The sequence below is a fragment of the Rhinatrema bivittatum genome, chromosome 12 (genome assembly GCF_901001135.1).
Source record: "Rhinatrema bivittatum chromosome 12, aRhiBiv1.1, whole genome shotgun sequence".
NCBI classification, from domain to species: Eukaryota; Metazoa; Chordata; class Amphibia; order Gymnophiona; family Rhinatrematidae; genus Rhinatrema; species Rhinatrema bivittatum.
In genome coordinates this window covers 2946014-3047581 of record NC_042626.1, presented here as the reverse complement: position 1 = coordinate 3047581, position 101568 = coordinate 2946014, and the positions used below count along the sequence as shown (strand labels likewise).

The window sequence follows — 101568 nt, the reverse complement described above, 5'->3', positions numbered from 1 at the left end:
TCCGGGTCTCTTCAACGTTTTCCTACGTCACACGATGCAGAAAGGTTGTTGGGAAAGCTTTTCCTTTTCGCTGATGAAACCAAAATCTGCATCAGGGTGGACACCTAGGAAGATGTGGGCAACATGAAGAGATAAGCAGGGAAGCTGGAGGAATGGGCTGGGGTTTGTCCACTAAAATTTAATGCTAAAAACTGCAGCCATGCATTTGGGCTCTAAAAACCCAAGGAAGCAGTATTACAGTAACAGAGTATTGATGGCAAAAAAAGACCAAGCAGTCCATCCAGTTTGCCCAGCAAGTTTCTTAGGGAAGTAGTTGCTGCTCCATGCAAGTTACCCCCAAGCCTTATGTTAAGGGGAGTAACATTAACAATCAAAGCCATAACAAAGTTAATGCAATCAACATATTTGCAGGGTGAGCAGCCTTGATAACGCAGATAATGCCGCTGAACGTGCTATGCTTTTGGACCTGACCTTTCCCGCCTTCTAATGTGCAGAGCAATGTTGCAGTTGGTTAAGGGCAATAATGCCGATGCCTTCTGTCAGGCCGCTGCGTGCAGGTTACCCACGGGGTTTATCCCATGCCTTTTTTAATTCAATTACTGTTTTCATCTTCACCGCCTTTTCCAGAAGGGCATCACCACTCTCTCTGTGAGGAAATATTTCTTGATTTGGTTTTGTGTCGTCCCCCACTGGAGTTTCATTTCGTGACCCTTAGTTCTACTGCTTGCTTTCCAATAGAAAAGGTTCAAGGATCATGAATCATTAAAACCTTTCAGGTACCTGAAGGTCTGTATCATCTCCCCCCCTGCCCCTCCTCTCCTCCAGGGTTATATATTCAGATCCTTCAGCCTCTCCTCATAAGTCTTCTGATGCTGACCCCACACCATTTTGGCGATTATACGCTGCTGAATGCTGACGATGTGAGCTCTCTTCCTCGGAAACATTACTGATTGGTACACAATACCAGTATTTTCAGAGCTCACTCCAAGATCTAAGAAACTCTTTGTGCCATTCCAACTTGATTGCACTTGTGAAGTCTTAAGCCAACTGATGTGGCTTGTAAGCCCCTGAGGCAGCTCTCTGAGCGAAACTCGGCCAGAGTCGGGCATGGTTGAATAAAACTCTTGTTTACTCCGATCCATCTACTCGTTTTCATTGCCTACAGCCACCTTGGATCGGCTACCGGTTTGTTTTCTTGGACCATCTCCTCATAAGTCTTCTGATGCTGACCCCACACCATTTTGGTCGCCCTTCTCTAGACCACCTCCTTCTTTTTGAGATACGATAAACACAGTAGTTCAGGTGAGGCCTCACCAAGGACCTCCTTGTTCTTTTTCTTACTGGTTATTCCTCTCTCTATGCAGCCCTGCATTCTTCTGGCTTTAGCTATCGCCTTCTCGCATTGCTTCGTTGCCTTCAGATCTCCAGACTATCACCCCAAGGCCCCTCTCCTGGTCCATGCACGTCAGTCTTTCACCCCCCATCACATCAGCTCTTTTGGATTATCGCACCCCAGCTGCATCTCTCTGCACTTCTTGGCATTGAATCCCATCTACCAAACCTTAGACCACTCTTCAGTCAATCACTTTTCATTCTCTCTGCTCTGATGGTCCTTTCCTAGCTTTCTGGGTGACCAGACTGAAATGGATTAAGGGTTGGCTGAGCTGAGAGGTTACCTGCCCTTGGATCATACCTGGTAATATCACATACTTTACTGAATGGAAGGAGCTGACCCCATCTCACTGTTAAGTAATAATCCCAGTCTGATGCAAGACTTAAGGATTTAGGGCAATTATGGGGGGAGGATTGTTAGATCCCCTTTAAATCTCTTCAGGCTAATTTTGCTAAATGGTCAAACCTCATGTAGATAAGAATTCAGGGGGTGCTGACAGAGCTTGATGGGCGAGGAGACTGCCCTCTACATTTGAAAAAATATTGACGAATGATAGCACCAGGCTTTTTTATAAGGCTGTACGGACTGCTGGGCAATTTCCATTGCTGGTAAGCATGGAAAATAATCTCAGAAGAGCTCCCTTTGCAGTTACACAGTTGAATTGATGTGTAAGCTGTTTCAAGGGACCTGTGGATAGCCTATGTATTATGCCAAGGTTTCTCCCTCTTCTTCACCTCTTTCCTGCCAGGGAGAGAAATTTTTCTAAGCACAAAGGAAGAGCGGGATCTGGGGGTGATTGTATCTGATGATCTTAAGGTGGCCAAACAGATGGATAAAGTGAGGGTAAAAGCCAGAAAGCTGCGTGGCTGCACAGGGAGAGGAAGGGTCAGCAGAAAAGGGAGGTGAAATTGCCCCTGTACAGGTCCCTGGTGAGACCTCACTGGGAATACTGAGTACAATTCTGGAGACCCCACCTTCAGAAGGACATAAACAAGATGGAGCTGGTCCAGAGGGAGGTCACTAAAATGGTCAGTGGTCTTTGTTCTAAAGCATATGGGGAAGGACTTAAAGATCATAACATGTACTCCCTAGAGGAAAGGAGAGATAGGGGAGATATGATAGAGACCTTCCATGCACAGGAGCTGAGCCTCTTTCAATGGAAAGCAGGATCTATTCTAGAACGAGGATAAAAGGAGGTAGGCTCAGGAGTAATCTTAGGCAATATTTCTTTACAGAGAGGGTGGTGGGTGCATGGAAGTGGTAGAGACAATGACAACCTCTGAACTCAAGAAATCCTGGGACAAGCAGAAGGGATCTTTGAAGGAGCAGTATTAATTTATTTATAAAATTTGTTACTTGCTTTCCAGGTTTCACAATAAAATCTTTCAAAACAATGCACATATTCACAAACAAAACTTAAACACATCGATAGAATAAAAAACAAATATATCACGCACACCATACAGCGCTCACTGTACGGATTGTACAGCTGACCAGTTGTTTGGATGCTGTCATTTTTATGTTTTAGTCTTCATTTTGCCCCACTGCATGCATTGAGCTGTATTTCTGATGTTCCTAAGAAAAATCTGACTATATCTCCATGACTGCATGAGGCAAGGCCAGCGCAGACTCAGTCTCATCCTGTGGAACCAGGTGAAGTGGCAAAGCAGAGCCGGCCAAGTGAGGCACTGACGCAACCACTGATGCAATCACGCACTAACACTGACGTGCTGCCACTGACATACTGCCAGTGAAATATTACCACTAGACTCATTCCAAGGCATCAGTAGAGCCTGGCCAGTGAGGCACTGACGCAACCACTGACGCAATCACGCACAAACACTGATGTGCTGCCACTAACATACTGCCAGTGAAATATTACCACGAGACTCATTCCAAGGCATCAGTAGAGCCTGGCCAGTGAGGCACTGGCGCAACCACTGACGCAATCACGCACAAACACTGACGTGCTGCCACTGACATACTGCCAGTGAAATATTACCACTAGACTCATTCCAAGGCATCAGTAGAGCCTGGCCAGTGAGGCACTGGCGCAACCACTGACGCAATCACGCACAAACACTGACGTGCTGCCACTGACATACCGCCAGTGAAATATTACCACGAGACTCATTCCAAGGCATCAGTAGAGCCTGGCCAGTGAGGCACTGGCGCAACCACTGACGCAATCACGCACAAACACTGACGTGCTGCCACTGACATACTGCCAGTGAAATATTACCACTAGACTCATTCCAAGGCATCAGTAGAGCCTGGCCAGTGAGGCACTGGCGCAACCACTGACGCAATCACGCACAAACACTGACGTGCTGCCACTGACATACCGCCAGTGAAATATTACCACGAGACTCATTCCAAGGCATCAGTAGAGCCTGGCCAGTGAGGCACTAGCACTTCAAAACAGGAATACAACTTCCACAATGCTTTGTAAAAGAAAATTGGTTCTTACAACAGGAACGAAAATTATCAGGTATCACGGATTAGTCCAGACTCCTGGGTTTTGCCTCCCTTCCAGCAGACGGAGACAGAGCAAGTTTCGACAGACTCTGCCTTATATACCTAGGTGACACCCACAGTCTGCCAGTATTACATATTGTCAAAGCAGAATGGTACCAAACCAAACTAACTATATACAGGAATCATAAACCAAATTGGATCACTAACCCCAACTGCGAACCACGTTGATCAACAAGAATAAACTGCAGACCCGAAGAATAAACAAATACAGAAAGAAGCGGACTCTCCTTTACCACTCTTCAGCAATCGGGCGGGACTCTGGACTGATCCGTGGTACTACAGGAATGAAAATTCAGGTAAGAACCAATTTTCTTTTCCCTGTACGTACCAGAGCTTCACCTACCTGGGATGGGATCCGGAGAGGCCCGCTCTGAGCACACCTGCTCCAAAATGTCCCATATCTGGAGCCTGAACATCCAGTCAGGAATGCCGTGCAAACGTATGCAAGGATTTCCATGTAGCCGCTCTACAAATCTCCTGCGGCGAAATGTGAGACCATTCAGCCGAGGAAGCTGCTTGAGAACGTGTAGAATGCACCCGTAGACTAATTGGGAAAGGCTTACCGCGTAATAAATACGCGGAATTTATCGCCTCCTTGAGCCACCGAGCAATCGTGGTCTTGGATGCCATATTACCTCTTTTTGGACCACTCCAGAGAACAAACAGATGATCGGAAATTCGAAAATCATTAGTGACTTCAAGATAACTGAGCAAGATCCTGCACACATCCAACTTCAAGTCCTTAGAAAGGGGATCTGACCTAATCAGATCGGAAAAGGACGGAAGCTCCACTGATTGATTCAAATGAAAAGCGGAAACCACCTTTGGGAGAAAAGATGGAACCGTTCGCAAGGAAACACCAGAATCCGAAATCCTCAAGAAGGGCTCACGACAGGACAGAGCCTGAAGTTCAGAAACTCTACGAGCCGAGGAAATCGCCACCAAGAATACCTTTAGTGTGACCCGAGATAAAAGTTCAAACGGAGCAGTACACAAAGCAGAAAGAACCAGATTTAGATTCCAAGACGGACAGGGATGATGTACTGGAGGACGTAAAGGTGTCACCCCCTCGAAGGAAATGAGAAACATCAGGATGCACAGCCAACGGGAAGCCCCCAAAAGAACTGCACAAACAACCCAAAGCCGCCACCTGCACTTTCAAGGAACTGCACGATAAACCTTTAGCTAGCCCAGCCTGAAGGAAACCTAAGACATCCGATACGGACGCCCAAGTGGGCTCCACCTCCTGGGCTACACACAGGACTCAAAGACCTTCCAAACTTGGACGTAAGACAGAGAAGTGGAAGACTTATGCGATCGCAACAGAGTAGCCACCACTGCATCCGAATATCCCTTGCTTTTTAGACGCCGCCTCTCAAAAGCCATGCCGCTAGACAGAAGCGATCGACCTGATCGAAACATACAGGCCCCTGATGAAGAAGATTCGGCAGACAAGGAAACCGCAGAGGACCCTCTACCGCCAGGTTTACCAGATCCGCAAACCACAGATGGCGCGGCCACCTCGGGAGCCACCAGGATCACTTCGGATGGGTGAGCCTCTACCCGCCTGAGCACCTTGCCGATCAGAGGCCAAGGAGGGAAGATGTAAAGCAGTATCGTCGATGGCCACGGCAGCACTAGGGCATCCACCCCTTCTGCTCCCGTGTCCCTTCGGTGGGCATAGAAGCGCGGGGCCTTGGCATTTTTGAACGTCGCCATCTGCTGGAGACAGAGTAATACTGGCAGACTGTGGGTGGCACCTAGGTATATAAGGCAGAGTCTGTCGAAACTTGCTCTGTCTCCATCTGCTGGAAGGGAGGCAAAACTCAGGAGTCTGGACTGATCCGGGTACGTACAGGGAATGGGAGTTCCCCGGGATAGGATAAAGGTTCTGCATTCATAGAATTATTGGGTCACAAATGACTAAAATGGCATCACTGACAAAGCTGATGGTGAACGATATAATTAGGAGCTTGGTGTTATACAGGCTAGGAATAGTGTCAAAGGAAAAAATAATTACTCATCGATTAACGAGGGGGGCCAGGTTATGGCAGCTGAGATAATCCTTGCTACCCTCTGCTCTAACAGCATCCACCGTCAAAGAGGTTATCACTGTTTCCCAAATATACAGCAAAGTGACCCACAGGGAGGTAATGATTTACCTGCAGACAGACATCAAAGGCCAGGACAGGTCAACACACAAATTGTACTGTTTGCGATTAGTTTCAAGAGTTATACTTCATCAGGTCAATGCAACACAGAAACCACACTTATTTTTGACAATTTACAATGTAGAAATGGAAAATCAAGGCATGCTCCTGACCTCTTTCTCTTTCTCATATTTTTCCATCTAGTTTGATTCAGCTACATCCATCAATGATCAGTTACTTTTTCTTTATAACATTGAAAGTGAGTACAGCTGCTACTATTTACCATGTCTAAAGCACTACTAGACATGCACAGCGCTGGACAGATACCATAAGAGACAGTTTCTGCTCCAGAGCTTATAGTCTAGTCAAGACAAACGAGTATTTACTGTGGAGAACTGCAGCTGCTACTCCTAAGAGAAACATGGGGGTAACCTGCACGGCACGTTACCATAAAAAGCTTGCTGGGCAGACTGGATGGGCCATTTGGCCCTTTTCGGCTATTACGAAGTTGCTATACGTTAGGATTTAAAAGCAGCTTCAAAAACTCACAAGTCCATTTCCTGCTGCCCAGGAGAGTGCAGGACTCTTGGAAAGAGATTTTATCCCTAGCAAAGAAGAAACAAAGCATCAATCACCCACAGGAACATTGGATGGGGGGTGGAGGTGTCTCCCTTCTTTTCTGGTCTATGAGAGACCACTGGATTCCCCTCAGACTGCTGTCCAGTGAGACAGAGGAGCACTGTCCTGGTCTGCAGTGCTATTGTGTGCTCTAGCTCGTCTGCTTTATATGGGACTTAGGTGCAAGACTCATACAACCTAAAGCTCATGGGCAAGGTGTTCATTCCTGCTTACGGTTCCCTCTTTCAGGATGTTAAATATCCTCCTTCTCCCTCCTAAACAGGTTTAATAAACCCAGGCCAATGGGGGCATGGCTGATAATCTTGTGGCATGCAGAACACTGCCTCCACTAGCAGTTGATGCAGATTCTTCTGAGGAGTGAGGCAGGGGAGCCCTGGGGTCCTTTTCCTCCTTCTCCTGTGGTACAAGCCTTTGGGAGATTGCGGCGTACAGCCAGGGGAGAGACTCCAGGGACCATCTGCTGCAGCCAGGGCTACTTTCCTCCGTAAAATTAACTAAAAATGAGAAGAGGCTGGCCCATGGCCTGGGTGCAAGACATGGCAGGAGGAGGGGCAGAGACACATGGCAAGCTCTGATCTGAAGACTACCTTCCGATCTTCCATCTCTGCCAGTGAAGGAGCAAGGAAAACGCAGTTCACTGAATCCTAGAAACAGATAAGGGCCACAGAGGTATTGCAATAGATCCACTCCTGCCCCTTTTCCTCTTACGGCTTTTGGTGAAGATCCTGCACCATGCTGGTAACCTTTTTCTGAACCACGTCCAGAAAAGTTTAGCTCCACGCTGTTCCAGCTGAGGTCTTACCAACATTTTGTACAAAGGCAGGTTATGTCTCTCCCTATGCAATCCCTGGTCTATCACTTTCATAGGTCTACTTGATGTATGCAGCGCTGCAGAAATGCTAAGAGACAGTGTCCATCTGGCTCACAAGAGATCATCAGATGTGATCACCCCCAGCTCTCATCATTACCTCACCCCCACTCCTTTAAATTTCCACACCCTAGAATGGTCCTGGGGATAGCAGCTAAGATTTAATGCTAAAAAGTGCATTTAGGCTGCAAAAGCCCAAGGCACAGGCACAGTATAGGGATGAAATTCTATGCACAAAAGAAAGGAATTTGAGGGTCACCAAAGTGATGGTAAAAGCCAGAAAGCTGCTTGGCTGCATAGGGAGAGGAAGGGTCAGCAGAGAAAGGGAGGTGACACTGCCCCTGTATAGGCCCCTGGTGAGACCTCACTGGGAATACTGAGTACAATTCTGGAGACCCCACCTTCAAAAGGATAGAAACAGGATGGAGCCGGTCCAGAGGGAGGTCACTAAAATGGCCAATGATCTTCATTCTAAACATGTACACCCTAGGAGAAAGGCGAGATATTTATGTACTTTTTAATTATTTTATTTATATTTTATTTCATTTTATTTTAACTTGTTGTAAACCATTTTGATAAAATTTTATTTTAAAAAGCGGTATATAAATACTTTTAAATAAATAAATGAATGATAGAGACATTTACATACCTCCAAGGTTTCAATGTGAAGGAGGCTCTAGAATGAGGGGGATCATGGAATGAGGGTAAAAGGGGGTAGACAGGATTAATCTAAGGAAATATTTCTTTAGAGAGACTGGTGGATGCATGGAATGGCCTCCCCATGGAGGTGGTGGGGATGGGAAGATTAGATAGGTCCTAATAGTCTTTTTCTGCTGTCAAATTTCTAAAAACCAGATTCTTCATTACTTTTTATTGAATTTGATAAGCACTAGACCCACGGCGAATCTTGTATTGGAGGACACTCCCAGAACCCATGGTTCAGTGAAGCTCAAGTCTTTGAGCATGTAAGGCATTGGGGAGAATACGTTTATTTTGGAAAGCTCTAAAAAGAGATGTTGTTAATCTATGTAGAATTTGTAAAAATTGTTCCCGCAACCCCACTGATGGAATGGCTTTATAAAAATCATCTAAACAATCTGTCAAATCAGCTTCATCTAGGTCTAAACTCAAGTCTCGATTCCAGAGCCCAGCGTTTTATAGGAAGAGGTAGAATGTAAACATTTGTATAAGATAGCCAGTGACTGCTTTTGTTCCCGAAACAGAGACAAAAGTCTCTGAAAGGGGCCCGAGGTGTATGGAGTATTACGTAATCCAAAATTCTTAGTAACAAAACTGGCAATTTGAAAATAGTGAAGAATAGTGTTGGAGTGAAAGCCAAAAACGTCCTGACATTTTGTAAATGAATATACTTGGGTTTGAGCATCAATAAATTAATGATAAATAGTGTGGTCCTGCTGTGCCAAATGAGAATAAAACACCTCTTCTTGACCAGGGACAAACCAAGGATTGCCGTATAAAGGCAACCATGGTGACATCTTCAAGAGCGCGACATCCTCTTACGTGTGGGTATTCCACCCAAACCGCGCACATTTCACCAAGATGTTCTGACTCGTGTGTGTAGGAAGATCTTTTACACTAGCATTAAGCAAAAACCTCAAGTCATAGGGGCTCGCCCTCCATTGTTCCAACTGAGCATCCGTATAACAAGTACTATCAAATGGCCAGTCTCCGAGTGAGCGGAAGGCACATGCCAGATTATATAGCTGCACGCTGGGAAAGTCATTAATTTCCAAAGAAATACCCTAGCCTTCTGTTCTCTCCACAAAAATAGAGTACAAACTTTGTAACGGCTATGCATATCAGGAGCAGCAGTAAGAGGTAACATTTGTAGAGCAGAGTAACTTCAGGAGGAGAGCTTTTAAACAAGGCAGTGCTACCCATTAGTGAAATGGGTAACTGCATCCATCCTATAGCATCTAATACAGGAGGGATATTCACTGCATACCACCGAGCAATGTCTCTATGAATAAACAAGCCCAGTTATTTGACAGACTATCACCCAATGCACAGGGATATCCGGGCCAGGCTGCTTGTAAATGTCCCCTGATGTCCAAAGCTTCTGATTTTTCCAAATTTCATTTGAGACCTGAGAAGGATCCAAAAATAGAAAATATTTCCAATATGCACAGGAGAAGGCTATGCGCTTGGGGAATGAATAGTAAGATATCATCTACAAATAAAAATGTACTCTGAAGGGCAGCCTTATTAAGCACTACATGGGCATCTGAAGGGCGTGCACTAAAGGTTCGAGCGATAGGATAAACAATAATGGAGATAAAAGGACAACCTTGCCGAGTGCCTCTCGTCAGAGAAAGAGGAACTGATAGGCAATTGTTTACCCAAATCCTGGCCCCTGGATAGCCTGAAGATAGAAGCCCAAAAAACAAATTTGTCTAGAACACACATCAGGAAAGACCAAGAGAATATCAAATGCTTTTTCAGCATCGAAGCCTACCAGGATGGGGGTCTACACATTTCTGTTGTTTACACAGATCTAGCAAGAAAGATGTCTAACATTAATACTAGAAAGCCTCCCCTTCACAAAGCCAGCTTGCCCTGGAGAGACCAGAGATGGAAGAATAGCCACCAATCGGTTGGCCAATACTTTTGCAAATATCTTAATATCTACATTTAGTAGGGCTATCGGCCTATCAGCAGATGCGGCCGCCGGGTCTCTGCCTGATTTAGGTAGGACTCTAATATTAACCATTTGAGGCGAGTCAGCCAGAGTCCCCTGTTTCACCAAAGACTCAAATAGCAATTTCATCCTTAGCAACACAACTGGGTGCAATGTCTTGGAAAAGAAAGAGGGCAACCCGTCTGGAGCAGGGGCTTTGAAATTTTGAAGACTTTGGATCACTGCTGAAATTTCTTCTTGCCGAATTTGTTCATTCAGCTGAACTACCTGCTCAGTGGTTAACTGCAGAAGCAAGATCTGCCTCCAAATCCTCCTGCTCTGCGAGGTCAAGTTGCTGATAGTAAGACTGAAAATCAGCTGACCATGTACTTACTCCCCCTCTTTCATGAGGTGCGCTAGCATTTCCCCTACTTTCTTCCCAAACAGAACAGGGAGGATGTCGCTCTCTGGTGCAAGATCTCAGCGTCAAAAACTGACGTTGGGCATCAGGGATAGGGTTTAAATTCAGTTCTCTTTTACATTTAAGGTTAGTGGTCAAGTCTAGAATTTTTGTCTCATTCACGTTTACGCCGGATTGAATACCCAATATCTCCACAGAGTACTGCTTTGGCAGTTTCCCAAAAAAGAACAGGGTGGGAAAAGTGTTGTGCATTGTGAGATTCAAATTCCCGCCACCCGGAAAGCAAGAATTCTTTAAAACCCTTATCTTATAACAGTCAGAATGGCATTTTCCAATTAGAAAAATCTCAATCAGAGCCCGGTTTCTGCAAAACACGACACTGGTCTGAAACCAACACGGGATCTATAGCTGAGCTCTGGAGATAAGAACATAAGAAATTGCCATGCTGGGACAGACCAAGGGTCCATCAAGCCCAGCATCCTGTTTCCAACAGAGGCCAAAAACCAGGCCACAAGAACCTGGCAAGTACCCAAACACTAAGAAGATCCCATGCTACTGATGCAATTAATAGCAGTGGATATTCCCTAAGTAAACTTGATTAATAGCTATTAATGGACTTCTCCTCCAAGAGCTTATCCAAACCTTTTTTAAACCCAGCTACACTAACTGCACTAACCACATCCTCTGGCAACAAATTCCAGAGCTTTATTGTGCGTTGAGTGAAAAAGAATTTTCTCCGATTAGTTTTAAATGTGCTACTTGCTAACTTCATGGAGTGTCCCCTAGTCCTTCTATTATTCGAAAGTGTAAATAACCGAGTCACATCTACTCGTTCAAGACCTCTCATGATCTTAAAGACCTCTATCATATCCCCCCTCAGCCGTCTCTTCTCCAAGCTGAACAGCCCTAACCTCTTCAGCCTTTCCTCATAGGGGAGCTGTTCCATCCCCTTTATCATTTTGGTTGCCCTTCTCTGTACCTTCTCCATAACAACTATATATTTTTTGAGTTGTGGCGACCAGAATTGTACACAGTATTCAAGGTGGGGTCTCACCATGGAGCGATACAGAGGCATTATGACATTTTCCGTTCTATTAACCATTCCCTTCCTAATAATTCCTAACATTCTGTTTGCTTTTTTGACTGCTGCAGCACACTGAGCTGATGATTTTAAAGTATTATCCACTATGATGCCTAGATCTTTTTCCTGGGTGGTAGCTCCTAATATGGAACCTAACATCGTGTAACTACAGCAAGGGTTATTTTTCCCTATGTGCAACACCTTGCACTTGTCCACATTAAATTTCATCTGCCATTTGGATGCCCAATCTTCCAGTCTTGCAAGGTCCTCCTGTAATGTATCACAGTCTGCCTGTGATTTAACTACTCTGAATAATTTTGTATCATCCGCAAATTTGATAACCTCACTCGTTGTATTCCTTTCCAGATCATTTATATATATATATATATTGAAAAGCACCGGTCCAAGTACAGATCCCTGAGGCACTCCACTGTTTACCCTTTTCCACTGAGAAAATTGACCATTTAATCCTACTTTCTGTTTCCTGTCTTTTAACCAGTTTGTAATCCACGAAAGGACATCGCCTCCTATCCCATGACTTTTTAGTTTTCGTAGAAGCCTCTCATGAGGGACTTTGTCAAACACCTTCTGAAAATCCAAATACACTACATCTACCGGTTCATCTTTATCCACATGTTTATTAACCCCTTCAAAAAAATGAAGCAGATTTGTTAGGCAAGACTTCCCTTGGGTAAATCCATGTTGACTGTGTCCCATTAAACCATGTCTTTCTATATGCTCTACGATTTTGATCTTGAGAATAGTTTCCACTATTTTTCCCGGCACTGAAGTCAGGCTCACTGGTCTATAATTACCCGGATCGCCCCTGGAGCCTTTTTTAAATATTGGGGTTACATTGGCCACCCTCCAGTCTTCAGGTACAATGGATGATTTTAATGATAGGTTACACATTTTAACTAATAGATCAGAAATTTCATTTTTTAGTTCCTTCAGAACCCTAGGATGCATACCATCCGGCCAGGTGATTTGCTACTCTTTAGTTTGTCAATCTGGCCTACTACATCTTCCAGGTTCACAGTGATTTGGTTCAGTTCGTCTGACTCATCACCCCTGAAAACCATCTCCGGAACTGGTATCTCCCCCACATCCTCATTAGTAAACACGGAGGCAAAGAATTCATTTAGTCTTTCTGCAATGGCCTTATCTTCCCTAAGAGCCCCTTTAACCCCTCGGTCATCTAATGGTCCAACAGACTCCCTCACAGGTTTTTTGCTTTGGATATATTTTAAAAAGTTTTTATTATGAGTTTTTGCCTCTATGGCCAACTTCAATTTCAAATTCTCTCTTTGCCTGTCTTATCAATGTTTTACACTTACCTTGACAATGCTTATGTTTTATCCTATTTTCTTCAGATGGATCCTTCTTCCAATTTTTGAAGGATGTTTTTTGGCTAAAATAGCCTCTTTCACCTCCCCTTTTAACCATGACGGTAATCGTTTTGCCTTCCTTCCACCTTTCTTAATGTGTGGAATACATATGGACTGCGCCTCTAGGATTGTATTTTTAAACAATGTCCAAGCCTGTTGAACACTTTTAACCTTTGCAGCTGCACCTTTCAGTTTTTTTCTAACTATTTTCCTCATTTTATCAAAGTTTCCCTTTTTAAAGGGAAACTTTGATAAACTAAGGAGTAACAGATCGTCCACAGATCGTGCAGCATGAGTGAATTCCTTCGACCCAGGGTTCAACACACACCAGGTGTCCAGAAGTTACAGAGAATCACATAAAAAGGGAATGCCTTTTTTGGGGCTTAAGGGCCTATTGTGGGTTTTGAGGAGCGATCTAATGTGCAATCAGACACACAATTAAGGTCGCCTCCCTATCGAGAGACATTACCTAGGCTACCAAGTCAGAAAAGAAGCTTTGATCATATTGGCTCGGTCCATATATACATAACAAAATTATAGGTTTACCAAAGAGAATACCCTCTATAATAATGTAGCGACCTCTAGGGTCAGCGACAGATCTCCTCCATTGAAAGGAGACTGATTTGTGGATTATTATAGCAACTCCCCGACTGTGCGATGAGCCGTGGGCTACAAAGATTTGGTTAAATCCTCTCTTCTTTAACTTTTGATGGGAGGTTACAGTCATGTGTGTCTCTTGTAAAAAGATAATTGACCCTTTGAGTCTGTTCAAATTTGAGGGTACTTGTTCCCTTTTTATTGGGGTGCCCAGCCTTGCTACATTCCAGGTGATATTTTAACATACTAGCTATTGTGCAGAATAGGAAAAAGTAATAAGATTCCTCAGATGATAATAATTAGGAGCAATAGATACACAAAGGTCCAAATTACAGTCCCAGAAGTGAGGTATGTTAGAACTGCAGCAAAGATATTACCGACTGAACATACATATATGAAACTGATATATATATATATATATATATATATTAGCACAACTTACAAGCCCAACTAATCCTCTTGGATATGCCCTCCCCTCCCTTCCTCATCCCACCCTCCTACCAAGTTTCCTACGGGAAGAGAAAAAAAAAACCCAAACAAACCCGACTCTTCCATCGGAGATCAGATTGATGCGCACAGCTCCCTGAGATAGATGTATACTCAGAGTTTGGGGTAAATAAAACAGATTCAAAAGGCCTGAGAGTCTCGCCAGAGCATATCTGTGAAGTTACAATAATTGAGTTAGTCTTCCTCTGCTCAGAGAATACTCTGAACGTACAAAGTCAAAAGTGGGTTATAAAGCAGCGACCTTCTGCCATCAAAAAGAGACTTCTACCGCCACAAACCTCAAATCTGGCCTAGTTAGGTCTCCGTAGCTCCACTGGTGTTATCGTCAGTCCTCTGCTGCTTTAGGCGTCTCAAAAAATGTAATGCCAGCCTCAGTCCAAATTTTGAGTTGGGCCGGGTAGAGCAAAGCAAATTGGAGCTGGAGATTTACCAGGTTTGTACAGATCGCCGAAAACGAGCACCGAAGCTGCGAGACTTTAGAGGAGAAATCTTGAAAAATCAGTACACATTTCCCTCCATAGTGCAGATCTCTCTTTTTGTGATATGCTTGAAGAAGTTTCACTTTATGCATGAAATTCAGTATTTTTGCCACCACAATTCTTAGCGATTTCTGATCGAAATACATACTGCCCACACGGTGTGCCCATTCCACTTTACGACTACCAACTAAATCCTGCAGACCCAATTCCACAGGCAGCCAATTCTCAATTAGATGGCATATTTTTGCATCTTCAATTTGCTCGTTAAAGCCTACAAATCTAAGGTTTGATCCTCATGAGCGGTTCTCCAAGTCTTCAAGTCTTGATTCGTGTGGACAGTTTTTTCCAAGGATACAAGTTTTACTTGAAGTGCGATGGTATCGTCTTCAACTAAGTTCACTCGGCCTTCGAGAAATGTCCATGCGAGAATTATAGTCTGACGGCAAACTTTTAACTTCAGTCAGTTGTGCCGATATTTCAGCAAACTGTGAATTTAAGGTGGCCACGACAGCAGCTGTAATAGTCGCCACTGCTGAGCCACTCAAGGCCCCGTCAGAATCTGCAGAGTGCATAGTGGCCATCTTGTCATCGGGCTTACACTGCTTGTCCTTTTCTTTTTTGGTAAGTTGCATGGTCATGCCGCACAGCAGTGATGTGAAAATATCTCTGTAGCTGTCTTCCTGTCGCAAACTCACTTAAAGAAATTGTGGGGGGGAGGAGGGGGTCGTCCCAAAATCCTGGTGGTAGGGGACTGGCAGAGGCAAACACATCCTCATCACATGATCTCCATTCTAGTTAAACTTTTATGTACTTATTCCAGCTACCCCTGCTAAATCCAGTTTGCCCTAGTAGCTTTGACTTCTGGAGTGGTCTCACATCCAGGTATCTCTGCTTGTTAAAACATTTGTGGTAGTAGCAGTTCCTGCCATGGCCCCCTCCACCCCAACTGTGCCTCCTGTACAAGGTGGAAGTGATATTATCGCACTTCCTAAGCACATCTTAGATGTCTGATTCAGGGCAGAGAGCACAGGCACAAAACACAGAGGCTATCAAGAAATACTATTACACTTCACACACACGCCATAGATCTAATTGTTCCTTATTGTAAAGCCCAGTACATTCAATGTGGACTGCAATAAAAGGATCCCAAGTTTAAACCTAAGAGCCATCACTAAGTTAGTACCTCTGCCAAGGGGCACATTTCAGACAGGTCCTTCAGACTTGTTGGACTGCACTCAGCATATGCTGAGTCTCTACACTGCCAATGTCCTCATTTATTCCAAGTAAAATATGAACTGACCGACAGCAGTCAAGAGCTCATTCAGTCCTTCCAGGCCTAACCCTCCCCCCATACAATGGAAGAGACCAGCAAAATGTCACGGCAAGGCAGGAGGAGAAATGTGAACTGAGGTCTGATGATAATCTCTAGACGTTGGTAACACTTCACTGTGGAAGCTCCTTTTATACATTTAGACATTGTTGGGATGAGAATGTCAGGAGATTATTAAGTGATTTGGTTCATACTGTAATTCTGTATAGTGGGGCTTTGGAACAGCCACAGGAGAAGAAAGGCACTAATGCACTCTGACTCCCCTATCTTTTAAGATAACTTTTTTGTTTTTAAACGTAAAAGTTTCCTCCAACATCTCACTTTCCTAAACCCACCTCTCCAGTAATCCAGCATCTTGCGGAAGTAGAGTATTGCTCCCACCAGAACAAGGTCAGCCATCAAGAGATGCTACGTGTGTGCCAGAGCAACTACTGTGTATAATTTGTGTTCAGACTCAGAAGAGCACAAAGTAACATTTATTCAGAACACTGAACACAAATTGTACACAACAGCGACTCTGGCACATACTATATCACTCCCTGTCATAAGGCACAAAGTTAGATCTTTTCAATCTCTACCCCATTCTCAGGAAACTTCCAAACCATCTGCATCTAGATGAGATTCACAACAGGGAGTGCACCATGACCTCCCTGACAAACCACAGCATGACTTATCTGGAGGAGAAAGGAACAAAAGAAAGAAAAAAATATTTCTGTATACAGGCATGCCTAACAAAACATTTATTTTTCAAAAGGTTGTTCCAAACAAGTGAAAGTATCAAAAACATCATGGCCAGTGTTTTTACAGAGATCAGAGGGTATTGTGCAGGATACCCTAGCTAACTAGTCTTAGGTATATCATTTGCTAAATGCCCCATATCTCCGTCATTCTCTGCTGAACGTTGGCCTCACTGCCCTAATCCACTAATTCTAGCTTCAAGTTTTGGTGTGTCACATACAAATGAAAAATAGCTACATGTCAACAGCAACGGCTTCTAGCTGGAAACACTCTGCAGTAAGGTGATGTTATCTCCTTTTAGCATGATGCGGCCTGCAAAAGACAGAGAAACGATTAAAAGCAGACACCTAATGCATTTTTACTGAATGTGTCTGGGGTAACCCAGATCAATCTCACTATGGCTCTGGAGATTATTCCCCAACAGCATGAGGCTCAATCTGCGCAATCAAATTCAAACACATCCTATTTATTCTGTCATTTCTAAAGGCTTCTGGGACATCCATTCATTGTCATGTACGGTGGACATGGCACTTTAAATCTCCTGCATTCACTGTTCTTTTATGTGTATCAAAGTCAGTTTTCCATGACCCAACAAGAACACCATACATAGCTATCAGGTTCTGGAGATATTGTTCTCATGAGAATGGCCATGATTCAGAGCAGACACACCAACAGACAGAGTATAAGCAAGCAGGCTCACTGAACCTTGTCGATACAGGATCCTGAAGCTACACAGTGCATGGACTGTAAAATGGATCTTATTTTATAGCCCTACCCAGCTGCTTCCGAGATTTCGTTTTCAGGTGAATTTCCTCTGCATCATCCAATACCAGGTTCATATACTCATCAAATCCCTAAAGAAAAATAACAGAATTACTGCAACTTTAGATTATTTCTGCTGAGTATGAAAACAGTTAACTGACATGACATGCAATATGAAGTTGTACTAAGTCTGCAGAGAAGACGCTGGAATTTTATCTGATTCTTGTAGTTGGACTCAGGGCTGGAATGGACCACAAAGTATAATCTAGTCACACCTGAGGGATAATTGTCTTATGCCCAGTGATGATGGAAATTTCATCACTATCCTCTTTATAACCCTCTTCATGTATTTAAAATCTGTAGTTAAGCACTGTGTTTGTTTCTCCATCCTCAGTCACGCACATTATGGACTGTTCCCTCATTCTTCCACCCACTGTTTAACAGATTCATCCTTGGTGGAAATCCAAGACATTTTTGGAAGAAAATCACAAACAGGTCTGGCTGTAGGATGATTACATTGAGGAAAGTAAGAATGGCAAAAGCCATGGCAGACATCTGTAAAATGAAAAAAGTGGCCATTTCTGGGCAAATACTCACAATAATACAGCCTTCTATTCGCATGTTCACCTGCTCATACAGCCACACCTGAATTCTGGACCTCTGCAAGACAGAAGTGTGCAAGAGATTTACCACCCACACGGAACATGAATAGCAATTTTTCTCCTAGTAGATTTCCCAGCAGTTTATGCCAGATTTCTATTCTGCATACAAATAATTTAACAAAATTTAAGCCATGTGCTCAGAAACCAAAAGTGGTAACTAGTGAGAACTTCCTCAGCTTTCTTGTTCAGCAATAGATTCTTTGTAAGTTGTGACATGTTTTAGAGAACCAATGTAAGAATGATTAAAAAATGATCTTGTACGCAAGCTTTCAAGATCAGAGCGCTCCCTTCTTCAGATTCAGGCCAATGGAAGACAGACAAGCATTGTGTGGCTTTAATATCAGGCCACCAGTAGCATAATCAAGGTATTTTATCTTGAAAACTGGTATGAAAAAGGGCTAAAACAAACCTCTTTCTTTTGCAACCTTAAAAGCTCGACAGGAAAAAAACAAACTCCCAGCACTTACCGGGAACGAGAACTGGATACAAACAACAACCAACATGGTCCCTGATTTTTACAGTTTGGGGTAAGGGGAACAGCAGTCCAGCTTCTACAACCAAGTCCCAAAGCAAAGAACATCACGCAGCATTGTCTGAATTATCAAGAAGGCTTCTCACCCAGTAAAAATGTTGTTAGCAGTAATTTATGGGTTTGACAGTTCCTTGGTTTTGATTGATTGTAAATATTACTACGCTTATCTTAAGGCTTGGGGGTAACTGCTCTGAGCGACAGTTACTACCCTTGAAAGAAACATAGGGGTATCCTGCACAGAGAGGCAGATACTACCGTAAGAAGCATTCTGAGCAGACTGGATAAGAACTTAAGAAGTTGCTATACTGGGTCAGACCGAGCGTCTATCAAGCCCAGCATCCTGTGGTCAATCCAGGTTACAAGTACCTGGCAAATACCCAAACACTAAGTAGATCCCATGATACTGATGCCAGAAATAGCAGTGGCTATTCCCTAAGTCAACTTGATTAATAGCAGTTAATGGACTTCTTCTCCATGAACTTGTCCAAACCTTTTTTAAACCCAGCTACACTAACTGCACAAACCATATCCTCTGGCAATGAATTCCAGAGCTTAATTGTGCATTGAGTGAAAAAGACTTTTCTCCAATCTTTTAAATGTACTATGTGCTAACTTCATACCATGCCCTAGTCCTATTATCTGAAAGATTAAAAAACCAATTCACATTTACTCGTTCTAGTCCTCTCATTATTTTATAGACCTCTATCATACACCCCCCTCAGGTGTCTTCTCCAAGCTGAACAGCCCTAGCCTCTTTATCCAAGCCGTTCCATCCCCTTTATCATTTTGGTCGCCCTTCTCTGTACCTTCTCCATCGCAATTATATCTTTTTTGAGATGTGGCGACCAGAATTGTACACAGTATTCAAGGTGCAGTCTCAACATGGAGCGATACAGAGGCATTATGACATTCCCTTCCTAATAATTCCTAACATTCAGGCAGCTACAGTACAGCCTGCTCTTGGATGCGCGTTTTCCCTTACCCCTTATTCAGTAAGGGGAAGAAAACACGCGTCCAACCCGCGGCACCTAATAGGGCCTCAACATGGAAATGCATGTTGATGGCCCTATTAGGTATGCGCGCAGGATACAGAAAGTAAAATGTGCAGCCAAGCCGCACATTTTACTCTCAGAAATTAGTGCCAACCCAAAGGTTGGCGCTAATTTCTTCCAGCACCGGGAAAGTGCACAGAAAAGCAGTAAAAACTGCTTTTCTGTGCACCCTCCGACTTAATATCATGGCGATATTAAGTCGGAGGTCCCGAAGAGTAAAAAAAAGTTTTAAAAAAAAAAATTTGAATTCGGCCCGTGGCTGTCAGCGGGCTCGAGAACCAACGCCGGCAAAATTGAGCGTCGGCTGTCAAACCCGCTGACAGCCGCTGCTCCTGTCAAAAAGGAGGCACTAGGGACGCGGTAGTGTCCCTAGCGCCTCCTTTTGTCCGGATCTACCGCCGGACCTAATTTAAATACTGCATCGCGCGCACCAGTGAGTGGCCGGTGTGCGCGTCTGGAGAGCGGGCGTTTGCTCGCTCTCCCGCGGACTTTACTGTATCGGCCTGATTGTTTGCTTTTTTTGACCACTGCAGCACACTGGATGGATTATCTGTTCTTTTCTGCCATCATATTCTCAGTTGTGTAAACAAACCCAGAGAAAACAGAAACAAAACAAACAAAAATGCTTCCAACTGCATTTGAGTTGGCACAGCATGAAAAAGAGAGATCATGAACTACACCATCGAGAGAGGGAACTATGGATGAACAAGATTTTGTTTTGTACTGATCAAGCTAAGAATGTTTGGGGAAATAACTGGAAGGAGGATCCTAGTGGTTGCTGAACAATAGTGGCTGGCTGTTCAGCAGTACAGTTGCCTTGACCACCATGAAAAAGGGGGCAGATGCAAAAAGTTGAGTTTTAAAACTGTGGACATAGTTTCTTAATACACAGTAAGCTAATTCTGCGCTAATGCATAGGGAATTTTAAAAAATGCACCAAAAACAGAATATGCAAAAAGAAAAGGCTTAATGCACAGTAAAACATGATTTATACACATAACTCACATTTTATCTGCACAAATGAACATTCTCCTCACTTATTCATAAATCTTGCTGAAACACCAACATTGTGCATTTAAATTAGCGCCCGAGCATGGAAATCGCTTGCTACTAAAGGCATTCGCAATTACATTTAATCCAGTTAATCCCACATTTGGACAGCGCGGTCCACCTAAACTAAAACAAATGTATAAAACAACATATAAAAGCGTTAACTTACATTCTGTAGGTATCTGAAGATGAGGTTCTGTGGAGAAGAGGTTAAGGAAGACAGCAACACCAGCAGAGTACACTAAAGCATTCATGTAACGTGGCACATATTATCCGTCATAAATAGCCTGCACCTACGAGGAACAGAACCAAGCCCCAAGAAAATCACCGCCCCAGACTGTGAGCCCTCTGAAGCAAGGCCCCGTTCCCTACACGCGACCATAAGGAGCCTTCAGCTGGGGCTTGGAAGGCCAGAGACTAAAAGGAAAACCCGAATCCCTCCCCACACATGAGAGGATACGATGGGCTGCACCATCACCTTCTGCACCTTCTGCCCCTGCCCCCGGTAGGCCATGACCGCCACACGCCGACAGCGAAAGAGCGCCAAGAGAGAAGCGGAAACCGCGCGCTCCGCGACCCGGAAGAACCCTAGAGTGCGGCGGCGCTGGAGGACTAGCGCCTGCGCACTCAGCCCAGCAGGCGGGACGTAGTGCGCAGGCGCGCAGAGCTCAGGCAGCGGCTGATTGGCTGGCGCGAGCTGCGCTCAGATACCCGGGAGATGGGGCACGTGACGCACTACATGCGTGACAGGAGGCTGAGCGAGGGGAGGGTCAGAGGTCGTGAACCAGGTGAAAGGGCGCCCGGGGAGCTCGATCATCTTTAACACAACACATTTCAAAAGTAGTTAAAAACTCGTTTTTGAAACTGCATGCTTTAAAACGTTTACGTCCTTTGTTGTTTTTTCATGATTTTCGTTCAGTACTGCAAGCACTGATTCTTCCCAGCTTGGACTATTGTAACGGCTTATATTTGGGATTGGCTGAATCTGCTATTAGACCTTTACAATTAGTTTTGAATTCTGCAGCCAGACTTCTTACAAGTACTCCTTTAAAACAACATATTTCCCCAATTCTTTATAATCTACACTGGCTACCTGTTAAATATAGAATTCAGTACAAAATTCTTGCATTATTACAGTCTTTGCTAAATAACATAGATTCCATCTGGTTATGCTCCACGTTGCGAATTTACAAGCCTCAGAGAGAGCTTAGATCAGCGGGAAAAAAATTACTTGAGGTTCCCTCAAAAAAAACCGCTGTATTAAATGTGACGCGAAATAGAGCTTTTTCGCTCGCTGGCCCCATTTTATGGAACGCCTTACCTGATCCTTTGAGGAAAATCCCCTGTCGAGAGGAGTTTAAAAAGGCTTTGAAAACCCACCTGTTCCAAGAAGCATTCAGGGATATGGAACCCCCTAATTAAGGGGTATCCTTAGATATGGTTGCTGATTTAATTCTATATATGACCTTCTGACATCCTTTTATTTTTTCATTGTCTTATTTTTTTTCTTAACTTTTAAGTTTTTTAACCGTAATGGCCATTCTCTTTACTTTTATGTCACCACATTTTCTTTTATTGATCATATTATACGTTGTATTTTTATTCATACTTTTAGAGTAATATTTTTGTTTTATTTTAGATTAGTACATTTATTTATTTAGGTTTTTTATATACCGGCATTCATGATAAGATCACATCATACCGGTTTACATTTGAACAAGGAGTGCAGGATAACAATAAAACTGAAACTAGTGCATAGGAAATGAAGTTACAATGAACAAGGATATTTATATTTAATTTTAACTTGTTGATTATTTTATAATCATTTTTTGTAAACCGCTTTGGTCAGCATCCTTACTGGTAAAACAGTATATAAATATGTTAAATAATAAATAAATAAGCAACCGTGCACTTTTTGCAGCGAGTAAACAGGTGCAAGGTGTTACGTAGAAAATCATTTATTACAATATAGTAATATTTTAAAGCCCTATGCAAGGGTGAAAAGTATTCAGGTATGATAAGTCCCTGCCCCAAGGAGTGCCTGAGGCAATGGGAGATGAGCATAAGAAATTGCCATACTGGATCAGACCAAGGGTCCATCAAGCCCAGCATCCTGTGTCCAACAGTGGCCAATCCAGGCTACAAGAACCTGGCAAGTACCCAAACATTAGATAGATCACAAGCTACTATTGATTATTACCATCATAGCAGTTTATGGATTTTTCCTCTAGGAACTTATCCAAACCTTTTTTTAAACCCAGTTATACTAACTGCTGAAACCACTTCCTCTGGCAATGAATTCCAGAGCTTAACTATATGCTGAGTGAGAAAGAATTTTCTTCAATTTGTTTTAAATGTGCCCCATGCTAACTTCATGGAGTGCCCCCTGGTCCTTCTATTATCTGAGAGAGTAAATAACCGATTTACATTAACTTGTTCAAGTCCTTTCATGATTTTATAGACCTCTATCATATCCCCCCCCCCCCCCCCCCCCCAGTCTTCTCTTCTCCAAGAGGAACAGCCCTAACCTCTTTAGCCTTTCCTCACAGGGCAACCATTCTATAGAAACATAGAATTGATGGCAGAAAAGGAGCAAACGTCCATCCAGTCTGCCCAGCAAGCCCATGGTAGCGACAGCTGCGCCTTACAGGTCTCCCCTCGGGGTGGCATCTGCTGTGGCGTACAGTTACCCCCATTCTTAGCTTCCCAAACTGTGTCAGGGCCCTTGTTGGTTACTGTCTGAATCCAATTCCCCGTTCCCTGTATGTACCCAGATCAGTCCAGACACCTGGGTTTTGCCTCCCCTCCAGTAGATGGAGTCAGAGAAGTTTTCTCAAACAACCCTGGCATATATACCAAGGTGCCACCCACAGTTCCTCAGTCTTACTTTCTCCAGCAGATGGTGGAGGTGCAAACCCACAGTCTCTGCTGATTCCTGATTGAAACAAGTTGGTAGTGTAGGATTTAGTCAGGGTCTTGATTGTACTTTTGGTGAGCTATCTCTTTAAGTTTAAAAAAAAAAAGGACAGAGCACAAGTCCCTCGTCAGCAGTTCTGAGAGCCTCCCAGGGGGTTGTAAGGTCCTGAGGGGTCCATTCCCCCTGGTCGAGGCCGCTGCTAAGGGTTGAGGACCCTGCACTTACTGGTCAGCAGCGCCGGGGGTGATACCGGGGAGCCCGGCTCACTCACCCCCCCTCCCCCCCCAGGAGCAGGAGTATCCAGAACCAGGGACAGCGAACGGCAAATTTATTTTATGTAAAAAAAAAAAAAAAGTTTTGTTGTTGTGTGGTGCACGCCGGCTCTCCGCTACTTTGTCTGGCGTCTTTCTTTCATTTTCTTGATTTTTTTTTCCCATCGCCGTTTTTTGATTTTCGTGGGCAGCTGATGCCTCGGGGCTCCTCATGCCGCGCGTGCGGCTCGGCCTCTGCTCGAGTTGTGTGCTGAGAGGCGAGGGACCCTCCGTTTCCGTTCAGGGGGTTGGAATTGGGCTCCACGTTCACTGGCGCCTGTCGATCAGACTGCAGAGTTGGCTGACGATCCGTTCCCGCTGAGCGCGGGAATGGCGGCCATCTTGGGCACCTTTAGGGAAGCCATGCGGGCAGCAATGGGGGAGGGGACTTTGCCCCCCTCACTATCCCTGCAGCAAATACCGTCCGGGGGGGGGGGGGCGCGCCTGCGGGGGCAGCCTATCCTTTGCAGGAAGATAGCCCTGCGGGGGCTACAGATTCCTCTTCGGAGTCTTCATTCTCCTCCGAGTTTGTTTTGCTTATGCACAAAGTTTTTAAAGCAAAAAAGGCAGGGAGAAAACTGCGGGGGAGGCTTGTACTGCAGCCGCAGACCCACAGGACACGAAAAAGGGATAGGTCCCGGGGGGGCTTGGACCCACCTAAGGGTAAGAGGCCCTTGAGGTCCGTCCCACTGGGGACGGGGACGGACTCTACATCTCCGGATGAGGCAGATCCGCCGGTGAGGCCCCTGGGGGGACTGATGCGGACGCACATACTCAGCAAGATACCAGCAAAGGATCTCAAGCGATGGAAGGAGACGATCCGAAGGTGGTTCGTCTATTTAAGAGAGGAGCTGTCTCCGCTTATTCCAGCCATCCTGCAGGAGCTAGGAATAGAGGCTCCGCCGGCTGAGTCCCGACTAGGAGCTATGGATCCGGTCTTGCTAGGCCTCAGGGGGCCTACGTTTTCCTTTCCTTTCCTTTTCTCGGCGACAGATCTCCTATTCAGGGAGTGGGACACTCTGGATTTAGGTCTGAAGGTAAGCAAGGCCATGGACAAGCTATATCCTCTCCCAGAGGACGCGTTGGAGCTTCTTCGTGTTCCTAGGGTGGACGCAGCAGTGTCGGCTGTTACCAAGAGGTCCACTATCCCAGTTACAGGAGTGACGGCCCTCAAGGATTTATAGGACAGAAAGTTGGTGTTGTGTCCGTCGCTGTCTGACGTCTCTGCTCCGCCCACCTTACCTCGTTGGCGACTCCCTTTGGGGTTGATGGAAGGCTAGCTGCTGCGGCGTCTCCATGCCGTCCTCCTTCGGCGTCCCCAGACTGGCTCGACGCTGCAAGCCGCCATGTTGACCAGATGCCTAAGGGCGCGCCTCGACTAATGTACCAGCATTGGCACAAACCTCAGAGGCATCCCCCTGAGATGACGTCACCAGCTCCAGATATTTAAGGTCTCAGTTTTCGCTATCAAGATGAGTTAGCAAGGGATTGGATTACCTAGCTTCCTCCTGGTCGCTGCGGATGGGATTCGCTCTCCGCATACCTTGCTACTCTGCCTCCTTGGACTTCACTAAAAGTACCCACTCCTCGGGGGCCTTGCTCTCTCTTTTTCTTTTCAGGTCGCAGTCCAGAACCGGTACTCGCTCCTCGAGGGCCCATGTCCCGGACTTGCTCCTGAATACCACTTCTGCTAAGAAGTCATCGCTGTTTACAAAATCAGTGAGTTTCCATCTATCTCTCAGAGCTTTCCCTGGGTCCAGGTACTCGCTCCTCGAGGGCCTAATGCATACCAACTCCTGGGCTGCCTTAAGAGACTATTGTGTGAGTGTTAACATCAAGGACTTGTTCCTGAACTTTGCATATACTGCCCATTCACTTTCTTAGTTTCTCTACAGCTCAGCCACACGGGGATCGCTGTTCCAATAGCTGAGGGACTACAGCCCAGCCGGGCGCTTCCAGCTCCCTACTGCCACCTTTGGTGTTTTAATGTATTGTTTCTAAGTGTTGCTTAACATCAGTGAGTCTTATCTATGTCTCAGAGCTTTCCCTGGAACCAGGTACTCGCTCCTCGAGGGCCTAATGCATACCAACTCCTGGGCTGCCTTAAGAGACTATTGTGTGAGTGTTACCATTAAGGACTTGTTCCAGAACTCTGCAAATACTGCCTACTCACTTTCTTAGTTTCTCTACAGCACAGCCATCTGGGGATCGCTGTTCCAATAGCTGAGGGACTACAGCCCAGCCGGGTGCTTCCAGCTCACTACTGCCACCTCTGGTGGTTTACTATATTGTCTAATAAAAGAACTATTTATTTATTTATTTTTAACTTTTATATACCGATCTTCTTGCATGGGATACAAATCAAACCGGTTTACAGTGAAACAATAACCTCGCCTGAGAGCATTACATAGAACAAGGACCATCGAAAACTTTGAGTAACATAACATTAAAGTTAAATAACATTCGATAACTAGTGTATGTCTGTCTCCTACACTAAGCCTGACCAGTGGTCCCTTTCGCGATTTCCCATGAGGGCGTGGTCACCTGCCACTGGTCCAAGGATCCACCCACAACTATTCTAAATAACAACAGCTTTATCAACAGAGCTCTCTGACATCAGATTGCTATCTTTCAGCAGAGCTTTAACAACAGACTTATTTAGAAACATAGAAATGACGGCAGAAGAAGACCAAACGGCCCATCCAGTCTGCCCAGCAAGCTACGCACTTTATCCATTTTTTTCCCCCTTTTTCTCTCTCCCACCTGTTACTATTGGCTTCCAGTACCCTCCAGCCCTAATTCCCCTCCACCCCACCATTTATTTAGTTATTTAAGGTTTTTCTTTACCGACATTCGTCAGAGACATCATGCCGGTTTACATCGAACAGGGGGAACAGAAAAATCAGTTACATAAAACAGGTAGCAACAACTTGGTTTGGATTGCTAACTCCTAGCAGAGTTCACATCAGTTGGAGCTACAGCTCAAGAAAGTCTTCTAAGTGTCTGTGCTGGGGGTCTGCGCAGCGATGTGTAGTAATTTTGCTCTGCGTGCGGGTCTTCGCTGGGCACAACAGCTCCAAGCCAATGCCGATCTCTCTGAGAGGGAGGCTGTCCAGACGAATCGGCTGGAGGCGGTAATCGCGTACAGCGCAGATGCTCTGCATGACCTGCTGCACACGTCAGCCAGATCCATGGTTTCCGCGGTTTCCGTGTGCAGGCTCCTTTGGCTCCGGAATTGGGCTGCGGATGGGTCTTCCAAGGCCCACCTCGGTTCACTGCCTTTTAAAGGTAAGTTGTTGTTTGGCAAGGAATTGGAGGACATGATCCAATTTCTGGGAGAGAACAAGGTTCAAAAACTACCAGAGGCCAGGCCTCGGTTGCGAAGCTCGTTTGCAGCTCGGGCTTGGTTCCGTGCTAGCAGGAGACCCCGACCGGCGCAGTCTTCGGGGTCATCCTTTCACCCAAGCTCAAGCCGGCAATCTTCGTGGCCTCAGTCCTTTTGCGGCAGAAGATTCGGCAAACCAAGTAACCCTCAGTCGGGGGCGGGTGCTAAGGCCTCACAGTGAGATACGGCCGGTCCATTCCTCTGTACAGGTTCTCCAACCGGTACCAAACGTGGGAGCCAGACTGTCGCTATTTTTCGAGGAATGGACCAAAATAACATTGGACCAGTGGGTCCTCGCCGTGATAAGTCAAGGTTACGCTTTAGATTTTGTACAGATTCCTCGGGACCAGTTCCTTATCTCTCCATGCGAGTACCGAGAAAAGCAAGAGGCGGTACAAGGCACTCTACAGCGCCTGCTGGGCTTGGGGGCTATAACACCGGTTCCGCCCACACAGCAACACAAAGGCCGCTATTCCATTTACTTCATAGTCCCCAAAAAGGAAGGGACATTCCAACCAATCCTAGATTTAAAAGGAGTCAACGGGTTTCAGATTGGAGACTCTTTGGTCAGTCATCGCCTCCATCCGACCTGGAGAGTTCCTGGCTTCTCTTGGATCTCACAGAAGCACATCTCCACATCGGCATCCGGTCGTCCCACCAGAAGTTCCTCAGGTTCTGCATCAGTTCCAGGCTTTGCCATTCGGTCTCGCCACTGCTCCCCGAACGTTCACCAAGGTGATGGTGGTGGTCGCAGCGCAACTCTAGAGGGAAGGCTTTCTGGTGCATCCCTACTTGGACGATTGGCTGATTCGGGGGAAGTCCGAGCTTCTGTGTCAGACAGTGGTCAGCCGGGTACTACAGCTCTTGCGATTGCTCGGATGGGTGGTCAACCTTGCCAAAAGTCGTTTGACCCCTACACAGTCTCTGGAGTTCCTGGGAGCTCTGTTTGACACGAAGCAGGGCAGAGTATTCCTCACCACAGAATGTGTATTCAAGCTTCAGAGTCAGGTGAGGCAGCTGTTGTCACTGCAGATACCGCAGGTGAGAGATTACCTGAAGGTTTTGGGATTCATGGCGTCCACTCTGGCATTGGTTCCCTGGGCCTTCGCTCATCTGCGTCCCTTACAATCCGCATTGCTATCCTGATGGAATCCGGTGTCAGAACAGTTCCACCTTCCGATTCCGCTTACGGCCAGACCGAACGGGAGGGCTTGAAATTGGTAGTGCTGACCCAACACGGAGAACCTCAGAAACCTCTGATGAATTACAGTATGAATTAAAGAATTACAGTATACCGCATCTACGGTTAGCCCATAAAGGGAATTTTAATACACTTTACATATAGCTTATAATATTGAATCATGTATCTGAACAACTGCGGCACCCCCTGGTTAAAGAACAATCCATCTCGAATTTATTTATGTGCCTATTTGTAAACCGTTGTGATGGTATATCACTAAATGACGGTATAGAAAATTTTTTAAATAAATAAATAAATAATCGACCCAAATCCCGATGTGTAAATACACTTTCTTGAGATCTAGAGATGCAAGAAATTCCCCTTGCCGAACTGACGCAATGTCAGACCTTAACGTTTCCATTCGGAAGCGAGGGATTCACAGACACCTGTTGACTAACTTGAGGTCGAGAATGGGTCGAAAAGTTCCCTCTTTCTTTGGTACCACGAAGTAAATGGAATAACGACCCCTTCGAAGTTCTGAAAGGGGAACTGGAACAACGGCGCCGAGGTCTATCAGAGGCCGCAGGGTGTCCTTTACTGCTCGACGCTTGGTGGCATGACCGCATGGAGAGACCAGAAAATGTGGATGGACCCGGCGTGCAAAATCTAACGCATAACCGTGTCTTATCACTGACAGTACCCACTGATCCAATGTGATTTTGGCCCATTCCTCGTAAAACAGAGACAATCTGCCTCCCATCATGGGAACCAAGGAATGGACCGGCTGCACATCATTGTGAAGGCTTTCCGCTGGGAGCACACTGGCCGGCGCCAGGTCTCCCGAAATGCCGGCCACGAAAGGACTGAGAATACGTTTGCTGCCGGGTGGCATTATGACGAAAGGAAGAAACCGACCCCCGAGAAGTCCTAGACCTCCGGCCTCCCCGAAACCGAGCCCTGGAGGAGAAGAAACCTCCGGCAACCGATGCACCTTATTCTTGCCCAAGGACTGAATGAGGTCTTCTAGCTCCTTTCCAAAGCGCAACTTTCCTTTAAACGGTAAGGAACCCAACTGAGATTTAGACGACACATCCGCCGCCCAGTGGCGTAGCCACAGCAGATGCCTGGCGGAAACAGCAGACACCATGGCTCTGGCCGACGTACGGAGCAAGTCGTGGAAGGCATCAGTGCTATAGGCTAAGAACTATAAAAGATTATGATGTACATAAATCAGGGAAGGCTTGGAGAAATAAATAATGTTTAAGGGCTTTCTTGAATGCTTTTATGTCTGAGATTAATCGAATGTCTGGTGGGAGTGTGTTGCAAAGAACGGCTCCTGCTATGGAGAAGGCGCATTCCCTAGTGGACACTAGTCTTGTTTTTAGAGATGGAACTTGTAAAAGAAGTTTGTTTTTGGTACAGAGATTCTTACATGGGGTATAAATATGTAAAGAAGCAGAACGCCAAGTGGTGTTATTGCCGTAAATGAGGGTATGTAAAATAGTTAGGGTTTTGTATTGGACCCGCCATTTGATTGGGAGCCAATGTCGTTTATGAAGGACAGGAGTGACATGTTTGTAAATGTTAGTGTTGAGAAGGAGACGAGCTGCTGAATTTTTTAATAGTTGGAGTGGATGGATGGTGGTTTGTGGAAGACCTAGGAACAAAGAGTTGCAGTAGTCTATGCTAGAGAGAATTAATGATTGGACTAAGGTATGAAAGTGAGCTGGGTCTAGTAAAGGTTTGATGTATTTTGATAATCTGATTTTAAAAAAAGAATTTTTTATGAGGGTTTTTATGTGGGATTTTAATTCTAATTTTGGATATAGTATGACTCCTAAGTTATGGACATGCTTTACTATATTGATGGTGGAGTTGTCATGTTGAATTGTGATGGGAATGTTGTCAAAATGAGCATTTCCTAATATGAGTATTTCAGTTTTTGATAAATTAAGCTTAATTTGTTGTAAGTTAACCATTTTTTGATAGATGAGAGGCTTAATTCTAGGAATTTATTTATTTATTTAAACCTTTTATATACCGGCATTAGTGTGCAAACATCATACCGGTTTACATTACAACTGAAAGATTGAAAATACAAAGAACAGGGGTGGGGGAGGGGGGAGTATGTAATTAAAGAGATACAGAAGTACAGAAAGTGCAAATAACAGTGGCAGTAAACATTAACAAAAAACAGCTATATGCAGTGGTGAACTTATATACAGGGCATAATCATGGAATTATGAATAGAATATAGGAGTATAGGAAACGGACTATTCTGGGTAAGCTTGTCGAGTTTGAGAGTTTCTGACCAGGTATGTTTAGTGGGGAAGAAAAATTGTATATCATCTGTGTATATTTTGTACGAGAGACCAAGAGTGGAAAGGAATTGACAGATTGGGTTTAGATATATGTTAAATAAGGCAGCAGAGAGGGCAGATCCTTGTGTGTATTCAAGGCAAATGGGATGGAATAATTTTGATTGATAAAAATTTGCTGATATCTATTTGTTAAATATGAGTGAAACCAATTAAAAACTGTACCAGATATTCCAATATTTGACAGACGGATTAGTAAGATTGATAGTTTATGGTATTAAATGCTACAGATAGGTCTAGAAAGACCGTGATTTGGTTCAGTTCATTTCAATCATCACCCTTGAAAACCGTCTCCAGAACTGGTATCTCTCCAACATCTTCTTCCATAAACACTGAAGCAAAGAATTTGTTTAATAGCCCGCCATATTACCAATAACATATTCATGGCACTTAACAATTCATAAAAATTATTCAACTCTCAAAATTAATAAATTTCTCAGCATTCAGACAGGTTAATCCACAACCAGTGGGTTATGCACCTCTACCGCAGATTCAAAGCGCTTCAAAGTGGATTACATTCAGGTACTGTAGATATTTCCCTATCCCCAGAGAGCTTACAATCTAAGTTTGTACCTGAGGCAATGGAGGGTAAAGTGACTTGCCGAAGGTCACAAGGAGCGACAGTAGTACTCAAACCCTGGTCTCCAGGTTCATAGCTCACTGTTCTAACCACTAGGCTACTCTTCCAATCTTGGAGATGGAGCAAAGCGGACATCATGGTATCTATACCCCTGCTCTGACAGCCTGCCAGTATTCTCCGTCTCCAGTAGATGGTCAGTAGATGGTGGACATGCATCTCCTTACTTGGGGATTGCTTGTTTAAAAAAAAAAGAAAGAGAGACAGAAGGAGAAAAGAAGAAGGAGATTAATCACACACTGCTTTTTCTGAGGTGATATCTCATGATCCCTCTCTCAGCTGAGTGCCTCAGTCTGGCAGCCAGTTTTCTGGCATGGACTTAGCTGTCAGGAGAGAATCAGCTGAGAGGCTAGTGGGTGCAGCAAGCAGAGTGCGGCAGTGAAGGCATTAGCTCTCTCCCACCGCAGCTGGAGACCGACTCTGCACTTGGCTGGGACGGGCTGAGCTCAAGGAAGGGGATGTAAAAATAAATAAATAATACATAAATTAAAGGGATTCCCCTCCCCCTCTACTGGTCTGGTCTGGTCTGGTCTGCGAGCCTCGGCTTGTCGATCTGATGTTCGTTCCTGCCTCTGTGAGGGGCTTGGGGAGTCACATTAATTTTGGCAGGTTGAGTAGCTTTTTGGCTAGGCTTCTGAGACGCCACATGGTAGGTCGCCCCGGTGTTCGCGCACTTCCTTATGTGCAAGTCTGCTGCGAAACTGTGACTGACTTCGGTTTGCACTGCCCATCCAGGTTGGGTGTCCATCTGGACCGCATGGATTGGGCGTCCAAATTTTGGGCATCCATAGTTCATGTGTTCCTCGGATCCTAGCGCCTAAGCTCTTCATCATAAGAGAAGTACGCACTTATGGGACATCCCATCTTAAATATAGGCTTGGGTGCCCTAAGTTTGCGAGTCCTGTTTTTGGACATCCTGTCTGGGCTTGCCTTGTACAGAACACATATTTGGATGCACAATTGTCAGATGCTTGTTCGTAAGATGCTTGTTTGTAGACGTCTTCTCCGTGGCACCGGAAGCAAGAATCCTAAGCGCCTTGCGATTTGAACAGCTTGCCATATTCGGGCATCACAGCAGGGCGTCCTCTCTAATCTTATCAGTGCTGGTTGGAAGCTCAGGGAGAGTTGTCTCCCGCGTATTTGGCTGAGCCCGGCCCTTCTCAGCAGGATGCGGAAATGGGACCGGAGGGAGATCTGTCAAAGGTTTCACCTGATTTTGAGGCTCCTCTAACTGGAATTTCAACAGGGGAAGACTTCTCAGTGGACAACTTCCCCTGGTTTGGGAATTTTTCAAGGGCTGCAGTCCCTCCTAATGTTCAGCTGAACCAGCTAAACCTGGAAGTTCAGAAGTGCAGGCTGTGGAATCCTTGCAGGCCTGGTGCTGCAGATAAGCGTCAGAGTATGCCCTGGCCTGCTGCAGGTTCCACTGATGGGGACCCCACTGGCACTGATGACGAGGGTGACCCTTGCTCCCTGGAGGACAGAGAACTTCCTCCTTAGTTTGGAGTCACTGGCTCTGATCTCCCAGCTACTGACGATGCTGGGAGTGCTGGGTGTTGGTTCCATGTCCGAGCCAAAGAAGAATCTTGTTTTAGTGGCTTAATTGGCTTTGAATTGGATGCTCTGGAAACAAATTTTAAAGGAGGAAGAGCCTTGTTAGGGCTATACCCCTTGGATGCGACACTGCGAGAGAGCAGTTGTGTTTTCTAAAAGCGGATGTGCTGGTGTGTGCAGTCTCCAAACAGACAACCTTCCTGTAGAAGGGGGAGCGGCATCGCAGAATGCGCAGGATAGGAGAATTGAGGCTTTCTTTACACAGCCTTTGAGGTGGTGACAAGGAATTTGCAGTTAGCCTCTTGCTGCTCCCTGGTGGCTCGCACTTGTTTGCTTCTATCTCAGGAAGTCAATGAGACTGCTTTGAATACCAGGGCAATGATGGAACCAGCTGCCTCCTGGTCAGTACTTCTGCCAGAGGGGTGGCATCAATGTTAGCAGCCACAAGTCAGCTGTGGCTGGGATTGGTCAGCTGCTCCAATTTCAAAGTGTAATCTTATGAAATTGTCTGTAAAGGATCATTCTTGGTTTATAGTTTATTGTTTTTTATATACCGCCACATTGGCCTTAGCCTTCACAGTGGTTTAAAGTTTAAATACAATAAATACATTCAATAATAAGTGATGGTTCTGGGAGTGTTAGAGCAAATAAGCAGGGTGAATCCCAAGTTCCTTGTTTACCAGAGAATTAAAAGCAGGTGCCGCACTCTTTTGGCGCAAGGGGCCATGCTAGGTGTTTCTAACATTTTTGACCCTACAGAGAAGAGCCTTCTCAGAGAGCTCGACCTTCGAGTAGGTCTCAGTCTTTTTGACCGTTAGCCCAGAAAAGGCTTAGGCTCGGGTGGCAATGCTTCCCGATCCCCTCAATGAAGATATGCCGACCCACTTCCTAGAACTGGAGATAGGGGTTCACCTGTCTCCTCTTATCAGGGGTGGGTCAAGATCATGTCAGACTAGTGGGTTCTGGAGATGATAGGGAACAGCCATGTTCTGGATTTCTGACGGCTTCATGGCATCTCCCTGCGATTCTCTGGAAATGAGGCTGGCACTGGAGGTTACATTGTTGAGGCCCCTGAGCTGGGGGGGGGGGGGGGGGGCATGGTTCCAGTGCTTAACCAACAACAAAGCACTGGCCGCTATTCCATTTTACTCAAGGAGGAGGTTTTCCTTTTGCTCACCCTGGTCCTAAAGAAAGGCAGTAGTCATTGCGAGTGGCTCGTTTACGCATGGTAACCTTACGCTCAGTGATAATGGCAGCACAGTCAGAGGGAGTTTCTTACATCTGGATTGGCAAAGGTGTATTGACATATTCCTAATCGACTGGAGCATCATCGCTTTGGTGGTTTGATGTTTTGGGGTGACATTATCAGTTTTCAAGCACTACCTTTCGGTTTGGCCAACGCACCCAGGACCTTCTCCAAGGTCCTGGTAGTGATTTATTTATTTTATTTATTTACTTTTATATACCGGTGTTCGATTTTACATATCACATCGGTTTACATTTAAACAAAATTTGCAGGAACTTATGCGTTACCTTTGTCAAATACATTAAACATTTAAATATGGGGATTGTTAACAAGAGATATAAAAGAACATGGGGAATGGCTAACACTATGGGATGCACGAAGGGATGCACAAAGGGGAGTTTGTGACAGTGTCAAGACAAAATGGTATTCTGGTTCATCCGTACCTAGACATTTGGATAATTTGGGCCAAGGGCAGGGAGAGTCTTTCAGGCCTTGCATAAGGTGGTTTTCTTATTGCAATTTCTAGGTTGGGTGATGAACTTGACTAAGAGCAAGTTACAGTTGTCTCAGGCGCTGGAGTGTCTTGGTATTCGTTTCGACACAAAGCTGGTGGAGGCACATTCAGAAATGCATAGCACAGGTGGGCTATTGCCAGAAGCAATTTGCCCAGCAGTATGGGCTTACCCGTGAGTGTTCGGTTGATGACAGCTACCCTAGAAGTGGTTCCGGGGGCAAGGGCACATATGTGTCCTTCTCAGCGCACAGTGCTTGCATGATGGAGTCCACAGTCAGGACTTTCTTGATCTGGCTTCAGTTACTAGTGAAGACTGGCATCTAAATGTAATAGTGGCTGAAAGCTATTCATCTAAGGAAGAATATTCCCTACGAACACCGGACTGACTGGTACTCACTACGGCTGTGAGCCGCCAGGGTTGGGAGGTTCATTGTCAGGCGTTGATGGCACAGGGGCGCTGGACTGCAGAGAAGTCTCTCTGGAGCATCAGTCATCTGGAAGCATATGCCATACAGTTGGCTTGCTTGCGGTTCGTTGACTGCTGGCAGGGTCAAGTGCTCCAAGTAATGTCAGAAGCTGCGATGATAGTGGCGTGCATCCATAGCCAGGAAGGCACCAAGAGCCAGCAAGAGTCGCAGGAAATAGTCCAGTTCTTGGAATAGGCGGAAGTACATCTTCAGGAAGGTTACACTTCCCACATTGCGGAAAGAACAATATAAGAGCTGATTTTTGAGCAGAGTCTGAATCTAGGAGAATGAGAATTGTCAGGTGAAGTGTTCCAGCTCATAGTGGGCTGCTAAGTCTACCCTTTATAGGCTTGCTGGTGACATCGCTCAATGCGAAGTTTCCTCCCCTTCTTCAGTCAAAGGGATATCTGAAGTCCTTGGACATAGACGCTGTCGAGCAGAAGTGGCCAGAAGACCAGCTTCGCTATGTATTTTCCCCTGCCCTTGTTGGGTAGAGTGATTGGAAGATCAAAGGACACATGGGACTGGTACTTCTGGTGGTTCCAGATTGGCCTAGGAGGCTGTGGTATGCAGATTTGCGGAGGCTCGACGGACTCTCCCTTTCAGTTACCAGTCCATAGAGACCTGCTAAGAGAGAGACCTCTTTTTTATGTAGGTCCATCTCGATTTTGTCTTTACAGCCACTGCAAACTCTGCAGTATTAGGGAGTCAAGTTTGACATGGCTCAGGGTAAGGTATTCCTTCCAGAGCAATGTGTCCAGAAGCTTTGGGGTCAAATACAGGCCCTAAGTGCAATGGTCCATCCGACAGCATGGACCTGACTTCAAACTTTGGGTTCAATGCTGGAAGTGGTTCCAAGGGCAACGGTGCATATGCTCCACTTCAGAGGTTGTTGCTGTCCTGCTGGAATCCTCAGTCATAGGAATAGCTGATATGGGTGGCCCTTCCATTGGAGAAGAGACAGAAGTTGCTTTGGTGGCTGCAGAGGGAGCCTCTCTCCAAGGTAGCAGACTTGGAGATCCTAGATTGGATAGTGGTCACCACAGATGCAAGTCTCCTGGCGGCAAAGGGTCTGTGGTCCTCAGAAGAGATGGGGTGGTCTAATCAATCACCTGGAGGCTCAGGCAATCTTGAAGTTCGCAGCCAGTTACGTGGGCAAGCAGTAAGAGCGATGTTGGACAATGTCGCAGGCAGACCATTCCATACAAGTGGGTTATGCACTCCAACTTTAGATGGAGACAGAGTAACAGACTTGCTGATGTCACCTCATATACTCCTGCACCGACATCAGCCTGCCAGTATTCTCCATCTTCAGCAGATCCTTACTATGGAATGTGGCTTGCAAAGGCCGGATGAAGAAAATTAGAAGCCAGGCAGCTCCTGTGGTGAAAGGCCAGTCCTTCCTCCTTCAGTCAAGCAGTGCCCTGAGGTTGCTGACTTGTTTGGGGAATCCCTCCTGAGGTGACAGTGCTCAATTCCCTCCCTCAGTTGAGATGCAATGGCGTCGTGACAGCATGGTGGTCTATTCTTGTATGTTTTACCCTTCCCCAGTCTGCTCTTGGTTCCCCTGCCCCACATGCTCTCTCTCTCTCGCCCCAGGGCTCTTTGGGAGGTGTGTACCCAAATGGAAGACCTGAGGGTGTGCAAAGGGAGGTAAGAAATAATTTCACTTAGCAGGTTTGGTCTGTAATGCATCCTCACACTGTCAGTTCCAGATTTAAATGGAGTAAAGCAGCGTGCTGCCTCCCTCGCCATCGCGGAGCTTGCAGCCTGTCTCCGGATAGCCAAGCTGGGGGCAGGACACCCACCAGTATAGATGAGGTCCTGGCAAAGTGGGAAGATGTATCTTACTGGTCTTTCCCCTTTCTCTACTTTAATTCTAAAAGTGGGGGGGAAATGGAGGTCCAGGTTAATGGATGATAACTGGCATATCACCTTACTACTTTTCTCTTTGACAGAAATTCTACCCCAGGGACTGAGTGTTGCGGGGGAAAGGCTTGTTTAAATGGGAGCAGATCTGGGAAGGCCAGAAACTGTTATCATTTAGCAAATTGCAACAAATGGATCCATTTTCTGCAGCAGAGCTTTGCATACAGTCAGCTTATACATTTTTCACCTCGACAAAGGTTGGTCAGGAGCTTAAAAAGGGTAGATCTCCTTTTGAAAATTGTATGCAAGCTGATAAGCTTACTAAGCCCATCTCCAAGATCTATGCTGTATTGAACTGGGAGTCCCAAGGGAAAATGGCCTTCCAAACTGCTTTGGAGAAGGACCTGGGGGTGTTCTTGAAGATAGCTGAGAAGCATTGCTCCTACTCTCTGTTAGTAGAAGCTCGGTTTCCTCTTTAATTAAAGAAAATGGGTCACTCTCTGTTGTAAGAATCTTTATTATTATTGTATCACAGAGACATTGTTCTACAGGTTTTTATATTGCAGAAGTGATACTGTTACTAGGTCTTCTTCAATAAACGTTAAATTACAACAAAAAATAAATGACCCTCGTGTCTTTCCTAAACCAGCTTTATTTAAAACGTACGTTCTTCATTTGTAATGTCAAACAGGTCACTGAATTTTTAACATGTATAGTTCAGACACTGTTTCACACAGCAATGCGAGAGGGGAAAAAAAAGAAATAAAATGCTATTTACAAAAGAAAGTTGTAGATGTAGCAACAAACACAAGCTGTAAAAACAGTAGAACAGAACAGCGCCCGCAGAAGCACTTCTTAAAGTGCCTGAGGGGCTCCTGGGAGTTTTGAGAGCAGCAGGTCTAATTTCAGTAGAAAAAGAAGACTCAAATCTGAATTATATACAAAGCAACCCCTCCCATGGCCCTAGAACTCATTATCCTGATTATAGTTTTCCCTATCATTCTTCCCAGCCAAGAGGGTATTATAAAAAAAAGTGTCCTATGAAAACCACGGTGCTGCTCAAAACTACTTCCAGTGCAGTAAAAGGGACCCCCTGCCACCCATTCTGGCGATGTGCAGGCAGAAGTGGGGTTACCTGCCCCCACGCCCACTGGCACTGCCAGAAAGAGTTCATCTTTCTACCAATCTCATCAGAGCACAAGGAGGGGCACGGACATCTCTCACTTGGGCTATTGGCCATCTAGCCCCCAGGTGAAACTGAGCTGCCTGGCCTGGCATTTCTAGCTTCAGAGTCTGCACACATTCTCCCAGTCCTCATTTCATTTATTAAAACTTAATGAAACATGTTACCCAAGCGGCAATACATTAAGTGCAGGGCTTCTCAAGCAGGCAGAAGACTGGGTGTCAAACAGCAGCAAGTCGTTTGGTCCAAAGTTTGCCTGCCTTTTAAGACTCTTTTTTTTTAAATGTAAATCTATCACAGCATATTATCTAACCCAGAAACTCCAGTTATGAAAACACACCATCTTTAGTTTAAATGGTGTTTTATTTTAATGTTGACATTTTAGATTCCATGGCAGAGAACCTTGTTTTGTAGGGATCTTGGTAAGAATGACTGCAGTTGCTGAGGGCTTGCTTCGGACAATAATCTCTTCTCTTGAGCTCTGTGTGGGCTGAAAGCTTCTGCCCTTCATGCAAACGTCAGCAGTGGGGCAGAAATGCTGCTGCTGGTCATAATACTGGCGTCCAGCAGGGAGATTTAGAACAGATTGTGCCGTCAAACAGCCACAGCTGGGCTAAAATATCCACTTTTTAACTGTACCTTGCAAGAGTGAAGCTTAGCTATCGATCATTTCAGACAGTTCCAGCAGGAGGTCATCCTCATCCTTGCCAGGATCTAGATCAATTTCTGCTTCCAGTTTCCCCCCTGAGATTTCCCACATAAGTTTCTCGAAGTCGTCCTCCATGGAGAAGGCTGGTTTTCCACCAGACGTAGAGCTGAGCCTGCGTGATTTTATCGATGCTTGCACCAAGGTTGGGCTACTCATCTCTGTCTGAGGCATGGAAGCAGCCTGGCTTGATACAGGTGACTCGGAGCTGCAAAAGAAGAGAAATTCACCATTAGACACTTTGCCATGCTACGCTTCTCCAAGCTTTCAAAGGAAAGGAAAATTGGTTCTTACCTGTTAATTTTCATTCCTGTAGTACCACAGATCAATCCAGACTCCTGGGTTTTGCCTCCCTTCCAGCCGATAAAGTTTCGCAGACACCTCTACTTAATATGGTGTGCCACCTGCAGTCCCTCAGTATTACTAAGTATCCGAGCTAAGACAGAAAAAAAACTTTTAATAAACTAATGAAGTAATAGCCCACGAATGAGCAGAATAAAACTTAAAATGGATAACTCTATCCAATTTTGGAACTTTAATTGTAAGGACTAACAAGAAACCTGTGCCATTCTTCAGAATCATTACAATAACCGATCGAGCGGACTCTCCAAATCTCTCCACCACCGGGTGGGACTCTGGACTGATCTGTGGTACTACAGGAATGAAAATTAGCAGGTAAGAACCAATTTTCCTTTCCCATACGTACCCAGATCAGTCCAGACTCCTGGGATGTACCAAAGCTTCCCTAACCGGGGTGAGACTGCGAGAATTCCACTCAAAGTACGCTTTCACCAAAACTACTGACCTCTGGGGCCTGGACGTCCAATCAATAGTGTCTGGCAAAGGCATGTGAAGACTTCCAAGTAGCCGCCCTGCAAATCTCTTGTGGTGAAACTAGCTGACATTCTGCCCAGGCCACCGCCTGGGACCGGGTAGAATGAGCCCTTAACCCCTCCGTGATAGGACGACCACAACAGATATATGCGGAACCAATGGCCTCCTTCAACCAACACACAATTGTGGCTTTTGATGCCTTCTGACCTTTTTTGCACCACTCCATAGCACAAAAAGGTGATCCGACAATCTGAAACTATTAGTGACCTCTAGAAACCACAACAATGCCCTTCGGACATCCAAACATCTTAATTCTTTTGCATGAGGTGCACCAACCTCCAGATTTGGGAAAGCTGGAAGCTCCACTGACTGATTTAAGTGGAACACCGAGATCACCTTCAGTAGAAAAGACGGAACTGTCCGCAAAGATAGGCTGGAATCCGAAATTTGCAAAAAAAAGGCTCCCTACATGACAGGGTTTGAAGTTTTGATACCCTTCTAGCTGAATAAATTGCCACCAGGAAAACTACCATCAAAGTAAGATCTTTTATGGTGGCCTTTTTGAGGCGGAAACTGCACCATACATATGTCCTTGAGCACCAAGTTAAGGCTCCAAGAAGGGCACACCTTACGAATAGGAAGGCGCAAATGCTTCGCCCTTCGGAGGAAACGTTACACATCCGGATGCGCAGCTAGGGTTATCCATAAATCTGGTCTCGCAAACAGCCCAGGGCCGACACCTGCACTCTCAGGGAGCTAAAGAACAAACCTTTCGTCAGGCCTCTCTGCAAAAAGGCTAGAATCTGTGCCACGAACGCTCAATGAGAATCAACCTCTTGTTTCATACACCAAGACTTAAAGATCCTTCAAACCCAGATATACGCCAACAATGTGGAAACGTTTCGAGCCTGCAACAAAGTAGAAATAACATCCTCAGGATATCCTTTCTTCCTTAATCGTCTCATTTCAAAAGCCGAGCCGCTAGACAAAAGTGAGCTGCTTGATCTGAAAATATGGGGCCCTGACATACCAGCTTTGGCAGATGTCCCAGTCTTAATGGACCGTCTACTGCTAGATTGATCAAATCTGCAAACCAAGGTCTCCATGGCCACAAGAATCACCTTTCTTGGATGGTTCTCTATTCTCTTCACAATCTTGTCCACCAGATGCCATGGTGGAAACATGTAGACCAGGAAGAATCAGGGAATTGACCCCTTTCACGCCTACCCCGAAATTTCCCTCCCTCGGATCTTGCACATCGAGCCGGTAGTGCCTCGCAAAGGTATGCAATGTCTTCCAAGTTGCAGCTCTGCAAATCTCTTGCGGAGACACTTGACACTCAGCCCAGGAAGCCACCTGGGAACGAGTGGAATGTGCCTTGATTCCTACTGGCAAAGGTTTTCCACAAAGCAAGTAGGCAGAGTTTATGGCCTCTTCCAGCCAGCTAGCTCGTACCACTGCCACGCCGGAAAGGTCTCTCTGCCTGCCAATCCTGAATCCAGCGAAGCAAGCCCTCTGTGCAAAACTGCTGCACATCGCCGCCCGAACTCCGAGGGCCGACACCTCAAAGATCTTCTTCAGCTGCAGTTCCAGCTTATGATCCTGCAAGTCCTTCAACGCAGTGCCCCCTGTGACCGGAATGGTGGTCCGTTTTGTGACTGCGGCGACCGCGGCGTCCACCTTGGGAAGTCTGAGGAGTTCCAAAGCGCCTCCAGGAGCGGATACAATTTATCCATCGCCCGTCCGACCTTCAAGCCAAGCTCTGGATTGTCCCACTCTTTGAATAAGAGATCCGTGACCGACAAATGAAAAGGAAAGGAATGAGCCGGACCTCGGAGACCCACCATGACGGGATCCATAGCCCCAAACCTGGAATCCTCAGGCGGGACTTCAGTAGCGAGCTCCCCCAGAATGACTGGTATCAGCAGTCCCAGCTCATCTCTTTGAAACAGTCGCACCACTTTAGGATCATCGCACTCCACCGCCGGGACACACCCCGGTTTGGATGGCTGAGGGTGCAGATCCGGATCTTCCTCCTGCCCGTCCCCCGGAGCCGAAGGAGGTGCCGGATCGTCATCCGACGAGTCTGTCTGAGACGACTCCATCTGCCGGGACAGAGACCGGAGAGGGCGCTTCGCTTTGGAGGCATTTTCGCAAAGAAGACTCTCAGGGCAACTTGGAGCGTGACCTCTTCTCCGACTTGTGGACCGTGAGGAACTTGTGCAGCATCTTGACAAATTCTGAGGAGAACGAAGAAGAAGAATCCTCAGACTCCAGGTCCTCTTCAGAGAAATCCCCCTCCTGGGCATCCAGAACTGCGCCCCCTCCAGGGGCAGCCAGCCTCGGGGAGCACGGCGGAGGAGACAACCCCTCTTCCCAGCACCTCCAGCGCTGCTCTTTCCTGGTGCTATAAAGTTTTCAATAGGGCCTCCGATCCTGCACTCAGCCGGAAAGGATCTGAGCTCTGCCCCCCACGATCGGGCCTCCTCTGCTCCCGACGCGGCCTCGAGCTGTCCTTAGCAGCCTTGTTCTGAAAATCCTGCGATGGGCCTTCCCTGCCAGAGAAACAGGTCGTGCAGACGCGGGAAATCCTCGCGTGCGCACGGCCACAGGCAGAGCAGGCCACACCATGCGGCATATCCCCAGGCTCGATTTTAGGTTCCCCGAAAAAAGAACTGCGGCGATCAGTCAAATTTCCCGGTCGAACAACGGGCTGAAAAAGCGGCGAAAACGCAGCAAAAATGGAGCGAACACCTGGCCGGAGGGTCCTCACACACCAAGGCAAGTTTCCTGAGCCTTTCTTTCTTTTTTTACCTTGACGAAGTCAGGCTGGCTGAGGGTGAGAGCAGAGACCCCCAGCATCACCCTTTGCCACGGCAGTTTTTAGGGTCCCCAACCCTCTGCTCTACAGCCTCGAATACCAGGGGGGATGGTCCCACCAGGACCTGGCAACCCCCTGGGAAGCTAGACGCTGCTTCCGCTGATTCTCTTCTTTAACTTTTTTTTTTTTTTTTTAAATTAAAAAGGAACCCTGACAAAGTTTCCCTAACAAGAAAACACCAGCGCTAAGTCACTAAAAGCAGACAAACTACCCCTAAACTTAGCACCTTTAAGAGACACTAGGCTTTGCACCTCCATCAGCTGCTGGAGACAGAAAAATACTGGCAGACACTAGGTGGCACCTCAGGGGTATAGGACAGAGTCCGTGAAGTCTTTTTCTGTCTCCATCTGCTGGTGGGGAGGTAAAATCCAGCTGTCCTGGATTGATCTGGGTACGTACAGGGAACTCCCCTTTTTGGAAACGAAGCAAGCAGTGCTGCTTACATTAGTAATAGCAACTGCAGCAAGAGGCTCAGGGATGTAGTTATTAATGCATCGTTTATTAATGTGTAATCTGTTTCCTGATCTCTTTACAGTATGGCACGGTCTTGGTGGAAAAGGTTGCAGCAATGTGTGAATTAGGAACTTTTGTGTATATTGTCAAAAAAAGAGAGAAAGTTAAAGGCTGGAACAAAACTAGGGGCAAGGCCTATTTTGTAATGCAAGCTGTTTGGTGTTAGTTAGATGATTGGATATAGGAAGGCAGAGAAAGTTTGGCATTGGGAGCTTGAGGAACTGGAAGAAGAGAGTGAGGGTATAAGGGATGCAGAAGATCTCAGGGAAGTGGGGGTTTAGTGCTGTACATTGTGCTTCAAATATCTTATGTTAATTTATGTAAATAAAGTAGAGTGGATTGCTGTCTATTGGATTGTGAAGTTTGATGAAGTGGCAGTTTATCAAACAAAGAAATGAAAATCCAGTTTCACAAATGTAAGCCGTGTGTAAGAGCAGCAGGACAAGAAGGGTCTAGAGAGTGTGCTGCTAAGGGCCTTCAGGAGATCCTGCCTTGTCAGGATCTGCTGCTCAGGAGGTTACCTGGCTTTTGGCATCTCTGATACAAGCACAGCAACTGGTCCTTCCTCTGCCAAAGCAGCAACTGATCTTTCCTCCACTGCAGCCTGGCGAGGAAAAGCAGCGTCAGTGAAAACACAGCCCAAAATATCCAGGAAACCCACTTCAAGGAGCTGCTTCTGGCACTGCCCAGCTGCTCCAGACCCATGGTTTATGTGCTGCTCTCTGAAGGGAAGGTGTCCCTCACCCCCAGATTATCAGTGCAAGGTTGCATTTGGTTTTTGGACGCACCCAGGACCCAGAGAAGCTGCTGCTGGTGACCTTCCTTACCAAGGCCAGCTTTTTAGCTGGACACTCCAGCAGGACAGCGCTGCTATCTGAGCTCAGTGGCTCCACCGTTGCCGCAGCATGGGGCTGACGTTTGGGCGCCTTTCGTTTTGCTGAGCCTTTGGTAGAAGCACCGTTTTTTGTTACACAGGCCTTCCCGCTTCTCTTGGCCTTTCCTAGAAAAAGGAAGAGGAGTCAATCCCTTGGGTCTTCCCTCCTTCCATGACCCCATTGCACTCCCGCCCCAGGCCTCTTACCTTTGCCTCTCCTAACTGCAGCCAGCTTGGAGTCGCCAGCTTCCACTGTTGGTAAAGACCTTGTTGCCACAGGTTCGGACAAGGCCTCTGCAGTTTCGGCAGATACTTTCACAGTGATGCTCGTATTCTCTTTGGCTGCGTCTTCCTCCATAGCTGGAAATAATGCTGGTGGCACAACTGCTTTCTCTTTTGGCAGTTGCTCCCCTTCCTGCTGTTTTCGTTGTCGCTTCTCTCGCATGATCTCCTCAAAGCTCTTCACCTGCACTTGAGGATTTGAGAAACTCGTGCTCTCATCTAAAGACTGAGCAACATATTAATGTTAGATCCAGAGAGCAAAACCTCCCCTTCCATACAGATTCTTGAAGCGCGAGAGAGACAGACATGCTTCCCCTTCCCTGGCATATCATGTTGCTCACCTCTGCGGTGTCACCTCCAAGCAGGGGTTGCAGGGCAGATGGACTGGGCCCAACAGGGAGCTTCTCTGAATTTGCAACTACAATTCAAGCAGGGTTATGTTTTACATTATTGTTATTATTTACTATTTATATTCTACCCTATGCATCAATCATTCTAAAGCAGGCAACAAACACACAATCATCAATAAAGAACAACATAAGGAAGAAAACAAAACCTAAATAATGAAATGATGTGCACAGTATGAGAGGAGGATATGAGAAGTAAGGGAGCTGTCAGACAGACTCTGACACAATACATCCCACAGGATGATCCTATTTAGCTAGCCTCAATGCAACTATGATAAAGGTGAAATTACTTCTTACCTGATAATTTCCATTCCTTGAAGTAAAGCAAGCCAGTCCACATCAGCGGGTGGTGCACTCCAACCAGCAGGTGGAGATGGAGATTTGAAAATTGGTTCTTACCTGCTAATTTTCGTTCCTGTACCAACACAGATCAGTCCAGAGTGGGTTTTGCCTCCCCTCCAGCAGATGGAGACAGAGAGAGTCTCACTGACACTGTACATAACTCAGTGAGCCACCTGCAGTCCCTCAGTATTGACAGCAACAACCTTAAATTTCTAAGCAAGCTTCTAAGCAAACCCCCTCCTCTCCAACGAGCTAGAAGAAGGTGAAGTTGCCCAAAAAGACAACAGAAAACTTGTTTCACAAATTTAACATAAGCGATCAGCAGTGAAAATCTCCAACAACTCCGCACTATATACAAAGCAAAGGTATGAGCAGCAGACTCTCCACCCCAGTAAATGGGTGGGTTTCTGGACTGATCTGTGGTACTACAGGAACAAAAATTAGCAAGAATGAACCAATTTTCCTCTCTCTATACATACCAGGTCAGCCCAGACTCCTGGGATGTACCCAAGCTCTCCGTATCTGGGGTGGGATCTGGAGAGTTCCGCTCATAAAACACTCTCACTAAAGCACAGGGAAGCCGGAGCCCCGACATCCAAGTGATAATGTCTAGCAAAAGCGGGCAATGTTTTCCCAGTAGTCACCCAGCAAATTTCATTTAGAGACACCTGATGTGACTCAGCGCAAGAAGTCATCTTAGAATGTGTCAAGTGCACCCCTAAACTTGACCGCTTCCTTCAGCCACCGCACAATTGTAGCCTTAGACAAGTTATTTCCCTTCTCTAGAACATTCCACAGTACAAAGAGGTGATAACGAAAGAAAATTAGGTCTTACCTTCGATAATTTTCGTTCCTGTAGTACCAAGGGTCAGTCCAGACTCCTGGGTTTTGCCTCCGCACCAGCAGATGGAGACAGAGCAAGATTTGACTGGCTCTGCCATATATACCAGGATGCCACCCACAGTCAGCCAGTATTACGCCATATCAAAGCAGAAGGATTCTCAACCCAAACTATTTACAGGAAATACAACCAAACCATGGATAACTGACCCCAACAACAAACTCCAGACACGTAAAAAGGGTTAGGAACAGCGAGAATATCCGCAGAGTACAATGAAAACAAAAAGCAGTAGCGGACTCTCCCCAACTTTAATGCACACAATGGGTGGGACTTTGGACTGATCCTTGGTACTACAGGAACGAAAATTATTGAAGGTAAGACCTAATTTTCTTTTCCCTGTACGTACCGGATCAGTCCAGACTCCTGGGATGTACCAGAGCTTGCACCTAAGAGGGATGGGAACCGGAGAGGCCCGCTCACAACACACCTACCCCGAAATTTCCCTCCCTCAGATCTTGCACATCGAGCCGGTAGTGCCTCGCAAAGATATGCAATGTCTTCCAAGTTACAGCTCTGCAAATCTCTTCCGGAGACACTTGATGACACTCAGCCCAGGAAGCCACCTGGGAACGAGTGGAATGTGCCTTGATTCCTACTGGCAAAGGTTTTCCACAAAGCAAGTAGGCAGAGTTTATGGCCTCTTTCAGCCACTGGGCGATCGTGGTCTTAGAGGCCATATTACCCCGCTTTGGTCCACGCTGGAGAACAAAACGATGATCCGAGACACGAAAAGGGTTAGTAATTTCCAGATAACGCAGAAGCGCCCTCCGAACATCCAACTTTCTTAAATCCCTCGAAAGAGGATCCGACCGATCCAAACCGGCAAAAGAAGGAAGATCCACTGACTGATTTAAATGAAAAGAGAACATCGCTTTTGGAAGAAAAGATGGTACTGTCTGCAAACTAACCCCGGAATCTGAAATCCTCAAGAAAGGTTCCCTGCATGATAACGCCTGCAGTTCAGAGACCCGATGCGCCGATGAAATTGCTATCAAAAACACCACCTTCAACTTGAGGTCCTTCATAGTCGCCCTCTTCAAGGGCTCGAAAGGAACCGTACACAAAGCTTTAAGAACCACATTCAAATTCCAGGATGGACATGGATAAAGCACCGGTGGGCGTAAATATTTTGCCCCACAAAGAAACATCGGGGTGCGCCGCCGTCACCCCGTCGATAGCCCTGTGAAAACAGCCCAGGGCTGCCACCTGCACCCGCAAGGAACTACAGGACAAGCCCTTGGACAAACCGTCCTAGAGGAACGCTAGAATGCTGGGTATTGACGCCCGAGTGGGAACAATATGACGCTCAACGCACCATGACTCGAAAACCTTCCAGACCTGTACGTAAGATTGCGACGTCAACATTTTGCATGACCTCAGAAGAGTGGTCACAACTGCGTCCGAGTATCCTTTTCCTTTTAGACACCTCCTCTCAAAAGCCATGGCGCTAGACAAAAGTGATCGACCTGATCGAAACAAACAGGACCCTGATGAAGAAGGTTCGGAAGCCGCGAGAAATGCAGTGGACCCTCTATCATGAGATTGAACAGGTCCACGAACCACGGCCAACGGAGCCACTTGAGAGCGACCAAGATCACCTCTAACTGATATGTCTCTATGCGTCGAAGCACCTTGCTGATCAGAGGCCACGGCGGAAAGACATACAAGTAGGACCGTCGACGGCCAAGCCAACGCTAACACGTCCATGCCCTCTGCCCCGATGTCCCTTCGATGAGCAAAGAAGCGCGGTGCCTTGGTATTCTTGTAAGTCACCATCAAATCCATGCACGGAGTGCCCCATCGGTTGCAGATGAGCTGAAAAGCCCTGTCTGGTAGTTCCCACTCTCCAGGATCGAGTTGATTGCGACTTAAAAAGTCCACGTGTACATTGTCGACCCCTGCTATGTGGGACGCCGCTATACTGGTCGGGTGAAGCTCCGCCCAATTGATCAACAGTCGAGCTTCCAGTGCCACCGGGTGACTCCTGGTTCCACTCTGCCAATTGATGTAGGCCACTGTGGTCGCATTGTTGGACAGCACTCTTACCGACTTCCCCCGAATCAGGGGAAGGAAGGCCTGCAGAGCTAGACGTACTGCTCTGGTCTCTAAACGGTTGATCGACTATCGAGACTCCTCCGGAGTCCAGAGTCCCTGAACCGATTGCCGTAAACAAATGGCTCCCCAGCCAGAGAGGCTGGCATCTGTGGTGACCACCGTCCATTCCGGCACCATCAGTGGTACACCCCTGGTAGATTGTCCGAACACAGCCACCAAACTAGGCTGGCACGAGCGGCCTCCGTCAGGGGCATAGGAAGGTAGAACTGTTCGGAACTGGGACTCCAACAGGAGAGCAGGGCCGATTGCAAGGGCCACATGTGCGCGAATGACCACGGTACCAATTCCAGTGTTGAAGCCATGGAACCAATCACCTGTAAGTAATCCCAGACTGTCGGGGTCTGTTGTTGAAGCAAAGTTGTTGAGACCGCGATCCGATGTAAGGTAAACTCTTCCCTAACGCGTGTCGAACAAGGCTCCCAAAAACTCCAATGATTAGGATGGGACTAAGTGACTTCTGGCTAAGTTGACCACCCAACCGAGAGATTTCAACTGTAGAATCCTGTGGATTGCCGAGTGACACAGGCTTTCGGACTTCGCCCGAATCAACCAATCGTCCAGGTATGGGTGCACAAGCAAGCCCTCCCGGCGAAGTTGGGCTGCCACTACCACCATAATCTTTGTAAATGTCCGGGGTGCCGTTGCCAGACCGAATGGTAGAGCTTGAAATTGGTAGTGGTTCCCCAGGATGAAAAATCTCAGATATTTCTGGTGGTCCTCCCGGATCCCGATGTGCAGATACGCTTCCATCAGGTCTAGAGAAGCCAGAAACTCCCCCGGCCGAACGGAAGCGATGACCGATCGCAACGTCTCCATGCGAAAATGGGGGATCCAAAGGCATCTGTTGACCTGCTTTAGATAGAGGATGGGACGGAAGGAACCTTCCTTTTTTGGAACAACGAAGTATATGGAGTAATGTCCCCTTCGCTGTTCTGGGGGAGGCACCGGAACGATTGCCCCCAGATCTAGGAGTCGATGCAAAGTGTGTTTGACCGCTTGTCGTTTTTAGGCATACCCGCATGGGGATATCAGAAACCATGGGCTGGGATGATGTGCAAAATCTAAAGCATAACCGTGTCTTATCACTGAAAGAACCCACTGGTCCGACATGATTGTGGCCCATTCCTCGTAAAACAGAGACAATCTGCCCCCTACCTTCGGCACCGAGGAATGGACCAGCCGGATATCACTGCGCAGGCTTCCCACCTGAAGATGTCTGGGTGACCCCAGGTCTCCCGAAACGCCTGCCACGCAAAGGCTGGGACCAAGACTGCTGACGTGTCTGAGTGGGACGAAAGGATGAAGTGGCTGTACGAGCCGGCCGAAACTTACGAGCCCCTCGAAATCGAGTCGAGAAGGATCCTCTGGATCGCGTTCTGTCCTCCGGTAGCTGGTGAACCTTATTCTCGCCCAGGGACTGGATCATATCCTCCCGTTCTTTCCCAAAGAGTAGTTTCCCTTTAAAGGGCAAAGAACCCAAACGGGACTTGGAGGCTCCATCTGCGGCCCAATTTTGCAACCACAACAGCCTGCGTACCGACACTGCCGATACCATGGAGTGAGCTGAAGTGCGCAGAAGATCATGAAGGGCATCAGCACTATAGGCCACTACCGCTTCGAGGCGGCCTGCCTGCCACACTTCTTCTTCGGAAAGGTCCTCATTGGCCAACAATTGTTGGACCCAGCGAAGTCCCGCTCTCAGGGCAAAATTGCTACACATCGCTGCCCGGACCCCTAGAGCGGAGACTTCAACAATCTTCTTAAGTTGCACCTCTAATTTTCGATCCTGAAGGTCTTTAAGAGCTGTAGCTCCCCTAACTGGAATAGTAGTCTTTTTTGTCACCGCAGCATCCACCTTCGGAACCCGAAGCATATCCAATGCATCTTCCGGAAGAGGATAAAGTTTATCCATAGATTTCGTGACCGTCAACCCCAGATCTGGGGTATCTCATTCACGAAAAAGCAGATCCATAGCTGAAAAATGAAATGGAAAGGCTGTAGGAGGACCACTCAGGCCCAACAACACTGGGTCCATTGATCCCAAGCAAGACTCTTCTGGAGGCGCAGCAATCCCCAACTCTTCCAGGATTGCAGGGATTAAGCCCAAGGCAGCATCAAAGCTCCGATTCCTTTGTATCATGTTCTGTTAAGTTCTTGGAGGAGAAGTCCATTAACGGCTATTAACCAAGTTTACTTAGGGAATAGCCACAGCTAATAATTGCATCAGTAGCATGGGATCTTCTTAGTGTTTGGGTAATTGCCAGGTTCTTGTGGCCTGGTTTGGCCTCTGTTCGAAACAGTGTGCTGGGCTTGATGGACCCTTGGTCTAACCCAGCATGGCAATTTCTTATGTTCTTAAAACCACGACGCCTTGGTGTTATCTTTGGTCAGGATATCCCCATTTTCCATGAATGAACACATCGCTGCCTCTGACAGCACCTATTCCCCGGGGTCTAACTTTCTCCGACTGATAAAATCCACCTGAACATAGTTCACTCCGGCGATGTGAGATACTGCCAGCCACTCCAAGTGCAGTTCTGTCCAGAGAATCAACTCCTGGGCCTCTTGAGCCACTGCCTGATTCTTGGTTCCACCTTCAAGGTTGATGTAGTCCACCGTTGTTGCACTGTGTGATAGGATCCGTTCTGGAAGGCTGCATAACCTTGGCAGACAGGCAAGCAACGCAAAATGCACCGCTCTCATCTCTAAGCGATTGTTAGGCCATGAGGCCTCCCGTTTCGACCACTGGCCTTGTGCCAACTGATCTGGTCACACCGCCCCTCCATCCAGAGAGGCTTGCATCTGTAGTGACTATTATTCAATTCAGAATCTCCAGTTCAGCATCATACTTGAGACTGGTGCGAGTAAGCACCACGAAAGACTGTCCCTGGCTTCCCCTCTAATGGACGAAGAAAATGAAACTCTTCCAATAACGGATTCCAGCTGGAGAAGAGACCCTGCACGCAATGCCGATGCCATAGAACCCAGCCTCTAAATATTCCCAGATCCTGGGCACCGAAAGCTCTAGCAGAAGCCTAAACTGACTCTGTAATTTCAGCAATCATAAGAACATAATATGCCATACTGGGTCAGACCAAGCGTCCATCAAGCCCAGCTCCTGTTTCCAACAGTGGCCAATCCAGGCCACAAGAACCTGGCAAATCTCTCTCTGTGAGAAACACTCTCTCAGTCAGCGTGTCAAACTGAGCTCCCAGATACGCTAGAGTTTGTAAGAGGATAAATGTCTCAATGCTAGGTACGATGAAAAATCCAACAAGGAAGGACAACAAAATTATTAATGTCTTTTATAACTTAAAATATTCTTTTTGTTTATCAGGCAAATGTGTTAGCATATCAACGTAGTTAACAGAAGCTTCACGGTCCCCGACATGGGCCATGTTTCAAAAAACTGCATGGGGAGGTAACCCAGGACAATCAATAGGGATCAAAAAGTGTTTAGGAGGCAAAACAAGTCGAGGCTGAAAATCCTCAAAAGCAGGCAAGGTTAAAAATGTAAAAGAATATTTGTTAACCCATCAGCTTCACCAACACTAATCTTGTCAGGAATGTGAAGTGGCAGGACTGAGAGAAAAAAAGGACGCTGCGGGGCAGCTGCCTGCCGGCCCGGAAGAGAAAACAAAAAAGAAACAAAGATCCCCAAGCTCCCTGCTTCGGAATAGCTCCTGCCCTACCTGCTGCCCAGGGAAACCCAAGAACCTCCCTATGCCAATTCTCTTTTTTTTTTTTTTGTCACAACTTTAACAAAAAAAATTTCAAATACTTTCCTGAAGGGGCTGGTAGAGGCAGTGGCAGAAGAGAGAAGGGGGGAGGGAGCTGGACCCCCAGCTATCACCCCGCCGGCAGACACAGGGACAAAGATCGGGGTTCCCAACCTCTGCTCGTCCAAATGCCTACAACCAGGGGGAATGGTCCCACCAGGACCTCACAACCCCCTGGGAGACTCCAAGATGAGATCAAATCCCAAATCCCCTTTGTTTTTTTTGCTTGGATCAGAACCGCAGGTTTTGCACCACCTCCATCTGCTGGAGACAGAGAAATACTGAGGCGCAGCAGGTGGCTCACCAGGTTAAGAGAGGGTGCTCTTGAAGTTTTTCTGTCTCAATCTGCTAGAGAGAAGGCAAAACCCAGGAGTCTGGACTGATCTGGGTACGTACAGGGAACTGCTGGATACAGAGAAATACTGAGGGACTGCAGGTGGCTCACTGGGTTATGTACAGTGTCAGTGAGACTCTCTCTGTCTCCATCTGCTGGAAGGGAGGCAAAACCCAGGAGTCTGGACTGATCTGGGTACATACAGGGAACTGCTGGATACAGAGAAATACTGAGGGACTGCAGGTGGCTCACTGGGTTATGTACAGTGTCAGTGAGACTCTCTCTGTCTCCATCTGCTGGCGGGGATGCATAAACCCAGGAGTCTGGACTGATCTGGGTACGTACAGGGAACTGCTGGATACAGAGAAATACTGAGGGACTGCAGGTGGCTCACTGGGTTATGTACAGTGTCAGTGAGACTCTCTCTGTCTCCATCTGCTGGCAGGGAGGCAAAACCCTGGAGTCTGGACTGATCTGGGTATGTACAGGGAAACCTCTAATGAGTTCCTTGTTCTCTCTTTTTTTTTTTCCACTCTCTGAGAACAAATAAAGAGACATAGAAACCTTTGGTGCAGAGGTTCAGGTTCCAGGAGCGCAGGCCGCCTGGCAGATCAGAAGCGAGTCAGACCCCTGGCTATATCTGTCTCCTTTCACCAAACTTTAGCGACCCAGCCCAGGACAAACCGTATACAAGGGACACTCTTCCCTGCTCCACTGGGCTTGCAGTGCAGAACTGCCAGCAGATTCCACTGCTGTCTCGTGGGGGATGAGGGATCTGTACCATCAGATGTCCACCCCATGGATCTCTGGACCATGCTATCAGAAGGGTCATGAACCCTCTTACTCGAGCACCTCAAACCAGGGGGGATGGCCCCAGCAGGACCTCAACCCCTTGGGAGGATGCAATAATTTTGTCTTTTATTCTTTATTTTTTTTCTTTTTTCTCCAGACTGCAGGTTTTACACCATCTCCCATCTGCTGGAGTCAGAGAAATACTGAGGGAGTGCAGGTGGCACACTGGGTCATGTACAGTGTCAGTGAGACTCTCTCTGTCTCCATCTGCTGCCAGGAAGGCATAAACCCAGGAGTCTGGACTGATTTGGGTACATACAGGGAATGCAACTTTAATGATTCTTTTATTCCTTATTCATGTTTGTGCCTTTTGTATATTGGTTAGTCTCAAGATTATGTATGTTTGATTGTAAGCCACCCAGAGCTCTTTTGCATTAGCGGCATATGAATAAACCTGCATTTTCTGATCTTTTTCTCTAACCTGTTCAGGAGGAGAGGGGGCTGTGAACCAGAGAAGCTCAGGGTTCAAATCTCACTACTGATCTTCAGCAAGTCACTTCACCCTCCATTACCTGAGACAGAAACTTAGATTGGGGAAAGGGAAGTACCTACAGTACACCTAAAGGTAATCCACTTTGAAATGTCACAAAACCCTTGTAAAAACTTCAAAAAGAGAAGAGGTGCAGCAGAGCTGTGCACTCTTGCTTGCGTTTGTGTACCTGCTGGCTTTGTGATGCGCAGTAACCTCTTCCGGCCTGTGGGGACCGCATCCACCCCCTGTGATGCCTCATTGCTGGAATTCTGTTGAACCCTCAGAGCTTTATCTCGTTTTATTTCATCCAGGGTTTTCACCCTCACTCTGTCCATGGGCTCGGCTTTCCCAGCTGTCTTCTCAAGCTGCACTTTACTGGCTTCTGGCTTCTTGGGCATCACCTCAGCCATCAGTTTGGGGGGCTTCTCGCTCCTGGTCTTCTGCTGCTCCTCCTCCAGCTGTCTCTGCTTCTTTTCTGCCAAGACTTCAGAAAAGGATTTGATTCGAATGGCAGAATGGACCTTTGTGACCACACTGGGCTCCTCTGCTCGCACAACTGTCTCGTTCAGAGGCTGAGCTTCTTGTTCCCGCTTCTGGCTGGCCTTCTCTAGAAGGATCTCTTCCAGGGTTTTGATACGAATTTCCCCGGCTGGCTTAGTAGCTGTCTCTGTCAGCATAAGGAGGGAGAAAGGAATTGGTTTTACAATTCGCATTTCATAACAAGTTTGGAAAAAGAGAAAACTTTTCATACCACTGGACCTGAAAATGTTGTAGAAATAAAGACAGAGCCCCTTCCCACAAAGTGCATTTCAGAGTACTGTAGAAATGAAGTGCAGTGTCACACAAGGCAAGGGATCCTAGCTGCCTCCCAGCAATCAGAAGGTGAGCCTGGGCAGGGCGGTGACAGGAGCAGCTGAATCACATCTTACAGTCAGGTTTCCTGCTCTCACCCAATTCTAGAGAAATCTCATCTGCTAGAAGAAGGGAGGCACAACAAGACCGTCCACCCAGCACCATCAACTCTGACCTAGTAATGGCCAGTTTGATGGAAAGATGCAGAAGTGTGACCAGCAAGACCACCAAATGGATCTCTATCTGGGGTGTCTTTGTATGATTTCTATATTGCCCTAGGGAGCCTGAACAGATGCACTCACCTGTCTCATTGCTTTTTTGTTCTATCGGCAGGTCCAACCTCTCTTTTACAGACCTGGGGACCTGAACTGAAAGAGAAGAAAAACAAACCATGAAAGGGAAAGGGAAGAAGCAAGAGTTACTGAATACTGGTGACCTCTGGCAATGCTGTGCAGAGCTGAAACATGCCACATGGGCTGAAAGCTGAAGGCACAGATGTGGAAAAAGCTGGACAGGATTACTACGAGAAGTCCACTATACCTTGCTTTGAGGATTTAGTGCTCTCCTTCTCAGGGGACTCAACCTTCCTGCCCAGCCTCTCAGCCAGGCTCCGCTTCAGCACTGGGCCAGTCTTGCCAGCTGCAGGAGCAAGAAAAAGTCAGAGTACAGTCTGGCTCTGTGGTGAAACAAGGGTTTTGCATGCTTTGTGATTTGTTGTTTTGCCTCCAGGGAACTCATTTGCTCTGTGCTGGCCTGCAGATGGGGTTTGACCTTTGCAATGTAGGCTTGAACAGCACACGTATTCCTGAGGAAGCTGTAGTCTGAAACATCCTGCAGTGCAATTGGCCAGAAACCTATTACCTGTCAGGTGGCCACTGGTCAGGGAGTAATTGTTAGTACTGCATGCAGAGAACTAGCCCAGAGAGAGCCCGGTTCATCCCCTGTGGACAGCCTTTTTCCTGACCTCACCAGGCACTAGATAAGTTTAGTGGAAAGTGTTTAACTAGCCATTCCATTTCATCCTGCTGCACCGGTCCAGTCCCTCACGAGTGGGTAGTTTGCCTCCATCTGCTCGGAGCGGGAGACACCACAGATTCCTACTGTGACATCACAGAAACTACTTAGAGGTGGTGCTATGCAGCCAGAATCCAGTATTTTTTGCCTCCAGCAGATGGTAGGACTGCGTAGTGCAGTTTATGGTTGGATCCCGGATCAGACCCTGAACCACGCCTCTGACTGTGGCCAACAGTGCAAGCCAGAGTAGAGGAAAATTGTTTCTTACCTGCTAATTTTCGTTCCTGTAGTACCACGGATCACTCCAGACTGTGGGTTATGCCTCCCTTCCAGCAGATGGAGACAGAGAAAAACTTGAAGGGCACCCTCACTTAACCTGGTGTGCCTCCTGCATCCCTTCAGTATTTAGATTAACCAAGCAGAACAAAAGTTAACCATAACAACAATGAATCAAGCAATAATGGAACTACAGCAATAAAAGTTAAACAGTGGAAACACCTTGTAGCATTCTTACTTGGTGTGCTGTGATAAAAAATAAATAAATAAATAAATCGGAATATCCGCGCGGACTCTTGAAACCCCCAGTCCAACCTTACCCATTCCCAATCTAGGGCAGGTGTCTGGACTGATCCGTGGTACTACAGGAACAAAAATTAGCAGGTAAGAACCAATCTTCCTTTTCCTGTATGTACCCAGATCAGTCCAGACTGTGGGATGTATCAAAGCTTCCCTAAACACGGGGGGGGGGGGGGGGGGGAACGGGACGGACGACCTTGTGAGACCCGCGCAAAGTACGCCACTGCCAAAATTGCAGCTTTCTGGAGCCTGAATGTCCAAGCGGTAGTGGCGAGCAAATGTGTGTAGTGTCTTCCAAGTAGCAGCTCTACAAATCTCCTGTGGCGACACCAACTGAAATTCTGCCCAAGAAGCTGCTTGAGAGAGAATGGAATGGGCTTTCAGGCCCACCCTTACAAACGTAAGCGGACAAAATAGCCTCTTTCAACGTGTGCAATTGTTGGCTTAGAAGCTTTCTGACCTCTCCGGGGCCCGCTCCACAGAACAAATAAGTGATCTGACAGTCGGAAAGAATTTGTGACCTCCGAATAGCATAATAGAGATCGGCGGACATTCAAACGATGAAGCTCTCTCACATGCGGAACATCGGCCGCCAAATCAGGAAAAGCCGGAAGCTCAGACTGGCTCAAATGAAAACTTGTAACCACCTATGGCAAAAAGGACGGGACCGTTCGAAGAGAAACTCCCGAATCAGAAATTCTCAGAAAGGGTTCCCTACAAGAGAAAGCCTGTAACTCCCGAGATCCTGTGCGCTGAGCAGATAGCCACCAAAAACACCGTTTTCAACGTGAGGTCCTTCAATGTTGCATTTTTAATGGGTTTAAAGGGCCGACGGGGGGCTTCAAATGCTTCACCCCTCTACCGAATTGCCAACCAGAGAGCCTAGGGCCACTACCTGTACCTGGAGGGAATTAAAAGACAAGCCCTTGGCTAAGCCACTTTGCAAAAAACTTAACATCTGGGCAATAGAAGCGTGTTGGGGAAGAATCTCCCGCTCATGACACCATGTCTCAAACACTCTCCACACCCTGACATATGAGAGAAAGGTGGACGTTTTTCTGGCTTCCAGCAGCTTAGTAATAACCTCCTCCGAATACCCCTTCTTCCTCAATCTCCTCCTTTCAAAAGTCTGGCTGCTAGACAAAGGCGATATGCCTGGTCAAAAAATATAGGACAGTGACGAAGAAGATGTGGAAGATGTCCCTAGCCGTAGGGACCCATCCACTGCCAGATTGACTAGATCTGCGAACCACGGACATCGGGGCCATTCCGGCGCCACAAGAATTACCCTCCCTGGGTGAACTTCTATTCTGCGAAGAACCTTGCCCACCAACGGCCAAGGAGGGAACACGTACAGGAGAACTGTGGTCGGTCAGGGAAGGACTAGTGCGTCGACTCCCTCGGCGCCATGATCTCTCCTGCGACTGAAGAAGTGAGGAGCTTTGGCATTGTCTCGTGTTGCCATCAAGTCCATGTGGAGTGTTTCCCACCTGTGGGAAATCAGATCCATTGCTCGATCCAAAAGCTCCCACTCTCCTGGATCTATGCGCTTCCAACTTAGGAAATCCGCTTGTATGTTGTCCTTCTCGGCGATGCGAGATGCGGCTAACAGCGCAAGATTGGTTTCCGCCCAAGCCATGAGCTGTTCCGCCTCGTCGGCTACGGCTTGACTTCTGGTGCCTCCTTGATGGTGGATGTAGGCCACTGTCGTCGCATTGTCAGACAGGACGCGGACTGCCCGATTGCGTAAGTAGGGGAGAAATTGCTACAGAGTCAGTCGAACCGCTTTGGTTTCCAAGCGATTGATCGACCAGCTGGATTCCTCCAGGGACCAGCTGCCCTGAACCGAATGAGACTGGCAGACAGCTCCCCAGCCGTAGACTGGCATCCGTGGTCACTACCACCCAGCTTAGAACTTTGAGATCCATCCCCTGAGATAAGCTGTGCAGGCAAAGCCACCACCCAAGACTGGACCTGGCATGATCGGTGAGCGGTAGAGGGAACTGGAACTCCTCAGACTTGGGATCCCAGAGAAAGCAACGCTCGTTGTACTGGTCTCATATGGGCAAAAGCCAGCTTGGACGCCATGGAGCCGAGGACCTGCAGGTAGTCCCAGGCATTGGGCAGTGGGAGCGACAAGTGTCGAACCTGCTTCATCAACTTGGTCGCTCAATCTGGCGGGAGAAAAAAAACAAACCTTTCCCCACACTGGTATCGAACCGGGCTCCCAGGAAGTCCATCTTCTGAGAAGGGACAAAGTTGCTCTTGGCCTGATTGATCACCCAGCCAAGTGACTCCAGGAGACTGACCAACTTGCTGATAGCTTCTAAACAGCACTCCCTCGACTTCGCTCTGATGAGCCAGTCGTCCAAATAAGGATGAATGAGAAGGCCTTGACTTCGCAGGGCCGCCGCTACTACCACCGTGACCCTTTGTGAACGTGCGGGGAGCGGTAGCCAGCCCGAACAGTAGAGCACAGAATTGATAATGCATTCCCAGGACCATGAAACGAAGAAACCTCTGCTGATCCTCGCGGATGGGTATGTGTAAGTATGCCTCCATGAGATGCAGAGAAGCTAAGAACTCGCCCTTGTGGACCGCTGCAATCACCAAGCGCAGAGTCTCCATCCGGAAATGCAGCACCTTGAGTGCCTTGTTTACCTTCTTGAGATCCAAAATGGGGCGAAAAGACCCGTCCTTCTTTGGGACACAAAGTAGATGGAATATCTACCCATCCTCCAGTATTCCGGAGGAACCGGCTTCACAGCCCCGAGAGACAGAAGATGGTCGAGGATCTGACGAATGATCTGCCTCTTGGCCTGCGCTCCACAGGGGGATAACCAGTAAGAAGTCTCTGAGAGGCCGAGCAAATTCCAAAGCGTAGCTGTGTTCTACAATGCTTAGCACCCACTGATCGGAAGTAATTGTGGCCTATGCCTCATGGAACTGGGATAATCGACCCCCAACCCGAGGGATGGGCCGGCCTTATCTCATTGAGGAGTCTTGAGGGCGAGCGAGGAAGAAGAACCTCCCTCCCAGGAAGTCCCACAGCCTCGAAATGAAGAGTTCCAGGGCTGGGGGCTGCTGCCGGCTCTGCCTAAACCTACGCTGCCCCCGAAAGTGTGAGCGGGATGACGGAAAGACTAGGGGGGCACTCCATGAAGTTAGCATGGGGCACATTTAAAACTAATCGGAGAAAGTTCTTTTTCACTCAACGCACAATTAAACTCTGGAATTTGTTGCCAGAGGATGTGGTTAGTGCAGTTGGTGTAGCTGTGTTTAAAAAAGGATTGGATAAGTTCTTGGAGGAGAAGTCCATTACCTGCTATTAAGTTCACTTAGAGAATAGCCACTGCCATTAGCTCTTGCTTCTACCTGCCAGCGTTGACAGAGCTTTGGTGCTTCCCACTTGTCAGGGACTGGACTGGACTGGTGCAGCAGGATGGAAGGAGACATTTTCTTACCTGCTAATTTTCGTTCCTGAAATATCACGGATCAGTTCAGACTCCTGGGTTTTGCCTCCCTTCCAGTAGATTGAGACAGAGAAAGTTTTACTGACACTGCCATATAACCTGGTGTGCCACCTGCAATCCTTTAGTATTGTCCTTTACCCAAGCCAAGACACATACCAAAAAATCCTAATTCCCACAACAAGCAGAAGGAAAAAACAGAACCCCACAATGGAAAAATTCTCTTTCCAACCACAGGAGAAACATCCTGAAATCCTGAGCAACTCCGCAGCTGAACTGCTGCAGGACACCAAGTGTTCTCCTGGGAGGGAGGGAACTGGCACCACCAGTTGTCTACCCCTGGCAGCGAAAGGACGGAGCCAGGCAAGGGTCCTCAACCCCCTGCTCGTTCACCTCAGCACCAGGAGGGATAGCCCCACCAGGGCCTAGCGACCTCCTGGGAGGAATCCTAAAGATCTCCGCCCCCAAACTACAAGATTTACACCTCTACCATAAGAACATAAGAAATTGCCATGCTGGGTCAGACCAAGGGTCCATCAAGCCCAGCATCCTGTTTCCAACAGAGGCCAAACCAGGCCACAAGAACCTGGCAATTACCCAAACACTAAGAAGATCCCATGCTACTGATGCAATTAATAGCAGTGGCTATTCCCTAAATATAATTGATTAATAGCAGGTAATGGACTTCTCCTCCAAGAACTTATCCAAACCTTTTTTGAACCCAGCTCCACTTACCGCACTAACCACCTCCTCTGGCAACAGAGAAATAGTGAGGGACTGCAGGTGGCTCACTGGGTTATATGGCAGTGTCAGTAAATCTCTGTTTCCATCTGCTGGAAGGGATGCAAAATCCAGGAGCCTGGACTGATCTGGGAATGAACAGGAATGTGTGCATTTCTAGGAACTGTGGCGGGTCCCACGAAAGCATCGGGGGAGGTAAGCAGTATGGGAACGTGTGCAGAGGGGCAGGTGGGCTGGGCGTAGTGCTGAAGCATTACATGACAGGCTTCCTACAGGTTAAACATTTCCTTTGAATTCCCTCTCTTGATCTTTACTAACCAAATGATTGTATGAGAGAAAAGAGAGACTAAACCAGAAGTGAGGTGTGCAGAACAACAAGAGAGGCCAAAGTGGAGTGAAGCAGGGAAAAGGATCTATAACAACTGATAAGTTCCAGCAGAAAGGAAGGGGAAGATTAATTGTTTTACCAGGATTCTCCATACTGGGGCCTCTGCGTTTCCCGAGCCTCTCTGTCAGATTCAGACCAATATAGGCTTCTTCTCCTGATTCAGCAAAGGAAGCACAAAATACACAGAGAGACTCACACAGTGAGCTTAATGAGGACGAGTGACAACATTCAGTGCATCTCAGACCATCCTCTCCCATCACAGTGTGTCAGGAATTCTCACATCCCCAACAATCCAGCCTGCATCTCCACACATGCATTATTAGTGCTGTTGCTGCCGCAGCTAGACATGGCATCAGCATGAGTGACAACATTCAGTGCATCTCAGCATCACAGACCATCCTCTCCCATCACAGTGTGTCAGGAATTCTCACATCCCCAACAATCCAGCCTGCATCTCCACACATGCATTATTAGTGCTGTTGCTGCTGCAGCTAGACATGGCATCAGCATGAGTGACAACATTCAGTGCATCTCAGCATCACAGACCATCCTCTCCCATCACAGTATGTCAGGAATTCTCACATCCCCAACAATCCAGCCTGCATCTCCACACATGCATTATTAGTGCTGTTGCTGCCGCAGCTAGACATGGCATCAGCATGAGTGACAACATTCAGTGCATCTCAGCATCACAGACCATCCTCTCCCATCACAGTGTGTCAGGAATTCTCACATCCCCAACAATCCAGCCTGCATCTCCACACATGCATTATTAGTGCTGTTGCTGCCGCAGCTAGACATGGCATCAGCAGGACAGTGGCACAGCCCATCACTGGCACACAGGGATTACAGGGATACAAAGCAAGCTTTACGACATTTTTTGAACCCCTAGCAATGAGGAGAATAAATAGCACAGTCTCTATGTCACCGATTTACAACAATTCTGCTCACATCCTTCTACCTGAGTGCAACGGAGCAAACTGCAGAGGCCGTTTGAGAAACTCACAGGGCATTACCTTTCTTTGTACATAACGTTACAGTCCTGACCACAGTGCGAAGGTTCTCCTTCTCTGTCCCTGGGAGGCTCTGTGACGGGATTGAGTGAGCTAAGAGAAAGCAGAAAACAACTTCCATCATCAGATTCCAGAGCTTGATAGTGCGCCGAGTACTTACCACCATCTGTTTTATAAGCAACAGATTCAAAACAAATTGTACAACGTAGGAAACTGCATTCATTTCCTCCGATTTGGCGGTACATACATACCTCACACGGAAAAACGGAGAGTATGCGTGTGGTCTTAATAACAATACGTGCCTACTCTCTGTTTTCCCGCGTGTACACTGTTTCTTCCCTGCACCCGCAGCACTACCAGCCCCTCAATGGCCAGCAGGGGAACAGTCCCTCAGCGCCATGGAGCCAACACCCAGTGTCCTCCGCAGGTAGAGAAGCTGCTGAAAGACCCCATCGCTGAGCTCCCCGAGCTGCTGAGGTAGCTCCCCCCCCCCCCCCCCTTGGAACCCCGATGCTGCAGATTCCTCTAATGAGTTCCTTGTTCTCTCTTTTTTTTTCCACTCTCCGAGAACAAATAAAGAGACATAGAAACTTTGGTGCAGAGGTTCAGGTTCCAGGAGCGCAGGCCGCCTGGCAGATCAGAAGCGAGTCAGACCCCTGGCTATATCTGTCTCTTTTCACCAAACTTTAGCGACCCAGCCCAGGACAAACCGTATACAAGGGACACTTCCCTGCTCCACTGGGCTTGCAGTGCAGAACTGCCAGCAGATTCCACCGCTGTCTTGTGGAAGATGAACGATCTGGGCCACCAGATTTCCACCCACAGACCTCTGGGCTGAGCTATCAGAAGGATCACCAACCCCCTGCTTATCCGCCTCAAACCAGGGGGATTGGTCCCACCAAGACCTCACAACACCCTGGGAGGATCCAGAAATGTTCTTATCTTTTAATCTTTTCTCTCTCCAGACTACATGTTTAACACCATCTATCATCTGCTAGAGACAGAGAAATACTGAGGGACTGCAAGTGGCTCACTGGGTTAAGTACAGTGTCAGTGAGACTTCTCTCTGTCTCCATCTGCTGGAAGGGATACATAAACCAGGAGTCTGGACTGATCTGGGTACATACAGGGAACTGCTGGAGACAGAGAAATACTGAGGGACTGCAGGTGCACACTGGGTCATGTACAGTGCCAGTGAGACTTTCTCTGTCTCCATCTGCTGACAGGGAGGCAAAACCCAGGAGTCTGGACTGATCTGGGTAAGGAAATGAAACATGCATACAGGAAAATTGGTTCTTATCTACTAATTTTTGTTCCTGGAATACCACAGATCTGTTCAGACAAGTGGGTTTTGTCTCCCTACTAGCAGATGGAGGCAGAGAAATAAAAAGCTTTCAGGCACTGCTACTTAACTGAGAGTGCCTCCTGCAGGCCCCTCAGTATAATCCTGTACCCAAGCCACTGTAGATCCAAAAATCAACGCAAGTAACACAGAATCCTGGGTTGGTGGCCCCTGAACTGGAGACCTCACATCCAAGGACACAGAAAAAACCCTTTTTGGTTCAAAGGATCCAACTATATACAAAAACTAAGTTCTACTCTAAGGGGCCGATGTGATAATGTTCGCAGAAAGCTTCAGCGCCCGCTTTCTTAATGCACGCATGGCGTCCGCAAGGGGTGCCATGCAATATGTAAATTAGGGGGTCGCGCTAGGGTTGCTTGCGCGACCTTAGCACCTCCTTGCTAATGCGACCCGCCGCGGCTGCTGGTAAACTCGGTGTCTGTTTTCATAACCTGCCTATCTGCCAGTAATGAAAACGGACGCCAAGTTTATCGGTGGCCATTTTCATTACTGGCAGATGGCCGGTTATGAAAACCGAAGCAGAGTTTACTGGCGTTGGTCTTCATAACTTGGCGGTCTGCCGAGTTGGGTTTTTTTTTTTACTTACAGAAAAGCAGTTTTTTCTGCTTTTCTGTACTTTTTACCTGCGCTCAGCTATTAATGCGCATCTGAGACACACATTTATCTTTTTGCATGCGGAGTGAATGAGTAATAGCGCTCATCACATGCGCTCTCATTCACTTCGCGTCCGACGCGGGTTATACAGTGCGCTCAGCTGAGCACACTGTATTGCATCGGCCCCAAAGGAAATAACTCCAGCAATACAGTTTTTCGGAATCTAAGATGTGGGTCTGTGGACTGATCTGTGGTATTTCAGAAACTAAAATTAGCAGGTAAGAACCAATTTTCCTTTTCTTTTCATATCCCAGATCAGTCCGGACCAGTAGACGGGAAACTGAACGACCTGCTTTATTTATTTATTTATTTAATGTTTTTTTATACCAATCTTCCTACATTAGATGCAAATCAAACCGGTTTACAAAGAACAAAAACTTGCCTGACGGCATTACATGGAACAATGAACATTTAAGCAACTTTAAGTAACACAGTCAAAGAGAAGAAAAACCAAGTATACAATTTGAATTACATAGTAATCAAGGTAAATAAGAAATTGGATTACATAGTAATGAAGGTCATAAGTAATAAAAGTCTAACATGAATAATCCAAAATTTGTTGAGTTTGTACTAGGCTTAGTTAGGGAGAAAGGAACTAAGAAGATATGTAGAAAAAAGGAGTGGAGAATAGCGGAAGAAAAAATAAAATGGAATGAAAATAAAAATAAATAAATAAATAAATAATAAAAATAGAAATAAAAATAAAAAATAAAAATAATAAAATAAAAGGAAAAGTCAAAAAAGTGACTGAGGGTCTCTTCAAAGGGAAACCTGAGTAAATGAGAGAGACTAATAACAGATCAAACCATATAAGTGAGAGAAATAAACAGAGAAGTGTAGCGAGAGATGAAGAGAAAGCTATAAGCTAACAAGAGGGTTCTGGAAAAGCAAGCTTGAATAACCAAGTTTTAAGTTTTTTCTTAAAGGAGATTGGGCAAGTCTCTTGTCGGAGGTCAGGAGGGAGAGTGTTCCAGTTAGAGGGACCTGCGGTAGAAAAGGCCCTTTTTCTTAGAGATGTTTTAGCTTGAGGGACGAAGAGGGTACCTAGGTATGCTCTTCTCAAAGGTCTGGTGGAATAGTTAGGGCGAACCTGGAAAGTGAGATCGAGTGGGGCCAGATTGTGTAGGTTTTTGTGCATAATGGTTAGCACTTTGTAGATGATTCTATATTTGATGGGGAGCCAGTGGAGGTTGTAAAGGATTGGAGTGATGTGATCCCTCTTTTTTGTATTTGTCAAAATCCTGGCAGCTGAGTTCTGTAACATCTGTAGTGGCTTTATAGTTACAGCAGGGAGTCCAAGCAACAAAGAGTTACAGTAATCAATTTTAGTGAGTAAGATTGATTGAAGCACCAAACGGAAATCATAGAAGTGTAGAAGGGGTTTAAGTTTTTTAAGGACTTGTAATTTGAAAAAGCATTCTTTAGTCGTATTGTTGACAAATCTTTTAAAGTTGAACTGGTTGTCCAAGAGGGTGCCTAAATCTCTTACGTACGAAGAATTTTTGAAGTTATCAGGTATTGTTGAAGGGAAGGTAGGAAGAGAGTGGTTATCAACCTGAGGTTGAACATTTGGGTGAAAGGTTGTTTCTCTAGTAAAGAGGTTTTCATCATGAGAGATGATTAGGAATTCCGTCTTGTCTTTGTTGATGACTAGGTTAATCTTAAAGAGGAGAGAGCTGATTTCCTGGAAGCAACTGTCCCAAAAGATGATGGTTTTTTGTAACGACTCCTTGATGGGGATGAGAATTTGGATCCGCGTAAATGTAATGCTTGATTTTCATCTTGGTGAGGAGGAGGCAGAGAGGAAGTAGATAAATGTTGAAGAGGGTTGGGTGAAAGGGCAGAGCCTTGTGGAACACCCAATTTGGAACTGATTGAATGAGATTGATTATTATTGATTTTCACCTTGCATGATCTATTACGAAGGAAGGAACGGAACCAGTCCAAGGCAGAGCCCGATATGCCAATATCCATGAGTCTGTCAAGCAGAATTGAATGGTTGACCATATCAAAGGCAGCCAAAAGATCAAGTAGAATCAGGAGGTGCGATTGTTTTTTGTCCATGTTCACAATGATGAAGTCGGTAAGCGAGATCAGAAGTGATTCCGTGTTTAGAGATTTACGAAAACCATATTGTGATGGTGAAAGAATCTTGTGTTCCTCCAGGAATTCTGTGAGTTGTTTATTAACTATTTTCTCCATGATCTTGGCGATGAAAGGCAGGTTGGCAATGGGGCGGAAATTTGCTGGGTCAGTAGTTGATAGGTTGGGTTTTTTTAGGAGAGGTTTCAAAAAAGCTTGTTTTAGAGAATCGGAAACTAGTCCTTGGGTTAACGAACAGTTGATGATTTTTGCAATTGGCTTGGCAATGGTATTTGGTATTGAAATGAGGAGGTTTGATGGGATGGAATCTAGAGGATGAGGTGAGGGTTTAAGTTTTTTCAAAATATTTTCCACTTCAAGAGAGGAGGTGGTTTCAAAGGAGTCTAACCTGGCAGTCGTCTGTGGTAATGGTGTCATCTGATGGGGGTTAGGAGGGTTGGGTGTAGTAAACTGTTTGGTGAGATTAGTAATTTTGTTTTCGAAGAAGTTGGCCAATTCATTAGCTTTGATGAGAGCATGGTCATCAGGAATAGATGGTGGCAATGGTTTTGTGAGGGCCGAGATGTAGGAAAAAAGAGCTTTAGAATCGAAAATGAAGTGGTGAATTTTTTTTGCGAAAAATTCTCTCTTAGTTTTGAAAATGGAGTTCCTGTAGGTATTGAAAGTGGACTTGTAGCTTGCTAAAGTTGAGGGAGACGGATTTCTACGCCAGATATGTTCTTTATTTCTGAGGTGTAGTTTGACTGCTTTCAGTTCAGGCGTGAACCAAGGTTTTCTGTTGTCTTGGGCCTTGTGAATCACCTTAGTGGTTAGGGGGCAGGTTTGGTCTGCGACTTTGTTGATAATAGAATGCCAAGAATTGATGGCAGAGTTCGCATTTGAGAGGTCTAGCTGTGGTAGTTCCTTTTCAAGGTGATTAGTTAGGACTTCTGTGGAACATGGTTTTCTGAAATGAACCGTGGTTTTAGGAAAAGATGGGAGAAGAGTGTTTGTTATCTCGAGGGCTGTGGTAATAATTTGGTGGTCTGACCAGGGTACTGGATTACATGTCGGAGAAGATGCGAGAGAGATACCTTCATTAATGAAGATCAAGTCCAAGGTGTGGCCTGCTTTATGAGTTGGGTTGTTAATGATCTGTATGAAACCCATGTTCTGAAGCGAAGATAAGAAAATTTCACAGTTGTGAGAGCGTATAGCCGAGTCTACGTGAAGGTTGAAGTCACCCATTATTAAAGCAGGAGAGTCATAGTTGATGTGTTTGGCAATGTATTCAATGATGGGAGATGGCTCAGCGTCAAGAATTCCGGGTGGAGCGTAGATTAGGCATATTTGTAGTTCTTTTGATTTGAAGTATGCACATTCTATATTAGCAATTAGGCTTGAGTGTTGTAAGGTTATTTTTAGGCCTTTCTTAGCTGCAAGTAATAGGCCACCACCTCTTTTCTTCGGTCTGGGAATCGAGAAGATGTCATATGAATGTGTGGGGAGTTGGTTAATGATTACTGAGTCTGTGGATTTTAACCAAGTCTCTGTGATGGCACAGATGTCAGGATTGGTCTCAGAGAAAATCATTGAGTATATGAGATTTTTTAGAGAGTGATTGTGCATTGAAAAGGGATAGGGTAAAAAGGGAGAGCCCAAGGAATTGTGTGATAGGAGAAATAATGATAGGGATTAGCCTTTTCTGCTGGTAGGTGTGAAATTGAGGTATTTTCTCTTTAATTCTCTGGTGATTGTAAATAATGGGGATGTTGAAAGCGTGCATTTTGAGCGTGGGTAAGAGGAGGTGAGAAACCGAGTAGTGGAGTTCTAAAGGAGTCTGGAGTAGAGAGAAAGCAAGAAAGGCCAAGATAAATTAGAATAGTGGTTGCCCTCAGGGACTGCACGAAGGGGCGCACAAAGGGGCCTGCTTCCAGAACACTCAGTGAAACTCGCCTTCTCTGGCGCCCACACATCTAACCGATAATGCCTGGTGAAAGTGTGAAGGGACGACCATGCGGCTGCTCTACAAACCTACTGTGGCAACACCAACTGACACTTCACCCAGGAGGTTGCCTGCGCTGTAGTCGAATGTGCCCACAACCCCTCTGGGACTGTCCAATCCTTTCAGAGACCGGCCAAACTGTTTCCTGTTTGTACCCCAGATCAGTCCAGACCAGTGGGTATATGCCGCCCTACCAGCAGATGGAGGCAGAGAACAAAACTTTGGGCACTGCTACATAACGAGAGTGCCACTGCAGTCCCTCGGTATTTCTCTGTCTCCAGCAGATGGTAGAGATGCAAACCTGCAGTCTGGAGTTTCAAAAAAAGAAAATAAGGAGACCTGTTCCTGTTCCCATCTTTTGAAAGACTTCCACGTTTCTGGATGTTGCTGAGCTGGTATGTGATATATTCAGATTAATGAGAAGTGTACATTTATTTATTTTATTTATTTGCTTTTATGTACTGACACTCATTGGGATATATCACATCGCTTTACATGTTAACGTGGAGAATAGTAAGACTATTTTATTTATTTATTTTAGCATTTTTATATACTGACATCCGTTTGCACATCGTATTGCACTTCGTATCGCACATCGTAAAAATAATAAGACTAACGTCTTATTATTTTTACATGGTAACTGAAGCAAATAAGCTGTTAATATAATTACATTTTAACAGAGGAGAACATTGTAAAGCATTAACTTAATTCAACAAGACAATAACTATACTTACATTAGGAGCTAGGCATCTCAAAAATTATTACATTGGAAAAATAAGTACATAGGAGACACAGTAGGGCTTATTGTGGTTCGTGGGCATGCAAAAAGGCTAAGTAGGATTGTGACATTTTCATTTTATCATGAGGTTGGGATGGGGAGGGGGGAGGGTTAGGCCTGTGGGCTGGTAGGCTTTTGGAAGAGCCAGCTTTTTAGATTTTTTTGAAAGACTGGGTGGAGGTTTCCAGTCTGAGTTGTGCAGGGAGTGTGTTCCATAATGAAGGGCCTGCTATTGATATGGTGCGTTCTCTGGTTGTGGTGAGGTGGGCTTGTTTTGCGGAGGGTATGTTTAGCAGGCCGGTGTTCTTGGATCTGAGATTTCTTTGGGTGTCATGGTGGTGGAGGGCGTCTGGCCATTCTGTATTGTTATTGTGTATGGATTTGAGGAGTAGGGTTAGGGCTTTGTATGGGATTCTGTGGGTTATTGGGAGCCAGTGAAGGTCTTTGAGGATGGGTGTGATGTGGGAGGAACGACTGCTGCATTTTGGAGTAGTTGCAGGGAGCCCGAGGAGGAGGGAGTTGCAGTAGTCCAGTTTGGAGAATAAGAGGGATTGAAGTACTGTCCTGTAGTCTTGATTGAAGAGGAGGGGCTTGAGTTTCTTGAGGACTTGTAGCTTGAAGTAACCCTCTTTTATTGTTGCATTGATATGTGTTTTTAGGTTGAGCTCGGAGTCCAATGTTTTACTTCGGTAATGCAGCGGTTGAGTGATTGGGTGGGTGTGGCATCTTGGATGTTCTTTGTGGGGTGTTTGTTTGTTATGTATAGTATTTCTGTTTGTGTGTGATTGAGTGTGAGGGATAGCTGCGTAAGGAGGTTTTTTTTTATTTGGGCTGAGTAGGTTTCCCACAACAGTAGGGTGCGTTGTAAGTTTTCTTTCATACATAGTTTGGCATGTGCTTTGTGTTAAGGGGGCCTAGTTTTCAGGCTCCAACTTTTAAGTCTCTGTTCGCCCAAGGTTTATTGGGGTTTGTTCACATAGACATCTTGGCTTGGGGTACAGGTCAATACTGAGGAACCTTAGGTGGCAGTCTCGGTTATGTAGCAGTGCCTCAAAGATTTGCTCTCTGACTCCATCTGCTGGCAGGGATGCATAAATCCAATGGTCTGGACTGATCTGTGGTACTTCAGGAATGAAAATTAGCAGGTAAGAACCAATTTTCCTCTACTTCAACCAAAGATCAATAGTGGCTTTAGAAACCTTGGTTCTTTTCTTTGCACCTCCGAACAAGACAAAGAAATGATCTGACTGCCGGAAATTAATACTGGTAAATTTTAAAAGAAACGCATGTATTGCAACATGAGCAAACATAGGCCTCATTTTACAAAATACGAGCGTGCTGGAGTCATTTTTTGCTAATTTGGCTGAGGATGTGTGTGGAGGTTGGGCCATGTGGATTCAGAGTTCTCACCCAGACACAGACTAGCTTGAAGGCTACAGGTCAACCTCTGTGTGAACTCATATTTACTGTTTTGCACTGTGAAATGCCTACAAACAGGCAAGAGTCTGTTTGTTTTAGTTATTCCAGTAGGTATAAGATGAGAAAACAAGCAATTAACTTAAATTAAAGCCTGAGAGAGTGAAGGCCACACAGCTGTGCCTGAAACTGATAAGAACTCAGAGGGAGGAAACATCGCTGCTTTTCCCATGCATTTAGTGTATAAGAAGTATTAAACAGTTAGAGAGCATGCTTCCGGACATGATTGCCCAGGCTGATACTTTAGAAACATGTAAGCGTTTTATATGTATATAGCAATTGTTATCTACCATTTTTTCTTCTGTATGATCTGATTTGTTCCATCCTCCTATTGCTCAAACTTACATTCCTAAGTAACTGGAACCATGATGCACTGAATCAAAGAATGTGTGTGGCTATTTGTGTACGGAATAAACTCCTAGCTTTAAGCCCCCAGGTATAATCCCAGTAATTGTGTGTGTTTATACTGGGTAAGCCCCTGAGGTAGTCCTGTGTGCACGCAGGCGATAAGCCCCTCAGGTAACCCCCCAGGTCAAAGCCCCTAGACATAATGCCAGTGAGAGACAGCAGCCTTTCTTGCAACTTCCAATGAAAGCATCCCAAGGCTGCTACCTGCACGCGAAACAAATTATAGGTGAGGCCCTTAGTCAAGCCCTACTGTAAAAAGGCCAGGATGTATGGAGTATCCAGGCCCTTCTCTACAGACCAGGACTCAAACACTCTCTACTCCCTGACATAAGCCAGCGACATGGCAGGTCTCTGTGCCTGAAGCAATGTAGCAGTAACTGACTCAGAGTACCCTTTTGACCTTAAGTCTCCTCTCAAAAGCCAAGGTGCAAGACAAAAGCGATCCACCTGATCCGTGAAGATAGGTCCTTGTCTGAGAAAACCTTCCAGATGAGCCAACCTTATGGGCCCGTCCATGGTGAGATGAATCAGATCCGCAAAATCACAGATGCCGCAGCCACTCAGGCGCTACCAACACCACCCTGCTTGGATATCGCTCTATGCACTGTAACACTCAACCTACAAAAGGCCATGGAGGAAACACGTGTAGTAGAATCCCTGTTGGCCATGGAAGAACCACAGCATCAATCCCTTTGGCTCCTGACTCTTTCCTGCAACCGAAGAATCTCGTCGCTTTGGTATTGCTGTGCGACACCATCAAATCCAGTTGGGGGATCACCTCATCTGGCCCAGATGAGGTCCAAGGCCTCCGTCAACAATTTCCATTCCAACTGCTGTCTGTCTGATGAGATAATCCGCCTGTAAATTGTCCACTTCTGCAACATGTGATGCCGCAATCCCTTGCAGATACTGCTCCGCCCAGACAAATAATTCCTGAGCCTCCAGAGCCACTCCTTGAATCTTCTCCCGCCTTGTCAATTGATATATGCCAGCACTGTTGCATTTCCCGAGAACACTCTCACCATTCGTTCTTGAACCTGAGGAAGGAACACCCTCAACGCTCTGCGAACTGCCCTCATTTACAAATGATTGATAGTCAAGGAAGTCTTCACTGGCGACCACAGCCCTTGGGCCATCCGCCTTTGACAGACCGCCCTCCAACCTCTGAGGCTGGCATCCGGGGTCACCACCACCCAGTCTGGTACCTCCAGATCCACCTCATTCTCCAAACTGGGTTGCAAAAGCCACAATGAAAGACTAGATCTGGAGGCCCCCTGCAGCAGTAAGGGCCGATGAAACTCCAACAATGGATCCCAGAGACAGAAACACCCTCTGAAGTGGACACATGTGAGCAAAGGCCCATGGCACCAAATCCAGTGTAGATGCCATAGAACTCAGAACCTGCATGTAATCCCAGGGCCTGGGCACCGGCATACGTAATAGTCGGACCACCTGTGATTGCAACTTCAGAATCCGGTAAGAAACACCTTGCCCATCCAAGTGTCGAATCTCACCCCTAAATACTCCAACGACTGGCTCGGAGCCAGATGACTCTTTGCCAAGTTCACAACCCAGCCCAGAGAACGTAACATCTCTAGCACCCTTTGAACTGACTGGAAGCATTGTACTTCCGACTTTGCCCGGATAAATCATCCAGATAATATTTATTTATTTATTTAACAGTTTTTTATACCGACCTTCATAGTAAATTACCATATCGGATCGGTTTACAATTTAACAAAAGGGAAAAAACTAGAGTAACAAATTCACGTAAACGAAAGATAACAATAAGTAGGAATAAGTCAAAGTTATAATCAACAGGGGGAGAGAACTTGGAAGCTTGCAACAAGCTGGAAAGAAGATAGGCCGGTAAAAGAAATTTTACCACAGAGTGTACAAGTTAAAAACTTAAGGACGGTGCTTATAATGATGAACCAGAACCCTTCCTTTCACAACGCAGCAGCCACCACAACCATCACCTTTGTGAAAGTCCGCAGAGCTGTCGCTAACCTGAAAGGCAGAGCCCAAAACTGGAAATGCTGCCCCGGCACCATGAAGCAAAGAAATCTCTGATGCTCTGCATGTATGGGGATGTGTAGATAGGCCTCCATAAATTCCAAGGAGGCCAGAAATTCCACTTGAAGAACCGCCACTATCACTGTTCACAACGTCTCCATATGAAACCACGGAATCCGCAGCACCGCACTGACTAACTGCAGGTCGAGAGGATGGCCGAAAAATCTTCTCCTTCTTGGGGAACCATAAAGTAAATAAATAGAGTACCTCCCTCGAGGCTGCTCCTTTGCCAGTACCGGAATAATTGCACCTAACCTCTGAAGGTGCTGCAATGTATCCAGGACCGTCTCTTGCTCACTGCGGGATGTGCAATGAGACACCATGAAGGCTTCCCTGATGGGCTGAGAAAATTCTAAAGTGTAGCCATCTCTTATCACCTCTAGAACCCACTGGTCCAAGGTGATCCTAGTCCATGCCACATAAAATTGTGTCAGGAATCCCCCAACCGCTTCCTCAAGAGAGTAAACCGATTTGGCTTCATTGTGAGGATTTATTATCTCCGGTACTCTGACCGGCACCATCTCTGGAAGGTCTTCGTGAACCCTGAAAGCACTGCTGCCTTCCAAATCCTTGCTTCTGCAATGTTGTTGAAGAACTCTTATTGAGATGAAAACATCTCACATCCCAGAAATGGGAGTGAGCAGGAAAGGTCCTCCTGCTGCTTTTCTTATCTTCTGGCAACTTGTTTCCCTTCAACTCCTCCAGCTGCTTCATTAACTGCTCCAAGTCCTCTCCAAATAGAAGCTTCCCTTTATTTATTTATTTATTTATTTTAAAAATTTTAAAGTTTTTTTATACCGGTATTCGTCGAAATCATCATTGGGAGGGGGGGAGGGGGGAGGCTTTTTTTTAATTTGTGTGTGCTTGTTTCCAGTCGAAGGTCTGATGGCACAGAGTTCCAAAGTGTGGGACCTGCTATAGAGAAAGCATGCACTTTAGTGGAAGTTAGACGATAGGTCTTGTGAGGTGGGATGCGGAGGGTGCCTTTGTGGATTGCTCTGGTGGGGCGTTCAGAGGCGTATAGGTGAATGTGGTTGCTAGTCCAGTTAATGTTGTTGTTGTGAAAGGATTTGTGTATAATGAGTAAGTTCCTGTAGAGGATGCGGGCGAGAACTGGCAGCCAATGCAGATCCTTAAGGATTGGAGTTATGTGGTCAGTTCTACGCGTGTTAGTATTCTGGCTGCAGCATTTTTGAGTATTTGTAGGGGTTTAATGTAAGAAGCAGGGAGTCCTAGGAGGATTGCATTGCAGTAGTCAACCTTTCAGTTACCAGTTATATTACTAAATTGTTAATTATCTAGTTTATTTTCAGGCTTCCTTTATAGCCTACCTGAACTGTAACAATCTCTGTTGCACAAGTTTCCACTACTTGTCCCTTCTCCCCCGCTCCCTGTTCTTTGTACCTTTCCAATCTATTTATTTATTTTAACATTTTTATATACCGATAGCCGTTTGCACATCGTACCGGTTTTCATGAAACATCTGAGGCAAGCTACAATAGTGGGCATGCCCTTTACAAGGAGCGAAGAAAATAGAACAAATCAATATAATTTTGTAATCTAAGGTAGAAACATTGGCATAAACTTGGAGTATATAATACATAAACTACTATTTACAGTGGTTGGGAAGCTTGTAAAGGAGAGGAAACTTGTAAGGGGTTAAGGGTGTAGCTGGTTAAGGCAAAGAGTGTTAAAGGGGAGAGGAGTAGTGGAGTGAGAGGGTAGGACAGGTCGAGGAACTATACAGAGGGGAAAGGTGGGTCAAAAAGATGGGTAGCTTAGAGGAAGGCCTGTTGAAACAGCCAAGTTTTTAGCTTTTTTTTGAATTTGTGTGTTAAAGTTTCGGTGCGAAGGTCATGTGGCATAGAGTTCCAAGGGTCGGGCCAGCGAGCGAGAGAGCTCTTTTTGTGGTGGAGGAGTGTTTAAAGGGCTTTAAGGAGGGTAGTCGTAGTGTACCTTGAAGGATAGAGCGAATTGGTCTCGAAGAGGCGTGGGGGGTGAATGGGGGATTGATCCAATGAGTGTTTTCATTCACAATAGATTTGTGAATGAGGGAGAGGACTTTGTATTGTATGCTGGAGGCGATTGGAAGCCAGTGCAGGTCTATTCGTGTGGGCATGATGTGGTCCCTCTTTTTAGCATTGGTGAGGATACGGGCAGAAGCATTTTGCAGGAGTTGTAGTGGTTTGATGGTCGAGGAGGGGAGGCCGAATAAGAGAGCATTACAGTAGTCTAATTTGGCAAAAATGAGAGCCTGGAGTACTGTGCGGAAGTCAGAGAAGTGTAGTAAGGGTCTGAGTTTTTTAATTGTATGCAGTTTAAAATAGCAGTCTTTGAGAATGGCGTTAATGGAGGGTTTTAGCGTAAGATGGCTGTTGATGATGGTTCCAAGATTTCGAGTGTGTGTGGAGAGTGTAATGGGGGGGGGGGGAATTAGGCGGGATGGAGGAAAGGGGGAGAGTTTCAATGTAAACCGACATGATGTGCCTACTAATGTTGGTATAGAAAAACTGTTAAATAAATAAATAAGTCAATTTTCGTAAGGATGGTAGCTTGTAGGACGGTGCGAAAGTCGTTGAGTGTAGGAGGGGTTTAGGTTTCTTAAGGGTGTAGAGTTTGAAGGAAGACTGCAGACCTGAGACTTGGACCACACATCCGCTGACCAATTCTGTAACCACGGCAGTTGGCATGCTGACACCATTGATACCATAACTCCTGGCCGAAGTCTGGATCAAATCATACAGAGCATCTGCTATATATGCGACTCCAGCTTCTAACTGGGCCACCTGCTTAGAATCGCCAGTGGAAGCCAGAGCCTTTGCATCAGACTACCAAAGATTGCCACTCGAAAGCTTAAGGACGAAACCTCAAACATCCTCTTCAATTGGATTTCCAGATTGTGGTCCAGGGCATCCTTTAGCGCAGCTGACCTCACGATTTGGGATGGTTGTCTTCTTGGTGACGGCTGACACCAAAGCATCTACCTTGGGCAACACCAAAAGCTGCAAAATATCCTCAGTTAAGGGATATAACTTTGCCATCGCTCAGGCCACCTCAAGACCTGCTTCCAGAGCATCCCACTCCCAGTTTACTAGCTTCTTAATCTTCTTGGGTAGCAGAAAAGCCTTTGGGGGACCTTGAAGGCCATCGAGAATCGGGTCCATTCCATTATCCAATTTCTCCTACAACATCTTAATACCCAGTTCCTTCAGGACATGAGGAATAAGGGGTCTCAGCTCCTCTTTGCGGAACAGCTGGACCACCCGCAGGTCATCCCCTTCAGCGATTAGTATCTCCTCTGGGTCAAAAAAAATCTCCGGTTCTGTCCCGGATCTTCCCTGACTCATCGTTAGTTGGATCATTCCCAGGATCACCACCTGGATCATCTTGCAAGCCATCAGAATCATTCAACATTCCCAGTAGGATGGCTAAGACCAAACCGACGGAGCAGCTCCCCCGAACCCCTAGCAGGGGACCCTTTAGAACTCTTCGGGTTCCGCTGCAATTTCTGACTCAGGGGCCATTAACCCCCTGCACCTTTCCAGGTCAGATAGTACTTATGCAGAAGTAAAACAAAATCAGTGGAAAATTCCTCCACATCACTGCCCCCACAAGCTGGCACCTCCAGACCTTCCTCCCCCTGATCCTCAACCCCAGCCTGCATTGCCAGAGACAAATGGGGAGGGGAATCTCTTGGCTCACGAGAAGGTGCCTGCTTCCTACCACGTGCAGCAAAATCTCCCCCCGAAGTTTCTCTGACAGGGCCCTGAGATCAGGTAGCTCTCCTGTCAGCTGCCGCCACCGTGGAGGATCCCTCTCCTCCCGTGGCACATTCGTTGCAAATTGCGGCCGAATTAAGCTGCAAGTGGCCAGCACAACAGGCCCGAAAGAATTTGGCGCACTCAGAAGTCAGCGCCAATGCAGAGCACATGCAGTGCAGTCTGCCTGACTGCCACGTCAAAATCACAACACCTGCAGCATGAGAGACAGGACTGTCCCAATATCACTGCAGGACCGTTCATGATCTCTTCTAGCCCTGTACAGCAGCCTCTAACGCCTTAGGCCAACAGGCCTGATGCTGTAAACTCCCTTTTTCTTAGAGATACAGTCATGCAAAAACAAATAGAAGACAAGATTTACTTCCCAGCTGTTGGATGCTGATTGAAGACTCAGGGAAGAAGACCTCAGGGAAAGAGGGAGCCAGGACCCCATGCTTTCCGAACCCTGGATGCTGCGGGCTAAAGCCGAACAGGGATTGCCCATCTCGACCTGAGGGATGGCCCACGAAGGAACCTAAACACCTCCAAGAGCGCTTCCTGTAATCTTCTAACTTCTTCTCTTTCTTTATCCCTTTTTTTTTTGTCAGACTGCAGGTTTGCACCTCTACCGTCCACAGAGAAATACTGAGGAACTACAGGTGGTATTCTCAGTTAAGCAGCAGTGCCTGAAAAGCTTTTCAATTCTCTACCTCCATCCGCTGGTAGGGATGCAAAACCTACTTTTCTAGACCGAGCTAGGGTATAAACAGGAATCTCTGCTTTCCCACATGTACTATGAAGTTAGTGAGGTACGTGCATACCCGCCAAATTGGAGGAAACAAAATGTACATCCCTAATACGTTTTCACTCATTGCACTATCAAGCAGTGAAATCTGCTGTCAGAGGATGTGGTCGTGACTAGCATGGTGAGGGTTTAAAAGAGGTTTGGACAAGTTCCAGGAGGAAATGTTCATAGAATTTTATTAGCCATGTAGACTTGGGAAAGCGACTGCTATTCCGGGGAGTGAATAATAGGAATTAGGCCTACTTTCTGGGAGCTGCCAGGTACTTGTGATGTGGAGTGACCACTGTCGGAGACAGAATGCTGGACCCTGGACTGACCCAGCCTGGCAATTCTTTTGTTCTTATATCTAGCGGCTCTGGCAATACAAGAATTAGATTTCAGGCCACCACAGTGCATTGTGGTACTTGAAGGCATAATAAGTCTCAGAATATATTTATGATTCAAGTTAAAACCAGAGACTGTGGATGTACCTCTTGAGCAAAGACTGCTCACAAAGTAGAAAAACCATAAATAGGAACTCACCACTTTGCCTACTTCCTTTCTCCTTCTGCTTCTTTGATTTGATTTCTTCAAGGGATTTTATTCCAAAATTCAAAGCATCACCTGAAAAGGAGGCGAGATCTCAGTTGCCATGCAATGCAGCAGATGAGCAGGATGAAGGGAGAATCACAGCACTACCTCTCTTTGGAGGGTTTGATTTCCTCGTGGAGACTATACGTAGCCCATTCGGACTGTCGGAGGACAGCTGCTGCACACTCACTTTACTTTCTTCCCCTTCCTCAGAATACTGATCTGGAAAATAAACTGAATGTGAATTGTTTCCTTATGAGATGACCTGGAGATGAAAAAGCAGAATGAAAAATGAGGTGAATATTGTTATTAGTGGGGACCCCCCCCAGTTCAGCGACTCCGGGTGTTTCTGCTGACAAGTCAGCACATAGCACTATTAGATGGCTCCCATTCTAATTCTTTTATATTACATGTTGGAAAATCGGTTCTTACCTGCTAATTTTCGGTCCTGTAGTACCACAGATCAGTCCAGACTCCTGGGTTTTGTATCCCTGCCAGCAGATGGAGACAGAGAACGTTTTACTGACACTGCTATATAAACGAGTGTGCTGCCTGCAGGCCCTCCGTACTGACCTGTATCCGAGCCATGATGTAAAACCTACGAAATTTAACATCCCACTCCCCCCTCACAACAAACAGAACAGTGATGCTATAACCTACTAGAAAAACTCTGTCCCAGAATATAGGTAAGAAGAATGAGAACAGCATAGAGAACTGTTAACAACTGCATTACAGACAAACCACCAGAACCAGCGCCTGACCCTCCCTTCCCATGGGTGGGTTTCTGCTACTACAGGTAAGAAATACGTTTCTTTTCCAGTACCTACCCGGATCAGTTCAAACTCCTGGGATGTACCTGAGCCCACTAAACTGGGTGAGACCTGGAAAGTGCTGCTCGCAGAGCCCTCTCACCAAAACACGCCACAGCTGGAGCCCTGACATCCAAGCGACAGTGCCTGCTGGAAGAGTGCAAGGGCTTCCAAGTTGCTGCTCTACAAATCTCCTGCGGCAATACCTGTTGCACCTCGGCCCGAGAGGCTGCATGCGAATGTTTCAAATGAGCTGTAAAACCTTCCAGCCCCAGCCAGCTTAGAGATATAAGCCAACCCCATCGCCTGTTTAAGCCAACGCGCAATCATAGCTTTGGAAGCCTGACGCCCCCTCTTTGGCCCATTCCAGAGAAAGAAAAGCAGATCTGACAAGCAAGAATCATTCGTGACCCATCATAGCGATGCCCGCCGAACATCCAAGAGCCTCAGCTCCCTTGCATGAGGAGCAGAGGAATCCAAGTCCAGAAAGGCTGGAAGTTCCACAGTTTGATTAACATGAAATCCCGATACCACACGAAAGACACCCCCCAATCTCTGAAAACTGCAGAAAAGGATCCCAGCATGACAAATCCTGGAGTTCCAAAATTCTCCTCTCAAAGCAAATGGCCACCGGAAACACCACCTTTAAGAGTCAACTCCTTCAAGGTTGCTCTCCTCAAAGGATCAAATGGAGCCTCACACAATGCTTTAAGCACCAGGTTAAGACTCCACGATGGACATGCCTTCCTCACCAGTGGACCTAAATTCTTCACTCCCTGCAGAAAAAGTACAACATCTGGATGCACAGACAGAGTATAACCCTGCACCTAACCATGGAGAATGCCCAGCGCTGCTACTGGACCCTCAGAGAGTTAAAGGCCAGACGTCTGACCAACCCCTCCTGAAGGAAGGTCTGAATATGCGACACTGAAGCTTGCAACACCTTCACATCCCTTGCCATACACCAAGAGTCGAAGATCTTCCATACCTGCACATAAGATAAAGACGTGGAAGTCCGCCTTACCTGCAACAAGGTGGTGATAACCCCTCCGCCTTAGATGAGTCCTCTCAAAAGCCAAGCCGTGAGACAAAAATGAGCTGCCTGATTGGAAAATAGATGGCTGAACCTCAGGAGCCCATCTATGGCCAAGTTGTTGAGATCCGTGAACCAAAAGGCACGTGGCCACTCCGGAGCCACCAGAACTACAGCCCCCAGATAGTTTTCTTTGTGCCATATCACCACCAGAGGCCTCAGAGGAAAGACATACAACAACACATTCTGAGGCCACGGCAGCACCAGAGTGTCGACACCCTCTGCCCTGCTGAAGAACTGAGGGGCCTTGGCATGCTTTCTGGTCGCCATCAGGTCCATATGAGGCAGACCCTCATTCTCCTGCGAATGAAACTCATCGATGCTTCTGAGAGCTCCCACTCTCTGAGATCCAACGTCCTTCGACTCAAAGTTCCACTCCGGCTATGTGTGATGCTGCTATTCTCTTGAAGTACTGCTCTGCCCAGAGGACCCTCCGTGCCTCCTGGGCCACTGCTAGACTCCTGGTCCCACCTTGCCAGTTGCTATAAGACATTGTCTGATAGAATCCTCACCAGTCAACCGCGCAACTATGGCAAAAAAGTAAGTAAAGCGAATCGCACAGTTGTTGTTTCTAACCAACTGATAGACCAAGAAGCCTCTTTCCTTGACCATTGGCCTTGCACCGCCTGATCCTGTTACACTGCTCCCCAGCCCTAAAGACAGGCATCGGTAGTGACCACCGCCCAATCTGGAACTTCCAATTCTACCCCATGCTCCAGAATGGTCCGAAGCAACCACCAGGAAAGACTGTCCTTGCTTTCACCCTCGAGCGGCAGAAAAAGCTGAAACTCCCCCCAACAAGGGGTTCCACCGCGAGAGGAGAGCCTTCTGAATAGGCCACATATGCGTGAATGCCCAGGGGACTAACTGAAGGGTCGATGCCATGGAACCCAAGACCTGCAAATAGTCCCAGACCCTGGGCACAGAAAGTTCCAACAGGTGACAAACCTGACCCTGAAGCTTCAGAATTCTCTCTTCCGTGAGGAACACTCTCCCCTCCCGCGTGTTGAACTGCGCCCCCAGATACTCCAGGGACAGAAAAGGAATGAGATGACTCTTCATGAAATTCACCACCCAGCCTAACGACTGCAAGCTTTGCAGCACCTTCTGCACCGACTGTCGACAGAGTTCCTCAGACTTTGCTCAATATGAGCCAGTCAGTCAACCAGGTACAGATGCATCAGGACTCCTTCCCTTCTCAAAGTTGCCACCACCAACATCACCTTTGTGAACGTGCACAGCACTGTCGCTAGATCAAAGGGAAGAGCTCGAAACTGCAAATGTTCCCCAAGAACCACAAACCATAGAAACCTCTGATGCTCCTGCCTGATCACTATGTGCAAATAGGCCTCTGTCAGATCTAGATACACCAAATAGTCTGCCTTGTGCACCGCCACGATGACCGACCTTAACAATTTTCATGCAAAACCGTGGAACTCTGAGGGCTGCATTCACCCTCTTTAAATCCAGAATGGGTCGAAATGACCCCTCGTTCTTTGGCACCACAAAACTAGATGGAGTATCTCCCTGTTCACTGTTCCTCTGTGGCACCAGCACTACAGAACTCAGTTGTTTCAAGCGCTCTACTATCCCTCTAATCGCTACCTGCTTTACGAGAGGACCATAAGAGGATATGACAAAAGCGTCCCTGATGGGATGTGCAAAATCTAACATGTAGCCATCTCTTACCACCTCAAGGACCGACTGGTCCATGGTAATCCTGGCCCATTCCTCAAAAAAGAGCAATGAATGCTCTTTGACAGCCGGAACCAAAGAGTGGACTGACCCTGCGTCATTGCATGGACTTGGCACCCCCTGAACCAAAACCAGAGGTGTCCTGGGAGGGCTTTCATCCCCCCCCGCCCCAGAATGAAGCCCTGGTCAGGGGTTGCCTCTGCGGACCACTGGAACTCGGACTGACAAAACCTCTGATTGTTCCGAAACCTAGCTTGCGCTGGCACAAACTTTATACTCTTAGGCTTGTCCTCCAGCAACTTGTGCACCTTGAACTCCCCTGGATGTTTCATTATCTGCTCCAAGTTTTCTCCAAACAGAAGCTTCCCCTTAAAAGGGAGAGCCAAAAGCTGCAACTCGGACCACATGTCCGCCAACCAATTCTGTAGCCACAGAAAACGTCTGGCTAATACTGCCATCATCATAATACGGGAAGAGGTTCTAACGGGGTCATAGAAGGCATCAGCTCCATAAGCGACCGCTGCCTCTAAACAGTCAGCCTGCTGCTCTGCCAGTCCCCCTGCAGCTTGCAAATCTTGCAACTGTTGGACCATACTGCTGCACACCACAGCCCTGATGGCCAGAACCGAAATCTCAAAGATCCTCTTGAGGTGAAGGTCCAACTTCCAATCTTGCACATCCTTTAACACAGCCAAGCCCGCCACTGGAATCTTCTTTGTGACCGCTGACACCGAAGCATCCACCTTATGAAGAGCTAACAACTCCAAGATCTTGTCCAGCAAAGGGTACAGCTCAACCATAGCTCTGCCCACTCTCAGCCTGGCCTCCGGAGTATCCCACTCTCGCACAACCGGCTTCTTCTCCGACTTGTGAAAAGGAAACACCTTTGCTGGACCCCGCAGGTCATCCACCACAGAATCAGGGCCCTCCAAGTCAGATTCTTCCTGCAACACTTTGATATAGAAACATAGAAATGACAGCAGAAAAGGACAAAATGGTCCATCAGGTCTGCCCAAAAAGCTTATGGTAGCATCTGCCATGCCACACAGGTCACCCCCATACTTAGTTTCTCAAACTGTCTGAGTCCAATTCCCCATTACCTCTTGCCGGTGAAGCAGAGAGCAATGTTGGATTTGTATCCAAAGTATCAGGCTTATTGGTTAAGGGTAGTAACAGCCACATCAGCAAGTTATCCCCATGCTTGTTTGTTTTCCCATACTGTAAAATTCAATGTTCTTGTTGGTTGCTGTCTGAATCTAATTCCCCTTTTCCTTTTTCCACCCCTGCCGTTACAGCAGAGAGCAATAATGGAGTTGCATCAATATTATGAAGGCTTATTGGTTAAGGGTAGTAACTGCCACACCAGCAAGTTACTCCCAGCTCCGTATCCCCTCTTGAGTCCCTCAGAAGGGCTACCATTAAGCATCTTACTTTGAAGGTGGTATTCTTGGTGGCTATTTGTTCAGCAGAAGGGTCTCAGAGATTCAAACCTTGTTCTGCAGGGAGCCTTTCTTATGGATGTAAGCGGAACCAATGGCCTCCTTCAACCAATGGGCAATCGTGGCTTTCAAAGCCTTTTGATTCTTTTTTGCACCACTCCACAGCAGAAAAAGATGATCCGACACTCTAAAACTGTTGGTCACTTCCAAGTACGCAACAACGCACGCTGGACATCCAAATGCCTTAACTCTGTAGCATGAAGCAAACCTGACTCCAGATTTTGAAAAGCCGAAAGTTCTACCAATTGACTCAAGTGGAATGCCGAAACCAACTTAGGCAGAAAAGATGGAACCATCCTCAACGAATCCCATGAATCAGAGATCCATAAGAAAGGCTCCCTGCAGAACAAGGCTTGAATCTCCGAGACCCTTCTGGCTGAACAAATAGCCACCAAGAATACCACCTTCAAAGTAAGATCCTTAATGGTAGCCCTTCTGAGGGACTCAAACGGTAACTCACACAAGCCCTTGAGGAACAAATTAAGGCTCCTAGACAGACAAACAGCACAAGTAGGAGGGCATAAATGCTTTGCTCCTCTGAGGAAGCGCACCACATCCGGATGCGCCGCCAGGGGTCTCCCATGAACTTTGCCCCAAAAACAGCCCATAACTGAGATCTGTTCTCTCAAGGAGTTGAATGATAGTCAGATCATTCTGCAAAAAGGCCAGAGTCTGTAACAACAAGGCTTGCTGAGGGTCAATCCCTTTATGAGCGCACTAAGACTCGAAAACCCTCCCCACCCTAGCATACGCCAAAGAGGTGAAGGACTTACGAGCTTGTAACAAAGTGGTGATAACATCCTCTGGATATCCCTTTTTCCTTAAATGCTGCCTCTCAAAAGCCAAGCCGCTAGACAAAAGCAATCCACCTGATCAAAAATACATGGATCCCTGACAAAACAGGTTTGGGAGATGTCCCAGCCTCAGTGGACTGTCCACCGCTAGATTGACCAGGTCCACAAAACAAGGTCTTCAAGGTCACTCTGGAGCCACTAGAATTACCCTTTCTGGATGGACCTCTATTCTCACTATCTTGCCCACCAAATGCCACAATGGAAACATGTATATCAGAACGTCACTTGGCCAAGGAATAACCAGGGCATTGACCCCTTCTGCTCTTTGCTCTCTCCTGTGACTGAAGAATGGAGGAGCTTTGGCATTCCACAGAGTTGTCATTAGATCCATATGAGGAACGCTCCATCTGTGGGTAATGAGGCTCATGGCTTCTTTCGATAGCTCCCATTCTGCAGAAAACCTTGACAGCTGAGAAAGTCGGCTTGCACTTTGTCAAGACCCTGCAATGTGGGAGGCTGCCATCAGAGCCAGGTGCTGCTCCACCCAAGACATCAGCATTTCCGCTTCCCGAGCGGCCACTCGACTCTTAGTTCCCCCTTGGCGGTTGATATAGGCTCCCATCATCACATTGTCGGACAGGATCCTGTCCAGTCCACGGCCCAAATGGCTGCGTGAAAGCCACCATGACAGATTAGACCTTGCTGAGTTGGTAAGCAGTAGAGGAAGATGGAACTGCTCAGATACTGAATCCCAGCGGGATAGCAACGCCTGCTGAAGTGGTCTCATATGAGCAAATGCCAGGGAACGAGTTCCAAGGTAGATGCCATGGAGCCGAGGACCCTGCAAGTAATCCCAGACCTGGGGATCCAGGCCTGCAAGAGACTCCAGACCTGGGACTACAACTAGAGCATACGCTCTTCCGTGAAAAAAACCTTCCCACTCGGGTATCGAAATGCGTACCAGAAAATTCAAAACTTGCGAGGGGAGAAGCTGGCTCTTGGAAAGGTTCACTATCCAACCCAACAATTGCAAGCGGCGCATCACCACCTCTACTGCTTGCCTGCATAGATCCTGAGACTTTGCCCAATCCAGCCAATCGTCCAGAAACGGGTGCACCAGAACACCCTCCTTCTTGTGGGCCACTGCCACCACTACCATCACCTTGGTGAAGGTCCACAGAGCTATCGCTAAACCAAACGGAAGAGCGCAAAATTGAAAATGCTCTCCTAGGATCATGAACCGGAGAAATCTCTGATGGTTTGGATGGATCCAGATGTGCAGGTACACTTCAGTCAGATCCAAGGATGCCAGGAACTCTCCTCTTCATAGCGCCGCAATGACAGAACACAAAAGTTTCCATCCGAAACTGCGGAACTTTGAAAGCTAGATTCACCTTTTTTAAGTCCAGAATAGGGCAGAACACCACATCCTTTTTGGGCACCACAAAATAGATGGAATAACGAGCCCTGCCTTGCTACCAGGATTCGGAGGGTCAGTGGTCCCCCGGCATCAGGGGCCACTGAAGAGACTTCCTCAGATGATTCGGACCAAGGTTTGTCACAGAGATGGTGCCCCAGAAACTGATCCGGATCGAGGTCCACAAGATCTGGCCAAGGAGCCGGCAAAGGTCCCAACGATGGACGGAGACGATCCCAAGGTGCTTTGCCTTTTTCAGAAAGATGAGCTGGGTCCCCTGATACTGTTTGTCCTGGCGGAGTTAGGTATAGCGGCTCCTCAAGAGGAATCAGACCAGGAGGATGTGGATCCAGTCATGGCGGGCTTGCAGGGTCCGGCCAAGACTTTTCCGTTTCATAAATCTGTGAAACAGTTGGTGGTCAGGTACGGGGATACTCCAGAGACTAGTCTTAAGGTGAGCCGGGCCATGGATAAGCTGTATCCGTTGCCTGAGAAAACTCTGGAACTCCTGAGGGTTCCGAAGGTGGATGCATCCGTCTCTGCAGTTACCAAGAGGACGACCATCCCAGTGGCGGGGACCGTGGCTGTGAAGGATGTGCATCTTAAGAAGATATTTGAGGTATCGGCACTGGGCATCCAGGTGGCAGTCTGCAGTAATTTTATGCTTCAAGCATCACTGCGGTGGGTGCAGCAACTACAGGAGAACAGACGTTTGTCACCCTTGGCGTCTCAGCGGGCAGATCATCTCGAGGCCACAGTAGCTTATGGCGCAGATGTCTTATATGACCTCATTCGTACTTCTTCCAGAGCAATGATGTCTGTGGTCTCAACCAGGAGACGTCTTTGGTTGGTGTGAAAGCTTGCTGGACAGACTGGATGAGCCATTCGGTCTTCTTCTGCTGTCATTGCACAACCCACTTCTCTGGACTGATCCTGGTACATACTGGGAAGGTGGGTTTTTTTTTTAAACTTGTTGGTAAAGTTGAAGAAGCAGAGGAATGAACTTCTCTGCAGCAGACCTGAGGTATGCTTCGTCTCTGGGTCTGTGCGGGGGAGGGACTGAACCACCAGTTTCACCCCTAGCCAGGCAGGTCACCAGGTAGGGTGCTAGGCTGAGGATCTCAAGGGGCAAAGCCCCCCTAGGCACCCAGTAAAAGCAAGGGGCAAACACTGTTGCTCACTACAAGAAATGAAAACAAGATTTTTTTTTTTTTTTTGAAAACTGAAATTAGAAATTAAGTACTTGCTTGATCCAAATAAGACAGAAAGAGGGAGAAAGTAGACTTTCCCAAACAATCTAGCTGACTAGAGGGGAGCCGCATGGTCTGCCATCTGCATCTGCTGGAGATAGAGAAATACTGAAGGGATGCATGGTGAGCACTGTCCTGACACAGGATATCCCTTTAGTTTTTTCTCTGTCTCCATCTGCTGGACAGGAAGCTCAACCCACTGTCTGGACTGATCCCGGTACGTACAGGGAAATAGCAGTGTCAGTAAAATTTTATCTGTCTCCATCTGCTGGCAGGGGTAGAAAACCCAGGAGTCTGGGTTGATCTGGGTACGTACTGGAGCCTCACTTTCTAATCCCATTTCCCCCAAAAAAGCCTAATAAATCAGGCTCCTAATCATGTAATATCCCAATCATCCTATCAGATGTAGCGCCATTTTTAACAAGCCAGGCCAAGGTTCTTGGCAAGGTACATAATAGTCACATTAAGATAAAACAAACTAATTACAATTAATTATAAATTTGAGAGCCCATCTAATCCTGGCACCTGACTCCTCTCTCTCTGAGAGTCAGTAAGTGGCTTACCATCATCATCCTCGTCGTCATCAGCTGCATTAATTACTACAGGAGGGTGTGTGGGGCTCGGCACGTTGTCAGAGCTTTCCACCTTCATTACTCCCCGCAGCTGTGGTGATGAATTGGCTGGCACTACCAGTTTATTCTGAGGCACTGAGAGTTGGGCTGCTTTCACTTCCTCCTCCACTGGCTCAGGCCTCAGGATTACAGCTGCATGACCAGTGACAACATCTGTTAGTGTCAATCCATGAGAACTTTCCGTACCTAATAGTACAAACAACAGATGAGCATGTGATGCAACTCCTGGCTACCACAGGGAGTCGTGTGTTGCTATCCAACACATTTACAATTCCCTGAGGACTGGTTACAGTAACTGGAAGCATGCATTCTTGTGCTAATGCACCAGTGCTCTTCTAAGTTTGGATACACCTTGTTTATGTGCAATGTCAGATTCACAAAGCTAGGGACAACCTAGCAGGTCTCTGGGCTGCACTGGGACCCAGGCTTTGGTGATGGAGCTTCATAGCTATTTTTAGTGAAATGAGGCCTTTTCTATAGCAGCACCAGCTCTACAGAATTCTCTTCCACAAGAATTGCACCTGCTTTCCTGGTCAACGACCTTCAAGAATCTGCATTCAGATGCTGGCCCAACTTGTCAAGTAGCTGAATATTTTATGAATATCTGTATTTTAGTTTCTTTAATTAAGAGTTCTTAGTTTGTTTTTATAATTGTGAATTTTTTAAGATGTGAACTGCTTTGAGCGGCATATAAATGCTAATAAAAATAAACTGATTAGACAATCTCACAATTATTTCTAGCATTTCTTTGAGGTACAGACAGAAGTAAGGACAACAACCTGAGCACATACTGCTGGCTTTCAGCTAAAGGATTCAGGGATTTTGCTAGTGATTTCTCTAAAAAGTGTATTAAAATCTGACTGATACATAATAATGACTGTGTGTCTGCATTGTAACTTCTCTGCTTCTGTGGGTTTCAAGGTTCTGCTGCTAAAAAATGTAACAAAGCTTTATAAACTAAAGCATAATACAAATTCTGAAATACCAAAAGACCAAGTCTCTTTACCACAAGGATGTTTACTGAAATGTAAAACACAGGGGGGGTAGATGTTCAAAACTAGCGCGCAAGGGGGTGCACAATTGTGCAACTTGCACGCCCCGATGCCCGCGGCCTTCCTCCGTTCCCTCCCAGGCCGCTCTGATTTCGGAGCGGCCTGGGAGGAAACTTCCCAACCCCCTAACCTAACCCTCCCTTCCCCTTCCACCCCCTAGCCCTAATCTAGTCCCCCCTGGACCTTTGTCCTACCTGTTGCGCACACCGGCAGCCTGCCGGCACGTGAAACCCCGGCACAACGGCAAAAAGAAAATTATTTCTTACCTGCTAATTTTTGTAGAAATTCTGTAAACTATCCTCTAAATGAACTGGGGAACCAAAGGTGCAACTGCCATCTGCTGGAGTCAGAGAAATACTGAAGGTTTACAGAGGGCGCACCAGTTATCAGGGTCCGCCCTCTCAGTTTTTGCTCTGACTCCATCTGCTGGAAGGGGGACATAACCCACGGTCTGGACTGATCCTGGTATGTGCAGGGAATGGCCGCTGTGCCAGGAGCCTCTGATCACGCCCCCTCCCCTTTTTCGAAGCCCCGGAACATACGAGCGTCCCGGGGCTTTACACGCGTCGCTGGGCTTTTCTAAAATAGGCCCGGTGCATAGGCTTTTTAAAATCTACCCCGTACTGAATTTGTATGAGCGATCACACTGCTGGAGAGATCTGCCAGAAACTTCCAAGTGACTCAGACTGGGTGCTGTCAAAGACAGGATTGCTGGGCTCTACATGGGTGTGTCCATGCTGATCTGGTCCAGCATGGACACACCCTGAATCAAGAAAGGATTGACACCGAGCATCAGAAGCTCATTCTATGTAAATCTTGATACAGTGGCTCATCCTGGCATCAATTCTTCACTAATCCACTGAACATTTAGCCAAGAAAATCACAAAAGCATAACACAACTTTCATCTAATCCATCAGCATGTCTGGGCACCTTTCTTGTCCCTCCAGCAACGTGATTTACACTTTAGAACACCGGCGCAGTAAAGAGACAGGGTTTTTTGACGCTCTACTATTTGATTGCTGAGGTGTGAGCTGGTTTAAGCATCGAGGCTATTTCTTGAGTCTCACATTTGCTAGGTGCTAGGAAGATTCCATCAACATAGCGCCCTCGGGTGTGGTGGAAGGCACAGTTTGCCTTTCGACATCCAGAGAGCTGGTTCTCCCAGTAGCATGGAATCTCGCTGCGTTTCTTCTGCAAATGATAAAATAATGTGAAAACATCATGTTTGAAACCATGGCTGATTCTCAGAAGCGACCTACAGAGCTTTGGGAGTGACCATATCTACTGCAGGCCACACTAGTGTAGAATAAAACCTCTACTTACATCAATCTTTGTGTGCCGGAACTTGCAGACCTGCCGATAGCAGCGCCCCTCTTCCCACAGCGTACAAACTGTCTCGTTTCCCAAAGCTGCTTCACAATGACGGAATGGACAACTGTCACCCTATGACAGAAAGAGCCAGCTATAAAAATCCAAATCCAGTGGCAGGAGGGGTTCAAATACAGCATTGGCATCCATTAATCTTTTGTCTCTCTCGTCCTGCATACCCTCTGTTCCATTAATAGGTCCCCACACTAAATAACATGCATTGCTCTGTGCCATGTCCTCTACCACATACACACTACACACAGGCAGCACCAAATTTCTCTTCCAAACGGGCCGATACAGTACAGTGCGCTCCGGTGGAGCGCATTGTTAGCCTGGGGTTGGACGCGCGTTTTCAACGCGCTAGCTTTACCCCTTATACAGTAAGGGTAATAGCGCGTCAAAAACGCACGTCCAACCCCCCTGAAACTAATAGCGCCCACAACATGCAAATGCATTGTTGATGGGCCTATTAGTCATTCCCGCACATTTTACTTTCAGAAATTAACGCCAGCCAAAGGTCGGCATTAATTTCGGCCAGCACTGGGGAAGTGCACAGAAAAGCAGTAAAAACTGCTTTTCTGTGCACCCTCCGACTTAATATCATGGCGATATTAAGTCGGAGGTCCCAAAAGTTAAAAAAAAAAAATAAAAAAAAAAAAAATGTTAAATTGGCCGGCAGCCCGCTGGTCTGAAGACGGACGCTCAATTTTGCCAGCGTCCTGTTTCCGAACCCGTGGCTGTCAGCGGGTTTGAGAAAAGACGCCGGAAAAATTGAGCATCGGCTGTCAAACCCGCTGACAGCCGCCGCTCCTGTCCAAAAAGGAGGCGCTAGGGACGCGCTAGTGTCCCTAATTTGCCTCTTCTTCCCCCCTGAATCGCGCGCACAGGAGAGTGGCCACTGTGCTCGCCCGCAACCTTTACTGAATCGGCCTGAAAGCAAGTGCTTGGCTCTAAGGCATTGAATTTCCCTTCCTCCAGGGCCTAGAAGTGTCACTGCTAAGTCTCCAAGGCCTTGCTGGTGCACTTAATCAGGTTTTCTTTTAATTACCCACAAACTCGGAAGCCTTGGAGGCAGGAAAGGTCTCACACACCTTGGTGCAGGTGGAATAGAAATAGAAGTAGCAATCATCTCCTTGATTGGACATACTGGCTGGGTCCTTATCAGGCCTGTCCTCCTCTTTCCTCAAGAGACCCAGATCACAGGCTCTTCAGACGTCAAGCTGAGCTACAGATTTTCAGTTGCAATCTTCAGTGGAAAGGATAAAGGAAGAAAGAGCCAGAGATTAAAATAAGGACACCAGTTCTCTCCTTCAATAATCACAGCACATGCATTTGTAACTAGAAGTTCATCCTTAATACTAAAATGTGTTCATTGATTGTCTTTCTGTTTAAATGCCTCTCTCTCAACCCTCATTTGTATTTCTCATCTAATTGATGCACCGTTGTGATTCTCACCTGGAAGGGCGGTATACAAACACCTAAATAAATAAATAAATGCATAACTCCCAATAGCAGAACAGGCCATGGGCTTCCGCTAGCAGTCATGGAAGTAAACCTTCCAAGAGGTTTCTGTTTACAGACCCAGCCTCCTTACCTTACTCTGAAAATAGCTTCTTTTGCTTTGGAAATGCTTTTTATCTTTCCAATTGGTGCTCCTTTGTTTTGACTTGCAAAGAACTATGAAAAGTGCATTTCAAGTCAGTTGAAATGAAACAACATAAAGAGCTGTGTTGCAGCCCCGTCTCGCGAGACCCACTTACCTTTAGGACCTCTGTGTGTCTATCAGTCTTGAATGAGTCAGTTCATGTCTCCTGCAGGCTGAAGGAACCATCGATTCCTGAGTTAATAATGAAGGGGGTTTGAGAGAAGTTTCTTCCTTGTGGAAACCGCCACAAGCCCAGGACAAACCCTTCTAAAATAATGCGCAGGCAGCCGAATTAGCCAGCTCTTCACCAGTTCATTTCTGGATAAACCGGAAGTTGAGAGTGGCTACATAAAAGAAGCTCCATCTTCCAGAGACAAACTTTTTTTTTTTTTTTTTTTTTTAATATTCAAGAAGATCCCAATTTCTGGTCTTCGAGATTTCTTCACCTATCAAGATAAAAAAAAAGCTTCCCCTTTCTTTATTATTGGTACAAGGTAAAGAAACATAAGTGAATGCATAAACACATACAGACAACTTCAAGCACAGTAAAATCAGAAAGGGAGAACTCAAATACTGATGGATTTTTACATATGCATGGATAAAAAATGGAATAAAGGAAAGCAATCAGAGCTTATTTGATCATCAGTTTTCAATAACAGCAGCCATAATTTCACCACATTACAGAGATATTTCTGCCATCCACTCATGGGGGCCAATGGGGATTAAAAGCCATGGCCTGCCCACGTTTCCCTTCATTATTAAGCATTCTATTAAGACTCCCCCAAGAGTAACTCCATAGTTCAGGGCTGCTTAACTCTTTGTCCAGCCTATGTCTCTGTACATGACTAGACACACAACAGCAAGGGGATCTGCTCACATCTCTAATAATGGACGATAGAAAGACTGCACCCATGATCTACTTGTACATCTTGTACATCTGTGGATGTACATGCTCACCACAACGTTTAATTAAATTAGTACAAAGATCCATGCACATAACCCATTGCAGAGAAGAGGAACCGGTCCATTTCCAACAAGAAACTTAATATATCACCATTTTTGTCCAATGACCCTTACATTAAACAAATAAAGAACTGCGGTAATGATGAGTAACTGAGCCACAAATGATGGCATCAGCATGCACAAAAATATAAGGGTACAGGATGAAATGTTCTTATGACAATAGGATTTTATGCTATAAGAAGTAAGGTGCATACTAGAGTGTGACACATAAGTGCATGATATAAAAATTTTGGCTTAAGACAATATGCAACAAAAAGTTTCAGAATTAATTTGATGGGCCATTGGTTCCAGTCCCTTGCCTGGAATGAAGCTAATTACTGTGGGTGAAAGCAGAGCTGTAACTGCTGTTGGAAAGCCATGACAAAGTCCAGAATGCAGGACAGGTCTGTACTATTCCTTACAAATACACAGTGTACCAGGAATAAAATGGTTTGAAGCCCTTACTCACACCAAACACAAGCCAGCTTGCCAGGAAAATTTCCCACATCTAAAAATCAAGAAAAGGAAAACAAAAACCATGGTTTTGTGTTAGTGATTCAGATTTAAAGTAAATAAAGATTTGTGTCATAAAACTGAACCAACTCCGTATGCAACTTAGTCACCTCAGAAATTCTAAACCCCATCTGCTCACTGTGGATGCGTAACTAGGGTGGGAGCTTCTGTTCAGGCCCGGAAGCACAAAAACCAAGGTCTGAACTAGCAGTGATAGACGTTCCCCTCTTCACACATCCTTAGAACTGGCAGGTTTCCACCAATGGAACCAGTGCTTTCTAGGTGTGACCACCCTGCACATCTCACATGAACACTACTAGCTTTACTTTGAAAGAACCTGTTGTCAAAACGAACTACACAAGTCACACATTGTTCACCAAAGAATGTTGGTAAATTCTCTCAAGTCCTAGAGAGCTTTTGTCTTTTTAACCCTTTTCTGTAGACACGGGTTATACCTCAGCAATCCATACCCAGCAAAAAGTAACGCTGCAGGAAGCCTTGGAACTAAAGGCTCTTCCTTGGCGCAACAGGTGAATGTTTCTTCCCAAAGTATCCTGAAACACCTGAAGATGTTCTTATCTCTAGAGAAAGTCCTACACAATTGGTCAAACAATGCAGTGTATGTGTTAAAGCCCTTGTCCATCATAGACTATATTATGTGAAATTATGAAGCCATGAATGAGAGAGTACGTGAACAACCACATGTTGCTCAGGTAATGGAATTCTTTTGCTGCCATGAGAGGATGAAAGGGGCACCTCAAAAGTAACTGAATGGGCAATAGCAATTATTAATCAATGGCTTTGTCAGGAGTCCATAGATCAATGGCTACTTGTATGTTTCGGACCTGTGCTTTCTTCACGTAGATGCTCATCTCATGGCACAGCCTTTGTGACTAAATATGTCCAAGACACAAGTTACCACAACTTGTGATAAATGTTCATGGGTAGAAGCAAAAGGCCGAGTGAACAAGCCCTCAGCAGGGAGCTGTACACATTTTCAGATACAGGTAGCAGGAAACGTTGTGATGTGCAAAGAGAGGGCTTAAGGCCATCGTGTTGGCATCATCTTGGGAGGAAGGACAGGAGAAGCTGCTGGCTCATCGGTACCTGCGACTTCCTGTTTCCAAGTGGCCGCCCAAACAAAGAAAAGGCCTGCAGTTCCTTCTCCCCGGTACCACTCGCCATGGAGCACTGCAGCAGGGGGAGCGTCCCCCGGTGCACAGGTCAGGCCCAGCCTCGGAGGCACAGGACACCTTCCTGGGACCTCTGCTGCACCACCACCACCACCCTGAGCTCGGGCACTTTTACAGGGAGCACGGAGCACGGCTGTGCTGGCCGGGCCACTCCGGGCTCTCCCTGCGGGGGCCGCGACCCAGGCAAGCGCCCTGGTTGCGATTCTCTTTGGGGAGCTCAATGGGCCCTGCCCGTCCTGCCGCGGCGCCTCTCAGCCGCTCCCGCTTTATGCAACGCGACAGCGAGGCTGCGGCCCGGACCCAGGCCCGGCTTCCTCCGGGCACCCCCTCTTGTCCCGTCCCCGCGCCAGGGGGCGCCACGGCGAGTTATGAACCGGGAAAAACCACTTTACCGAACCGCAGCGCGCCGCCGAGCCGCCGCCGCCACTTCAGCCAGGATGCCAGCGTCAAAGATGGCGCCACTATATGGGCACTGCCACACCAAGGCCAAACATGGCGCCCGGCCTGCCTTCACCTCCGGGTCTGCCAGCAGTTATCATGGAGGCTGTGACGTGAGCTTAAAGCAACAGTCCCCGCCTAGCTCGGACCAGATTAGAGCGGGGGACGTTCTTTTAAATTAGGAAACGTTTACTTGGCCAGTTTTCCGGAGCCTCTTGTTCCCACTTAAGGTCTCCAGCTCTTGTGAGATATTGAGAAGGGCTTTATAGGACCAGGCTAATGCAAGCACCATGCTTTGGTCAAACTAACTCCCAGTGCAAGCGGAGGATCAGGGCATCCAAACGCGTGGGTAATAGTGCTCAGTGCTTGTAAATTCCATGGCGATGAGGCAAAAACTCACCAGTGGCCCAAGGTGCCCTTTTAACACGGCACCTGTTGTGCCAACTCCAGTGCTTATGTTTTATCCTATTTTCTTCAGACAGATCCTGCTTCCAATGCTTGAAGGACATTTTATGGGGCTAAAATAGCCTCTTTCACCTCACCTTTTCATTTTATTTGTTTAATTTTTTTTAATTTAAATGTAATTGTAAACCATTATGATGGCATTCCCAATGTGACGGTATAGAAAAACCAATAACGGTAATCATTTTGCCTTCCTTTCTTAATATGTGGAATACATCTGGACTGCACCTCCAGGACTGTATTTTAAACAATGTCCATGCCTGTTGAACACTTTTAACCTCTGCAGCTGCACCTCTCAGTTTTTTTTCTATTTTCCTCATTTTATCAAAGTTTCCCTTTTGAAAGTTTAGTGTTAGAGCTGCAGATTTACTTATTGTCCCCCTTCCAGTTATTAGTTTAAATTTGATCATGTTATGATCACTGTTGCCAAGTGGCCCCACCACCGTTACCTCTCTCACCAAATCCTGCATCCCCCTAAGAATTAAATCTAAAATAGCTCCCTCTCTTATTGGTTCCTGAACCAATTGCTCCATGAAAGTCATGTATTCCATCCACGAATTTTATGGCTCTAGCATGTCCTGATGTTATATTTACCCAGTCAATATTGGGGTAATTGAAATCTCCCATTATTACTGCACTGCCAAATTGGTTAGCTTCCCTGATATCTCTTAGCATTTCATCATCTATCTGACCATTTTGGCCAGGTGGATGGTAGTATACTCCTATCACTATACTCTTACCCAACACACATGGGATTTCTACCCATATAGATTCTACTGAGCATTTAGTCTCTTGTATGATCTTTATCCTGTTGGACTCTATACCCTCCCGGACACAAAATGCCTCTCTATCATTGCAATTTAATGTGTACCCTGATATAGCACTGTCCCATTGGACATCCTCCTTCCACCAGGTCTCTGAGATGCCAGTTATGTCTATCTCATCATTCACTTCTATACACTCTAACTCTCCCATCTCACTTCTTAGACTTCTGGCATACAGACATTTCAAAGTGGGTATTTTGTTTGTATTAACAACCTGCTTTTCAGTTGATAGGGATAAAATGGAATCTTTTAGCTTAGATGAGTTTTTAATTATAGGCACTTGGACTTACTTATTATTGGAACCTCGCAGTTGGTATGCACTAACTCTCCTGTTTCATTAGTATTGTTCTAGGATACCTCCCTCTGAACCATGCACTACTGGGCAACTGTCGGCTTTCCTCCTTGTTCTAGCAGCTAAGCACCCAGCAGTGCACAACCTGGGCTTCTTAATGCATGATCAGACATAATTCTGCTGCTGCTGCATCTCTATCCTCTTCTTTTCACTCTAATAATCAATCACTCTGCCTCCCCTTCACACACCCCTTGTAACCTCTGATTCACTTTTATATTCAGACATCCACCTGTTCAGCATGAGGCTGATGCAAACAGCTAAGCCTTAAAAAAAAAAAAACAACTTTATGTTAACTCCCACTGCAGTAAGCTAAGGATGTGCTAATACTCTGGGAGCTAAGAAATGCACCCAAACCAGAAAATGTGCAAAAGGCTTAGCCTGCACCAATCATGCTTTCCACTTATAAATTGTTTTATGCATACAAAAGTTAGCATTTGTTGTGCACATAAATCATATTTTATGTGTGAAAACCATGTTTTGTTTTGTGTATAATGGGGAAATTACTTACCTGATAATTTTGTTTGTCTTAGTGTAGAGAGATGGATTCAGGACCAATGGGTTATGGGCCCCTGCCAGCAGATGGAGACAGAGTAAAGTGGCAAAGCTGATGTTACAGTACATATACCCATGCAGTGACCTCAACTCTCCAGTATTCTCTTCAAAAGTCACTGTGGACCTACTAGTGAAAAGACTTGAATAAAAATATGATTAAAAACATAACTAATTGTACTCAACCAACCATAAACACCGCACTTCAGTAAGAATATAGCTCCCTAATCTAGGGACTGGATGAACTCTTATCTGTGATCACTTAGATTCGAGGACCACCCCTCGGCAAAACCCATGACACCATTCTTGAGCAGCCATGGGCGGGATGCTGAGTCCATCTGGCTACACTAAGGAAAATGAAATTATCAGGTAAGTAATTTCTCCATTTCCTTAGTGTAGCCAGATGGACTCAGGACCAATGAGATGTACAAAAGCTACTCCCGATCAGGGTAGGAGGCTGCCCGTGGTCCAGTCAACACTGCCCGAGCAAAGACTGCGTCCTCTCGGGCCTGTAGGTCCAGGCGATAGAACCTGGGGAAGGTGTGCAAGGAGGACCATGTCTCTGCTCAGCAGATATTGATGGGTGACAGCAGTTTAGCTTCCATCCATGAGACTGCCTGAGCCCTGGTGGAATGAGCTTTAACCTGAGAAGGTAATGGCTTTCCTGCCTCCACATAGGCTCCCATGACCATCTCCTTAACCCAGAGAGCTATGGTAGCCCGCAAAGCTGGTTCATCCCACTTCCTTCCACCGTGAAGGACAAACACACGGTACATCTTTTGGACTGGTTCTGAGACTTGCAGATACCGCACTAAAAGTCTCTTGCCATCCAAATGACGGAGGAGACGATATTCTGTGTTCTTGAGTTTATCTAGGGATGGCAACAAAGTGGACTGATTCAAATGAAACTCTGAGACTACTTTGGGCAAGAAGAATGGGGTACTATGTAGCTGTAACACCTCTGGAGTAATCTGGAGGAATGGCTCCCAGCACAACAGATGCAACGTGCCAAGCATATAGCTACCAGGAACACCATCTTCAAGGTCAACGAGCGCAAGAAAAGACTGCGTAGTGGTCAAAATGAAGGACCTGCCAAGAATTCTAGTACTAAATTGAGATTCCACAAGGGAACCGGTAACCGTAAAGGAGGTTGAAAGTGCTTCACTCCCTTCAGAAAACGGGCCACATCAGGATAGGCTGACAGGGAGGCCCCATTTACCTTATCCTTGAAACAGGAGAGAGCCACTACCTGCACCTTAAAGGAGTTAACAGCCAAACCTTTATTCAAACCATCCTGCAAAAATTCCAGAATAAGTGGGACTTTGACAACCTGACACCACATTCCTTGCACCAGGCCTCAAATACCCTCTAGACCCACATGTATGCTAGGGACATGGAGAACTCCCAAGCGTGGAGTAAGGTGACAATTACCACCACAGAATATCCTTGCTTCATTAAGCGAGTTCTCTCAAGGGCCAGACAGTAAGACAGAATCGAGGCGGATCCTTGTGAAGGACCAGTCCCTGCTGTAACAGGTCCCTGTGTGGTGGAAGGCACAGTGGATTCTCCACTAGGAGTCTCCACATGTCCGCATACGATGAACGCCTGGACCAATCTGGAGCTACCAGAATGATTAGGCCCCTGTGGTGTTCAATTCTGTGAATGACCTTGCACAACAGGGGCCACTGAGGGAAGACGTATAGCAATTCATCTTCCGGCCAGCTCTGGATGAGAGCATAGATTCTCAGGGTCCACGGATCTCTTCTGCAACTGAAGAATCAAGGAACCTTCACATTGTGGTATGTGGCCAGCAGGTCGATTGACAGGAGGCCCCAATGATCTACTATAAGTTGAAATGCTTTGGCCGACAACCCCCACTCTCCTGGGTCCAGACTCTCCCTGCTTAGAAAAACTGCTCTGACAATGTCTTTTCCTGCGATGTGGGAGGCTGAGATCATCTTAAACGTACTTCTATCCACTCTATCACGAGGTCTATCTCCTATGAAACCTGTTGTCTCTTGGTTCCTCCATGGCGGTTGATGTAGGCTACCGTCGTCGTGTTGTCAGACATCACGCGGATCGCCTGGCCCTGTAATCTATGGGTGCACTGTAAACGCACCAATCTGACTGCCCGAGCCTCCAGGCGATTGATTTCCCAGAGGACCTCTTCTTCTGTCCACCGGCCCTGGGCCATCAGCTACTGACAGTGAGCTCCCCAACCCCAGAGACTCGCATCTGTCATGAGAATCAGCTAGTCTGGGGTGGACAGGGGTACAACCCTGTTCAGATGAGCTTCCTGAAACCACACTGGAGGTGACAGCAGACTCTCATCAGTAGGTAGAGACTAGCTGAATAGTCTTGAGACTGGTTTCCCACCTGATAGCAGAGAATGTTGAAAAGGATGCATGTGTGCCCTTACCCACGGCACTACTTCCAAGGTTGCTGCCATCAACCCGAGAACTTGGAGATAGCTCCACACCGTCAGGCATACCATGTTCCCCAACTGACACACATGGTACATCAACTTCTGTATCCATGTGGATGGAAGAAAGACTTTGCCCCACCTGGTGTCGAACTGGACTCCCAGATACTCCAAGGATTGAGAAAGCTTGAGGCTTCTCTTGGCCAGGTTTACTACCCAATCGAGTTTCTGTAACAGGGAGATCACCCTGTTGGTTACGAGGAGGCTATCTTCCACGGTCTTGGCCCGGATCAGCCAATCGTCCAAGTATGGATGCACCAGGATCCCTTCTTTTCTTAACGCTGCTGCCATGACCACCATGATCTTGGATAAGGTTCTGGGAGCAGTAGCTAAGCCAAAGGGTAGCGCCCGAAACTGATAATGATGACCCAGCACTGCAAAGCGTAGGAAACATTTGTGTTCCTGCTGGATTGGAATATGTAGGTAGATCCAGGGAGGTTAGAAACTCTCCCAGTAGTATGGCCAATATCACAGAGCGTAAGGCTCCATGCAAAAATGAGTTTCTCGCAAGTGACAGTTGATGCTCTTGAGGTCCAGGATGGGGCAAAAGGAATCTTCCTTCTTGGGTACAACAAAATAAATGGAATAATGCCCCATATTTTCCTGGAGCGTAGGTACAGGGACTAAAGCCCTCATCCTGAGAAGTCTTAGAAGTGTAATCTCTACTGCCTGCTTTTTATGCTGGGAGTGGCAAGGAGACATCATGAATACATCCCGAGGAGTGCAGTGGAATTCCAGTGCATATCCTTCTCAAAAGACTTCCAGCACCCATTTGTTGGAAGTAATCTCGACCCACCTTTGGTAAAAAAAAGAGACAGGTGATTCCCTATCTCCTCATCCCAAAGGTGGGTTGAAAAAATTTCATTGTGGGTTTCGGGATGAGCCTGACCCCAAACCCTCCCCTCTCCTTGGCTGTTTGGTACGAAAGGACCAGGACCTCCCAAGGGGACTAAAGCTCTGAAATGTTGAATTTCTGAAAGGGCAAAAATGCTGGGAACCCCTGGAACGACCCTTCATAGGCAAGGGGCGCTGTGGCTGCTTACTCTTATCTTCCAGTAATCAGGGAACTGGAGACTCGCCCCATTTACTGGCCAGCTTTTCCAACTTGCTTCCGAATAGGAGTGATCCTTTAAAGGGCATCTTTGTAAGATTAGCTTTGGAGTTTGCGTCAGCTGACCAGTTCCACAGCCATAGCTGTCGTCTGGCTGCTACCACTGAGGCCACACCTCTGGCCGATGTACAGACTAAATCAGAGCCTGCCTCTGCTTAGAAGGCAGCAGCAGGTCCCATAATCGCTCTGGAATTCACCCTCCAAGTCATCAGTCTCCTGCGAGAGAAGCAGACATGAACGAGCCACCAGAGTGCAACAAGAAACGACCTGTAAGGTCATTACTACAGCATCAAAGGCTTGTTTCAGGATGGACTCAATCCGTCTATCATGTGCATCTTTTCAGGCCACGCCTCCCTCCACTGGGATAGTTGTTCATTTAGAAACGGCACAGACCAGTCGCATCCACTTCAAGAAAATGCAAATATTCCCTTACTGCTGGGTGCAGAGGGTAGGGAGCTTCCAATGCTCAGTCCCCTTTAAAACTTGCTGCTGGGGCATCCCATTCCAGATAAATCAACTCCTGGATGGCGTCAAACTTCAGTTTCTCAATAGAATCCATCCCAGGAACTCCCAGCATCTTCAGGGTCTGGGAAACCAGGGCCGGCAATTCGTCTCTATGGAAAAACCGCAACATGGTCTGATACGGTTCTAAACCAAAGGGGGGATTTCCCCATCTTCCAAGGAATCTGTATCCTCCTCTTCATCTGCGCCATTTGGGTCCCTGCCGGGGATACCCTTGGAAAGGTGAGGCACGCCTTGGAGTCTACCGGTAGGAACGGGAGAGGGAGGGGCCACCGGCTGAGATTCTGTCTGGACAGGGGTGAGACAGCAGACTGCGCCTGCACAAAGGCTTGTAGCCCCTGGAAAAGGCAGCCGGATCCATGCATAACCCCGGGGATACTAAGGTCCAATGTACTTCCAGTTAAGGCAGTGGCCAACCCATCATCCGAATGGGAGGAGCCTGGCTTAGCAAAGTCTGAGGAGATCAATTCTCCTTGGGCTTCCTTGCAGTGCCAACATAAGTTGGAGTCCAGGTCAGTCTGAGAGGCTCTAATACGGCCAGCATTGCAGAGAGGAAGACGTTTAGTTTTCTTGTTTGGTGGTGCCATCGGCAGCAGTAGATGTGCGCTCTTTTGGCTGGTGCTTAAATTTTATTTGTGTACAATTCTGAGTGTGCAGGCGGGGCGCAGCAATGCACACGCACAGCCCGTGTGCATTGCTTATGCACTTACTGATGTCCTATGGAGAGCAATAAGGCACTCAATAAAATGCGTGCAAGATGGTGCCACTGCAGCCTACCACGTGGTGTGCCAACCAAGCCTACAGCGGGGCCTAGCCCACTGGGGCTGCTCAACCTGCTCGCAAGCCCAATTCCCCTTACCTCCAACGGAAGCGGGAACGACATTGGTATGGCGCGCCGAGCTCAGAGTCCTACCGAAACTCCATCTGATCATCTCTGAATCCGGAGGTAATCTTCCTTTTTTTTTTTTTTTTTTAAACTTACCTGGGCTCAGCGCTTACCGGCTGAGTACAGAGAAGGTCTCCGGCTGCGGGGGGAGAGGGCTTTGGCTGTCACCGCCGTGCTCTGCTTCCTGTACCC

The 101568-nt window shown here is 46.7% G+C and overlaps 2 protein-coding genes across 6 annotated transcripts; both read right to left on the bottom strand.

The window, feature by feature from the left end:
* Window positions 1-16746: 16746 nt before the first annotated feature.
* Window positions 16747-21469, bottom strand: SNRPE (small nuclear ribonucleoprotein polypeptide E). Its single transcript, XM_029573805.1, has 5 exons — window positions 21286-21469; window positions 20995-21021; window positions 18127-18189; window positions 17543-17621; window positions 16747-17079 (listed from the first exon to the last, which is right to left on the bottom strand). Exons 1-5 carry the CDS (start codon window positions 21337-21339, stop codon window positions 17024-17026), a joined length of 279 nt encoding a protein of 92 aa, XP_029429665.1. The 5' UTR covers window positions 21340-21469; the 3' UTR covers window positions 16747-17023.
* Window positions 21470-37782: 16313 nt separating this feature from the next.
* On the bottom strand, window positions 37783-94268 carry ZC3H11A (zinc finger CCCH-type containing 11A). Of its 5 annotated transcripts, none has more exons than XM_029573799.1 (19): window positions 94143-94254; window positions 92514-92552; window positions 91158-91488; window positions 90489-90643; window positions 89353-89472; window positions 89097-89220; window positions 86908-87162; window positions 77896-78021; window positions 77740-77820; window positions 61816-61905; window positions 60879-60953; window positions 55151-55249; window positions 54913-54978; window positions 53946-54425; window positions 44898-44974; window positions 44482-44782; window positions 44228-44400; window positions 43922-44004; window positions 37783-39380 (listed from the first exon to the last, which is right to left on the bottom strand). In XM_029573799.1, the coding sequence occupies exons 4-19, from the start codon at window positions 90540-90542 to the stop codon at window positions 39122-39124; spliced, it is 2463 nt and encodes an 820-aa protein (XP_029429659.1). In that variant the 5' UTR covers window positions 90543-90643; window positions 91158-91488; window positions 92514-92552; window positions 94143-94254; the 3' UTR covers window positions 37783-39121. The 5 variants fall into 5 exon arrangements, with proteins under 5 accessions (XP_029429659.1, XP_029429660.1, XP_029429662.1 ...); XM_029573800.1 differs by having other exon boundaries at window positions 91158-91234; window positions 94143-94244; XM_029573802.1 differs by having other exon boundaries at window positions 86908-87108; window positions 91158-92552; window positions 94143-94268.
* Between the last annotated feature and the right edge of the window lie 7300 nt (window positions 94269-101568).

Excerpts from the sequence above, each read along its gene's own strand:
- SNRPE (XM_029573805.1), bottom strand. The coding sequence starts at position 21,339 with ATGGCCTACCGGGGGCAGGGGCAGAAGGTGCAGAAGGTGATGGTGCAG. Across the intron at positions 21,022-21,285 it reads AGGTGATGGTGCAGCCCATC|AACCTCATCTTCAGATACCT; the intron begins GTATCCTCTCAT and ends TCTTCTCCACAG. Across the intron at positions 17,080-17,542 it reads GAAATCTCGGAAGCAGCTGG|GCCGCATCATGCTAAAAGGA; the intron begins GTAGGGCTATAA and ends TGTCTTTTGCAG.
- ZC3H11A (XM_029573799.1), bottom strand. The coding sequence starts at position 90,542 with ATGTCCAATCAAGGAGATGATTGCTACTTCTATTTCTATTCCACCTGC. Across the intron at positions 89,221-89,352 it reads TCCGGCACACAAAGATTGAT|AAGAAACGCAGCGAGATTCC; the intron begins GTAAGTAGAGGT and ends TATCATTTGCAG. Across the intron at positions 44,005-44,227 it reads CAGCTAAAAAGCTGGCCTTG|GCTGCAGTGGAGGAAAGATC; the intron begins GTAAGGAAGGTC and ends TTTCCTCGCCAG.